Here is a 144,179-nt window from a genome sequence, read left to right as displayed (position 1 = left end):
GTACCAGCACGGTTTCTTTTGAACACTTTAGCCAGAAGAGTTAAATCATTAAACTCTACACATGTGTGCAAGTGTGAGATGTCAGCTGTGATTAGTACTACCGTGTTTAAATAAAGAAGAATTTCAAAGTAATCCAGAGTCATTGAACAGAAGTGGGTTACTAGATGAACGGGAAGAAAAAGCTTTAAAAGCTTTTAATTATTTTTGTTAGAAATCTCAGAGAGTACAAATTACTACATCAGTATTAGCTTTTGACTTGTTAGGAAAGTATTTTCAAAAAACTTCAGAAGTTTGTCACAACTGAAACCCCTAACCAAGAAAAATCACAGAAATATTCTACAGACCATCCACTGCTGGGACAAATGGCATGCTTTCTAAAAAGTAATTGCAACACATCCTCCATTAAGGGTCTGATGTTAGAGCTAGTTGAAAGTCAGAATTCCCATTCAGAATGAAAAGCAAAAATTTCTGCAGAGGTAAGCAAATCTGAAATAATTCACCAACCGGTTTCTCCCGCCTAATAAAGAAATAATTCCGTAACAGTACATTCTGAGGATTTCCTCAGCAGTGGATTCTTGAGCCCACCAAGCATGGCTAAATCAGGAGTCCTAACCAGAGCCGGCTTTCATGGTACTCCCATGTTTGTTCCAGTCTCAATTCTGTGGCACGAAGCATGACAGCTTTGGTGTCCCTGATTACTAGGGTATATTGCTGCTAGTCACTCCTTTAAACACAACTCTTCTAGATTTGGGCACATTCCTAGGTATGGTACCTACATTTAACTCTAATTTATGGGAATATTTTGTGTGAATGAGTTTAAATGTGTTTCCAAAACTGGATCTAGATTTATAGCACACCAGAAACAAATATTTATTTGACAGGCAGCATGATACAAAGACAACTTTCCCCATAAAGCTAGACAAAATAAAACAAAAGTACAAATTGAAAGAAAACCCCACAACCCTAGGAAACTAGAAATACTTTATTGGAAAAGATCTCATATATGAACTTTAAAAACAATAAATTCATTTTGTCACCGACAGGTACGTAAATATTGCATCAAAGTAACAACTAAAGGTGCCTAGCGGAGGAGCGGGGGGGAAAAAAAGGCTAATTGTTTTCCTGACAGCCAAAGAAGCAAGCAGAGGCAGAATCAGAAGACAGAAATTCTTCCATCTTAAGTCTCTGATTGCTCCTCTGGTCCATCCTATCTTTAATGGGTGAAGTAGCATTAGTTCTTCAGTCAACAATGTAAGTATGTCGTAATATCTATTTACTGAGCAAAAATATGAAGTGTACATTACTTTGGACTTACATGCTCCTAGTTTCTTTGCAGTAGATATTTAAACCCAAGTGTTGCAGTGCTTTAGTATATACTACCTTTTTTTTTTTCTCAATACAGAAACATTTCTCAAGCCTTCCCAGGTACCTGTACAAAAAATGCATTGATAAAATCTAGCCAGAAAAGGAGAAGCACTCCCTACCTGGAAAGCACTTTTGAACTACGCTCATATACTTGTACCTACACAGCCACTATACTATTGGATTGGATTTTATTGCTGATTTCTGCACAAGAAAAGCAACAAACTTTTATATCACTACTTCAATGCTAGAAGTAATTTTATAGCTGTACAGTTAAAAAACAAATACATTAATTACTAAACCAACTATTGGTTCCCCCCCCAAGAAAATAAAAAAATAATCAAAACAAAAAACCCCAAACCAAAATTAAAACCCACAAAATCCCAGAACTGTCACAATTTCAGGATAAGAAATTAAGTTTTTATTAAATTGGTGTTATTTAAATATTACTATTATAAATAAATTAGCTAAACTGCCACACAATGGGGTTTACTTCATGAGCTTTGCTTTTGTGTTTGTGTAGTGTTGTTGGTATGGATTGTATTTCATGGAGATAAAATACAACAAGCTACCCTTCTCAAATTCTTTCTATATAATGCAACATTTGTAAATTCACATATCCTGCTTCAGAATCAGGAGTATTAACAGAATGTTATGAAATGTATTTCTATGGCTTCATGGGCACCTATAAGTAGTGCTGTACAACATTATTTGCATTTGTGAATATCAGATGTGTTAACAACACAAATGGTTTGTCTGTGCCACTCACTTATTAAGAGGAAGGTAAAATCAATTTGAGGTCACATGTGTCCCTAATATGCTGAAAATGCAGTTAACCAAGCACATACACTGTTCTTGAAAACTCTCCTCTTTGCAGGGAAATATAACTGGTATGCAAGATTAATGTATCAATATTGCAGAAGGTATCAAAATGAAAGCCTGTAAGTACAGATTTTATTTTTTTTAAAGAAAGCAGGAGAACTGTGGTATGACCTTCATATTATATTTTTTTAAAATAAAGCTTCTCTTTTCCTCTTTATTTTTCTGTTCATATAAAAAAAAAATCCAACCTCTCAACTCCAGTTCAACATCAGATTATAATCGACTGAATCTAACAATCACTCTTCTGAACTAGCACTGACAGTGTAAATAAAGAATAGTTTATGTTAAATATAAAAGAGCATAAGTCCTGAACTATACAATAAACGTTTAGGTGGGTCATCAATAACAGTCAACATATACTGGCAGACATTTTCTATGCTTTCTTCTTGGAAGTATTCTTTCAACTCCCAGGAGGGCTGTATGGAATACCATTCCACTTAAAAAGTTGGAAGTCTTGAGATGGGAAAGAAGCATTACAGTAGAATCTTGCTATACTCCCTGGCGGACTTAGGATCGAATTTCTACACCAAAACAAACAAGCATAAAAAAGGCCTCCCAAAAAACTTCCCCAACTGTCCAGAGATTAGGAAACCCAACCTGCCTTTCAACTTCACAGAAGGTGAAACTGAACATGCCATGAATAGCTTGATCAAGTATGAATCACAGGTTTTACAAAACTTGTGACTAAAATAGCTCTATAAACTTGTGTTACAACTGGCACAAAAAGCCTGCCTCTCTCTCTACCTTTATCTGAGATCAAATTGTTTATCACATTCCTTCCTCATACATCAGCTCCTTGTGATGAAAGCAAGCCAGTGATTAATACTTTTTATTAGGTTGGTTCCAATGACTTGAAATGAATTTGCTCTGACTCCTTAAGCATGCTACCACACCCACTACATGGCACTCCAACCATGCCAGGAATGCACAATAGAAAAAAAAAATTATCTTAGACGATACTTCATAAATCTATAGCAATAAAATTCGCTGTACAACAGCTTCAAGCACAAATAATCTTCAGGACGTTCTTCCTCCCTCTCTCCAAAAGAAAAGAGGCAAACCAAGAGCTTTAAAAACCTGGAGAAGGCATTCACTGTTCTCTTCTGTCACTTGCACTCTTCTCTGTGCTTTCCTATAGCTCATTAAGCAAAGTACACTGTAGAAGACAGAAATGGAAAGCAGTCCAAACTCTTTTCAGTAATTACAAAGTGACAAAATAAGAGGTTTTCTCCAAGTCTTGCTTACATAGCTGTAATCTGTCTTCTATTACACCAGGATTACAGATTTTATCTACATTTACAGACTGAATTCTCTGTGTATCCTTTTGCAGTGTAAAACCAAAACATACTAGATAAAGGATGGGAAGACTTGAATTAGCCTAGACACTGTCTGACAGCAAACTACACTTAACAATTAACAATATCCTCTGTACTAATTACAACTTGTCTTGGCTTGAATGATAGCTGCAATTTCTTTGCCTTTGGCATGATGGGAGTAAGACCAACTGTACAAAAAATGGCACCGACTTAAAAGTGATTCAGCACTGGATATTATTTTTTTTAATTACTGATTATCTACTGAGACTTGAGAACTGACTAGACACTCATACCTTGCCTCAACTGCGAGGAATTGTTTGAACTCCCTTCACAGCTGTCTACATAACGTCTACACAAGGATACCTGACACCAAGTTCTCTATCAGGTTTATAGATTAAGGAGAGACCTATATTTCAAAGGTTTGTTGACATAACTAATCTACATGCTTTCTTCTGGCCAATACATGTAAAATTATATAAATGAAAAGTCATTTGTCTTCAGATTGTAAGGTGTTTATGGTCTCTCCACTAAGGAGGTTTGTCAGTACCTCCCTCAGGGTACCTAAGCAGATCTTTGTATGAAAACAATTGACAGAATTAAACCAATAAACAAGGTTACCTAAGACAACCACTCTGACATGTTACCACATCCTGAAATATTATTCGTGGTTAAAATGAAAACAGATGCCCAGAATGGGCATCCTGAGAGTAAGAGGGTTGAAACTTTCAGCCCGATCTAGACTTAATTTATGTAATCTACCGATACATACTCTAACACTGGTGCACCTTCAGCCTTAAACTCGCAGGATCCCCAGACGCCTGAGCTGTCCTGATGCCACCCGCCTGCAGGGCAGCCTGGCCCTAGGGGCTCCTAGCACAGAGGCTGCGAGGCGCCAAGGCCTGGCGGGCTGCCGGACCCGCCTCCCCAGCGCTGTGGGAGGGCGCGGAGGTGCGGGCTAAGGGCTCCCCGCGGCGAGGGGAGCAGACGCAGGCCAGGCCGGCCCCAGTGCAGGGGACGACGCGCTGAGGCGGCTGAGGAGAAGGCGGAGAACCGCGCTTCAGCCACCGCAGCCCCGTGTGCACACACCAGACCCGGCTACTCCAGGGCAAAGGTTGCCGAGGCACATCCCACACCTGCTACCTGGGGGGGGTGGGGTGGTGGGGGGAAAGACTTCCTTATCACACAACAGCCCCGCCGCCTCCTCACCCGCGCCCGGCGGCCGCCTCCATCTTGGAACCTCGCCGAGCCAGGCGCAGGTGCGCGGTCCCGCTCGCCAGCCGGCGACTGCGCATGCTCTCCAGCTGCAGGTGCGCGCCCCCGCCCTCCGCTGGCCGGCGCCCCTCCCTGCGGCGCAGGCGCTGTGGCGGCGCCGCGCCGTTGCCCCGCCCCGCCCCGCCCCCGCGGCTGGCCGCTGGCTCGGCGGCGCGGCAGGTGCCAGGAGCCGCCGTGGCCCCGCCCCCTCCCCCCTGTCTGAGGGCGGAGGCGTCGCGGCGGCAGGAGCCGGCGGAGCGGCCGCGGTTGCCGGGGGCAGTTGGCTTCGGGCCGCGCCGCTCGCCCTCCCCTCTGCCTCTCTCCCTCCCCTTCTGCCTCTCTCCCCTTCCCGCAGCGCGCTCGGGGGCACCCGGGGGAGAGAGAGGAGAGAAGACCGATCCTCCGGCGGCATGAACCGGCCTCACCGCGGGGCTGCGGGCAGCCGAGGCCTGGGCACCATGGAGGTGAAGAGTAAGGTGGGTGCTGGCCACCGCGCCTGAGGGCCGCGGGCGGCGGCGGCGCCGGGGCGGGAAGGAGCCGGCTTGGCCCGGCCTGGCCTGCCCTGCCCTGCGGGGGCGTCTGGTCGTGGGGTCGCTGTGGAGAAGGGCGGTGAGAAGCGGGGGGGCGGTGAGGGGACGGGGGGCAGGGAGAGCTGCTGACTCACCTGCCGGAGGTGGCACCGGGGGCGGGGGGCCGGTGTCCGCCGGTGCACGGCCCTGCTGTCGCTTGAGCGCCCCTCAGGCCGGCGGGCTCAGGGAGGCGGTGGTCCCCGGACTGCGGCGGGGGGCGGACTCCTTTCCCCACCTGCTTGTCCCTGCTCCAGCCAGCTCCCTCTGGTCTCCTCAGGCTGCTCAGCTGTTACAAGGCTGAGGTAGTGGGAGTTAGGTGGTGGTGTCGCTTAGTGGGTGTGTTGTCTGCAGGGGGGAGAAAAAAAAAAGTATTTCTGAAGAGTTTGACAAAAACAGATTAGTGGAGTTGGCCCCTTAGTTTCTGCATAGACTAAAAAACATACAGAGAAGTAGATGTTTGGGGAAAGTTTGGGATATCTGGGCCAAAAGAGATACTTGGAGTTATGATTCGAAGTCCAAAACCTGTTCATCTGAATTAGAGAAAGAGTACATTTAACTTAGTGACTGTTTCTGTACTTTGTTTGTTTGTTTAACTTAATGACTATGTGTTCCTGTACTTTTTTTTTTTGTTGGGGTAGAGCATAGCTTGCATTACTTGGTAGAGGTAAGCCCTGGATAACTTAAAGTAGAAATTTCCATCTTTTAGGGGCTATCTGAGGATTTTACACTGGCAATTGTTTTATGAGCATGTATCTGTATGTTACAGCTTATACCAACAGTTCCTTTTTGTTAAAGCTTTGCACAATTCCGTAAATTCTCTCATGGGTCTATCTGCATCTGTTCTTCGTATTGTTAATTTTTCACGTGCTGGTTAGGCAAAATCTTGGTGACAAAACTTGTGATGTTCAGCAAGAAATTAGATTTTTGTTCTGGTTTACACTTGTAATATTTTGTTGACATGTCGTTCTGCTGTTAACAATTGTAAAAGTGCTGGATGCACAGAATTAGGTGGAGTGTCAACCTATTAGTTAAGTAAATGTGTGTAACTTGAGCTAAAACCCCCTTTTCATTGTCTAGGCAAATTGTAAGTGCACCTACATGCGAATGCGTTTTCTTCCATTGGCAGAAAAATGTCTCTCATGGGCTTTTTGTGAACTAGTCTACAGTTTGTTGTCTATATTCGATACCTTCCTTTCCTGCTAACCAAGTGTTACAGCAGCAGTATAGGTGAAGCAGTCAGGTCTTGTGGTGTTGTGTAGGTTTTTCTAAGGATAGCATAACATAGTGCTGAAACTTCTAGAAAATGAATGGTTGGTCTCTATAGCTTAAATTATGATAATTTCTTTAAAGTGTTAACTTTCCTGTGGACAAAACCAGAAAGCACAGGAATAGCTGGTAGCCATGATTTCAGATACTAGTTAAGCATAGCTGTTAATGTGGTTGGTGAAGTCTCCTTTTCATCTATGCTCTTCTAAGATTGAAATCAGTACAATGTGTTTATGAACAAAATACTTGTTACCTCAGCCCAAAACTCTAGGCTTACTGTTCCCTTATTGTGTGTTTTCCTTGATTTAAAATGTATCTGGGGATCACCTGTGTGATGTGTTCCTTGGTGTCTGTACAGAGAAGCATAGAAGTTCTAATGAATAGGGACTGTCTCTTAAGTGCATGTTATAAAGCAGGTTTCAAGGCATTCCTAGAACTACTTGTCGCTAATGCATTATTTAACAGCACCTTGATTTAATATAGCATAGTAGTAATTTTCCTTTTATGAAAATAATAAATTCTAAAGAGAAAGAAGAAAGACTTGTGTGGGAGGTGGAGGGGACCATTACTGTGGAGTGGTCTAAGCTTTGAAGGCTTATCAGCGATGTACAGCTCTTTATTTAGATATTCCAAATCAATAATCCTGCCCCAGCTGACAAGACTGTGCCAGCACAGCCCAACTGTAGTTGCAGTTATATGAGCAAAATCCTTTTATTAGTCTAGTTTATTCAATTTGGGTAACTGGTCTGAACTTGCCCTGGGGAATCCCCATCGTACATTCATTCCAGTTAGCCTTTCTCTTATCATAGAAAATCAAGTTTTATACCCTAAACTAGAGTTCCTGGTGATGCTATGAAAGCCCCAAAATAAACTTCTAGTTTTCTAGATAGAAAATTCAGCTTTTCCTCCCCTCTCTCTTATGACTTGAAATTTTTTTTTGCAGAATGGAATCTAATATACTGATAAGACAGATATGCTTACTGTAGTTCATGTTCTCTTGTTGCTGGAGACTTATACTATATAGTGTAGCAGCAGTGTGCTGTGTTACAGAGGACTTAAAGATGTCTCTCCTAACTAAGTCTTGCTTAAGTGAGTGTCTCTAGTAACTTCCTAGTATGCTGGCATCGCTTGTATTGTGTTTTCCCAGATGAGTTACCAGTGTAACGGCATGCATTTGTAAAGACCTCGGGTGGCAAGAAGCCTTCTCTTAAGTTAGTCTCTTCCAGTCTTTCATCTCCTCTAAACTTGTAAGTGCAGCCCATTTAATGGAATGGAATGCAACAATTGATATGAAATGAAAACATTTTGTGGGTTAAAATAAACTATGTAATTGCATAGTTTTACTTTGTCTTTTTTATCTGCTTTATAATAGTGTTGAGCATACGGCAAACCATGTTAGGAAATAATAGTCAGATTATTAGTCTCTTGGTGCTTGCACCAACTATGTATAAAATCATGTAGAAAAAAAAAATCACACCTTTAAAAATCTGGTCCTTTGTATGTTTGCTGCAGGAGGGTTTAACATTTACTCCAAATTGACAGTGAGGTTGTTGGTTTTTTTAAACTTTTATTACTGAGTTATGTTTAAACTATGTAGTCTTTCGAAGCCAAACAGTTGAAATTGATGCGATGCATGGACAATTCCTGTGGCATTCATACTTCACATAGCTGAAGAAAGATTTAAGAGGCACAGGATAAACTCTTTCACTGATGTCATGATTAAGCATGCTGCTTCTGACGTGATGGGAGTTCCTCCTACAGGCTTTTCTTTGCTTTCCTTGTAAGCAGGTATGAATCATCCCTTCTGCCTTATTGTTAGTTAATGTTACTGTAATTGGAGCATTTCTAGAAGAGGAATGTTCCCAGGTAATTCCTTTATTTGAAACTTTTGGAGGAGGGTGTGATGTTGGAAGGTGTAGCTTGTTTTGCTGTGCTGTGTTTGAGTTAGCATGGTGTTAATGTGCTAACAACGGGGTCCTTGTCTCCTTATTTTCATTCCTTTGTTTGTATGTGAGAACTCTAAAGCTTTTATTCTCCAAAAGGTTGTAGTCAAATGTGAGGTAAAGGTTGGTCTGGAGGCTTGGTAATGTGCACCTTCACATCTGCTATGTGTGACATATACCTAAGTATGTCATACTGATGCTCAAACTTTCAGTTAGTATTTTGTTCCACATGCCCTTCTGTTCTGCTTTAAACTTGCTAAAGAAATTATCTAGTCTTTGTGTTCATTGTAGGTCAGCAATAGAATTCACAAAAAAATCCCACCAACCGACTTTTTTGTTTGTTTTCTGTCTTTTAATGATTAGTTTATTACAAGCTGGTCTGCTGTTAGTAACCTGGCTGCTGCTATTTCTTAATTCCTTTTAGCATCTTCAGTGTTGTGTGTGCCTGATATGGAGGTTTTGGAGTAACTTTTATCTAATATTCTGTTTGCTTTGGGTCCTGCTTGTGTTGGGCAGAACACTATAATCTTACCGGTTATGCTTGCTAAAATTACAATTTGTCTACTCTACACCAAATGCTTGCTCTTTTATTTGCACCCAGTTTAGTCCTATGCCTACCACCACTATCATTGCTACCCTTGTTTTTTAGTAAATGTTTGTTATATAGGTGATTTAGGAGACTGAAGCTTGAGTGGACTAGGGAGCTGGGGGCTTTTGTTGAATGATCGTACTGACAAATGGAAATCCTACCCCTGAAAGTACAGTGCCAGTGTGCATACTTCTGAATCTTGTCTGATTTATACTCTGGATACAACCACATTTTAAAAGACTATGCAATCAAGATTTGAATCTTGATCACGCAGGCAAATCTTCTGAATGCTCTTAAGGAGTAGTGGCTGCTTGCCTCCTTTATATTTCTCTTTGGGTAAGAGCAGAATTGACTTGAGATCAGCTCACTAAAGCTTTACTGTGCATAGTTTGTACTGAAAAGCAGCAGCCATTCTTTGTAGTCTTCAGGCCGAAGTGGCCTTTTCATTTCTTGCCCAAATAACCGGGAATCTGAAAACTACTCAGTCTTGCATAGATTAACCATAGCTGTATAACAATCTATACATACTGTTCTAAAGTGCACTGAAATTACTTTGAAAAAGTTCCAGGTAGTGACATACCATAGGAAGTTAATAATAATCTTGTTTTTGAGCCATCAACATCAGTGCTGGGTATGAATTCTATCCCTTACTGAGAGCGTGGCTGTTTCATAAGCATGTAAGAATTTGCAATTATTCTTGCACTAGTTTGACACCTTAATGCTAAACTCCCATATTAGTGAATGCTTTGACCTAAATGGAACAACGAAAACAACTTCCGTGTATTCAAAAGTAGATGTTTTATCAAGACCAAAAATAGTTAAACTTTGAAAAAAAAGCCCCACAGTTTACACTGACTTTTTTATGCCGCCTTAAAATTATTGGTTGTAGTCTTCAGTGCACTTCTAATTCCATAACACTTCTGGTTTAACATTCAAATCATTCTATTGCTTGAGGATGTTAGATTTCCATATTAATGATGTAAGATATATTTTATTGTAGTTTGGAGCAGAATTTCGACGATTTTCTCTGGAGAGATCCAAACCTGGAAAGTTTGAGGAGTTCTATGGATTATTGCAGCATGTGCACAAGATACCAAATGTTGATGTTCTAGTGGGGTATACGGACATTCATGGAGACCTGCTGCCTATCAATAATGATGACAATTATCATAAAGCAGTTTCCACAGCCAATCCCCTACTCAGGATTTTCATTCAGAGAAAAGGTAAGTGCGCTTGAAGTCTGTGAATCATCTGTTTATCCAATTATACTGTATTGCAGTAAACAGTGTGATGTATGGAGGAAAAAACCCTTCAGTCCTATTTCGTCATGTTGAATTCCGTAATAATTATGGATCATGAAAGGTATTCACAACTCATCCCTCTTGCAAGAGCTTCCTTGGGCAACCTATTTATATTTTGTGCTTTTTTGCTTGTATTTAGTTCAGTTAAACTCAAGTTAAATCTCTACCAAATGCTTCTTTCTGGTTTTGTGTAAGCAAATTAAAATAAACTTTAAACCTCTAGGGTTTTCTGCTCTGTATGTTGGATGCCTTTCACTTAAAATTCCAATCTTGATCAGACAAGAAGAGAGGCCATTACAGGATGGAAAGGAATCTTGAAAGTCTTATACTGACATTTAATACTTCATTTAATAAATTAAAGACTAACTTTGTAATATGCTACTCTTGTCACATTTTCCTAATAAAACATTCTGAAGCTTTCAAAATGACAAGCTTATTTCAGTTAGCAAACCTCAAATGTGAATGCTGCTCAGTTTGTTGGTTTGCCTTTAAAAATAGCATGTCTTCTAGGCAGAAAGTTCTGGTTGTCTTTTTCTAGTGTCTGCTTTTGTTCATGAAGGAAAAGTAAAATTTGAAGTTGTAATTGTTCTTGTCCAGGAGAACATATTCAGTATATGGAACTGAAAGGGAGGGGAGAAATCTAGTGGTGTGATTTGAAATTGTTTTAATCCAGAGAAGTCAAGGAAACTCAATTTCTGCACTTGTTAATTTTCTGCTTACTTGCATACAGGTGTGAGTGTGCGTGCATTGCATGTGCAGTGTCTGTCATAAAAAGGCAGTCAACTGATCTTTGAATAGCAGACTGCTTCTTGCTTAGCTATTTTGTAAAGATGTGCACTGTTTCTGGTTGTTGCTAAGACAGGTTTATTTTCCTTAGAAAATACTTGGGCATGGGAAACTTTTATCAACTTTCCCACTCCAAAAAATGAACAAGCTTCACAACAGCCTAACACAAAAACAACATTCAGAAATAGTGTAGCTGCTTGCCAGCTGCTGTGTTGCTGGCAAAATGTGTTTTGTATGTGTTGAGGATAGTATAGTCTAGTAAGGCCTATGATTTCAGTCCTGAACTGCCAAAGGAATGAACTATTTGTTTTAATAGAACCTAGAGGTAGAAAAGGTCTACGATTCCATTTAATCTCCTACAGTAGCCATATGACGAGAACAGATAAGCCACTTTGTCAGACTGGGATTATTGAGTTTATATTTTAACACCATATGTTTTTAGATTGTTACTAGTGTTACATGTTCTATGCTGACTGTTACTAATGTTACACTTGTAACACCTTATACCTTCATTGTATATTTATTTCAAGCATGATGGATTATTTCTTATTACTCTGGCATGAGGAACTGATAATTGAATCGATATAATGCACAGAACTAAAACTTAAGTGGGTTAATCTTATTTCTACATGCCAAGAATTGATTAGCAGGAAAAGCTATGTAGAAAGTATCAGTTGTCATCACCTTCCCTTTGAGACTAGAGTCTTCTGGCTATAGAGTTTTAGGGAATAAAGAACCCAGGCTGGCATTTGAGTGCAGCACTCCCAGCTCTGTACTTTGTTCTGAATTAGTTGTGACCACTTCGATCACTTCTGTTGATTAAATTGAGGCTTTGATTCCATTAGCATCTTTGCCATATAGAACAGAGGCTTGTTTGACGGAAAATAAGGAAATAATTTGACTATTTTATTTGTGATAATTTGTCTGTAGCTAAAGCTGAATTGCAGGCATTAGAGATGTCTAATTTGTGCAGCATAATTTGTTTAGGTGTGATTAATTCATCTGATTGCGCAGATCTTTATTGGCTATACCTCTGAAATTGAAAATCAAATGTCTGAACAAATACCTGCTATTGATGGGGCAGCTTTGATCTGTGCTGTTTTGGAACTGTAACTAATAAGTGACGCAAGTTACTTTTCCACCTGCAAGGCTTCTTGTGGCTTTCATAACATTCTCTTAAATCATCTGGAAAATTTCTGTGGGTTTTCTAATGGAACTTTGCCTTTTTTTGTATTTCCAGCAACAATAGTTGGGAATTTAGGATCTTTGGCAAAAAGCCGCTGTGGGGAAGAAAGAAAGTTTTTGCTCTCTTAAAAGATAGGAAATTTTATAATCTGTCTTACCTATTTAGAAGGTACATGCAATTTGTGGAAAGCTAACATAAGGTATGAGCAGACTACAATAAAATCTAGGGTAAATAGTATTAACTTCTTAGTATATTGCATCCAAGGAACACCTTAAGGGATTGAAATGGGACCAATAAGATGCTTTTGCAATGTTATTAATAAAAGTGACAACTGTGATAACATGACTCTGAAATTTTAGAACTTTTGTTATGCCAGAGTAAGCACTCTTTTCCATTCGATTTTGACTCCTAATTTATGAAAGCTGGAAAGTTGTTTGTCTTAAGCATTTATGTGCATTGGTTAATGTGGTAAGAAACCTAGAGATCATGTAATGAAATGAGATCACATTATTCCCCTTAGGCTCTTCTAATGGTATTTAACTAAATTACTTTAAAATATTTTAAACTGCTCCAGTGCTAAATCAAAACTCAAGCTTGATATTGCACATTTCAAGAATGGCTATCAGTTTGCAGAAAACAGTTGCTTATTGGAATTTCATTCTGCAGATTAACAGGTACTGTTGACATCTGGAATTTAAAGGTTAAACTGATGTATCATGATCAAATCCAGATGTATGGGAGTCGCTCTGTCTGTGAGAAAAACCTCACTGAAGATTGCGGGGGGTGTGGGGCACATATTCCGCACAGGCCCTGAAGGGCAGTTCGATGTGGGGGGCTTTGCATTGTAAATACAAGAATAACAGATGATAGCTTAATAAAATATATATTTCATTGTAATGTCCTTAACTCACTTGCAGGATATTTAAATTATAATATACAGCTCTTGGAAGTTCTGCATGTACATGGCTACATGTAGTAAAAAGTGGGTTCTTTGGTTGATTCATTTGTGCCTCTTGAGATAAACTTTTTCACTGACAAGCTTTATTTTGGTGAAAAGTAAGAGGAGTTGGCTTTATAAACACTCTCTGTGGAATATCCTAGCTATTCTGAGTCCTCTTCCTAAAATCATGTTAGCCTCCTAAAACCATGTTTTGTTATAACTTGTGACTAAATAAGAGACAAGATTTGTTGGGGCTTATTTAAAAAATGCGAAATTGCATCTATATTCAAATGTACTAATGATTTGTGGGTTTTGAAAAATCTAATTTTTGAGGGGTAATTCTACATTGCTTTGCAAATAGATCAGGCAAATGTTTTAAATACCTGTCTTGAACAATGTTAAGTTGAAACCAGACTTGGCATTTATGGGCTTTTGTTTTAAATTTCATGTAATAAGCATATGCAGATTGGTGCCACCTTGTGCTTGAAACTGCTGGGGGAAAAAATCATTCTTGCACTATGTGGACGTTTTCCTTAACACTATCTGTAGTTAACACCTTGTCCTTTGGCTTTATGCCAAAATATTTTCTGCTGCAGCTTTAAAGTGATTAGCTAGGTGCCAGAACAAAGATACTTTTGTACTCGAGAATATTGCTTTAGAAAATTTGTTTAGCAGTGGAAGAGAGGTTAAACAGAGTCATGCTGCTTGGCTGAGATTTGGAGAGGTGCATTTTCATCAACATTTCACTATTTTTTTTTCCCACAAATTATGTAACTTTAACTGTATATCTTAAGGTTTGTGATAGTTTTGAATTTTTGAGAGTACTAAGACTAGTTACAATGCAAAACAACTAGGCTCTGGTGCTTTATAGTTTCTTAAATGTTTTGACATACGGCTTGCAATTTTGGGATGCTTTTACTTCAAAAATGTGTCATGTAACTTAAGTTTCTAAAAGCAAAAGCACCAGCTCATTGTTAAGACTTCTTGTTTGTGTATTTGTCTTCTGAAAGAGACTTCTAAAGTTCGTGTCTCTTCCAATAAATGTTTTTCTGATCTTAGTTTTCATTTAAAAAGCACTTTCAAATCTGTTAGTTCACATACAGATATATTTATATAATATTTCTTTCAAAGCCAGTCCTTTTGCAATGGATCTTCATGTTTCTTTAACTCTGAAAAATTTAATTTGGACAAAAGTTTTAAGCCTTATCAGCTGGTAGTTGTGGGAAGGCAAATGGGGTGATAATTTCTGTCCCTGACAAGAAATGAGTTCACAGAAGTTGTGAATAATTCTAGATCTAACTGTTGACTAAAGAGCACAAACTTACTGTGATCATTTGCAGGACACAGTAAATCTACTTGGATGTAATAAATGTGTGTATGTTTGTATATCTAGTACATGCCAAATTTGCCATGTAAGCACAGAAGGGCTGAGTGGCAGGAGAGGAATCCTGGCATGTGGCTATGACACTGAAGAAGCTTTATAGCCCACTGGCAAGCTGGGAATGTCAAACATAATACACATTTGATATGTCAGAATGCATAAAATACCAAGACTCTGTCTGATTCTTTGACAAGAATCTGAATTTGTGCACTTTGAATTTAAGGAGGAAAAACTCAAAAACTGAACACCTTTTAATGTTGCAATGCATGTGGGAGAGCACTTGTAAGAAAATCAATACTGACAGTGTTTTGATACGCTTGTTTTCCTGTGTACTGTTTCTAAACCAACTCTTGTACTGAAAGCAGTAGAAACCTAGTGCTTCTGGTACCAGTATGTTAGTACCTATATCCTAGAGTTTTCATCAGCAGCTTTCACTCTAGCACAAATAAATTGTGCATATGCAATTTTCCTATTTTCTTTAGATGAGCTTACTCTAAAACAAAAAAGGCATAATATGGCTTAAGGTCTGAACAATATGGAACTAATCAGTTGAACAGCTTCCAACTTACTTTGGCTCTCTGGAGAACTTCTCCAGAAGAGCTCTGTTCTTTGGGCAAGGCAGTGTTAAATGCCTAGAAATGTGTCACCACTACAAACCAAAAAGTGAAGCTTTTGAAATGAGGCAAAATGACATGTCTTGTCCTTGTAATGTCTCTCTCGTCCTTGGAATATTTTTCTCTAGTCTTGTTGAATTTACCATTGATTTTGCAGCCTTAAAACCAGAGTTCTAAACTATCAGAGATCTGCACTATTTAGGCATACGCTGCACAAAAAAGTTTTTACATAGTTTTTAAGATCACCAAGATGCATACCAGCTGCTGGTGGGGGCGGGAGAAATCCATGACCTAAAAAAATAACCTTTGCACTCATTAACATACTTAATTCTAATATTCAAGTCACCATTGTCTATTGTTTGTCTGAAGTCTTCAACTATACTATCACTTTCTCGACGTGATTGTGTTACTTTGTATTTAGCAGTAAAAGATATTTAAAGCAAGACTCTACTGTCTAGTATCTTAATTCACAATTGCCCTTTCCAAGTTGTTTTGTAAGTGATTGGAGTACCAAATAAAAAAGAGAAGCTACTGCAACTCATTGAATTGCAAAAAGCCTCCCAATGTAATGAGCAAATGTCTAACTTGAAACTGGTTGGATGGGTTGTCAGTAGAGATAAGGGCAAAACTTCTCACACTTTTTTCTTTGATCATAAGTTTTAAGCAAACATTAAAAGAATTGCTCCATGTTGTCTGAAAAATCAGCATGTTTTCAGCAATGGTGTACAGGATTTTTAATTGCTGATCTCCAATCAGTTAGATAACCCAAAATGCATTTTACAGAGAAAATAGTAAGTTTGCATTTTTGGAGGTGTTTTACACTTCAGACATAGTCCACCTGTTAGATGCGTTGGTTTGGGAGGTTGGATTGTTTTTTAATCAACCCGCTCTTCAACACAACTGACTTAACACTCTTAGGCATCTGAAGAACAGATTTTAGGCTGTTTCTAAAGCCTTCTTGCTTGATGTTGAGATCTAATGTTATTTTAATTTAACCTTAAATTACATTTTTTTCTCCTTAACCTCTTTTGCTGAAGAACAATAGTAATTCCATGCTTTACTGAGAGAACCTTTCAGACTCCCAAATAAACTAAAAATTATTTCCTATATTCATAATCATTAAATTTTATGGCTAGTGTCTGTGCTAAAGTAACACGTGGAATAATTTGTTAGTGCTGCCTTTGTTCATTCAGTAACTCTTGCAGAAACACCAGTCTGGGTGAAAAGATGGCCAAATCTGAGAAACATAGAGTAAAAATTAACTATGCGAGGTGGATATAATATTCTAAATAGGCATCCGTGTCCTCCCAAAGTAACTGAGATTGTCACAAAAGCAACTCTAGAGTATAGTATGGTTGTGTAGACTTAGCTGTCTTCAGAAATAATTCCTGTTCGTGTCAATTAAATTGTTGAACAGCTTTATCTGTAAACTTTAGTGCGAAAGATGTTCTGTCTTTAGCAAACAGCTTTGCCTCCCTTAAGGTGTGATTATTTTTTAAACAAAAAAAATTAAGAAATGTAAATGAGGTCATCATCAGGACACATTTTTTAAAACCATGTTGATGAACTGTTTTATTACTATTGTGTGCACACAAGGTCTGAGTTTATAATAAATCCCTTCGGGGTTTTGGTGGGCTAATTTAAATTTGTTTCTTTTCCTCTTTTTCTTTATCTTTTAGAATACGAAGTCCAAGGCTGCCTTAGTAGACCAATTATTCTTAAATTCTGCTTGTTTTCAGCAGCCCTTATGTCTGGGGAAGGGAGGGGCTAGTATTACATGTTGGAATAGTGTTAGACTATTGTTTTGGAAATACTTTCTCTGTTCTATTTTGCTTAAAGCATCTGAAGAGTGCACATATAACTGGTACATGTCTGTATATCTTCATCTTAGCCTAGGAAAAAAATCTTCTGACTTACCAACTCACCGTGTACTTCTTTCATCAGCAATTGACAGCTCTCCTGAAATTTCGCACTAGGATAGCATTTCCATAGTTATTTCAATTCACAGATTGAAATGTATAGCAGTTCTTTTACTTTCTTGGCTGTACCAATGGCATCTTAATGTGATAATACAAAGAAATCCCAACTTCTCCGAGTCCCAGGGTTAGTGCAAACCAGTTCTGCTTGACTTTTTTTTTTACCCACTGCCGAAAAAAATCTACGCAACATTGCAAAAATACAAGTGTAAATCCAAGGAAACTCGGATCTGAATATGTTTTGGTTCATTGTTTTTGGAGTTATAGCATATTAAAAAGAAAAATGGAAGCTTCCCTTGGTGAATAGGCATTTCGAATGTCAGAATTGTTTCTGCAGAACGTATTTTCTTTTCCATTAGAAGTATTTGTATGACTTGTGTCTGTTTTCTTTTTTTTAAATTCTAAGCCATTTGCATACTTCTATATCAAATTGTGTCAGTTACAGCATTGCTTGTATGAACAGTTTTGCTTGGAAGTATTTGTGTGCAAGATCTCTTTGTTTCTGCTCTACAGCCATTTTACCTACATTGCATGGGGGTAGGGAAGAGAGTGCAGAATGGAGTAAGCTTTCTGGAGTTTGAATCCAGGTCACTTGGCTAGCTTCCAGGAACTAGGCAATAATAGGCACACTGGCTGCATTCCCTTTTTCATTCTTTCTTTTCCAATGATCTGAAACCTGAGGAGAGAAAACTAACAAGTGGAATTACTCGGAATAAAATTAAAAAGTTTCTAGGAATGTACTCACTTTTTCCATTCTAACCTTTCTCTCAAGCAGCTAGAATATAGTTCTTTGTCTCTCTACTGCTGCTAACTTGCTTTAATTTTCTTGTGTACTGTCTTTTGTTTGGTAGTAGGAAACCAAAAGTATTGTGAACTTTGAATCTCATAACATTAAAGCTTGTTTCATGTGTAGAGAGAAATGTTTCTACTATAGCAAGTCAGAAACCTTCTAGATGAGGTATTTCATTCTGCTAACCTAAAACATGATAGCAATGCGATATGGACCACATATGAAGTGATCTAATCATCAATATGCTATGTCTTACAGAAGATGCAGACTACAGTGCCTTTGGTACGGATACTATGACAAGGAAGAAAAATGTCTTATCAAATGTGTTACGTCCGGATAATCACAAGAAGAAACCGCACATTGTCATTAGCATGCCGCAAGACTTCAGACCAGTGTCTTCTATTATAGATGTAGATATTCTTCCCGAAACCCATCGTAGGGTACGACTTTACAAATATGGAACTGATAAACCCCTGGGGTTCTATATACGAGATGGCTCTAGCGTCAGAGTAACGCCACATGGATTAGAGAAAGTTCCGGGGATTTTCATATCTAGGCTTGTCCCTGGAGGTCTGGCTCAAAGCACAGGCTTGCTGGCTGTTAATGACGAAGTACTGGAGGTGAATGGAATAGAGGTTTCGGGAAAAAGCCTTGATCAGGTTACAGACATGATGATTGCAAACAGCCGTAACCTGATCATTACGGTAAGACCAGCAAACCAGAGAAACAATGTTGTGAGGAACAGTCGGACTTCTGGCAGCTCCGGTCAGTCTACTGAATCTAGCCTTCCGAGTAGCACGCCAAATATTTTAGCAAATTTCTTGCAAGGAGAAGAGGAGAGCGATGAAGAGGACATTATTATTGAAGATAGTGGTGAGCCACAGCAGATTCCAAAAGCCCCACCTACCAGTGAAAGTCTAGAATCGTTGACACAAATTGAACTCCTTCATGAGTCAACACAAAATGGATTCCTTCCTTCCAGTGAGATGAACTTGAATCATTCAGCAGGCAGCATTAACATGGAATATGAAGTACAAGATCCAGATCATAAGTCATTAGAAGAAGATGGAACTATAATAACACTATGAAATTACATTTGTCTACTTGTATTAAGTAAGGATGCCATACATGTTTTAATTTGGCTTAATATGTAATACATTTTATACCTCTCCAGCTACCGAGCACTGCAGTTAGATTAAAAGGAGGGAAAAAAGTAAATATGAGAAGTTCAAAATTATGTTAAGTTGACTAACTTCAGTTAATCCTGCACTTCAGTGTAAATACTTCACAAAGATGGAAGATAATTGATAAGTGACTGAAATTGAATGCAGAAAATTTAAATTGAAAATGAAGGATAGCTAAGAGATGGCTGTGAGCTTTCTTTTAAAGGTACTTGATTTTTTTTTAATGCAGAATACTACTGGCTCTATAGAAGTAAACTTCCATTGTTGTGTGAGGTTGACTATCTAATGTACTGTGGTTTCATGTTCATCTGAAGTACTGCTTACGTATGATGGAGCTGCTTTAGCCACTTCGTTCCTGTTCTGGACTGCTGTTTAGCTGGTAGAGCTGTTTGTGTGGCTCTGTGCATGAGGAGACTGAAAAATAAGTGGGAGGTGGGGTGGGAAGAGTTGTGCTTGGTTGGTCTAGCTCCCTGGCTGACACATTGAGCAGCAGGGGAATTGATAGTGGTCAGCAACTTGATAACAGTCAGGATTTGAAGGTGGGGGCTTCTGAAATTGACTGTTCCTTTGTAAGTGAATGTGCAACCACAGGCTCATTAGTCATGCACCTTTACTGTTTTTAATGGTCAGGTAAGCTTACTTCTAATGACTATGACTTTGAAATTCAAATGTGAAAGTCGTAACACTTATGTATCAAAGACCTGTTCTCATTTTAGTTTGCAATATTTAAGGATATTGGATTTAGTTGCTAATCCCAATAAATTTCAAAGAAATCAAATGTAAACTTACTGCTATGGAAATAACATAACAATGTAAAATTGCAGTCCTAGTAGAAGCTGTAAAGATTTCTACTAGGAAAGGTTTGTTGTAGTGAGTCTGAATTATGTAAAAACTGAATTTCTTCAAACCTAAACAAGTTATAACATCTTGGATTAAATCCCTGAATTAAAAAAAAAGTTTTCAATCAGAATGAGGCTTTAATAGAAATTGCTTGAGCCATGTGATACTAAATTATTCATTATAATGAACTAAACTGTAAATGCTAATCTTTCTGTGTACCACTGGCTGGGTGTTTTGAATATTACAAAGTTGTTATATGTAAAACAAAATACTGATGCTAAGTCTTGATGCTGCAAATACGTAAGTATATGTGTAATCAGCTGCAAACTTATTAGGACAATTGCAGGGAGAGGCTGCTAGCATTCTTCTTGCCCTTTCCCCTTTTAGTATCTCCTGCTTTACCACTTTGGCACTCGGTTCCCAAACCGACCTTTCTCTGGGAACATAAGTTGTGGCAGGAAAATGAGACGGGTACTAATAGGGTTGAGGAGAAGAATGGATGGAGCTTCTCACCAGGGATCCAGCAGTCTATGCCAACCTCTAAGGAAGGAGTAGGATGCTACCAGTTCTGTACTGTGGTCCTGTGCTTACCAGAGCCAGTAGTCTAGGTTCTTGGAAGCATGTTCTACCCTGTGGGGAGATATGATGAGCAGGTAAGGAGCCTAACCCCTTTCTTTTTCCCCCTCAGTCTATCTTGGGGAAACATCTACCTCTGGTAACTTTACTGACTAGAGACTAACTGTAAGTTTAATGTTGAGGCATCTGTAAAAGTCTTTATAGGATATCAGAGGCTAAAATTGGATTTGTTTAAGAATTTTGTAATGATGTAAACAAAATTGCTTCAGTTATTAGTGCTATTTAGTTTTACTAAATGCAAATTTTAAATTCATATCTCATGAGCAGTAGTATATTCGAGCCTTCAATACCATTGGAGTTCAAGTCTCATAGATGTCAAGAAAGTTTGTATCCTTGCCCTTTTTGATTTATGGAGAGTTGGCATAACAGACAATGGCATTCTGCAAATACAGGTTAGAGTTCTGCTTTGTCAGATTTATTTATGGTTTCTTCAGTGTGCATATGGAGAGGCCCTGGAATCTTTTCCAACATGAGCAAAAACTTTGAAGTGTTTTACTTACTTTGCTAATAATAATTAAAAATGAAGTAACTACATCTACTTAGTGTGAAATGAGGAGAAGAAACGTTCATTCTGCAACATGCAGATTTTAAATAGACGTGTTTTCTGTCTGTGCTGCTCTACACATCCTTTATTTAAGGAAGATTGTTTACTTTAAAATGTCTTTTTTTTCCTTTATTAAAAGACTTTCCTTCCTGTATGAAATCATCAGTGGAGGGTGACTTTCATTTATTATGCTAGTTTGCACTTCTGTGCCTTTTGTTTACTTGAATGTATTGTGAAAAATCAAAGGAATAAAGGCACTTGGATGAAAAGAGACGTGAGGTCCACAGATCCAGAAAATGAACTGGTAGTGCACTTAATACAGGTGTAATGTTTTCATTCAGTGGAAATACATTATGGGTCTAATGTGGTACATTAGTATTTTGCAGCTTGGGTAATAGCTTTGAGCTATTAACTTACACAGGAGGGTTGAGTCTGAGAATGCTAGCGTTGCAAGGTAACTTATTGCTTAGGTACAAACACCCAAGGTTAGTGTGCTGCCAAACTCTGTGTGTTACCTAATCTGTACTTAAAACAGATGCATGGATATTTTGAATATATTTGCCAGTATTAAGGACTTGTAGAAATTTAACTAGGGTCCTACACTAAATTGCATGGGAATTAATCTCTTAGTACCTTTCCTGCAAACTGATTAATCTGAATGTGAGATAATATTCTTTTTGACGCACGTCATGTTCTGTTTTACAGAAATTTGGTAATGTAGTAAAACTAAGCATTTGGGACTTGATAAACACATTAAAGAATAAACCTAAAAATGGGTTTTTAAAAGTGTGTATTTACAGTTACAGTGACAGACTGCACAGCATGTAATTGCTTAATGCTGCAGTTACCATAAAGTTTCTAAAGTTCTTCCATATCTTACTAATGCATACACTGTTAATTACAAAGTATTTTTAAATTGTTACTTCAGGATGATCAACGGTTGATTATGAGTGGCTAAACTTAATTTTATATATAAATGGTACTGGGGTTCAGTATAAGGTTTTTTTGAAAATATGCTGATATTGTTAGCCTTTCATTCACTACCTCCTAAATTTTTAACATCTTTACAGTTTTCTCCTTGGAAGAAAATACTTAAAGGCTTGACTGTTTTATATAGATTTTATCTTTAGCGAAAAAAAAGGAAAAATCTAAAAGTGATAGTGAGGATGCTATGCATGATTGACAATATTACGCTGCTATTCATGTAATCTTTGTGTATTAAGTATCCTGTATATGTAAATTGTATTTTCAATCCAGATTTTATAAATTAATTTATAAATATCCAAATTATTTCAAAATGGAATGGAAAACTAAAATTCTTTTGACTAGTGTTATATGTTGTGTACATGCACAGTGGGGGAACAAGACATTCTTCACTTGCAGCTGGGAGATTTAAGTGCACCTTAATAGGAAAAAGAACAAATTCTTAATAGAATTAAGATGCATTTACTTTGAAGTTCTGCTATGGTACTGGATAAGTCAAGCCTAACTGTGAATCATACGTTTTTTCCACAGCTGAATTAAATTTAGGACAATGTTCTCACAAGCTGTCTTTAACATGTGTATTTTTGTGAATATTATGTATTTTCTAATTAAATTTTACTTGCAATGTGATTTTTACATGAATGAACTTGTTTAAAATGTTAAATATCAGTATTTTCTTACAACTTTAATGTATAATGTACATTGGTATCTCACTGAATGAAGATTGATTTTACAAAATCAAGCTAGATGTAGTTGTATATTAGTCTTATATTTTTACAGACTGGAATAATAAATGGATATAGAAATAAAGTGGTTTTTTCTCAATTACTTTGTCAGATAAGTAAAAATGAGGAAGAATGTATCCTTATTCTCAAGTGTGAAAGTAGATGGGCTTCATTTTTTTTCCTCTTGGGCAGCTAAGTGGGCTCTGTTTTCATAGCAGTCTTAAACGTTTGCTTCCTCTGCTCCCTTCTCTGGAGCAAATCTCTAGACATGGGAAGTATGCAAGGGTTCAAAATATTTGTCCTTCAGTTCTGTTGGCTAACCTGTAATGTGCTTATTCCTACAGTAGCTGCAAATAATGAATCTTGCGTTGAATCGCTTGCCTGAGGACTGCTTATAGTAAAGTTCAGGTCATGAGCCCTGGGAGTTGGTTCCTCATCCTCCGTCACCTTTGTCAAGTGCTGCTGGTGATGTGGAGGTTTTCACTGTTACTGTAAGTATTTGGTATAACTGTCTGTATTAAAATTTTAACGTGAACCCATTCCACTTGCAAAGGTTTTCTCCCATATCTAATGCCTTGGTAGCCCTTGTAAGCATTTACCTACTGACAAAAGACTTGAGTTATGTTTAGCCCTTTTGTGTTGGGCTTTTGCGACTGCGGGTCTCAGGGCCAATCATATGACTTGTGTTCTGTACCTTCCTTCATACATGCATGACCAGTTTCACTTTTATGGTTCTGTACTTTTCATACTTGCCTATGTAGCTATGGGGAGGTGACAAAAAGGCTGAGAACAGCATCACAGTATCCTAATATTGGTATACAGCTGGAAGAACCCAGTCTACTTCATCTGTGCCCTTGAGTCTGAATGTCTTGTAGCTGGAAGAAATGTCTTTACTTTGCGCAGAACCTGACAGCTCACCCCTTTCCTAAAGGAATACTGAAACTGGTATGGTATTCTTGAAATGGTGTGAGCTTTAAAAATTCATCCTGCTGGTATTAAGATTCAAGTGTAGTAGTTTTCTAACTTCAGAACTTCTATCCAAATGCATAAAGCTGTGAAACTGGGAGAGATTTCCAAGTTACTGACTCAAAGTTCTTTAGCATGTGAATTGTTGTCAGAGCAAGTAACTTTCTAGTATTGCAGCTGAAATTTTTCAAGTATTGGATATTTTCAATAAACTAGATATGAAAAAATGAGCAAAATCTGAACGATTGCAGACAGACTGCAAGATAAGACCAAAAAATGGCAAACAATTCACTGTAAGTTAAGTGTGCACATGTGGGGAAAAATCTGCCTTAATTTTGCATATGTAATGGTGAATGCCAAGCTGATGTGCCTCTTAGGAGCCCATCCTGGGCTGTGATAGTTCAGTGAAAACATCAGCCCCATACTTGCTAGCATAAAAAACCAAACTGTGTTAGGAAAGGAGTAAAGGACAAAACTGATAACATAGTGTTACTGTATAAAACCATGGTTCAGCAATACTTTTAATATAATGAGTGGTTCTAATTGCTTATTTTCAAAAAGGATACAGGACTGAAAAAAACGTAATGTCATCTGCATTATAGGATGTTTTAGTATAACAAAACTGAGGACTGATCAGCCTGAAAAAGATTGTAAAAAGTAATAAAGCTGTGTGTGAACAGTTTTGTATGAGAAAATTAAATATCAACAGATAAATTGAAAAAGTGCAATGGAATATAATTTCCACTTACCAGCTTTGAATTATTTGATTCATAATGAATTTTATCTCCCTAAGAAGTCATTTTTAAGGAGGACAAGAGTATGTTCAGTCTAAAGGACACTATTTCACGTAAGGTATACTTCCACAGAATTAGTCTGGTGTTGACCCGAACTCCCTGCAAATGCATCTCCTCCAGTGTTCCTCAGTTTGGGACTGACACTTAGTGTGGGGAGTGCTTTCACTGAGCCTGGAAGTGCTCTTTGCAGCACAGACTATTTAGCTGGACCATTAGTATCCATTGATGTTTCTGTGCCTTCCAGCAAGCTTCCATGTCTGAGAGAATTTGTCCTAAGTAAAATCCACTAAGAATCAAGGGGGTGGGTTATTGCAGGAGCAAAGACTAAGGAATGTCTCCTCAGGAATGCATGTATCTATGAGGATAAAGTAAGCTTGATAGGGTGCTTTAGCTTGGACAGGAACTGAAAGAGTAGACTAATGCTAATATTGACCTGGACCGAATCTACAGTGCAGGCACAGTACAGAAGCTAATCTGGGACACTTTAAGGGAATGAGACTAAAATGCATACTCGTGCAAGTCAGCAACACTATTTTTACAAATCACTGTAATCCCTACTGGTAGTTTTCCTAAACTAAGAAACTAATTGTGAAGGAAGACTGTAACTTTCCCTACTGCTGCCTCCTTGAGGAAGGAACGCAACTGTTAACTACCATGCAGTAACACGGCTGTCCTTTAAATGCCAACAGTACTTAACTTTCCTCAAGGTGATGAGCTCTTAACAAGATGTTAGGACTTCAGTTATGTTATGAAATTGAAAAATCAAGTATGGTTGCAGATACAAAGACTTTCTGGGATTTTTCATAACTAATCAATTAAAAATCCTCCTCTCCTTGGTATAACAACAGGAGAAAGATTTAGACTACTGCTAAATACCCCTTGAAGTTTTCTTGTTATCTTAGAACTAGCTGTGGCATTCTAGTTTCAGACTTGCCTGAATTACTTCTGATGACCATGTGTTCCTTGAAATGCAAGTATCAATATTCAGATACTATTATGTAGTAGTTGCATGTGGTGATGCTATAGAGGAATAATCAGCTTCAAGGTAGCTTCATAAATGGCTTCCAATACTAGCATGAGGAAAAATGTGTTGGATGGTAACAGTATTGTTCTTGGATGCTGTAGAAGTATGCAAGAAATGGTACAGCTGGTTCTTGGAGAGGTGAGATTGTAGCCAAGATTTAAGAATTCAGACTCCTTGTGTAGCTATGATAGATCGCTTGTGTACTTTCCCTCTCGAATAGGAGATAAATTTGTCTCTGAGGACTTAATGTAGTATGGTTCATTTTAAAAGTGCTTTAAAAATATGAAGCACAAAGCGATTTGAAGAAGTGCTGTGCTATTCAACCACCATTTCTTTTTCTTAACAGCAATTCAGAAGTGTTGCTAATGAGATATAATTTCTTGTCCTTCCAATTAACATTCCTTTCTGCTTGAACTACCATTTTATTACCTGATATTATAAGGAAATACCTTGCATTTTATCCATCTGAAGGACTTGTATCAGGTTCTGTGATGTTACATTTAAGAAAATATGTAATATCATATTTATTGCCCCCACGTTTGCTTTCCACAGGAGAACATGGCTCTTTTTCTCTGTGGTTCAGTGACTTCAGAATGGTTTTGTTTGAGCACTGATAAGGCTTTTTTTTTTGTAGTCACAGATGTGTTGGCAATGCTCAGAAACAAGGAACAGAGTTTGAGGGACAGATGAGAACAGCAGATGATGTGAAAGGAGCTAGACAAGGTAGGGATATTCATCCAGTGCAGGGGTTCATGCTTGTATAAAAACCATTTTATTGGTGTGGTTACAACAGATAAAGCTGATGTGTATCATAATCTGGCATGTCTAAATCAGTTCTGAAAATAAATGGCCTAGTTATTCACAGCTGCAAGACAAAATGGAGATTAGAGTAAAAAGTAGGAAGCAAATAGGAGATATGCTAACCAAGGAGGTAAGAGTCCCAGCAGAAAGAAATACTTCATTTTGCAATAGCCAGAAGTTTGTCTATTGTATTAAGCTGTATAAGCTGGTCAAATAAAAGATACTATCTCTACCTGCAAGCCTGGCCTCTCTCTTTAGACCCTCATAGCTGTAAACAATAACCTCTAGGCACGAAAAAGGTATTCCTGTTGTGAGTCACTGGAATTCGTACAAGGCCTTTCCTTTTTTTTTTTTTCTGCTTTGGTATTGTTCTGGATATTGTGGACCCAATTTAAAAAAGTGAGGTTCTCATCTTTCTGTTGGAGGATGCAAAGGATTTGGAATTCTTAAAATGCTGAGGAAAAAGTATTGAATATATAAACACAGATTTTTGACTTTCTGAATGTTACATAAAGTGCTTGGACTTGTAATTCAGGAATTTTAAGTTCTAATAGCTTAAATCCCCTAATAACCTTGTTATTAAGTCTGCCCTCCATACTCTTCCTATCCTGTGCTGTAAAATGAGAAAAGTAGATATATTTTGCAAACTTAAGAATAAATGAGCTAAAACAATGCAAAAAAACTACTTGCAAAAGACAATTTGGGTGTTTTATTAAACACTGAAATGCTATTAACTGTCTCAAAAATACTTCAGGTGGTTAGTAATTGGATCGGTATAATGTAGAAAAATTGTTTTATTTTTTTGAGTCATCCTGCAAAGTTAGTATCTTGAAAAAATGATACATGTGGCTTTCTTTGTATTTTGACTGTGCTTTATACTGATAAACTGTCAGGATAGTGAAGATAGAAGGGTTATCCTAACCTTACAAGCTGGGACACAGAGGTCTTGAAGCCATTTGGTCATAGAAACAGAAATACAATGCATGATCTGTTCTTCTTAGCACTGTTTTCTCTCGAGAGGTTTCATCTACAGTAAATAATTCATGCCAGTACTGAAGCTCACATGGACGGCATAGTCTATATGAAATAATCAGGAGGAATCTAAGTTGGTGTTACACTTATAAAGCACCTAAAGTACTCCCCCTGGCTCCTTGTGTTTCTTCTAAACATACCTCTTCACGCTCTTCCTCCTATGATAGATAACTTAGTTCTGTAACAGTTGATCTGTGATAGACAACAAGTTAGAAATATTTCATTTTGTTAAAGCTTCCCAAATACACTTTCCAAATCTCACTGAAGTTTTATCTGGTGCATCTTTCCCTGATAGAAACACTTATTTCAAAGATACAAAATACAAACCCTTGGGGTCTACAGCATAAATGGTACCTGACTGGCTGAGCAGAGGACAGGTCTGTGGTAACTCTGCAAATACATAGCAAGAAGGCTGCCCAGACCTTGGAGAGCTTCAGCTGAAACAAGAAACAGTGCCCAGAGATGCAATGTGCTTCTCCTCTATGCAGTGCTGGTCAGTGGAAGATCAGGTTTTGCAAATACCTTACAATTTCTCAGATAATAGGTTTTTAGTCACTGCAAGCGTAGCATTAAAGGGTCTGTTTGGTGCTATTGTCAGGATGACGTAGACTAGATTGAGCTCACTGTGTCTGTCCCTACGCTTGAGAAATGATTTGGGGAAACCCTGCAACCTATTAGCCCTTTCTTCTCTTGCTTCAAGTACCTCTTCAAGCCTGGCTGCTTTGATCTTCTCAGCAAACCACAGACTATAAATTTGGCATTTTCTTATGAATGCTAAACTGAATTTTAATTTCTCGCATTATTCAGCAATAATTTTGTCTTATCCAAAGCCAAGAAAAGCTTTGGATGACAGTGCAGGCCTGCTGTGGCCGCCTGCTCTGCAGGCACTCAAAAGTAGTTTTATATAGTATAAAATTAGATAATGTCTCAAACTGATTAGTGGGAAATACTGCATATCGCTTTATGTCCCTGCTACTACGAAGTCCACTTGACCCTAGTAGGAGTCTTCAGTACCAATGCATGGGCCAAACTTCTTTCGAGGGCAGGCTGCTTCTAACCTCTTCCAACTGAAAATAACACTGCTATTGAGAAGAAACACACTGTTATTGAGAAATCCTCCCCCTGTTCTATCTACCAGTCCTTGACTGATTATTAGTTATCAAGTAGGTCCTATTTCCTGCTCAGAGGAGGAAGAACAGTGAACAAACTGAGGACAGCTATTTTTGTCTCAACTCGAACTGCTGTTGATCATTTGTGTCCTTCTCTAAAATGTTGTGTTGGTTTAAGAGTGGGGTTTAAAGGAGTCTGATGCAAGGAAGAGCATCTTCTGTAGTGAAGAAGCATCCAGAAGGTATATCTCTAACCTCAAGTCATTTAAATACTCACCTTGCAAACAGGGCATAGAGAAATTCTGAGCACCTTAAAGCTGCATTTTCAGCTGCAGCCTTTAATTTCCCAGTGCTTAAAAACTAGATACTGAGTCTAGTGCATGTGATCACTGAGTACCTTAGCCTCTGTCCTCTAGGCTGCAGTACAGGCTTGTTAAAGCAAAATGCTTATTAGAAAAAAGTGATTTTAAGAGTGGCCAGGGAGATGGTCAGGGAGGGGAGGCTTCGTGCCTGTGCTGTGGCTTTGCTTGGTGCTGGTTTGGTTGAATCATTTTCCCATGGCTGAGGTGTCAGGACTTTAAAGACACATTTTCAATAAACCTTTGGCCCTTGTCTCTTCAAAGCGCTGCGGCTCTCGCTCCCAGCGGGAGGGGGAGAGAGGCGATCGCGATGAACGCAAGGACGCGGGTGACCGCTTGCAGCATCCCCGCCTCGCGCCCGCCGCCTCGCGCGGCAGCCGTTGCCGCTCCCGCGTCGCTAGGTGGCGCGCGCGGCCCGCGGCGGCGGGCGGGGAGCGCTGAGGCGGCGCGGCCCCGGGAAGCCCCCGGCGGCGCTGGCTGGGCCGGCGCCGGGCCTGGGCGAGGGGAGGAGCGGCAGCCGGGGGCGGAGCGGCGGCTGCCATGAGCTCAGCCGGGGACCAGCAGCGAGCTGCCGCGGAGGGGATGCTGCGGCCGGAGGAGCCGCGGGCGGGGGCGGCGGCTGAGGAGAGCGGAGCTCGGCGGCTCGCCCGCTGCCTGACGCCGCCGCCCGGGGAAGAGGTAGGCGCGGAGCAGCGGCTGCCCCGGCCCGGGGGCGGTCCGTCAGCTGGGGAGCGAGGGGCGGGCTCGGCGGCGCCTCTCGAGGGGCGCCGGCTGTAACGGCCCGAGGGGCCGGCCGCGGGGGGGAGGCTGCAGGTGCGGCCGGGGGCTCCCTGAGGCAAGGGGCGGCGGCGGAGGGAGGATGGGAAGGGGACAGCTCAGCCCGCGGGCCGAGCACGGCCGCCGTGGGGGCAGTAACCTCCGCTCGCGCGTCCCCGCCGCCCGGTCAGAGGCTGCCGGGGGCCCGCTTCCCCCGACCGGTGCATCAGCAGCCCCCGGGCTCTCCCTGCTCGCGAGCCGCGGAGGCTCCGGCCCCTCCTCCCCGAGCCCTGCTCGGCGGGGGTGGCCGTCTGAGCGGGGATGTGCGAGGAGCTCCCCTCCTGCCCGGCTCCGGACTAGCGCGCTGCTCGTGATGCCTGTCTTATTTTTGGAGACAGCGCGGTGTTTGCGTTCCCTCTGCCTGAGGAGGGCCTAGTCTTCAGGTCTCCCGTGTCTGGGATGCAGTGTCGGATAAAGTTGAGCTACTGCTGAGCTCCTGGATCGCTGAATAAGTGCCTCCATGCCTCTTTTTTTAAATGACGATGGCTGTGGCTGCTACTCTGTTACTTGTTTTTGTGGAAACCAAGTCCGCTGGTGATGGTAAGGTCGGGCTCAGAGCGCTGTCATTAAGTGGAATGATGCTTAGTTTGAGGATCTTAGGTGCCGTTAGTTACCCGAGTCTAGCTGTTTAGCTCAATCGGGATGGTGACAGTGGTGATCTTGCACAGCACTGTCACCATCCTGGTGACGGATAGGGGACGCTTTAGGTCCCTGAAGGCAGAGGGAGGTTTTGAAGTTGCACTTTGTAGGCTAAGACACTCCCCACCACCACCCCCAAAAAAGAGGGGAAGGCTGCAAAAACAGAAGTAGAGAGCACTTGGGAGTATGTCCCTTTCTGACCTGTAGGTAGCTTCTATCCCACTTGAGCCTGGTGGTGATGTAAAGTGAATAACATTCTCTTTGGGCAGATTATTTAAAATTTTCTCTTGTCAAGACAAAAGACACTCCTAAATCAGTCTTCAAAACAGCTTCCCCTCACCCCCTTCATTTTGGCAGTAAAATGTTGACGTGATTTATTTTTGTCTCCAAGAAAGGAAAAAAAAAAGAATGGGAAACTCTTGTTCAGTTTCACTATTCAGAGATTTTTTTTCTATGCCTCTCCCTTGACACCATCACTCCATCAGTTTCATCTCTCCATATATGGTTATCTATGATTTGCAATAAGTCAGACCACTTAGATCCCAAGATTTGGATGTGTCTATGTTTTGTTTTTCTGTTCAGCAATTTTAAGATGATACAATGCCTAGCCCATGATACCCATATAATTTTCATGTGGTTAAACCACTGACAACTTTTGTCTTACTTCTAGATTAAGAACTACTTTATTAGTCATCTCTATATCTATAGTGGGCCAGAAACAAGTATTGTTAATGCTATTAACAATTACAAAAAATAATTTTCAAGCTTGATTGAGATGACATTGCGAAGTGAACTACTTGGTAGGAAATAAGTTTCATTAAAGTATTAGTTCATGTCAGCTGGATTCTATTGGTTTTATCAAGTGCCACTTGTACTGGTGTTAAACAAGAAATAAAGAAGACCTGCCAATTAATAAAACAAGTTTCCTGTATAGTGTTGTATGGCAGGCTATGTATTTTTGTAACTGAGTGCCAAACCTATTAGTTCTTACAAGGAATACAGAAACAGCTTGTGTTCTTTGCTACTTGCAAGTCATTCTGTTTCCTTCAGGCATCTTCAGCTGAAATTAAACACTTGTTTTAACACTGATCTCTCTTGATTCTTGCACATATTGGTAGCTTGCTCAAAGCAGCAATATAATTTAGGTATTTTCCTACTTGGGGATTAATCACAACTTTTGTGAAAGCGTCTTCTTAAGTGTCTCTTCCTGTGGGCCTTGCCTTGCAAGTTCAGCTTTGTCACGTATTACAGTGTTGTGGAAATCAGAATGAGGGCTTTCAGTTCCTTTTCACAAAGAGTTGCCTTAGTTTTGCATTTTTTAAAATTCTGTAATTAGCAGTAACAATTTCCTCTAGCACATAACTCCTAATTTTCATTATGATTTTTAATTTTGTGTAGCAGTTGTAGCAGATGAGACTACGATGATGAATGCAAAATACTATATTTGTATAGTCCAGTAAAAGATTTTGCTAAGTGAAAACTTTCAAGCATATACTGCATGACATAATATTATTCTGCCTGATTTGAATGTATCCTGTAAATAGCTATGAAAGACTCTAGTTTTACTATTGAAATACACTTGCCATTCTGCTCTTTTTGTTTCCCCTTATACACTGATTGTTTTCCCTTTGTAGGGTTTTTTTTCAGTGTTCTGAAGCTGGCATAGGAGGACATCATACTGAAGAACCTGTTAGTTTTCAACAATATTGAAATGTTCCTGCTGGAGTCTCTAATGTTATAAAGAGCTGTGTGGTTTTCTGGCTTGGCTATTTTTAAAGTTTCTATGCCTACCTTTTCATCTTAATGACATGCTAGGAGAGGACTTCAAGTTCCAACAACGGCAGCTTAACTTTTTGAGTGAAAGCGCAAGGCTTTTTGGAAAACTTTGTAGAAGAGATTTAGTACTGAATTTTCTTTTTTCACGTTCCTTAATGAAGTGTGGTAAGTTAGAACACTATATTCATAGCTCGTGGGCCTGAACAGTTGACGATATAAAATACCTGACCCAAATCTTTTTATCAAGGAGCAGGCTTGGTATTAAAAACCAAAAATAATCCTTGGGAAAAGCAGGTAAATTGTTAAAAGGTTGAATGGGAGCATAATGCTGAGGCAAAATGAAAGAAGGAGTGATGGGGGGAGTTACAAAAGCTTACCTTATCTCAGGCTAGGAAAGAGGGAGGAGATTGCTGTCGAGAAACAAAGACATTTAAAGGGAAGTGGTGAGAAAGGGATATTACTATGACTACAGTATATACTACATAAAAGAAAGTCTGAAAGGAAAGCTAACCTCAAAGCCAGACTGCATATTCTTTCCCTCCAAGTTACAAAATGAAGTAATGGTTTTAATTTTGGTTTGTTTTCTTTCCGTAAATAAACAGGAGAATCAACAGTGGATATATGGGAACGTTAAAATGCCATCTGGAAGTGGTGCTGTTATGCCTTTGGCTAAAGTTTCATGATAAGTTAACACTGCTATTGAAAGACCCAACGTGTCTCTTCCTCTCGCTACCTGTTTTCTTTGTCAGTGCTAGCCTTAACATGGCTGTGTAATGAATTGAGTCAAAGAACTCATTTGAGCTAAAATGATATGGCAAAGAAATTAACGGTTAGTTTTCAACCCAGAACAATTTCCTGATTCATTCCACTGTGTATGTCTTTCCTCTCACATGCAAAGGGTTGGCTTTAGGGGTGTGAGTGAGTGGTGGAAAAGGGTAGACTTTTTTTTTTGCAAATGCCAGCTTATATAATTTTAAAGTGATTGTGAAATTACAGTCGTAACTAAGAAACACTCATCACCCCATATTTTCACCATAACTTTGAAATCTGTTCAGTGGGTTTTATTTCAGATCTTAACAATAAATATACAGTGAGTTCTATAATCACCTGGAAGGAACTTGTATGGTCTGTTTAGTAAGTACCTAATTACAGATGATGGTAAATATCTTGTTGATTCTACAATTTGCAACAGGCCCCTCTTAACCATTTCTGAAGATGTCTTAAATACATTAGGCCCTTAGAATGTTGTTTTTCTCTTTTGCAATTCATATGGAACTGCTAAGTATTTGCAGTCGAGTCCTTTTTATATGCAGTATTTTGGCTTTTTTATGCCTAGTGTGCTTTTATAGTAGCATGCCTTGAAGAAATAGTGTTAAGTGGTTTGTTTGCATCCATTTTTCTATTGTTTCTTACTATTGTTGTATTCTGTTAAGTTTCAGGCTATGTAACACTCTTTAGAGCGAAGATTAAGGACTGTGAATCTGTTCTGAATTAACTTATTTTCAGTGGTGTCAATAAATTTTGCTTCTGTCCTCTAACACATGCTACTCCAATGTTTGAATCTTTATGAACATTATGAATGCAAGATGCTCGTGGTAGATATTAGAAGGGCTAGTAATGTCAGCAAGCGACCTGCCTGAAGCATGCCTGCAAATTTAGTCAGAGCAGGACAGGAACCTGTACAGCTAATGCAACTTCTCTAAATGCATGTTTCTTTAATGCATCATCTGTCAAATTAGTGGAATTTACACCTGCTTTACAGTCATGCATTTAATGATTGCTACCATTGAACAGCCTTTTCAAAGCTGTAAGTTTGATACCAGTTTTGGACTATCTCTTTAAGCCAACTGTGCTAGTCCCGAACATGTGGCTATGTTAGTGGCTTCAGGCCTGTGAAGCTGACTGTGCACAGACCTGCCAAGAAATGTCGGGAGTTTGATAGAATTGTTCTGTAGGCCATCTGACGCTTGCACCACCCACTGAGATTGCTCTGCTGTAAAATACACTTAACAAAAAAGCTAGCTATTATGTTTCTCTGCCTTATGAAGACTTCAAGAAATCAGACTCTCAGACTCAATGCTTACAAGTTTTTCACAAATTAAATGTATTATAGTAACATGAAATCACTGGGAACTCTTTCTTATTTGAAAAGAATGCATCTTTCTGTTGTTTAGCAGTGATCTTTCCAGAGTTAGCCTATGTGCAGTGGGGAGGAAGAGTGCTCTTTCCTTCTGAGGAGAAATTAGATGTGGAAATTCTGTTCCTTTATTTAAGCATGCAAAGGAGCAGCAGAAGGAAAACAGCTTTTCCACACAGAAATCTTTACCTCAGATAGACATGGAACAGATTGTTAGGGGATGTAAACTTGTGTTAGCACCACTGAAATCCATGCATTAATTTACAGCATCTATGGATCCCTCCTGATAAACCTGTGGAGTATAATGTTTCTTGAGGTTTCTTCCATCCAGATAGGTACACAAAAAAGAGGCAGTGAAACTTTTGTGGGTAGGTTTTAAATCTTGTGTAAGTGAAATTACAAAGTGAACATAATGTGATAGTTTATGCCACCATGGAGATTTCACACAGAGTTGGTGAGACACAAGCATCTTAGGAAATAACCTTAATAGGTTGACAGGTGTGGTCACTAAGCTGATGAAGATGCCAGCTGCTGACAATTTCTCTGAGACAATATGTACCAGTCTTAGTTCTATGCTGCTCTAACGTAGTTGCAGAGCTTTTGGGCCAAGTTGGGTCACATTCCTGCTACTCAGAACAGGGTCTGAGCTCATATCTGCATTCTACTGACTAGGTATTTATCCTCAGCCCACATGATGTCCTATATATTGCCCTTGTGAAAACAGCTACTATTTCTTCCATGTACTTAAGGTGCTTTTGTTGTTCTTCCTTTCCTCTTTGTTATAGCATAATTTGTCCTTTCTAGTTTTTGAATCACTGTCCTGGAAGTGACTAGGAGTTGAGTCCTTCCCCAGCTTGCGGGATTGCAGACCTAGAATAGCGCACTCACTTGCCATGGTGGATTTGGTCTCCTGGGTTTGCGTGATTGCTCCATGGTTGACTTCTAGCAGCCTTTTCAGAACACCCTTTCTAAAGTCATGTGCGTACTTCGTTGCCCCACTAGTAACTTGTGTTTCTCTGTTGCTCCTCCTCTCTGGTTCTCTGGCAAAAGGCTTTTGCCTTCCCTATTGCCATCTTCTTGGTGGTTGGTAGTGCAGGAGCTACCTCCGGGAACACCTCCATACCTGAAATAGTTTCCTCAGATCTTTTCTTTTGCGGAAGTTGGCTGCAAATAGGTCTCCAGAGGCATAACACCACCTCATTTGAGCTGGAGAGTTGATGCAGGTTTGATACTCTGTTTGTGTGGAATAGGTTTTATAAAGTAAAAGAGGAGTTGCGTGCCAGTGACCATCTTCAGTCCATGCAAAGCACAACCTTTGGGGTGACCTTACATGTATGCTGCTCTTAACATTTGCTTCACTCTAAGTGCAAGTGTTAGAATAAACCTTTCTGCTTCAAAACTTGAGATGCTTGGCAAGGAACTTTTGCTGAAATATGCATTGACATTGCAGGTTTAGAAGCCTGCTGGCAGAAAACTCAATGGTGAGAACTTGAAACTAGAACTTGAAATCCACGTGGAGGCAGATGTTGGGGACGTCTTTCATTGCTGTACGGGTCACCTCCTGGTGTGGGGGTGAAAAGTGCCTCCCAGAGGCTCCAAATTTTACATGTCTCAACATAATGAATCCTGTGCATCTGTTTTTTGAACTTTTGGAGTTGGTGATGTGGTGGTTGCCTGAAAATTCCCCAGCTCGGCTTGGGCTCCCCAGTGGGACAGCAGAAGAGGCAAGTGGGGGGAGTGGTGTGGTGCCCGGCCGCTGGCGGGCACCCCGAGGCCCCGCCGAGGCCCCAGCCTGGGCTCTGTGACTGTTTTTCTCTCCCCAGGTGAAGGAAGTGGAAGAGACGATTGAAGAGCTGTTGAGGAGGCTGGACGAGTTCTGCGGGATAACGGACGCGGTACGTGTCCCGAGGCCATGTCGCCGCCGGCCCTGAGGGCGGGAGGACGGGCAGCGCGCGCGGGGCGGCCATCTTGATGGCGCGGCCGCCGCGGGAAAGGCTGCGGCGCTGCGCGCGCAGCGGGGCGCCGCGCCCACCAGGTGGCGCTAGGGCGCGCGCAGCCGGGCCGCCCCCGCGGGCGCCGCCCCGCCGCCGGGCGGGTGCAGGTGGGAGAGCGGCGCGGGGTCCGCGCCTCCGCTCGCGTTTTAACTCCCTTTCCTCGGGTGAGGGGGGGTTCCGCACGCCCAGTTCGCTAGGCGGTGAGATACCGGAGGTAGATTTCAGTAGCAAATTCTGGAATAATTAAATAATCTGTGTTTTCCCTGGTCCTTTCCATTACCTTAGTCGTGTTGTGAAACCTCCCTAGAAGGCTGCTCCAGCGCTGCAACAGCTGGAGCGTCTGGAGACAGTGGCACTAGGCTGGGTGATGCAGACAGAAATGATGAGCGTTACAGGAACATTCACGGGCACCAGCTACTAATTAAGGCCACCTGTGCTAGATGCTGTACAAATGCAATGAGCTAGTTATGACTACTAAGAGCCTGCAATCAGAATATACGAGAGAAGTTGATATGGGTGGAATAGTTGGCTGGGGAGTACTAATTAATAATGGGGTTGTGACTGGTACACTATGCAGCATTTGTAGCACGCCAATTATCTTTGCCATTGTCAGTGCCTGATTGTTTGGGATAAACCGTTTAGAGCAAGAGGTGTGTGTTGCTATTTTGCTTACCTCAGGCTTTCTGCACGAAGTGGTTGGTGCTGTCTGAAGGCTATGTGGGTTATGGTGTTCATCTAAAAATAATGAATGTGATTTTTGCAGCCAATTTTTCTTTCCTTCCTTAGGCTAAATGTAAAATTAGGTAGAGGAACCAGTACTGCATTTTAACCCTTCACAAGTGTTTCATAGAGCGCTAGTTCAGATAGCATGGACCAAGTTTACCTAGAGGGACTTCCTCTTATAATCACTGATGCACAGACCATCGTGTCTTCTCTTAGCACCTCCCACAATATTTTTATTCTGTCTTAAAGCATCTTGTATAATGGATGTGTCACTGGCAACTATAATGGTTGCTGATTGTATTGAATGCACTTCCAATGGCAAGAAGTGACCAGCCAACATCTCCTCAGGGACTTGTTGCCTATGAGCTCTTTTGTTGAATGATTCTTAGGAATTGCATAGGTAAATGGAGAGGGACGGGATAAAGTGAAGCAGGTAAGAAAATTATGTGGCCAATGTTTCTTAGGCAGTTGAAAAGCAATTTCCTGGCTTTATTCTTACCAGCTTTAGTGCAAACGACAGACATTGGTGGGCTGGCCTTTCTGGACATTGTCTTCTGCCAGTATTGCCTCCTAAGCATCTTTCCACTTTTCTGTTCATGTATCCCAGTGTTGTTTGGAGAAATGTTGTGCTTAGTCTCAAGGACAGAACTCATAAGTCATAGGCGGCCCAAAAGCAGTCTGGTGTGGTCTGCAAGAACCCATTGAAAACTCAAATTAACATGTTTGACACAGTTTTTGCAAAATATCATCAGCTAACTAATGATTATTATTATTTGGTTATGGCACAGATCCTTCTTGCACCTTGGATGTGAATTCTGCTCAAGAGAAGTGAGGCTGTCATCCTTGTTCTAGGCAAATCAGTTAGCAATATAGCTAGTTATTAATCCTTTTTTGACTTCTATCAGAGGTTTCTGGTTTTGTCATTGGCATGTCTTGCTTATGGAAAGGAGACATCATTGCTTCCAGAAGGAAGTGACATAGAATGGAAAGAAACAAAAGCTTGGTTCATCAAAGTCTCACATGGCTAGTAGGGGACTTAAAAGGAGAAATAGCTGCCGTGTAAGAATGGTTCAGTATTAGTGGCTGTTTAAACAGTTCTTTTTCCATTCAGCTTTTGACAAAAATAGCTGTAAAGAAGCATGTGAACCTCAGAGCATGCAGTCTATTTTTTGATACATCTTGGCTTACATTTGTCAGCTTTAGATTCTCTAGTACGGCACATTTAGTCTGTGCAAAATGTAAAATACAAGAGATTGGTTTCTTGGGCCAAAAAATCCTTTGACTTCATTCCTGAAAGGTAATGATTGCTTCAGTGATAAGACATCATCTGCTCAAAGCAAGTGGTTTGAATCAATAGCTCTTCACTGCTGATTGTATTCTGTCTGATTTACTATTAAGTTCATTCACTCAGTTCTTCTGTTTGGGAGCTTACGCTAAGGTTTTGTATGTACCTTGTGCTTTTTCCCATCAGTCAAGCATGCACCTTACGTTTTTGGCTCCAATATAGGGAAGATGGTTAGCTTGTTCAGATGGATCCAGTGAGCTTTTAAACCTCCTGTGAGAATTCTTCTCTTGCCAACCTTTTCTACAAAAAACACTAACCTAGTTTCAATACACTATCTTTGCATTGCCCCGAAAACATTTTTCCACAACCTGCAGGCTGTGAATAATTCCCTAGTATGCAGATTATTGACTTTATCTGGGAACATCAAAGCACTGCAGTCAGCATGCTGATTCTGTGCCTTTCTATCTAGTGCCTACAATGTAAGGTTCCTTTCAGCAGCACATCAAGTGGTATCTGGGAATCTGACAAATATAATGTAGTATTTGAATTGATTCCAGCTTCTGTGCCTAGCAATAATTTGGTCTTTTGTCTATGCCAACAAAAGGCAAGGGGAATCTTGGTTTTTTCGATCGGGCATTCAGTAACGTAATCATATAGAGGGATTTGGCTTTTCTCCTTTGAGTGTGCTGCTGCTTTTCACTTACCAGTACTCTTGATGCACACGTTTGAATATTGCAATGAGGAAAAACCTGGATCCTCAGTGCTAGGAAGACAAAATGCTTTTTCCAGTGTCATACTGTTGTACCTGCTAGGCACAGAATGGCACAGCACTTAAAGTGGACACTTGTACCGAAGTTACAGTGACAATGTAAATACAGTTCAGCGTGCCTCACACTTACCATGGAAGGAGCATCCTGCAATGAAATGATTGTGCTAGAAGAATTTTAGTGCCAGTTACTTAGCTTTTTGCGATGTGTTCCTTAGGGCACTGACTTCAACAAAGTAAATTAATATCTTTTAAGTGGCTTCAGAGCCTCTCAAGTATAATTATCAAATCGTGATTTTTAACTGAGCTATGATTTGAACAAGTGACACAAAAGCAAAAAAAAATCATTGTAATAACCAGACTCTTGTATATGCTGTTCTCATATTGTTTCCATGGGTCATTGTTGGTTACCTTTTTAGATATGATTCTTTGTGCTTCTTGTATATCTTAAAGCATGATTGAAAATGATAGCTATACAGAGATGCACAGCTGGTTTAGTTACATGTGGAAATTCACTACTTCCATTTCTTTGGCTCCTAATTCTTGAAGAGGATGTATGGCTAGATACAAAATCTCTGCTTGTATTTGGTACTCCCCTTTTTTTTTTCAACACATATGTTGATCCTCCAGCATACCCACCAGTTTATAAAACCACAGGTTAGTGGTTCTCAAGCCACTGAACCTTCTTGCAGAACTCGCCCCAGGGAAATTATGTGTTTGTAAATCTTGCTTTATTACAGTTCCATAGACCAGCTGCTAACTGCTTGTATTTGTCTCATGGACTTACAGTTTGGGAACCTCTTCCCTGAGGTCCTAGGTGTGAAACCTGGTTTCACCACTGGGGAAAAGAGAGGAAGAGGGTTTTTTGTTTGGTTCGCTGTGGCTAGGGTTTGCTAACTTCTCAGGAACGTACCAACCTCAGTTTTGTCTTTTCTCACCACTGAGCTGTTCAGTTTACAGTGGTTACTTTTACTCATGATGCTTCTATGTTACTCTGTGTTAACATACGGGAACAAAGACCAATATAGAGAGAGCCTTTCAAAAAAGTCCCTGTGACAACTAGAATTTGCACATCTTTGACTTGTGGCTCCAGCTACATTTTTTTTTTTCTTTCCTGAAAAAATAATAGTTTTTATAATATACAAAATAACAAGAATCTGTGCATGTTTAACTGGTATGGCTTGAACTGCACTGTATGCAAGGATCAGGTCTCACTGCCCTACATGCAGTGTGCCATTCCTGGTTTGTGTTCTAATTCATCACTCATACTCTGGTTGTGCTGTCTCCTAACTGACTTTGGTGCTGTTGGTTTGCTACCTCCTTGAGCTTAGTCTTGCTGACTTGAATTGTTGGAAGACAAAGGTGAATCAAACCTTCCCTCCTCGCCCCCTCCTCCAGTTAGCATAGTAAAACCTAGTAAAAGGAAGACAGGTTTTTTTCCCATGGACTGCTGTGCTCTGGTGCTTGTGCTGAGCGCTCTGCTAAATCTTCAGTAAGATAAAGTAAAATACATTACACAAGGGGAAATAAATCTTGGTATATAGTGTGGGGTTTCAGACCAGTCCTGCTTTCTCTGGCTCATGAGAGGTTGCTGTACCAAGAGAATCATTTCCCTTTGTCATGTGCTGACTTCTCTTGAACTCCTCTGTCGCTGTGGTTCTGCAGACTGCTGCAGAATGACTCTTCTTGAATCGTATTTGCATATCATTTCCTTTCATCACAGGCTGCTTGCTGGAAAATCAGCTCTCCTGTGTCTTGTATTGGTTGTTTGCTTTTACCTTCAAAGAAAGATGGTTTAGATTTGTTCCGTGTCTGCTCTGACCTTGTGTTGATAGTTTCTGTACTGGGTCTATGCAACATCTCCCTCTTTCTGCTATGTCCCAAACTGTGTTTATATTTACAGTAGTTACCTAGCATTTAGCTGTAAGAGTGGCTTTTCCCTAGTCCTTTCTAAGACCAACATTAGCAAACAAGTTTGTTACCTTATCTTCAGAAAGTCCAGACTCAAATTTTAATCTGATGTAGTTTACCTGAATATGAACCTCACCTCAGACAGATGACCAATCTGTTTTTCACAAGTGCTTTGTGATAGAGAAGGGGTTTTTTGCCTACATTGACCCAAAAGAATTCAATAGAACAAACCTGAATTAATCTGCTTCGACTCCTTCATTATGCATTCATTCTGTATTTTTATTTAACATTAGGTGATATAAGACAGACTCCATTCACAAGCATCCTGCCCAAGTGTCTGTGCTCACTTTCTGTTGGATAAAAAGTATGTACTGTAAAGATAAGAGAGTATGTCTGTGTATACAGTTTTGTCACTGCTGGGGGAGGTGTCCGTATACATATTTAGTGGATGTAGTGCTGAGACCAGTAATACAGGAGATACCGCTGGTTTGTTTACAATAGAAAGCTACTACTATTTTGATATGTCTGTTTGATCTCCAATTACAGAACACAATAAAAGCACTTGATCTGCATGTACTCATTCTGGTAATAAAAATACCATAAAATCTTACTGTGAGTCATTTTATATGTATATAGCTTTGTCTATACTTAGCTTTTAAAAACACAACTTCTTAAAAAAAAACCAAACACACAAATGAGTCATATCATCATCAGTAAAATGTCTTAAATATCTATTAGATTTTAAAATGGTCCATGGATTAAATTACTTATAGCAGGCATTTATGCTTTATTTGAGATTCTGGATTAGATCTCAAAATGCCCAGAAAATTCCCTGCAGTATTAGCTCAGCTCCAGATTCTCACTGTTTTAGCTAAAAGATCCTTACTCTTTCCTATGAAGTTGAAGGAAGAATATCTTCTAGCTCAGTCTTTGGGACGAAAGTCTCTCTTGAAGGGATCCTCGTTCCTCTGTATTCCTTAAGTCTATTAAAATTGTAGGCAGGACAGCTTTAATCCAGAAGTGAACCAAGACCTCCTATACTCCATTTTAGTTGAGAAAGAAAACTTGTATAAAAGTGGGCTCAACTGCCTCTCTTATTTCTCTTGTCAATGTGTTGCTGCTGTTTTACAAATTAGAATGCCTATTTGGGTGTTTTAGTGGAGTTTTTCTTGGTTTTGCTTTTATCTTTACCGTTAGAGAGCTCTTCCCGGTTCTTGTTTCATCCATCGTTTTTGGCTTGTACGTTCCATTAGCTGTGTTGTGTGTGCTTGGAGGTGTATCTTACTGCCACCTAACAAAGTACTGGCAGTTGTTTGTATAGGAAATTGGGTAGTTCTTCCTAACACAACACTCAGCAGGATTTCAGATAAGGTTCAGGCTCTCATATGGATATCAGAAACAAGCTTGGTGGTAGTAGGTAACAAAATAAAAATAATCTTTCCTGTATTAGGGCACTTAACTATTGTGGAAAATGACAGGGACTAGGGAGCAGAAGCTTTCTCTGAGGTGCCTGTGCTATAAAGTTGTGTGAAGATTCTTGCTCTCCTGAAAACTCTAGTCCTGAGCCCCTGTAGATGGCAATATACTAGAAGTGGTGTGTACTCAAAGATCTGACTCTTTCTAAAAACTGATTGATAAGTAGCGTGAGTTATCTCTTCCCCAATAAGATCAAATCATGAAGGATGCTATAGAGGCAGTTTTAATTTTAAATCCATTATTACCCCTCATGTCTACAGTATTTCGTAATAGAAAGTAGATGGTCTTTTGGGAGGGGTAGTGTGGAAATTTGGGGAGAAGAGGGAAGCGTTTGGTTACAGTTTTGGTATGGGAGTCCTGTCATCTACTCTTGGTTTTTATTATTATCTCATGGATTACTTGAGAAAGCAAGTTATTTTCCTAGTCTCTACTTGATAACATACTGCCAAAGGGTCCTTGTGATATCTTTTCTGAATAGATGTTTTCTGAAATATTCATGTGAAAAAAATAATGATGTTAAAAAAATAGTGTAGTGTTTCTCTTCAAGATTCATCCTCATGTGAGATACTTTTTTTCATGCAGATTAGAAGTGATACATCACAGATCCTGGATGAGACCATTCCGCTCATTAAAGACAAGGTGATGGAAATGAACCACATCTATGCCAAAGTTGATAAATTAGAGGTTTGTTCATTGCATTAGAAAATTTACATCCTTCTTTTTATATGTTTTATAGGTTAACTGTCCAGGTATTTAAATGGAGCACGCAGATGTTTATGGCTCTCTATTGTCTTATGTTTGTTTTGAAATCAATATGCTTACCCATGGTTCAGCACATATAAGTGTTTATGGTTTTGGAACATCACTGAGTAATTTATTGCTGTGGATTCTACAATTCCCAGTGGTAGATTAAAAGCATCAGTTGTGGTTTTGATGTTAATAATAATGCTAATAATGTTAATTTGTTTTGTGACTTGAAGAAGTATCTGTGAAATCATTTATAACTTTAAAACTTCAAGTTTCACATCCAGTGCTGGACATACCCATTTTAAGTTGTTGATGATCATCTTATGTAGCAGTGGAGAGATTTCTGAGCTCCCATCTTCTGTTGTGTCTGTTTTGGTGTTTATTGTATCCTGAATGAGGGAAGCCAGTATGACTCACTAAGATGATGCCCTCACCATGTTTAGTAAGCAGTATGTTAAAATTTGTGTCAACTGAGGGCAAGTTTGCCTCTGGGAGGAATATAATGAAAACATGACGAGATAAATTGTGTAATGTTTAAAATCAGTTTTAACTGACTCAAAGTGAAAGAAACCAAGTGTTTGTGGCATTAAATCCAGATAGGCAGTGCTTAAGCTTCAGGCTCTACCCCTGTACAAAGTGATATCCTCTGGTAAGGTTTATTACTCTGGGAGGACAGGACAATTGACTTAGCTTTCAGCAAGTTTTCTTTAAATGCAATTCATTTTTTGTAGTTTGCATTTTTACACCTACATTTGATAACAGACTTATCAAACCACTTGATATTTTATGGACTTACACAGCACCAGAAGAAAGCTTCAGTCAGGAAATGGAGGCAAGGCATTTTAGTCAACTCTTAACTTGTTTAGAACCTGTCTGATTTTCAGAACTGAGTGCCCCAGTCCAAGAAATAGCTAGCGGATTCTCAGCATACTTGACAATTTGGCCATAGTTGAATGTACACTTCAAGAAAAATGGCTAACTGAATCAGGTTCCAAACCAACTGTTTCTAGAGGTGTCTCCCCCATTTAGGTGTTTTTGCAAATTCCATGCTTATAGGTTGTTGGGGGTTTTTTGGGGAGTGTGTGGGGGTGTTTTTGTCTTTGAACAGGAAAATAAAATTAAAACTCTAAGCAATTACTTGTGCCAAAAGTATGGTAAGCAACAGGGCTCCTTACTATTTTCCCTCTAATACAGGGAGGGGAAAAAAAAAACCTTCCTGACCCCATTCCCTTACAACTGTAGGCACGTAGTAATTTGGAATATGAAGAAAAGACTAGTCTTTGCTAGGCTACAGGTTGCCCTTGAATGATACAGCAGAATTTTGTTGAGAGTCCTTTTTTCATTATCAAAGGAGGATAATACCTTGATTGGTTAGGAATCAGTTTTTCTCCCTAACATTACCAGTTGTAACAGCAGTAATCTGAGAGCACAAGATTAAATTGGCAATTTGAGCAGTAGTTAATGTTTTAATTGGAACTTTTAAATTTAAAAGCTTAACATCCATGGGGATCTTCAAGGGAGAAATTAACTTGTCCTCCCAAGAGTACAAGAAAAGGAAGGTACTGTTGTGTAATGGTTATATAGGATGAGAATCTGCTGGTTTTTAATTTTGATGTTGCCACTGGTACATTTTGGGCGATTAAATTACCTGTTCAGTTTCACTTTCCCCATCCCTAAAATGGGCAGTGTTCAACTTCTCAAAAAAAAAAAAAAAGAAGCTTAATCATTAATAGAGCATATCAAAACTCTTTACAAACTGTCCTGTATTTTAACAAATAAATACTGTGTTCTTTCTAGCTGGCCTTTCCTTATGGCTTACATTTCAACTGAAACTGAACATATGTATGTTTTAGGTCAATAATTCCTGACCTTTTTTAGCTAAAATTACCTGTCGTTATCTTTTCCTCTGCTGTCTCCTCCTTCCTACCACTTTGGCCACATTCTTACTCCCACCGGTAGTAGCAGTGTCTTTATGGCTTCTGAAGAGCTTTTCACCTCGCTGCTGAAATGTTACCAGACCTTTAGACACTATGAAAGTGCTTACATACTCTGTATGCTGAAAAGGGAGAAAAACTGCCCTCAGGTAAGGAGAAGGATTAGCCTTAGGTCATGACCACTGGTTCCTCTCATGGCTGTAAACATCTGTAGTCTACTTATGAGTATGTGCCCCTTGGATATTTATATTAGTAATACTGCACTCTGAAATCTTGTTAAAGCTTTTTCTTTGACTTCTGATCTCTAGCTAGGATAATGTTGAAACCCAACACAGGTGCTTTTAATTTTCATTAGGTGTTTTTTCCTCTCTCTATAGGCATTTGTTAAAATGGTTGCACACCATGTTTCTTTCCTAGAAGAGCAAGTGCTTGAAGCAGAGAAGAGCCATGGCACCTTTCTTAATACTGTTTGCAAATTATTTCAGTGTGCAACTATTTCGTCATTTAAAAACGTGAGTATTTTTAAAGTTGCTTCCAGCAGGTGGAAAAGTGATGTTAAATACCCTTTCTGTATCAAATGTGGACTTACAGCATATTTAATTATTAATTCTAAGTGGTGTAAAAGAACTAGCTACAGTTTGCTTCTGTAAAGGGAATTTTTTTACATTTTTTAAGATTTTCAATAATTTTCTTTTTTTTTAAGAGTTGCTGCTTAGGCATTGAATAGTTCCAGCAGTAATTTTTTAAGATCTCTACATTTTGCTCCTGAATGAAAGGATTTTCTCTTTTGCATATGTATTTGCATATACATATGTGTATGCAAATAGGAAGCTTGTTATACATCATCTTGCAGTGATAGACATAAGCATAGACTGTTCTTTCTATTTAGTCTTTGTTTTTATGTCAGTTACGTAAAAATTACTTTATAGGGTCGTCCATGGATGAGCACTAGAGGGGGATGAGAACTCTTTCAGTGAGTTTTAGAGATATTTGCTGATAGAAGAAGAATGTTGAGAGTCAGGGATAGCGAGATCTGATGTGGACTCAAGGAAGCTTCATGTACTCTTCATCCTTTCTGTCCCTGTTCTTTTCCAATAATGTCTTCATACCCCTTACCTTTACACTCTCTTTTCCTTCTCTAAGCTCCCAGGTCATTCTCTAAATCTGTCATTTCCCCAGCAGTTCATAACAATCTCCAGCTAGGCTTTTCTGAACTCATCCCTTCCATTCCTCCCTCTCCATCTCGATGTGAATCTACCATGTTTTCAGTCTTAGCATATCTCTGTCGGGATCCTTGTTCTAGTCTCAACTACCTCCCTGCTTTCTTTTGTCCCTTCTGTATTTCTGCCATTATGTTTCCCTCCTCATTTTCTTCCAAGGGGCTTCTGGGCCAGTATGCGTAATACTGGGTAGGCAATAATACACAGGTGTTGGTGATCAGGTATGTTCAGCTGAACCATTTCAAATTTTTGTCTGGTGTCATAGCAACCTCTGGAAGCTTCAGCTGCAGGAAAAGTCCAGTTCAGTTTCTGCAGATCCAGGACAAACCTTAACTGCTTAAAGAGAATAATGAATATTCAGTCCGGTTAACAGAGGCGTGGACAGGAGATGGTGCATACTGATTTCATCTTCAGCTATCAAACACTAGTGAATCTTTAGAAAACCACAGTTTATATAGACTCAGTAAAGAGTTGTAACTTGGCCAAATTTGGTGATATTTTCATAAGAATGGTAAAATATGTCCCTGCTATGAGGTCAGTTTACTGCCAATTTAAAATCTCTGCTGTAGCTTATGAAGGCATCAGAACTTTCAAAAGAGCTAAACAACACATACTTTTCCTTAATTTCATTATCTGAATTGGCTGCATTTTGTTCCCTAAAACTTTCCAAACATGTTAAACCTGCAGCAGATACCCAGTCTGGAAAACATATCAAAGCTGGAAGTTTTGCAAGGTTGGTCTGCCTATACAAATAATGTTGTGTAACTGAGACACCAATAAGAATGTGGAAAAGGCCAGACCATTTACTCAGAAGCTGGCTTGAGTTGGGCTTGAAGACAGTATAGTGTTTTCAATTTTTTTTTTTTCTTTATGATTACAGACAAAAATTTTGAAATATTGCGTAATTGTGTATTCATGCTTGCAGGTGTCTTGGAATGATAATATTAATGAACAAAAGAGAAAAATAAATAGGGAATGGTGTAGCTTCCTACTGTACTGATCTTACCCCTTCCTCCCATCTTTCCCCCCCAGAATAGTACATCTAGAAAGCATGGTGAGAGAGATAACAAGGATGAGCACAGATAAGGAAAAGTTCTCTCACAGGAATTTCTAAACAGATGAAGACTCAGCCTGAGGGAGGACAGGACAGGATAGAGATTCATGGAGTCATTCTGTATGTGGAGCAGGTGAATAGAGAATGATTACTCACTCGCTCTTATAATTCAAGAACTAGGGTCATCCAATGAAATTATCAGCAGGCAGGTTCACAATACAAAAAGGGAGGTACTTACTTTACACAATGTATTAATATGCCATAGAACTTATGTCCACAGGGTGTTATATATTCACAAAGCTATTAGACAAATTCATGGGGAGCAAAAATTAACCAAAATATCTGTCCTTCAGCCACAAATTCTTGAAGACTGGGAAATAAGCTTGTATATTTGCCCTTTAAACCTTTCCCTAGGTGATCTCTTCAACTGGTCACCGCTTAAGAGGGATTATTTGGCTGCATGGACCTTTGAATGATGCAGTACAGCTGCTTGTTAATAACTTTTACACTGTGGTTCTCACTGTAAATTCTGACTCTGATTGACAAAGCTGTGTTTGTAAGGAATTATCCACTTCTAGCAGAAGTGTGCAGGAAAGGATTGAATTCTTTAAGGACATAAATGGAGTTTGAATTTCTACAGCAATTTCGCTTTTGGTTTGACTGGTGCCTGAAACCTAGTGAGATCGCTGCCAACTATCCAAGTTTCTGTACTCTCTCCAAATCTGTTTCTTTCTAGTTGTCCATCCCCTTTCCCCTGTTCTGTAGGATGTCATTTCAGAGATGCCCCTTTGGCATCTTTTGCCATTTGAAAATTAGGACTGTCCTGACCGTTTTTGTAGGTGAGTTTAACTTGTTCTAAAATGATAGTGTCCAACTTGTCTATCTTCTCTCCATAGCCTTGATCAGACTGGGTAAAAAAGCTTGAGAGTTCCCCTCTCTCTGAGTAGAGTGTGTGCATGTATATGTATTTCAGCTAAGTTTTTTCCTCTTTTAATTAAACATGCATGCTATTTTAAATGTAAGGGAAACCTCATTGTTTTGCAATTATATTTCAAGGTGCAGCAAAATCCTATAATGTTTGTCTTTTTTATCTTCGGCTGTGTTTTTTGGGTATTCAGAAAGTTGTTTCATATAGACTTCCAGTGCACAGTAACACTGGGAAAGGTGTCTAATCTGTGGGAGAAAAGTGAGTAATCAGAATTCACTTTTTGTGTTAGGAATATCCAGAGGTGGTTTGAAAAGAAATGACCTTATACTAAATATAAATTACAAATATGAGTGGGTAAGTCTGACAGGTTATAAGAATATAACACCTCCTGAGGGAACAGAAGAGAGGAAATAACTTTCTCTTGTGAAGTTTGCAGCTCTGTGGAAGAAAAGCTTTTCTTCAGTAAAGCCGGAACTTTGTATGTGAGAAACTGTGATTTCAAATCTTTTCTCCAAAGACGTTATCTGTGCCCTGGCTGAATGGGGTTCAGCAATCTTAGAGAAAGGACAGGAAATCTATTTTAGAAAACTTCAGCATGTGGAGTTTAAAAAAAACCACTAGTATCTTTTCCAATGGAAGAAAAACTGAATGTCAGCAACTCTTGCTGTTTTGTCATGCATCTTGTGATATCTGGCATTTTCTTAAAGCCAGAAATTTTCTTTCAATGTCTTTGGCTGAGAATCTTGACAAATATTTATTTATGAATAATTTTTAACCCTTGTGTAGTTGCAGGGAAAGGCTTATACAATCATAACCTCCAAAAAAATCTCATGCTGATGGTATGAAGAAAAAGGTGCACCTTTGTTAGATTTTTTTTTTCAGAGGCTTTTTATTGTCTTTTTCTTTCTACTAGTATTGTAATCTCTAGAGCAGCAGCTGCTTATCTGAGGTGGGGTTTGCTGTCTTGTCTTGGCTAAGGTGCTGGCTAATGGTTTTTCCTGACACTTCGGGTAGATTCTGACAAATTGAACTGGGAAATTGATAATGGCATATGAAGCATTCTGTGTGTGACTGTATCAGCTCATCTGAGCTCAGTAATGAGCAAAAGTTCTTGATGAGTTATACTGACTAAAGTATCTAGGAAAGAGACCTGTACTTAATAGTTCTTTTCAGTGGTTACCATAATAAAGTGTGAAAGTGGACATAGACTTCTGGCTGCAGTCTCCCTAGATTGGTAATAGATTCATTCTCTGAGAGACGAAAGCTCAGAATGACTAAGGAGCTATGTAGAGTTAAGGTTTTGCTTAATGTAGAAGACAGCTAGCTGGGTTTGAGTTTTCATAAATAAATCTTAACAAAAATAAATCATCGGGGTAAGAAATCTTTCCTGTATTGAGACTTCGCATATTTTAAACTGTTGCAGATCATCCTTCAAACGTAACTTGATGTAGGTTTCAGCTTCACTATTTGCTATATATTAACAATTTCTTTTCTTAAAAACTCCAAAGAAGCACATATTGGGATTTCTGTTACTGTCTTTCCCACTGACAATGTGTGATCACATACATGTCATGCTACTTCTTTGTGTCCTCATTTACTTCACAAGATAATGTTTAGTGTTTCCAAAATGCTATGAGATTTTTCTGACAGCCTTGAAGAAAAATATTTGCTAAATTATTACTAAAATGTACCAGATGGGAATAATGAGAAGAGAGAAAATAGAGCAGAGTATTTCAAAACTGGGGGTGTACTATGTTCATATTTAAAACTCATTAATTTTCAAGTGCTGAATACTACCAACCATTTTTTTAGTATTGAGAAAAATAAAAAAATCAGACATGTACTTAAATATTGTCTGCTAAGAACTTTGGGGGCCTGGTTCAGATTATTTTACCTACTGCTATATTTGAAGTTGATCCAGTTAAGTTCTGATTAGGACTGATTCATTAGCTGGTTTGCGAGCCCCAGAGAGGTCACACTGGTCCTGTGTTGCAAAAGGTAACGCTTAAAAATGGGAAGATTCAAGTGAGGGGATGCAGTAGGCCCAGAAGTAAAGATTTCAGCTACCCATGGCTTTAGCCCTCATTCCCTGCTTCTTTGAGAAAGCCTGCATAGTTCTCGAAGTGAAGCCAGAATTTCTTGCCAGTTTGCTGAGTTTGGGGTATAGCAGAAGAGCTTGAGAGAGGCTGCAAACACTGTGCTTGGACATCAAGCAGTGTCACTGGTCTGGAGGAGCAGATGAGAGTGCTTGGGGCTTGAACACTGCACACAGGAGTAGAAATGCACACTTGCATGCCCCTGTGTATTGAGAACATCAGGAAGGCTGGGGGAGAAGTGGGAGCTTTGGCTGGTGGGATCCAGCAGGCACACGTACAACACTGTTGACAATAATGGTATGCAGTTTTCAAGTGTGCGTGAATGGAAGTCAAAATAGAAAATACTGCCTGTTCCCACTTGAACCAATTTTATTTGAATGCACTTAGAGCAGGTGTAAAAAGTCTTTGCACTAGAAATATCATTGTTAGACTGCCCAAAGCAGGACAGCACAGTGGCATATAAATGAGGATTTGTGCAGCACATGTTCTGAGTTACATACATAGTGATGGGGAGAAACTGTAGTGTAATCGCTGCTCTGTAGAGAGCGGTTGGTGCAAAGGGTCTCTTGTACTAAACAGGTACCACTTAGGGGAGACATCAGCTTTTAATCGAGCCATCATGCTGAAATGGTAGCAGAAAAAAAAATTTCTCTAGTTTATGTGCAACAAAGAAGTTAAAATAACAATCCAGATTCTTTTTTTTAATCAGTGCTAAGATTGGCTTCTGACTTCCTGTTCTCTAATGGGAAGGGATTAGGCCCTTTATATTGTGAAAGAGACCGAGCCAATTCTTCTTGCAAAATTCCAGTACTGAAAACAAATGAATGCATAAAAACAGTTAGGAAAAACTTGATTTGTCAGAAAGCCACCTTCATTAGTGCTCTCATCTCTTTTCTATCATAGAAATTGTTTTTAAGCTATAATTGCATCTCACCGACAAAAGCTTCTGGCTACATATGTAAAGATTTGGAAAATACTGCCTTTCTGTAAGCTGGTATAATCTGTGCCAGAAAATAGAAACCCAGTCTCTGCATGTAAAGAGCTCCTCCTCCAGAGTTCAGTTTCAGTGACTCTATTGGTTAGTATTGTTGAGCTTTAAATATATTCTGTGGTACATGGTTTGCTAGGCTTTGATGCTTGCTCTTGAAAGGCAGGAAAAAAATCTTCCTTCAGAAATGTTTTACATAACATTGCCCTGTGCAGAGTTAAAGTGAATTAGTTACAGAAAAGATATTAGCTGGCGCCAGTGAAATAAATGGTAAATGTCTCTTCACCCTCCCCTTTTCTTATGTTCCTTTTGGCTGTTCCTGTAAGGAATGCAGCAAGCAGTGGCTACAGCTTGCACTATTGATTTAAGCATTTGCATGTATACATTGCAGCTCTGCACTGGCTTGTCTTCTGGGGCAATATAAGATGCTTTCAGTTGTATCAGATTTTCTGTTTGTACTTGCATTTGTTTTCCATATGAGGCTGCCATTGTATCCATTGTTAAACAGGATCGTGTGCACTCAAACAATGAGTGTAAAATACAAAACAATGCGTGTAAAATACGGTTCACAATCGCAGTGGTTCAAGGTACATAAACCTGTGCTGTGCTGCCGTTGATTCTTAGAAACCCAAAAGCAAGAAAATAATAAAAGCTAAATCTTGGCTGCTCTGTCTCTAGCATGAATGCCTTAGGGCCAGCAGAGCAGCACATTGTGAAAGGTGCTGTTCGGTCCCTTTCTTAGCAGAATTACTTTTCTGGATTTTTCTCACAACATCCCGGTTTCTTTGTTACAGGTGTGCCATTTATACATCTGGTGTTAAAAGAAATTAACCACATTTTCCAAAATATTAGAATTCTCTTACTAAAAAAGGATGACTGTTTTGCCTGTTTCAGGGTCTCTTTGGCTATACTGTTTTTCTTAGTTTATGCTCTACCAGCTACATTTTAAATTCTAGCTGAGATGCAGAAACATACTGGAGATTACATGATGTTAGGGTTAAACATTTCAAATGGGTTGTGATACATTGAGAAGTTATGTTCTTGCCAACCATAGTTGTGGTGAGCTTGTTGGGAACTTTGTTTTACCATATTTCTGTGGATTATTGTCTCCACAGCGTGGTATGCTCCTCCACTTATTTCTGTAACCATGTAATATATACTTTTGTAATGGTGTCTCATCAGAGGAATGTCTGTAGAAATTGTGGTCTCAGTGTGACAAAAGCAAAAATTTCTTTGTTTACTTTGTTCCTATTTTTACTTCTGCACAAAAAAAGTTGACCTTTAATATTATTTTCTGTTTACAAACATTTTACTTAAAAAAAATTTTCATAATTTACAGTGGGGGTTAGATGGCTTAACTGAGATCGGGGTGCTAAATCTTGAAGCATGTATGATTGACAGTAGTTTCAGATGCAAACTGTTTTCTGCTTAAATAGACCACACAAATGGGCAAAAGGAAACACATGCACCATCTTGCTGGAGATGTACAGAAATAAAACGACTTTATTATGGTTGTACCATAAATCCACAGTATGGCCTGCACTACACTGAAGTGTCCTACCCTGAGTAGAAGACTCTCTCTGCATGAAACTTTGCTGAACTATTGTAACACATCAGCTTTCCACCTGAATTCCTTTTTTAAAGGATTAAAAAAAAACAGGTGAACAAAGAATCCATTTTATAACTGAATAAACTGGTATAAGACCCAAGAAGATACTAGGAGGTAGTAAAAAGTTTCAATAGAAAAATCCTGACTCCAGATATTCCACACAGAGTAAATTCTGTGTTAAAATTTGGATGAAATTGGCATGAGGGAATTTTGGAAAGGAATGTTTATTCTGATTTGGCTTTTATAATATGGAACACATAGTAGCTTGTGGATTTTCACAGTATCCTAAAGTGATACTCAAACAGGAGGAACTCTCATATAAATCACTCTTATTGTAAATCAGATTTACTTTTTTGGAAGTACATTTATAGATTAAGATGAGTGAAATATGAAGGCTGTTTGGGAAATAAAGATCTTGATCCTGTATAAATACTTTCAAATAAAGTTAACCATAAGTATGTGTACAGCTATCAACTCATATGCAAAGTGATCCATGAAATAGTGTTGTTTGTGAAATTAGTCTGAATCTTAGCTTTCACTAAAGTACTTGAGATAATTTCTGTACGAGGTGAGACGTAAAGTGAAGAGTCAGATACTGGAGAAATTTTTTCTTCTCTCCTTTTTAACAAGTGACCCCAGTGCTGCTAAAGGCCACATTGCTGTTACTAAATTGCCTGTTCTCCTTCAAAATGCCCTGGGTAAGCAAGGTCAGTTAGAAGGTGTTACAGTTTTTACACAGGCATACTCTGACAAATGAGGATTCTACTTTCTTGCTCCGAGTAAAGCCAGAGTCTTACTCTGGCCCTGTGGCATTGTCTGCTCATGGAGTTTATTACTGCCTTCCTGTCTGCCCTCCCCCAGCTTCACACAGATGTCCAATTAACTCCCCCTTTCCTCTACTCTTTCTTCCATCTCCTTGTGCTGCCACATAGATGTTCCTACTCGGGATACCCACCACTTTTAAAAAGTATTTTATCAACTCACTTCCAGTGCCTCTGCCTTTTCTGTGTGAGACTGTTACACGTGAAAGTCTCCTGGGTGATTCTACTGGCCTTCTCTGTGACTCATTTTCCTGATGACTGCTCTTGTCTTGGTGGTTGTTCATACTTCCTCCACTCAGATTTTGTTTGGGACCTGTTTTTGAAGAGTTGCATGTCATCTAGGAGCGTGCTAGTAACTGTTAAATGCGTTTAGAATAAATACCTGTTTTACAGGGCAATAGTGAGAAAAAAGGAATAACTAGAAGTCAAATAGGTAAAGTGGGTGCCAAGCTCTTGTGAAGAAGATAACAGTGGCTGGATCTTTTGTTGGTATGTTGAAGTAAAGTGAAACCAAAGTTTCATTTTCTTGCATATGCTGGGCTGTTAACTGGGGTGGTTTAGCCGCTGCTTCTGCAGTGTGGAGGGACACTAGAGAAGAGGCAGAGAAGCCAACTGGGATTGAAAATCACTGCAGCTGTCTTAATGCAAGCTGTTCTCTCTTTGAGCTTTCAGTTTAATGTATGCAGTCTGCCACATTAATTCTTGAAGTAGCTCTTAAATGGGTAGCTGTAAAAGGGATAATCTTGGTCCAACATACTTTTGAAAATAGGAACTTGAATGTTCTAACAGGCGAGATGCACATCTTTGTTTCCTAGCATCAAAACTGTCTCAAGTAAATAAGCAATTTCACAGGTGTCTTAAATTATGAAAGATGTTAATAAAATCTGTGCAACTTCTTTTAGTGCAGAGAAAGCTACTCACAGAATGAATTCAAATCTCAGGAAGAGGGCAGTAAGGAAGGAACTGAGGACAGTAATACTTAAACATATGGGTTTCATTAATGTGAGAATGAGTGAAGTGTTGGAAATGCTAAGTGAATTCAAGAAACACCTGGGCTCCTTTGTGGAGGGGAAAGATCTGGTGAAAGATCTGGGGTGGAATTAAAAAGGCATGAGTTTTAAGTATGAAGGATCTGGGACCAGATGAGGTTTTTTTCACTATAAAGAATGCCTTGTGTTCAAGTATTTGTGGCATGAATATGGCCTGTTAGTGTCCTTTTTTCAGTGGTGTGCGACATAGGCTGACATCTCTTTACTTTGGTTACAACCACAGGGTTTTTTTTTTTTTACTATTTCCAGTTATCTGGAATAGGACCCCAGCAGCTAATGAAGTTTTACCAAAATCAAATCATGGTAGGTAACGTTGGGAATACATCCAAAGAAAGGCAACGTCCAGAGAAATTACACTATGCCATAGTTTTATGAAGGTAAAATAGTTCTATGGACTAGTAATAGGAAATGGATGAGATAGATCTTTAGCCAGAAGTCACAATTTCAAGTTTCATGCACGGGGGTCATTACATTCATTACAACTGGGACATATATTGAAGCCAGGGTTTGTGCACAGTCACTGTGCAGTGACTTTTGTGAAAAGGTTCTGTCCAGCTTCCAGAAGATAGGTTTCGACCTCATGCACCATGACCACATGAGCTCCTCTCCCTGACAGCTTATGTAAAGAAACTTGCTTTGGAATTTGCCCATCTAGATCAGGACCTGCTACTCAGTGTATCTGGCATACTACTGAGATGTCACGCACCAAAGTGGTCCATCGGATGCTTTCTCTATAAGCACCCGTTTAAAACGTGACACTTGTTAAAAGGTAGAGATGCAGATCTGGCAATTTTTCTCTTTTTTTTTCTTGGCAACAGCTAAGCAGGACTTCATGGCACGTAGCTTCAGAAATATTTATTCCTTGCTGACCTGGTGCCATAGCGAATTCCTTTTCACTTGCATTACTGAAATGCTTAAGTGCTCTTTAGGATTATTACTAGAAGCACACTGAGTGTCGAATGAAGTACCATTTTGGCCAAAACTAAAACAAAGCCATGTCTTGGCATCCTCTAAGTCACAGGCCTGACTTTTGGAGCAAAATGTTGATCAACTTTAGTTTTCAAGGGGGTAAGAAATTAGGACTTCTTTTTTTTTTTTTTTTTTTTAAAGGTAATTTTTGGAAAAAAATTAGTTTAAAAATTACGTGTTTCGCAAAGTGGAAAACCATTCCATCTGCTGGTATCTATCCCTTCCTGGCTGGGCCATTTTCTGTGGCTGGCAGGCAGTTTTGTGCATGATGTAATGGTTGTGTTGCAGGAAAGGTGCTTTGCTGTGCTGGAGCCTCTAGGAGCCGTAGCGACTAGCATTTTTTTCCAGAGCTTCCAACACAAATGCGCACACGCAGGCACACGCGCACACGCTCACGCGTTGGTTCCCTTACGCACTCTGTCTACCAGCATATTACCCTTCCCCCACTTCTTTTACAAAGTGTTTCTCCCCGAGGCAAATTTCTTGCTGTCTGGAGTACCAAACATGCACAGGCACTTTCTTTTTTTCTTAAAAATTTACTAGTGTAGCTATTATAAAGCAGCATAGCTATTATAAAGTGGCAGTAGCTAAAGAGACTATTTTACATAGGTTCTTCTGGTTGTAGTAGAGAGACAGTGAGTGTGTGTGCGTGTGTAAAAAATAAATAAAAATAACCCCATAGTTTATGGCTAAGTGAGGCCAGGTTTCTCCTGTTTCTTTTTTTTTTTTTTGAAGTGTCTTTACTCAGCAGTCACATTTTTTTCTTGTGGTAAAAAATGCAACATGAGCAGATGGCAAGTATTAACACATGAAATGCAGTGTCTGCTTGAAGTTGATTTAGCAGTGCTCTAGGTTTCTGTCACTGGCTTTCAGTTAGTTAAGTAGTGTTTACAAGTTAATGAATTTGTTCCACTTGAAATATTTGATGGTATGTGCTGAGGTTCAGCAGTAAAGGGATCCTTTAGGAGTAATCGAGGAAAGCATGAGGTTTCTAGACACTGAGCTTGTGGGGTTTTTTTTTTCTTTGACTGATTTTAGCATTTTTGCCATTAACGTGAAACTGAAAAGAGAGGCAGAAGGAACAGTAGTAGATAGCAATACACAGCCTTTTATATTGTGATACTGCTTTGAGCACTGCAGTGATACCGTACCTTATAGCAGCTCCATATTTGAACCATGTAGTTTGCAGTTTCATTTCTATTGAATGTTCCTAAACCTTAGACAAGGATTTGAAAAACAAATAAAGTTTTATGTAGCAAATCAGGAAACATTTTCATATTTCTATGTGGTCTGCTTCCGTGCTTGCTTTGGAAGTATGAGTGCAAACTATTAAACAGGCTGCTATATATAAATTAGCCCACATTTGGCAGCAAAACTGCCTAGAATAGGGTGATCACATTCAGTGTATTTTCAGTTCATGTGTAAGACTCCTTACTACAACACCACATGCTATCTACCTAATAATATTTGAAACTAAGCCAGCTCCAAGAATTGTATTCATAGTAAGAAACAAATATCGGTTGCTGGTAATTGAGCATCGCACACACTTAGTATTTTGCACAGCAAATTTCTCTCTGCATAGAATGCTCCATTTGTCAAAACTACCTAAACACCTAAACCTGCAAACTAGTATTCCTTGTCAGGCAACCTGTAAGCATAAGTAAGAAAGAGTTAACCTATTTTACTGTTTGAGAAGTTGGTGCCAAAATAGTATGTTTTAAAGGCTTAGTTGATATTTCTGGCATTAGTTTTTGAGTTTTCCAAAATTATAGATTTTAGTTTTGTTAGGGCTTTTGTAAATACATTAGTCACTTTAATAACAGTTTGTTCAAACAGGACTGAAGGTCAAGCTCCTGTTTGGGAAGGGTACCATACTTAGTTCACCTTTGACTTGAAATGTGAGGTCATAACTGCCAGATAAGACCAAACTAATTGCTCTGAATATGCATGAGTGTATCTGTTAATACCTAAAAACTGACAGCAATTTACTGTATTCTTTAGGAAGGCTTCTCTCCCAAGTAAACAGGGCTTAGTTAAGTCTGGTTCAGATCAGTCTGCGAGCACAGGCAGCAGTGCAGCTTTCTTGCCACAGAGGCCTGAGGTTGCAGGATTTTAACTACCTGAGAGAGGGTCCGGTTAACCCCCTGCCTGTCCTGGCACGGTCTGTGCTCCTGCCGCATGGAGTTCATACACAGAAATGAGACTTGTTAACCCATGCGTTTTATTGGGCTTTATGGATGTGTGACATCATTGGCAGCCAATCAGAACGTGCTTTAGGGCAGAGTTTAAAAGCTATTTCATAATATATTTATATTCAGTGCAGATATTTTTGGGCTTCAGTAGCATTCATTTTGTCGCAGAGTCCATGTGTCAATATGGCTTGGGAGGAAAAAAAGGTATGAAAATAGCATGTTTGCCCTTGGTTTTTGCAATTCAGCTGGGTGGTGAAATGCGATAGAAAGCGTAGCTGGTACGCTGCAAAACAGTTATTATGGAAATGATTTTCTTCCTCCAGCAGCAGTAATGCTGCGAGCCAATCTTGGGCGATTGTTGCGTGCTCCCTGCTAGGCTGCTCCTGCTTAAATAGCCAGACCTGCAAATATTTCCCAAGCTGCTCTAGTTTGCCAAGAACAAAAACGCAAGACAGTCTGCAGAAAATGTGTGTGCACATGTGTGCGTGCCAGCCAGAGTCACCCCAGCAGCTGGACTCGGCTCTGCTCAGCTGGAGTCACCCCGGCAGCTCAGCTCGCGCTGGGCTTGGCTGGGTTCGGTTTGGCTGGACTGGGCTCCCCCCGCCCGTTCTCCAGCCCTTGCGCGGCACCCGCACCCTGGTGTGCAAGGTGCCTTGCCTGGCCTTCCCGTAGTCGCACATAGACCGTTTTCTTCTCTGTCAGTTGACACAACTTTACCTTTTGAAGGAGAACCTTTTGCTGATAGTGTCTCTTCCAGAAAAGTCTGGTTAATCCATGCCTCCCACCCACCATTCCTGCTTAACTCTTTCATTTCCAGAATGACCCTTGTAGCAGGACCTTACGGGATTATAAAACCAAACTATGACAGTAATTCCCAGAGCATAACAACAATTTTTGGTATCAGTTGTTACTAAGTCAAAATTGTACTTCTTTTTATAGAAAAACGAAATGGAGGGTTGTATCAGTGGTGGGACTATTATTACTTTTATTTTTATTTTGGGCTGTTTCTCGTCCCACTGAAGCACTGTGGCTGTGCTCACGTCAGGTTGCTAAAAGTCGCTGTTCACATATGCTCCATGACGGGCCTGCAACGCGTACAAGTGCAGTGCTGACTCCTTCATCCTGTTGGGATCCCAAAGATTTTATCTGCTCCTGAGCAAAAGACTTGGAAAGAAGTCTTTCAGATGCTAGCTGTATCTCTAGCATGCTGTTCAGTGTTCACAAATGATTTAGAAAATGAGGCATACAATGAGATGAGAAAGCTTGTTGACATAGTTATTTTGAGATCACAGAAGTGAATGCCAACTGCACAGAGTTGTAGACAGACCTTGCAACATCGAGAGACTGAGTGGAAAACCTTGTAGCCAAATGAAATGTCAGTAAATATAAGGTGATGCAAATGGGGGTGATGCAAGTGAGTGAGCCTTACGTGTATGGTATTGGTCTCTGAACTGGCATTTTTGGTCTCTGAACTGGCGTTTTTGGTCTCTGAACTGGCATAAAGAAAGAGATCATGATGTAATCACAGATGGCCTCGTGAAAACTTCCAGCACACAGGCCAGTAGCAGGCCAGAAAATTGAATGTTAGGAATTATTAGCAAAAGTTCCAAGAAAGGAAATAAAAACCTTCTTGTGCTGCTCTTAAATCTGTGGCTTAATCTTTAATACTGACAGAAGTTCTGGTCCTATTGCAGCAGAACTAGAAAAGGCATTTAGAACAGGAATTTAGAACCACATCCCTTTGGGAAACAGCTAAGCAGACTATGATTTTAGTCTTCTCTTTTCCACATTGAAGAAGAATGCACTAGAGTTCTTTGAAATCTAAAATTGCATGAGACAGTAAGTAGAAATTATTAACAAGAAGTAGACTCAAAATGAACTAAAGTAGTTTTTTTCATGCAATATATCAATGAATATCGCCTGGACGCATTCCTGTGCAATCTGCTCTAGGTGAACCTGCTCTGGCAGGGGGATTGGACTAAATGATCTCTAGAGGTCCCTTCCAACCCATATCATTCTGTGATTCTGTGAAGTTTGGAACTCACTGTTGCAGTTGTAACTGAAAGAACATTTATGTATGTTAAATTCAATCAGACAAAGTAATTTAGCAAAGTTACCTTTCTATTTCTAGGAACCCCTATGCTGCAAATTCCTGTAGGTTAGGAGAGTATTCAAGGCAGGAACTCTGCATACTTGCCCTGGTTTTATACTCTAAGCATCAGCTGTTGGTCTCAGCTGGAGAGAAGTTACTAAGCTTTGATTTGACAGTGTAGGCATGCTGGCTATTCTTGTATTTGTGGACAGATTTCTTCTTGTACTACTGTAGAACAGCATCACAGCTGCTGATTAGAGGTTGACATATAAGCCAAACCTCATTGATCTTGGTTTCCTGCTGTATTACTCTTGGAAACTGAGCGTAATTTTCCATCTCCTATGACTTGTGGGTGGGTCAGTCTCTCTGTCTGAATGCCTTCCCAATGAGCATTAGAATATTGTATATTTTGCCAGGCTAAATCTAACGCTTCTGGTTTTGCCACATTTCTAATACCTGCTGGATTGTCCAAGGTGCTGTGTGCTTTCAGTTCCCATTGCCTTACATGGAAATATAGTAGGACTAGGACCTGTCTGTTTTAATACTTTTCCTTTATGAATAGTTTTTCTAGCACTGTTTCTCTATTAGGAATGTTGAGTTTGTTCTGACTGAAGTTATCAGGAATGATATGACTATGATGTTAACTGTGGATAAGGGGAGAGCAGTTGATATCCTGTGTTTTGTCTTTAAGAAGTCTTTTGATACAGACACCCACAGTATCTTTGTATCCAAATTGGGATGTTATGATCTAGATGGGTGGACTACTAGGTGGGTGAAAAAACTGATTAGATCGTTAGACTCGAAGAATACTTGTTAATGGTTTGTACTCGACCTGGAGGCCAGTTACAGGTGTAGTTTGTCAGACATTTGCCTAATATCTTTAACAGTGACCTGGAGGAGGAGACAGAATGCACTCTCCTCAAGTTTGTGGACCGCAGTGAACTAAGGGGTGCGCTCCAGAACAGGGCTGCCTGTCTGAGGACATCAGCAGGCCAGAGGGATGTGCTCTTGTGAATCTTACTAAATTCAACAAGGGCAAGCACTAAATCCTGTACCTGGAATGGACTAACACCCTGCTATAGTACAAGCTGGGGATTGACTGGAGAGCAGCTCTACTGAAAAAGACCCAGGGATCTTTTTAGACAATAAGCTAAGCATGAGTTAGCAGTGTGCTGTCAATGAAGGCCAACAGATGATTGGACGGTATCAACAGAAACATGACCAGCAGATTGAGGGAAGTGATTATTCTTTTTAACTGGGCATTCCTTAGACTTTATGTGGAATACCACATCTAGTTTTAGCAGCTGCAGTACAAGAAAGATGTCGATAAACTTGTTTGAGCTCAGGGGAGTGTCATCAAGATGCTTGGACAGGACAACATGATCAATGAAGAGAGGCTGAGACAGCTGAGTTTGTTCAGCTTGAAGAAGAGAAGACTTACCGGGACATAATAGCAGCCTTCCAGTGTGCTTAAGAAGTTTCCAAGCAGATTAAGTTCTTTAGTGAGGTGCACAATGGGTGAGGGGGATACAGCAGCCATAAATTGAAATGGGATATTCTGACAGCCTCGTCCATTCCTTCAGTGCTGCTGGACATAGTGGAATAAAATCAGTGAGCTTATGTATGAAGTGTCACACTTCTTCGTTGCCCCCATTTTACTGATAATATAACCGAAGTACAGAAACTGCAAAGGCTCTTGTTTAGAGTCACTCAGACTACATCCATAGTATGAGCTTGAGCTCAGTTGTGTCTCACATCCATACTGCCTGATTGTTTGTTCATAGTCTCAGACAAGGAATTGGAAGGTAATTTTGTATTATGGTAATATTGAAACAGCAAGCTTGGGAAGCAGGCTCTGTCCTCGACTTGGCTACTACTATTGACTTAGAGTGAAACATTTACAAAGTTAAGGAAAGGAGTGTGAACTCCTTGTGCTTTGTCATGTCTATTTGGTCAATCTATTTTTTTATTAGCCTTGTCTGATTCCCATTATCATTACAGACTCCTTCCTGAAGGAGTCTAATGCTGCCTCATGCTTCAGATGGATGGTATTATTTTTGTTTACTTTTGTCTGTGGTATAATCCCAGAAAGTGAAAGCAGTTTGAGTTGTTCCTTGGGGACCTCAGCTGCTGTTCCATGTGCAAGAGGCTCCAAATGTTTAAATGTCTTAGATGAGAAAATGTGTTGGTATGAATTGATTTGCAAAGGGACATAGAATTTCAGGCTATTACTATTCTGGTATTGTGTGTGCTTGACTCAGACACTGCATTAATAAAGAAAAAGAAAAAAGTGCTCAGAAGTCTAGGACTGACAGCCTTGGAGTCTGCTGTTTATGCCTTAACTCGTTTCAGAACGACTGAAAGCCAGGATAAGATGTCTAGTTGAGACTCCCTAGCCATTCACTTCAGCACCTTTGTGGAAAAAGCTATCGAACACCTGATTTGAAGGTTTGTGGATATAACTCTCAGTCCCCTGGGAACTGGACTGAGACTGTCAGCAAGTGATACATTAGTGAGTAATGAATAAATTCATTCTGAGTGTTGGATATGAGTAACAGACATAGCAGCAGACTTGGACTTCACACATTTTGCATGGAGTGCCAGTGGATAATGTGAATGCAGCACTACATTTTTTAAATTTATAATTTAACTTGTGCAAGAAGGCAGAAAACCTGCCTAACCCTAATACCACGTGGGGACTCCCCAGCAGTTAGAGAATGGAATAAATAGCCCAGAAATGCTGAGTTCAAAGCTTAGGGTTAACGTGATTAAGACCGCAGGTAGAGTTCAAGTAATTTATTGCCTCTGTGCCTCAGTTAGAATCACTGAATAATAGAAGTTAGAACTTTTGGAGATCATCAAGTCCAACTCCCTACTGAAAGCAGGGTCAACCGAAATTAGATTAGGCTGCCAGGGTATTGTCCAGGCAAGTTTTGAACATCTCCAAGAAGGGAGATTTTACAGCCTCTCTGGGCACCTGTTCCAGTCTTTGACCATGTCATTGTGTAGATTTTTTCGTTATGTCTGATTGGTATTCCTCTTTCCGCAATTATATCCATTGCCAGAAGTTTTTCGCTGTACAGGTCTGAGTAGAGTCCAGCTCTATTTTCTCTGTAAGTAGGTCTGTCTTCACTCATTAGATAGTTGAAGACATCAACTAAGTTGCACTTCTCTTCTTCAGGCTGAAGAAACGGTCTGTCTCAACTTCTCATCATAATGTATGTGCTCCGGCCCCTGAGCACCTTGATTATCCTCTGCTGGACTTGTTCCAAGTATGTCAGTCCAGTAAATCCTTCATGATCTGGGGAGCCCAAAACCAGACACAGTACTCCAGATTCAGTCTCATGCCAAAATAGAGGGAAGTGATCACATCCCGCAGTCTTTTGGTTGTGCTGGTACTGATACCAGTATGCTGTTAGCTTTGATCACTGCCAGAGAACTCTGCTGATTCAGGTTCAGCTTCTTGTCTCCGAGGACCACGAGTACTTTTTCTGCAAAGCTGCTTTCTAGCCAGCTGTTAATTTGGCTGGCTAGCCATTGTTTGCCCTTATTAGATCTATGCTGACTCTTTTCAGTCACCTCCTTTTCTTTGAAGTGCTGGAAATGGATTCCAAAAGGATTTGCTCCATATTTTCTTTGGGACTGAGGTTAGGCTGAATATCCTGTAGATCCCCATATCTTCCTCCTTGGCCTTCTTGAAGATAAGCATGACATTTGGCTTTTTTCCAGTCATCAAGAACCTCCTCTGATTGCCCTGACCTTTAAGATGACTGACAGCAGCCTCACAATGATGTGAACCAGCAACTTTAGCATCCTCAAATGCATCCATCTGGTCCCATGGGTATTGTTGGTTTTTTTTTCTGTTTTGTTTTTTTTTTTTTTCCAGTTCACTGTAATAGTCCCTATTTGGATCTGCCCCTGTCTTATGCACTTCCTTTGGTTGTGCCACTAGACAGGGACCTGTGAATTCTGGGAGCAGACCTTGCAGTAAAAACCACAGCAAAGAATGCATAGAGTTGTCTTACTAGTAAAATAAGAATACTTGCGTTAGAAGGATATTGTGAAGGTCAAATGGCCAGTTTCTGCCCTTTATGCTCCTGCAGGTAGAAATACTAGGATTATTATTATTTATCTTAGTTTGTCTCATTCTTTCTTTCAGTCCTACTCCCTTTTGGCTTTCCTGAAGATTAACACATGAGGAGCAGCCCCAAATATATTACTGCTTCTTGTTCAGAAATAAATTGAGAGGCTGAGAGTGCTGAAGCCAGGGCAGCCTGCCTTAGGAACCCTCACAGACACAGAGTATCAGACCAATCACAAATGGCAACAACGAAACAAATCCAGACTTTCCTTTTTAAAGGACATGCTCCTTCTGGCAACTGTATATTGGGAAAATGATTATATTGGTGGGAAACTAGATCCATCACTGAAGAGAATAACATGCCTAAGCACAAAATCTTAGACTATACACTTAGAACACATTTTGCAGTGAGATTCTTCAAAGCTGTCACATCTCTTCTGCATCCCCACACTCTTGGCAGGAGAAGAGCTGCTGCATCCTTGTGTTTCTGTCTACTTACTGAACAGCTAATAAACTGTACTTTCCCATGGCTTCAGCAGGATTATTGATTTGTGCAGTGATCATTATTGCAGCTGTTGAATAGATCTTTGCTGAAGAGATCGAGGGGGGGAAAAAAAGGGGACGTGTTTTTTTCTCCTGTGCTTTTTCTAAATTCTCTTGACTTTATCTCATTACTATTTATGGAATAAAAATAACTGTTTGACTGTTTTTACATGTTTTCATGGTACTGTACTTCACAAAAGGAAGCCTGATTAATCCTTCTCTTGAAGAGATTCTAGTCATAAGGGAAAGGTTGTTGTTAATGACTAATTTCAGCCAGAAGGATATGTGTGGTGCTTTCTGGAGCTTGCATAGAATTGGCCTTGCTCTGAAGTGCTTACACAGAATGTTTAGAACAACAGGAAGAAAAAGCTCATGATTTATGATTGAGATGATAATTTGATCATGCTAAGAAGGATAAGGTGTGTGCCTTCTGAGTTACAAAGCAAGCAGGTGAGGGAATGAACTTGATTCTAATTGGTAAATTTCCTGTTTCTGTTGTGTATTATTTACTTCAGCAGCTGTTTAAGAATGAAACACGCCCAGTCTGTGAACTATTTATTGTGCTTTTGAGACCATAAATAATACTAGAAAGTGATGTGATTGCTTATGTTTGGAAACAGCATGCCTCAAAGTTTATATTGTCCTCTAATTAGGATACTAGTAACAGACCACCATAGGCAGAACTTCCCCCCCACACCCCATCTGTCGGTCAATCAGAAATAAGAAAATTGATGCAAGAGTCAATAATCATCTGGAAAGCCTTCACAGTAATGCCACAGACTTGAAGGAAAAGGAGAAGGTAAGGTGGTCTTCAAACAGAATTCTGTAAAGAGTGAATTTGCAGAGGTTGTAACTGGAAATTTTTGTGAGTACTGTGAAGTAAGGTCAGATGTCCAGCTCGGCTGACCCCAGCTCATGGCAGGCGCAGGTACCAGAATCAGAAAAGACTTTTGCATTTTCTCAGGAAGAAAGTTCTGCAGCTTGTGCTCATCAAGTCACATTTGGGCTTAAAGAATGATAGATTTCTTTACCTTGCTGAGATAGTAAAGATGCCGTGTATGTGAAATAGAGAATGGAATCCAACTCTTGCAAAAGTCATACTGGGTAAAATATATATACTGTGGGAGATAAGCAAAAATTGGGCTCTGAAGCTTGTGTTCTGAAAATTGGAGTGGTTTAACATTACTATGTTTGCCTTAAGACAGAAGCTACTACTGTCCTGAAGAGGAGCACTTACACCCATGCTCTGGCTTTTGCAATTAATAGTTTTGGCACCTTAGTACAAGCCTACCTTCATCAGTGATTTAAGGTAGTGTGCCAGACTGAACTAGGATGGCTGTCATGTGGTGACACACTTCCTTCTGCTGATTGAGAGAAAAATAACCTCTGGGGGAGGAATGGGGAGGACAGCTGTAGGCAGTGAAGTTTTAAACCAGTGCTGCAGGCTCTGCTAGAATTCCTCTGTCAGTCCTGATTTAAATCTGGGCTCTGCCATGACTTGCTGTCTGTTGAGACACATGATACAACCTTTCTGCCTTGGTTTCCCAAGGTGCAATAGTGTTTGCCTAGTTTGTAAGGCTATTGTTAGGATTAGTCTTCAATCTTCACTCTATTTCAAAGTTGTTAATTAAAAGGTGATTCTTTGATGCTGGTTAAACAACTTTGAAAAACTTTAAGAAGCTTCTGAGACGTTATATTAGTTAGCTAAGGATAAGCCTTAACACTGGTTTTACGCTGCTTGTTTCTTCCCATTTGTGTAGACAACATGCTATGTTACATTGTCAGTGGCACGTTTACTCAGCGCATGCTGTAGAAGAGCTGAGTTTCATTTGTCTTGGCACAGTGGGATTGGTAGCCCCACAAATGGGAGATAAGAATTACCACGGAAGCCAGCCTAAGCAGAAGAGGTCTCTCTGATGTAGCGGTAGTGGACATCAGACCCCTTGTTCTCTTTTAAAAACATCCTTATTAAATTACTTTCTTGGTACATTGCAAGTGTTTAACAGAGAACATGTGGGTGAGTATTTGTGCTCAGCTCTTCTGTGTGAAGAACGTTTTGGTTCTTTAATTCATACTTTTCCCAAAAGTGTCTCACAGGAGTCAGCTAGCACTGTGCTGGATGGGCTCGCAGCAGTCAAAAGAATGCTGGTTGGAAAAGTCAAAGTTGATAGGTTTTTAAGAAGTAAGTTTTTAGTGTTGAATTTTAAATCTATTTTAGTAGAAATGAAAATAAAAATGAAGATCAAGAGGAATCCAAATCGTCATTTTTGAAACTTTGCTGGAAAAAAGTGAGAATGTTCGCTTGGTTTTGGAGCTGCCAAAGAAACAGGTTTCAGTTTTTGCCCTGTTTTGATTTCTACAGTCTGGGTATTGATTTTAATACCAGCGAGAATGACCAAAACTGAAAAATAATTATTTCTAGATAGCCAAGAATCCCCTTTTATCTTTCATAGCAGAGTTCAAATTGCTGTTGTGGGTTTCTGTAGAGAAGTGCTCCTTGAGCTGCTTCGTTTTCTTTGGATATTGGCAGCGGTGCTGATCTACTCCAGAAAGCTTTGCCATCTTTCACTGTAAACTAACAGGAGCAAATATGTTTATTGGTGTCAAGGGAAAGGTATATTAGTGCTGCTTCAGGTGGTAGGCAGCAGATGTAAAAGAAATGGATTCAGGAGCTCTGCAAACATGAATAGTACTTAAGGCAAAGTCAGCAGCACAGTCCAGCAGCGTAGACAAAATATTTTATTATTGCTCCTTTCTTGCTTTGAAGCAGCAGAATTGATCAGAAGCTCAGTTCAGAGGGATAACTACTCCAGTACAGTTATTGTACATACATCTAAGTTGAACTACCAAGGCTTTAAATTTGGTAGCCTTAAAGGAGGTGCTTTTTTTTTTTTTTGGTGGATCTGGAATGATTGCTGTCAGAGTAAGAATGAAGGTTCAAGTTAGCAGCTAAGTTTCCAGAGACGCAGCATGTAGAAGGTTAACTTCTTTTTTCTCTGCAACATAATATCCCTCCTCCTTTTCTCAGGTAATCTACTATTTTCTCTGTCTGTGAAAACAGCTCAATGTTTTAGCTGTAGTGGTCAGGCATACTGCAAATAGCCTGGATAAACACACCGGTTGGAATAGGGTCAGAAATCCTTATAATGATGCCAAAGCATTCTGCTGGGGCACTGGGTGGCTGTACCAGTGCCCCTGCACCCCTAAGAGACCATACCTACTGCACTTGCCTAGCTGCATCCCAGAGTGTAGTCATTATACATGTAAGCAGGTTGAAGTGCTACCTGTTCCTGATCTGCTTGGGAGCCTGTTGGGGAGGAGAATAGCCGGGGATATAGGAATGAATTGTCTAGCGGGGCTGGGCTCGTGGTCCCTGAGGGGTGGATGCCCTACATTTGCATTATAAAAGCAGTACCAAAGTGGATTTCTGGACCATCTTGTAGATACTTGGATAGAAGGGAAACAATTTTCTGTGTCCACATCAGCAATTTTTGAAGTACTTGCCTTAAATGTAACCTTGTGCAAGCTGACTTAAGTCTGGCTGTGAAAATAAAACTGAGCAAATTGATACATTCAGCCCAGCATTTATTTTTCTTCAATAGAAGGTAGAATCTAACTTTCTGTGAATTAAGCAGTTTCCTGGATGTGATACAACCTGTAAGTGATCACCTTTTGACCCAGCTTTGCTGTTCTGATGCTGGGTTGCAGTTGTCAAGAGCAACCACTATGCTCTTAAATGGGTCATTTTCTTACTGCTTTCCTGTATTTAGCTTTATCAGCTGGGGACCTGGCTTTTTGGGGCTTCAAACTGTATTTCTCGAGGGGTGCTTTTAGTGCCTTAGATATTATGTCACACAACTTGTCTCCCTGCATAACTTGGCTGCCTGTTAAAATGCAACTGACTGAATCTTTAAAGCTGCCACCAGAAGTTTTAATCTTTCAGGCATGATTCTACATGCCATTTCTTTTATTTGCCTGCAAGTGCAGAATTGTTGTGTGTACTTTATTTTTCAAAAGCTCTCTCAAATGTTTTAATCCTTTCATTTCTATTTGATGTAGCTTCATCTAAACCTGTTAAACTTTTCTTTCCAATGCTAAATTCCTCTATGATTCCTTTAATCTTTATTTCCTCAGTTTATTCACTCGTTGGATCTTTAGGTTAATAAATAGTTTCCAAGTTTGGGACAAAGAATACAGGGGTATAGGGCATCCCAACAGAAATCTGTTTTCAGCTTGTGTTTTTCAGGTAGTATGTAAGCTTGCTACACTCTGCTTCGCTGTCTCAAGCCTGACTTACGAGACAAGTTTAAGAGGAGAAATAAAGATTTTATCTATTTGCACTGAATAGGTGCCACAGGTGCCTACAGATGCCAGTGAAATGACAGAACCTTGCCCAAAACCTTTATAGCCCGGATTAGATGTAAACACAGTTTAGTCTTATGGGCACTTGGCCTTCAGCAAGCTACTGCTGTAATCAGTGTTCCTAGTGCTTGTATGTTATGGTATGGATGCCATCCTAATGAGAGCACCTACTTTCTAAGGGCCATAATCTGGCCTTTATTCAATTGTGACATACATGAATCAAGTGATCTAGAGGTGAAAAGCTATTTGCTACTACTTAAACCTTTCTCTTTTGATGACTTCAGTAGGCTTTGGAGTTTCAAGACATTTTCTCCGTCTTCTACCCCCTGCCTTCTGTAGCAGGAAACCGTATCACTTTTCCTTTAAGTTTCACAGCAGCCTGACCACAAAGGAATTATTTCATCTTCAGTCTGTGTGATGCGCACAGCACAGAGATTCCTCATGCCCTTGTCTTTTAACCCTGTGTGGCATTTTTACCATCATGAAAGAAAGCTTTTCTCGGAGCCCTTCCTCGTAAAATACTGTCAGGTCATATGGATTGGTATCTTTGCCTCTCATTTCCTATTGATTCAGTAGCTATACTTTAAGATAATGAAGGTTGAAGTGGTTCCTTTAACATAAGCTGGTAACAAGAGTATTTCTTGATGAAAGTTTGGTGTGGGTAGATATAAAACAGGAGGAGTCACTTTTGTAAGTATTTATAGCACAGTTACAGGAAGTCACCCAAAAGAATTACCTGTGTCAAGAGGGTATATAGAAAATATATAGTACCTGCAGGTTAGAAGGGACTAAGTTTATCTATGAATCATAATACCTGTAGTACTGTGTAAGTGCTTCATCAAAGCATCAGATTATTATTGCAGAGATCTCAAAAAAAAAAAAAAAAAGTAAATTCTCATCACAATCATGGCATCATCTATTTGCAGGAATTTGGGATAGTAAGTGCTAAGAATAAGCAGTTCTAAAATAACCGGTTACAAATCAGAGTGGGACAGTGGTTTCATGAGCTACGGGAAATCCTGAGTCTACTCTTAAGCAGCTCATATCCTTGGTTAAGTTTGATTGCTATGATCAGGGCTTTCTGCAAACAGATTGTCTCTCAGCCTGTTAAGTTTAATTACTGTCATTGGTAACACTATTCCTGCCTTGTTTTCTCCTGGTATGACCACTGGCAATATTGCCCTAGAAATGAAGGACAGGTTATTTTACTTGGAAAATTGGAGTGATTTTAAACTTTTCTCTCTCTCTACTTTCATTTTATGGAAAATACAGAAAATGGTAGTATTCCGGTGTGAATTGTTATAGCTGGCTATTTTTACAGCTTCTTCAGTTAGGGTTTTTTCTCCTTTCTGTTTTGCAGAGGTGAACCTCGTCACTAGTAGATCTCACATGATCAGTTCAGATTCTTCATTTTGTCTTACTCAGGGGTTGTGACTGTTTATTTTCAATCGTAGATGAAAAAACATACTATTACTTTTTACATTAAAAATTCTGGTATTCTGCCCATTAAAAGGAGCCTATCTCCTTTTGTTTGGGTCTGCACATAAAAACTTCAAACCCACATGCATCCGTTGATGGTTATCACTAGAAGTATGTTTCTCCCCCACAGCAAAGTTTGTATATCCTAATAGGTAGCAAGTGCCCTTCTCTGAGATCACGGTATTGATCTCTGAGACCTGCAAATCAAGAGTTTGCCAGCAGAACCCCCATTCATCCTGCCTGTTCTGACAGTGGCAGCACAGCAATGCAGCTTCGGTAGCCAGTACCTAGGTCATAGTATAAATGAATATTTACTTCTTACATTGTGCCTAGATGTATATGGAGAGCTGGTATCTATTCCAAAGAATTGGCAGTGGATACTGTCAAGAAATGTTTGTAACCAGATGCACAGCTTGAAAAACATGAATGAGAATTAAATACAAATAAATGTGAGGATTATGTCTAAATAACGAAGTATTCTCTGGAAATACGTTTAGAGCCTGAAGACCATTGGCTTTATGGGAGGGACAGGCTCTTCATTTTCCTTTGAGACTGATTTTAGCTAGAGGTTTGAATTGTTGCAGTACAGAAATACTATTTTATCTATCTCCTCAATTCAGGATTAATCAATTATTTGAATTCTTAAAAACCCTAGAAGCAAAACCAAATCCCTTTCTGCATTTCTTCTGTAGTCAGTTTTTTTGCAGTGTTACTAATTCATTTGCATTTCTCTGTGCTTTAAAATTAATTTCCCCTGTGTTCTACTCTATTTTTATCTGTTCAATATTAATCCAGCTAAGATGATTGCACAGTCTGTAGAATCAGGTGTGAAAGTAAACAACTTCACATTTTCAGCATTGTTTACAGAGCCAATTATCTTGTATTGGAAAGTAACTTCAGTTCTGAGATGCTGATTCCTCTCCCCACCCCCATGTCTCTTTTACATGGTCAACTCCTTAAAGTATTAGTTCCTGTTCTTTAACAGTAAGATTGCTTTCTGTCCTGTTCTTGTTTCAGAGACATCCTCCATCAGCAGCACGCTCCTATGACCTGCCAAAACTCTACCGAACTGAAGACTTTTTTCCTATGAACTATGTAGGTACTAAGTATCAAAGTAATTAATTTTTGACTATCAAAAGGTTTTTAGGAAAGGCTGCCCGAGTTTACAGTTTATACTTTATGACAATAGGAAGAAGCAACTGTTGCATTTCAGATCTTTGGCTAGCATATCTAAGCGAAGCCAAAAATTTCTGATCATATTGTAGCTATATGGAGGCTGGAACATTTATTGTAAGATTTCATTACAGTAGTTTGCACTTAACTTGATAAGCTTCCTAAATCAATGAAGAAAATGTACAAAAACTTCACATTTTTAAACTTGAAATGATCAGAATGTTGAAGAGTGCTCTAGTAAAGCATGTTAAAACGGGCAAGTAATGTGCTAATACTGCCAGCTTCACAAATGCACAAATGTTCAGATTTTACAAGAGATCATGAAGTCAGTGTCAAAACTTTTAAAATTCAATAAACTGCACATGGCTGAAGCTTCCAGCACTCTCTTTCAAACTAGAAATAGGGTTTTTAAAGCTGTTGTGTAATATCACTTGAATGGTATAAATAAACTTTCTGTTATGGACCTTTGGACGTGCAATTTTGTAATGCCCATGCTATTTAGCCAGGACCAGAAGTAGCACAGCTCATCTCTGCACCTGTAGCTTTTTTTTTTGACTGCAAAATACGTCCAGGGAAACAAAACCCCCTCAATTCTCTGAATGAGAAACATTAGGAAGAGAAGGTTATATACTTTTCAGATGATTGGCTTTTCATACAGTACAACATAGAGAAATAGAAATAAATGTTCATTTAAAAAATACCTGTGGAAAAACTCAAGATGGAGGACCCATTGCAAATTCTGTAAAGGGGGAAAAAAAGAAGCTTATGGTGAAAGTAAAGCTCCATGGCTTTGAGTAACCATGGAGACAAATGCTTTTCTGATGCAGAAATAAATGAACTCAACCTTTTCATATTTATTAGTGGGACTGATGATGAAAGATAATGTTGAATTAAAATATAAAGCAATGGAAGGCAGACCTAGTCAATGTCTCTGCCCCTGCAATGCAGGTTACTGTAACGGATTATTACAAATGAGCTGGTATTACAGAGGCAACTACAAATTAGTTACGAAAAGAACAAAATACTCTCAGTTATACCAACCTGTTTATCCAAATATCAGCTTCTTTATCAACAGAAATGAAGAGACAGTACACACAACATACATACTCCTGAAATCTTTTGGTTCTGATAAAAATTGAAATAAACTTGTTTTAATACCATAGCAGTGTATGAAATATATGTACAACAAAATGATGAACTGTTCACCAAACTGTATTAGTGGATATTTGAAACCTGCTCATTTCTTGGTGGTAAGAACAGTAGAATTTTCTTATAAAAATACTGGGTGAATATTCAGGTTTCTGTCTTGAAAATACATGTCAAAGGGTCAAATATTAATTGGCAAGTTCTTGCTACAGAAATGTTACTGCTGAACAGAGGATGGCAGCATTAAATGTCACTTGAACTTTCAGTAAGATTAAGCGCTTGTGAAATAAAACTTCAATGCAAGTATTTCTGCAACATCATGTAAAATGTTTTGATTGAGTAGAAGTCCTAGTGTAGATAAAGGGTTAAGTCGTAGTACCCAAAGGAAAATGCTGAGATCAAGTGTGACTTTAGTGTCTGATGCACCAGATAGAAAAGTAGTTTAGCAAAAGTTGTCTGTCTGTCCCTGCTGGGAAATAACCTTTAGTTTGGAGGAAAGCATGTTGGCTGTAACTAAGCTTCAAGCAGAGAGGGGGAGGGGATGGAAGAAGAGGAGTGACTAGGAGGAGAAGCGTACTTGAACCACTACCTCTCAGCTGCAGGTCAGGGCAATGAATGATGCTTCAAAGTAACAGGTATTACAAGCCCATATGAACACCCATAGAAATAAAGTGTCATATAAAATGCAACTACCCTTAACAGTCTTGGACTGTCCTTGCCACTCTCAGGTATTGGTCAAAAGTCAAAATACAGGTCTCACCAGCCCTGAACGAGTCTTTGTTGTACAAAGCTGTCTTGTGTCCAGAAACAATGTGTATGCTAATAACCTCCTACTTAATTCCCAGCTGTTACAACCTTTAGATTTCAGATAGCGTATTCAAGATAGAAAACACACTTTGCTTTGCTCCAATTCAGGTAAACTGTCTGAAACAAATTCTTTAGAGAAGAGTCTTAATGGTCTTTCTGCTCTGCTGTGCTGGCCAAAGCCTGGACACACTAGTGATTTCAAGGTCTCCCACTGAAGACAGCAGAAGCATTTGTCAGCTTGAGCTGGATACTCTGTAAGTGCAGCTAGCGTGTTTCTAGAGTTCTGCTATAGCACTTCAGTAATGTATGTTAAAATTTGATAACTTCCATCTCCGACAACTATAATGGTGTGGTAAATTCAGATTACACAAACTGGGTTTGAGGCTCCTTGTTTTATTGGGCCATTTACCTCTTCTGCTTTTTGACTTCCTCAAAAATGTGTGGTTAGCCTCAAATCTAGAAGGGAATTCTTACCTACGCTAAAATCCACATTTGAAGAGTAACTTGTTTGAAATATGAAAAAAAATGAAGCATTTCTAGAGTTCACATTTCATAGTCTTGCTATTCACTGACTACAGACAGGAGCTCAGAATTTGGAAATTTAACTATAGAGTTCACTAATATTAAATTAACCTAGCCAGATACTGAGACAAATATGATGCAGATTCGTAAGATGATACCCAATTTTTTATTTCATTGCTTAACATATATAAAGGTTGTACTACCATTAAACAGTTGGGTTTTTTTTAAAAAAAGTTTTTAAAAAATGCATTTGAAAAATCCCTTAAAACCTAGGTGAAGTGACACAAAACAAATTCTGAAATGTTGTAAGTTTTCAGACAGCAGCCTCCTGTGAAATACAGCAGCCTACAGACAGAGAAAGGAACATAACCAAGTCTTCTTAGCAGGGAATAACCTTCCCAAGTTTTGTAAAAAAGATTACCAACCCATTGGTGTCTGTAATTTGTAGTTAACAAACTCACAGCTGATGTACTGAAAAGTTATTTTCAATGAAATAGTTCGGAAAGCCTGCTAACAAATTGAGTTGAGGCTCAAGTTTTCTTTTAAGGCAGAGAAACACAGGCAGGTCTTTCGCTGATGTAAACGTCAAAAGTATTTTTCCTGTATTGTTCTTAAAACATCTTATACCACTTGAGTGCATAATTGGGAGCCAATCCAACTTCCACTCCTCTCAGTAAAAAAGCAGAATCAAAGTACATATCCCTTCTGTGAAGGGGGAAATGAAGAACAAGACAAATCTAAACCATCTTCATCTAAAGGTAACTGTTTTCAGCCATCACGTCACACACGTAATTAGTTCAATGAAGCCCAGAAATGCTCATTCTAAAGAGCGTCAGCAGCACAAGTTAGTTACCAGAAGATGACAGCATGCACATATTCTCCGCTTTGGCTTATATAGCAGCTTGTTTGTTATACTAGTGGAAAGTAGTTTCTATAGCAGTCTTGGGTAGGTATAGATGTCTAAATGTTTTCTCAAGATCTCTGTGAAATGGTTTTGCTGTTTGAAATGTTGAAGAGCACAGAACTATTTCCTCCTTTACCAGATTAATGAAAATTTCACAGGTCCATTTAGTTCTTCTCAAGTATCAAAAAGTAGTACTCTGATATTTATTAGATGATACCTAAATCAAACACATCACTCTAATTAAGAATAGTTTTTTTTCTCAACACAATTGGATTCCCTTCAGTAAATTATTATCTGGCTGAGGTTTTAGTTATGCAGCTGTCTGTTGTACTGCACACTTGCCAAAATGCAGGACTTGTTTGACCAAACCAATCATAGATTTTAATTTTTTTTTTTAGTATTCAAATTACTTTTTCTTCAAAGCCAAAACAAGTCTGTAGTGAGCAAGGCATGCTCTTTCATGTTTAAATGGTAAGTAAGTATTCAAATACCTTTGCTATCATTTACCTATTTATCATTTATGTAGTGCTTCAGAGAGAGACATAGTTCTAGATAACTTTTTAATATGTGAAAGTGATCTCCATTCATAAGTACAAAGGGACAAAAAAAGCAAGTAAGTTGTAGACCTTGTTTCTCCAGGATGCAGAACAAGCAAATCACTACAATCTTATTTATAAATTAGTGTTCTAGAATGCTAAATAGTAAAGACAAATTCATCCAAAGTTAGTTAAGTAGGATTTTCAATATCCTTGAAGGAGATCCATCTATGGAGGAAGAAAGTACTACACAGCCATGCCCCAGCAGAGCTGTGGAGCACTTTGGGGAAGAAACCAAAAAATGTAGCAAGGTGGGATTTACCAAACAGAAATGTAACACTTGCATGTAATAAAGCAAATATTTACATTAAGCACAATACAGCAATTTATTTAGATGCTTAAATGAAGAATACAAAGGGAAATAAAGATCACAAAATTATACATACTACAACAGTGTGTCATATATTAGATGGTATAAATGAATACAACACCTTGTTGGTGTTAACTAAAGATAAAACTAAATATTCAAAACACAGCACTTTTGTTTCAGTGTGCTGCTTCAACACAATACACTTTTATACAGATCTAAAAGGTGTCAAAATTAGTAGCTGCAAACTTGTTTCTTGCATGTGATTTTTCTTTTTTAGCTTAAAAGATTTCAGAAAATGGCTCTGAAATACGTTTGTCATCAGTTGTAATGTCAAGGATATTCAGAACAAGAAAATTCTATAATACAATAGAGTCCAGATATATTTTTTTATGTTGCTGGCCTCTGTTTTGAGATTGTACAAGGTTATGTGCAAAAACTAAGTTTGTCAAAATTCATACTATAGCAGTTTCAAGCTTTTGCTAGGTAAACTAGATACAGCATTTATTACACAGCAGGGCAACACTAAAAAAGAGAAACAAATCTATGATGGGTACACAAGAACAATTTCATAAGCGTCACTTGAATAGGTCTAAAAGACTGTACAAATATACATTTCAACTATTCAGAATGATACATGAAAAAATCAATTTCCCCGTAGTCTACTATACATGTTGAACTGGTAGCTTGTATGGTTGGCCCTACACTACCATGTGAAAAAGGGTAATGTTTAAAAAGACATACAACTGAACATGTACAAGAGTGAAATAAATGTTGAAAATGCAGATAAAATAAACCTCTGCTTTTCTCTGTGTGCATTCCGGAGCCACCAGCTTAGCCGTTTTCACATTAAGTTATGTGCTCATCCCAGCAGGTATTCTCAAGCAAGATTAGCCAACAGCATCCTTAAATAACCACTGGAATAACAGTGGCCACAACCACCACACGCCATGACCTAGCACTCGAAAGGCAGTACCAGTTAGAATTTAAGCTTAGCAGTCATACTGAAATGAAAGTGTTTAGACAGCTGTAGACCGGATCACATTACTGACACTTCTGAATCGAGCAGCTTATGCTTGCTGGCTACTCAGCTCCACACCAGTTAAGCTGCTATGCATTGGTTCTGCTACTCCATCAGTCACACTGTCAAACTGATCTCCATCCTCACTGTCAATTGTGCTATTCTGCCATTCCATCTGCTGATTTGCCAGGCTCTCCTCAATCTCTGATGCATTTTTCCATTGCGACTGGTCCTTAGGCCAAAACTCTTCTACTTTTCCATAGGAACGATTCTTCCACTTTGACTGTTCTTCATCACTTTCAGATCCACCCCCTTTTGTCTCAACAGTCGGTTTACTGCTACCAGCATCTTCACTTTGGGAGGATTCATCTGTCCACACTTCTGGTTTTACTTCCGATGTATTATCTTCAAAATCAGAAACCTGCTGAGAGCCGGGCCCGCTTTCAGACTGCGAGGCTCCATCTTTCCATTCAACAGCATCATCTTGATCATCCTGATCACCTTCGCTATCTGAAACATCACCTACCAGTTTTGCTGGTTCTTCAGCAGAAATAATCTCTTCATATTTAGAGCTTTCCTCTTGTTTTTGATCAGACTTCTCTGGAGACTGTAATGTATTTTCTTCAATGATTTCCTTGGATATGCTGTCCTCTGGGTTCTCCACTAGGCTATCAGAAGAGGTTTTCCCACCAATGTCAGGAATACGCTGACCAAATGGACTACCGCTTTCATTGTATTCCTCTTCTATATTTTCATAGCTGTCTGAGGAACTTTCATTGTCTTTTTCTAAGTTTATTTTTTTATCAACAGTCTTACTAACATTGACTCTGGAATTCTTTTCATCGTGGTTTTCAAACAGCCATTCAGCATCAAAATCCATTTCATGTTTAACCTTGTTTAACTCTTTCATATTGAAACCAAGCAGCACACCAGGTTTGTATTTTTCACAATCTCTAACACATTTCTTCCTTTTGTTACTAAAATGAGACGCAATATCAGATTTCCATAGCCACAAACTGGCAGCCAGCTTTTCAATCTCTCTCCTAGTGGGATATGGTTGCTTATTAAAATATTTTGTAAGAAATGTTTTCCTGGCTTCATAGGAATCATCTTCATGACCCTTGGGGTCCAATGCTAGAACTACAGGTTCCTCAGGCTTCTCCTCAAAGGCAGAGGGGGAGTCATCATCATCCATTTTCCTTTTCTTCATTAGGGAGAATTCCATGTGTTCATAAGTACGTTTTACAGGTGCCACAGCTGGAGACTGACTTAGCCGAGATGACGAAGTACCTTTGTCCTGGCCATTCTGAGTCTTCCCAACACCTCTGCAGTGAACAAGGTGCAGCGTTATAGTTGAGGCAGTCATGTTACTAGTATATACACCAAGGCAATGAATGCATTTGTAGGTTAGCTTTTTCTCAACCGGATGAACTGTCTGAATCACTTGGTGCCTCTCCCGTAGATGATGTGCAAGGGCATCAGAGATGGGTCCTTTTAGGATTGAAAAGCACAGAGGACAGAGAGTTTTCCCCACATCTTTTTTGTAGGGAACTGCTGCTTGCGGAGAACTTTTTACAGGTACATCAGACTTCTCCTGGATTTTCGGCTGTGGTTTTGGAGGAACTGGGGGAGTATTCTGAGCATGGTAAGCTACAGATTCAGCAGGAGCATCTCTCAAGTTGTAGGTGGTTACAAGAAGATGTATGTTCGTGTGACTACCCTGCTGCAATGTCAAATCAAAGGTTAGAGTGGAATCAGTTTTAGGTCCCATTTCTTCATCAACATGAACCATTCGCATATGAGCAGCCATCTTTTCAACATCATTGAAGGTTGAACGGCAATACGGACAAGACAGACCATGTATTAACATATGATTAAGCAATGTATCAGTGGGTAAATAGCGATTACAGTATAGACACTTGCTAGTGAAATTGTGTATTTTCATTATATAGTTAGCTACTGCAGGCACCTTTTCAGCCTTGTGCTCCTTTTCAAAGTGGACACTATACACATTTTCAGGAAACAGCTCATTACAGATTGTACAGATTTTCCACTTCTGTGTGGATGATGTATTGACAGCAGAAGGACCTGTAGCAGCTACAGGAGACTTCGAGCCAGACTGACCTAATACTCTTGAAGCCGCCTGCGACTGAGATAATGACGTCTGTTTCAACTGAGCTGATGAAAGAGAAGATGAATTGGCAGACTGAAGAGAGTATCTCGCCGAGGCCTGTGATCTCTGTTCCCCTCCAAGAGTATAAGGCCTTCCATTTCCACTCGCTGAAAACTGTTTCATTGTTTGCGATTGTTGTGGAATAGAAACTGGTGCATTACCGCTTAAGTTTAGCCTTCCCCCTGGCTGACCAACGTAACTTGGTGGTACTGATTTGACTCCGTAATTGTTTTGTTGTAGGTGAACATTTGACATCATATTCACTCCTGCAGAATTTAACGTAGGCTTTGGTATGGTGAGTCTGTTCATCATCTGTTGTGATGAAAGAGATCGAACACTTCCAGGGGAAAGGGGACCCATCCTCTGAGGGAGTCCCATGGGCTTTTTATCCTGTGGTTTTGGAGCTATCAGCATCAAAGGTTTAGATCTTGGAACCACTACATTAGTGTGACCTATCATTGCTGTTACCTGATATCCTATACGTTCGTGGTCTTCGATAACATGCTGTACTAAAGCTTCATATGATTTCGGCATAAAAAGGCATCTTTTGCAGTGAATACTACCCTCCTCTCGGGTACTGGAACTTAACGGAACTGCACCATTGAGTGACTTTTCACCTCCCTTCGCTACGTAAGGAGCAGCAACATGCTGAAAATGTTCCCTGTAAATGTGCTTTCTAACTATTTCATACAGAGGATCTCGGTAAGTGCACTTCTTACAGTAATAAACAGCTTGTTCTACACTGTCAGCCTGCTTAGGTTTAAGGCTATCATGTTTGTTTTTATCTTTAAAAGTGCTGATGCCTCCACTCGGTGTACTGGCATTTGGAGCATGAAATATTTTAATGTGCGTTTCCAAAGTCTTTTTGTCCGCATTGAAAGTACAGTAAGGACAATTAAGGAGAATCCTATTTTCAAAGTCTTCACTATGAACATTCCGGAAGTGGCTTTTGTACGCTGAAAAGAACTTCGAGGAAAATGGACATGCACTGCAGCAAAAGGGCTTTGTCCGATAGTCCTTAAAACAAAGAACAAAGCAGAAACTAAATACTGAAAAGCAGTTTTTAGAAAAACAACATCCATTGTCTTCTCTAAATGATAATGTTTCTAAATAATAGTCTCAAGACCCGCTGCAACAGTCTCAAACCTTTAACAACTTCTCTCCAATTTTTGGCCTGCAGATCAGGTTCTAAAAAGTTTATCATCTGAACATACACGTGATGTGGCGAGTGCCAGTTTAGAGGTCCCTCAAGAGTTTAACCATGAATTCAGCATGCAAGGCTAAATCATAAGCATCTTTCTCCACCAGTCAAAAAAAAGCCTCATTCCCTACAGCTGAGCTGCATGAAAAAGTTCACCTTAAGCTAATTTCCAGGGAGAAAAGGCAAGCATGACTGTTTGAGTAGAATGAGACTGTATCCAGAAGATGAGTTACTTTCCATCAAAATCTGCCAAACATTTAGAGATACGAGACCAACATATAACTTTAGCTATTTCAGTGTCTTAATCCATTACAAACTTTTATATAAAAGATGCTCTTCAAAACTTATTTTTGGTGAACAAATGGATTTAAGCTTACCAAGTCATACACTAAGGCTACACAAGCCCTTAAAGCCACCAAGCCTTTTCCTTCTGATCAAAACATAAAACCTGATTTTTAAAACAATCTTGAATCACAGAAAAAAAAGGTGTTTGAAAACTCCACCCTTGCAGTTTCCCTGCACACTTTATCTTTGTTATTGCTGATGCAGTTCTTGTCAACTGTTGTAACAGAAACTAAAGTTACACTGCCCTTAGAGATAGCCATGAGCAACCTGGCATTTCAGATGAGGTAAGACGTGAAATTCAAATAGTTAAACAGTCATCATGAGTGTCAAAACAAGTCTTGTGCATCAAGCTACACATAGATCATTTGAAGTAGCTGGAGAGTTGTACTCTCCCTCTGCATAAGTAAGTAGGAATATATGCTTCTGTCCACCTTCTGAAGCCTCAGACATCTGGTGGGCTGGAGACAAGATAAAACAAACTAAACAAAAGCTGTCTCCTTTTATATTACAATTTTTATTCTGGAATTAACTAGAAAAAAGGACACCACCAGTGTATTTTATGGAACACAGTAATAAAGGGACATCTTTAGATTAACACTACACTAGGAAGCCATCATAATACAGGTTCCCATTTCCTGTAAGAGCAATACCTGATCTTTCAGATGCTAAAAGAGGGCTTGTTTTGTAGAGAGATTTCTCACCTTCTTGCTGTTCTGTCAGTGCTGGTATTGCTCTATATTGTACCATCAGTAGAGGCTACTGCAGTGCACACGACTTGCCTTAAATGTGTTTAATCAGAATCAAGTATTATTTCGTCCCTCCACTTCTAGCTCAATTCAATTTTCCTTTATTACTGGCTCAGAAACATCTAAAAAGTAAGACTTCAAGTGTCACTTCATTCTGCTGTGTAGAACTGTATATGCCTAAACCAAATCTTGGGACATAAATTGTAAGAATCTTCAAATGTGGCAGACAGCTAACAGCTACAACAACAGTGGAGAGAGCAGCAGTTAGATGTGTTCATTTAAATTTCTGAAATTATGAAAACAGATAATGAAACATTTAAGGAAAGGTAAAAAACTTGTCACAAACTGTATGAAATTGTTGATCTTTTGACCAGAATGATGGTGAAATTGTGCTAAGCTTGAAGATGGGCTCTTAATATGCAATTGCCAAAGGGTGAGTAAGATTTCTTGACGAATCAGTTCTCCAGTATTTGGCTATCCATACTACTAAGACAAAGACCACGATTATTACTTAAAAAAAAAGTGCAGCTTTTTACTGTCCCTTAAACTAACGACAAACGAAGATCAATGGGTAAAACTGCACGAAAAGCTCTTGGCATATTTATGAAACACCCTTTAGTATGAACCATCTTCAGAATCAGATGTGTCAACATAAACTACTACCAACCTGATTTTTTGTAAGCGATGGGTCCCACAATCCTACATCTTCCCATGTAGTGTTTTTCAAATAAAAGTCATTAGGTTCAAACTGCTTAAAATCCTGGAGAAGGGGAAGATGGGAAGAGAGTACAGAGAATCAAAACCAAAGACCAGCTGCTCCGCTAAGCAACTCTTGTAAGCATCCATGCAGTCCTCTCAAGTGCTGCTGGCAAATAGGAGGTATTATTAATTCAAGGAAGTGTGGGTATTTAAGACACACCTCTTTGGAGGAGAAGAGTTGTGAATAGTCTCAGTATCATAAAACGCCTGAAGAACTATTTTCAGTACTCATCCTCCTAATTAATCCTAGACTGTAATTACATATCTGCCCCATTTTCAAAAGCAGTCATGGAGAGAAGTATTCCAGAGCTAGTGCTAAACATTTAAGACCATATAGATGCTTTACCATAACTGTGATGTTTGTTTGGTTGGGTTCTTTAGGGGGTGGACGTGTTGTTTGTTTAATTGCTTTTTGGGTTTTTTTTATTACTTTAATTTCACACAGAAATCAGATAAAACTTTAACTAAGAGTTTGACTACATGTATGGTGTTCAAGAAGCCCAATTCCTCTTAAAAAAATAATCTTATGAAGTACTTTGGCATTTCATCTTTGGCACGTAAGTCAGCAGCACATAAGGACTCAAAAATAGTATTTCCACTGAAGTGAATACTAAAAGTAACATTGTCCCAGTTCAGAATTTTACCCTTAAAAATTATACTTGCTCCACAAATTTTCCAAGCAGGAAGGACTGGCATTTTTCTCTTATGCATCTCACTTAAATGCTCTTTAAAGAGACACTAGCAGAAAAGCCAAAGCAAACAGGTCATAATTTGCTGAGTACTCTAAAGAGTTAAAGGGTGTGAATTGACAGTACAGAAGTTAGTGTTCAGGAGAGAAAGCTGCACTTTGGAGATAATAGTTATGAAGTTTGTCCAGAAGAGTAGCACAAATACCCTTCCCTTCTAGGAACTAACACAGGTACAGAAGTGATTCTTTAACTTCATGACCTACTGTTAGCACTGACAAACACTTCATGAAAACCTCAGAACCATCTTCCATCCCTCAAGAACATCCTATACCGCACCTAGTTCTTTGCTTCATTCCTGAACGTTCAGTTAGCAAGTGATATTTTAAAGAATCCAGCATAAGCAAAAGACAACCCACCTTCAATATATATCAAGTCAGTCACATATAGCCTGAAGTGTCTCTTGTCTCCACTAAACTTTCTAAAATGTACCTGTAAACACTTTTTATCTCAAGTTATTAATTAAGCCCTAGTTTGTGTAGAACTTAAAAAGCAATGCAGAGGTAGCAACACCTCAACAACACGGCTCAAATGGAATCCCACAATCATTCTCAGAAGCTGATGAGAACAGAGAAGTATGGTGTGGGAACAGGATACACGGGATTCCTTCAGTATTCACAGTAAAAACTTAACATTTCGTGAAACAGGTCTAAAAAAAATAATAATGTCATACACCAAAGACCTCACAGTCTCACTAGCTTTGGAGCATTTTAACTCTAACTACAACACTTGGGAGGTATCATACTTACTTCTATATGTTCTTTACAGTATTCCAAACCAATGTCACTAAGTATTTTTTTCACAGTTTTCCGGGCCTTTCTTAAACTGCCAAGGTTGTTGACAGGAAGTTGGAACATAGTTTCTATTGAAAAAGAAAGTAAGAGAAAAGGTTTAAGTCAAATGTGGTTTGTCCGATAGAATGTTGCACTTTTAATTATTAGTAATTTTCTGTCTCATTTTACCCATATAACTCAGTATCAGAGCTGTACCATTACCTAAGAAACTAACACATTTTCTGTCTGATTTGTTCTTAAATGAGGCTAGCCATAAAACTAGATACTAACAAACTTAAGAGAGCACTTAAAAAAACAACAAACTGATGTAAGAACTATTGCAGGAGTAATCAGCTGCATCTGGAAATAACTTTTTTTAAAAAAAGTGTTTGTATTTACATGAAATTTACCCCCCTATGCTGAAGTACTTAAAAACTCAATTTCTCTTTTGTGCATACATATCCTAATTGATTTGAAAATTCGTAAGTTGAGCTTCAAGGTTTGTGTCAGTCTTGTAATAGATTTAATAGTATCTCTTCAGTGAGAAAGATGCTTCTTGCATTCAACTGTAGATAGGATAAGAAATTAAAACCGTTTCCTCCATTTACTGTATTTATAGCTTTAAATGGCTGACAAGCTGTTTAGCATACATCCTTCTTTTATTACGATGGGACCGAAAGCTTGGTTAGAGCCCTTCTGAGATATAAATCATGGGAAAATGTACAGGAGAAGGCTTAACGCCTCGAAGTGTAGCTGGGTATTTTCAGCCCTCAAGACAGCCCTCCCTTTCAGTTCCTCACACAGAGATTGCTAATTCCAATTAAACTGTCTGTTAATGACTGGGGCTATCCAGCTAGAATAAAGTCTAAAATTTTACGATATGTGGATTCCCAGATTTAGCCATTACCACTAAGATTTCTTCCAAATGCTAATAACTAGTCTTATTCTGTGTATACAGGAGTTCTCGGTCTGCAGGCTACCATTGTTGCGGTAAGCACTTGCTGAGCTACAGAACCATCATCAACAAGTCCTCTGCACTTCAAGAAAGTGCAAAATGGCAGAAACATGAAAGTCCCCGACAACGTACAGTTATTTTGGAAATGAGAAGGGGGTGGAGCCAGCAATAAAAAGGTAGGCTTTTCTCAAAGAAAAGGGGAGGAAGCTTCCTAAATAGCAAGAAAGTGTGAGAGTTGTTATCTTGTTCCCTAGGCTTTAGTGGTCCAATGCCTATTGCATATAGAGTATCACCCCAGAACATAGAAGCTGCATTTTCGATCATTAATATTTCCATGAGCCAATTCAGAAATGTTACTTTGTTTGAATAATAAAAGGTGTGATCAACACATTAATCCACTGTAAGGCCAAACACTACCTACATCAACTAAAAATGGACTTTTTTTTTCTTTTGTTTGAAGCTTGGAAGCATGTTTTAACACTTCCAAGCAGAAGCCTAGAATGCAGAGTTAACAGAAGTTTGCAGCCATTAAATATCTGAATTAGACAAAAATTCTCCCCTTTTATCGTGAGATCAAGGGCAACTGCTATCCTACAAAAAGCTTGCTAAGAAATTTTCTCAAAGTACAAAGGACATGGGTTGTGACTACAACTGAGTGTCTCTGATCAAAACCAACCCTTCTATATGCACTATCATGCATAATCCTTAAAGTATTACTAGTCTGTTTACACACTAGCCTTTTTATTTTCATTCTCCTACCAACTTTTACTAGGTAATGCTTTAAGACAGTCACTAACAACTTACTATTCCATGATTCCCACCAACAACACTGTTTAGTTTCAGAAATAAAGAAAACTGAGAAGTTCTGCATGTAACAGTGCTAATACAAACCACTTCAATCAGTTTTACAATCTACAAGTAGTGCTGCTAGCACGTGTTGCTAGGCTCTAGTCTCTTCAAATTCAATGAATTCAGAAATAGCTCCTGGGTAAGAGCAGAAAGGTATCATGACATTTAGGATTCACATCACAACTATAAATTAGAAACTAAGTGGAAACAAGCCTGAGTTTATATATAAAGATCTACAGGAAAATTTTCAGAAGTACTGAAGCAACTCAGATCATTAAGGATTTTGGTACTTGTATCAGGCTGGCCACTGTCACAGATTACCAGAAGCAAATATAGTGTCATTTTAACACCCCTATATAAACTAGGAAACCAAAGCAAAAAAAAAGTCAGACCTTGTCTGTAAGTCTCAGGGATTCCAAATTACTCAGTGGTAGTATTTGCAATAATGAAGTTACTTAGACACATCACACAAAGTGATTAATGACAGTAATTGTCAAACAACATAGGCCTGAAAAAAAGTGTTTCAGTGTTCTACATTTCAACGTTCTGTATTAATTTCCTCCAAGTAACACTTGTTAAGAGAATTCAGTATAATAAAAAACACCTTTGTTTCTTCACATACAAAACTCTAAATGCAAGTATGGTATTTTATGTGACTGTAGAGGTGTTTCAGCTAACTCTAGTCTCAGTGAAAAGGATTAGAATTGGAAAAAATTTAGAATTAAGTTCATATGAAAAGTAGCTATGTTCTATATCTTATCTGGCACCTTTCATTTTAGGGAAACTCAAACCCACTTCAGAAATATGAAGAATTAGCATTCTAGTGAATACCTTATAGGTAGATTCACTTACAAGTCTCATAATATGAGCCCTAATCAAGCTCTGAAGAGCACTTCGACAGGCGTTCTTTGCCATCTCAGGGAAGGCAAGGATTAAACAGATCATGGCAGTAGACTACTCCCTCTTCCCAGTTATTCCCTCTAAAGCTTCTAATGACTTTGTATGGGAAATCATGAACTGCTCTTCTTTTATGCTATATCCATTCTCATCTGTACTCTTTTATAATCAAGTATTTCATCTGCAATTATAAAAAATATCCAGGCCTAAGACAGTCTCCCCCTCTACGCAAGACTGAATGTGATTTTTCAAATACTTAGAGTGATTCACGTCATCCTTTCAGAATGCTACTCACTCCTGCCCCGTGAATTATTTTTAATCCTTATAAAGGACTAGGAAATAAGGTTTTAATCTGAGTTTCTAACTTGTTACTTTGAAAACTGACTCAGGCAAATCAGTTTTTATCGAAATCTGCATTCAAGCTTATGGTTCCTTTATTAGATTTTCTGATCAAATTCTGAATTTATCCACATGTCCCTTTCCTCTTTCTTATATTAAGAGCTATTTCTAAAGGCACACGTTGAAGAGAAGTTTAAGAAAAACACTTTCAACATATGTAGGTACTCTGTACTGTGTATTAGGCTTTGATTAAGTAACTACAGAATGTGCCAAGTTCCGCCCTGCTTTTCTACCTGTCCTTGCCCCTACTGTGGTATCAGTTTTACTGTGTAAGCACCTCTGGGCATAGGCTACATCCTGTTATTTGTACTATTACTTAACATGCTTTTGGATGAAGTAAAATAAAAGTAATACCATTTATGACGAAGTATAAGCACATAAATGGTGGAAAAGCTTTTGAAAAGAGTAATGGGTATTTACCTTGCAAACAGGAATTTGTATTGAGAAATTGTTGTATTAAAAAAATGAAGACCACAATGAGTATATTTACATATTTCAGGGCAATATTCTAATTAGGTTAGTTACTTCAACAAATAGAACTAAAATCTCTTTGACTAAAAATATTACTTGAAAGTTGCAATTTTGCTTCAATTGTAAAACCAACGTCTAATATAGCTTAAAGTTGAGCCAGGTCCATTTTAAAGACATGAATAGTAATTGAAAATATTTAACAACGGGGCTGAGGATCAGCAATGCCAATTTGGTGACGTATTAGTAACAGATTAGTTTAAAATATGGTAAAGACTAATGGGAAAAAATGCTGTTGCCTAAGAATTTAAACTCCTAACTAGCCTATTGATTAATGCAAATGTTTTAGTAAGGTTGTGTCCTATTAGCAGTTTACAAGTAGCAGCATTTTCTCTATTTTTGATGTGTAGTTGAAATAGTAAGTGAAGCTTAACATTTCCAGATGGAAAAAGCAACTCTAACCTGCAGTTTCTTCGCCTAGGCCAGTCACTACGGAATAGCTTTCAATGCTGAGCCCACTGTCCCTTTTTTCATGACTTTCAACAGATCTGACTTGGGTGATACTAGAACTGCATTAAGAGGAAAACAAAAAATACCACATAGTGCAGAGTGGATTTATATCCTTAAACAGAGATCACAAATTGGAAAGAAAATATGCTTCCGTAACGTGCTATTCCCTCTCTTCCCTAAACAGAATTGGGAGGTATGGCTCTGAACATTAAGTTACAATAAAGTTAACACAGGTTTGCTTTCAAAGCACAGCATAATCTTTTTTTTTTAAACTCAAGAACATCCATTTATTAAAAGTTCTTGCTGCTGCTGTTCATAGAGCCAGAGTGAAAAATACTAATGCAGCCAAGAAATTAATCATGGCTCCACTAACTCCTTTTCTCTAAAGGCACCTGAGTAAGCATTACTCTCACTGTATTGCCTTGGTTCAGTAACATGTTCAGTAGCTTCTTCATAGCTACCTGTATGCTCAATATTTTAATCAAAAATTATATGAAGCAGCATAGTCAAGTATGTTCAGGATTTGAATGAATATTTTCAAGTGAACTTCAAATCCAAGGAGATAATGTCCTAGGAATTTTATTCCAGAATAACCTAAGTTATTAATATCAACTGCAGATATATCGGTGCATGAAAACATTACATTTTAAAGCTTCTAGCAAGCTGTGCTGTTTTCTTCAAAACCAAAGTTCCCGCTTAAAGAATATACTCATTTTGCTTGTAAAGAAACAGGTTTTTTTCTCATGACAAAGCAAGAGTCAGTACAGAGTTTGTCTTTAGGCAATAATCACTTGTAAACTTGAAAGTCAGCCACAAGTCTCAAAATAATGCTTATTACGAGATAGCTTATTTTAGTACAAAATGCCACTAACAACTTCTTCATCAAAAGAATCAAATGCTTTCTCTGAATTAGTGTGTCTAATATACCTAGACATGCAAAATATACCATGATATATATAAACTCCAGTGATAAAGAAAGCAAATTATTTAGAACTGCCTGAAAACAAGATCTCTATTCTATCTGCACCATCTTCTTGCCTCTGCCCTTTTACCTGCCCCGCAGTCAAGTCTTAAAGACAAGAAATTATCAAGATCTTCCTATCACAACACATCTATAGTAGAGGATATAATTAGATCTTCACATCTGAAAACTGACTATCAACCTTACTTTGCAAATTCTGCTTGATAGCTGAATCCAACTCACCTAATCTTAAGAAAATCCTCATCCTTAGGCAAATACAGTTCATTTTATTTAGGAAGTTTCTTGACCATTTAATCATAATTAGTGGAGAGCCACACACAGTCTGATATTATCATGGTCTGTGACAACAAAAAGAGCTTTTGGCATCTCCATTCATTTATGTTTACAGCAAGTAACTCAAATTGTAATTGCAATATACACAACAAACTGCTGGCACATCCCTGAATGTGGACATTAAAACAGTTGGGATTAAGAAGCATCTCAAATCATCATTTAGACATTAATGCTATTCTTGAAATGAGATATCCTTTATCTGACCAAAAGTTGATGTTTAAGAGAGGACACCTGGAACATCTCTTCTTCACTGTCAAGGCTGCTTCTTACTGCTCTGAAGCTTGGATCCAAGTAGTTATTTTAGCAGAACACAATACTAAGGAATGCAGCATCCAGTACTGACAAAACCCACTAGTGCTTTCATCTGGCACTGAAGCTATCGCTACCTCCAGCATCCCCCACAGGGAAGGATGCCCATAATAAAGGCTCCTTCTGTAAAATAGTTTAATGCTGTTTCTCCTGTTCTTCTACTGAAATGCCGAAAGTTAAATGTCTTAAATACGCTGCACTTCAGTGAAGACAAATAAAAGGCACAAGCCTTTCCACTAAGCACAAGCAGCTCAAACTTCACATATCTATCAGTTACCAACTCCTGACGGCTAAAAACATGCTACTTACCTAAAATTATAGGTTCAATACAGAACTTCTCTCTGAGATCTCAAAGTAGCTTTCAAAAGAAGCTCAGCAGCATTTTTTTTTTTTAAATAAAGGAGGAATTAATTTATCCTGAGATGATACCACTCAATGACAATTGCAGCCCAGGATTCTAGTTAGCGGGACATCCCGCATTTCCATGTATTCTGTTTTATAGTAGCCAAGGCGTAACTAATTTTTATTATTTTCCTGTATGGGTCTACTCTATCTATTCATTCCTGCACAAGGCCTAGGTATTTAAGATATTACAGAACTTTTCTTTGTAAGGAAATGTGCATCTGTACACACATTCACAGAAAAATAAGTCAAGATGATCACATGTATGTGCAGCAAAAATAATTGTACAGAGAAACCTGAGCATTTTTTATCCTTATTAAGTTACAGGAATAATGAGATCTGCCTCTAAGTCAACCAGTTATTTTCCAGTTCATGATTCAACAAATAGAGTAAGAATTAACTTTGTGTCTGCCCTTCCATTTCCTACCTTCTAGACTTGGATCCCACCTACAAATACAGTGGGAAGCCCTTGTTTGTAAGTTGAACCACACATCAATCTACACTGAAGGGCTGGATGGAGAGAATAAATGATTACTTAAAAACAAGACCAACAATGTCCGTACTAGAAATATCCAGGTAGTATCTTCAGGTGCCTAAGAAAATGGATTACTAACCTAGTCATAAGAAATTCTGAAAAATTAGACTGTTTTAGTAAGATGATCTTAAATCATCTTTAGTGTGCTTGTACACAAAATGTCTGACTGTACCAGTCACAAAATAATGGTAAAGTAAGCAGACTAACAGTGTAAGAAATATTTGGAACCTTCTTTTGTTCTGGATTTATGCAGTACCTAGCACGAAGGTCTAGTCCACAGCCAGGTACTGATTCCTAGAATAATTCAGTAGCCAAATGTAAGCAGAAAAGACAAACTATAAAAGAGCAAAATACCTTTACTAAATTAGAAACACTGTACTTCAGTTTTCATTTCATAATCACATTTTGGAGATGCAAAGACCTATTATTTTAGACAAACTTCATGCAGTACTATTTCACTGCTATGGGCAACAGCCACTATGCAAAGCATGAACAAAAAGCTAAGACAAGTTTCCTATCTAGTGCACACGCATTAACAAAAAGGTCTGAATGAAGTACTCTCAGATCTTCATCCAAAAATCTGAAGGGGGGGTGGGAGGGAAGGTTTTGTGAAAAAGCAAGTAGTATTTGCAAGGTAAGCAGAGGAACAACAGTTAAGAGACTTCACAGAACTCCAAGTGTGTACACGGTATTGTGCTTGGGAGAACTGAAGCACTGTCTTTAGCTTTTAACAGGCTGTAAGAGTCCCAGGAAGGAAAAATTTAATCTCAAGTGCAGTTCTGATATGTGTATCTTATAACCTCAAAATTAGGGCATAAAATGACTACAAAGACTTCTGAAGTTTGAGAAGTCTACAGGAGCCAGCAGTTCAGTTCACTCAACAGAATCACATCCTGACATGGGAATGGGCCAGGACATAATATAAACTGATTGATTTAAATTAATAATTATGTCCAAGTTTTAGGAAGTAACTAAAACTGCAGGCCAGAAGAGGCCACAACATTGTGCCTCATTTGTTTAAAATCAAAGGCTTCTCCAGTGTTTTCACTGAACTCTGATTCACTGCTGTAATAAAGGGACCTCACTTCAAGGTTAGTATTGCTTCACAGCAAAAGGCTTTTTCTCTCTACTCAGTTTTCTAATCTTGTTAGCTACAGTTAGTCAAAGAAAATAGTAGTAGGGGAAAAAATGGTGTAACACCTTGAAATGCTCTCAGGAGCACTAGTGAACAATATTCAAGAAAAAACATAATTCAGGTGAACAGGAGGGACAAACCATTACTAGAGAAAATTTCTGCTTAGTTTTAGGAACAGTGCAAACATCCTAAGACACAGGAAATCAAGACTTCTCATTTTTATGGCATGACTAAAAAGCAGAAAGTAAACAAGGTCTAGCCCCAAAATTAACCACTGCATAGTCACAGAGAAGTTTTAACAAACCCCAAATTCTTCAACATACCAGTTTTTTTAAAAAAACCCCAGATTTTAGCATTTAGATAGACATGCAGTGACTTTCAACTCTAAATTGCCTGTTCACCAACTTACTACTCTTACTAGCACTTCACATTCCAGATGGAAACAATTGCAGTCACTATTCTAAAAACATCCAGAATGTGAAGTCTGACACATCCTCCTGTTATGTTACTCTAAGTGATTTTTAAACCACTTTTAGCATTTAATAAAAATAAACTATCCTCACTGTACCAGCTTCAAGCACTTCAAGTTAACATGGCTGTGGCCGTGCAGTTCAGCCCTTTAACACATCAGTTACCAAGGGACTAGAACCACCTAGAAAACTGAGTCAAAAGATGAGTTAAAAAAAGATTACTGTGCATTATTTGGAAAACTAATTCACGTAAAATACAATACTGCATGCCTGTTTTAAAGTTCTATATTGCAGCACTTAACATTTTCTTACACTACATATTTTTGTCAGTGCAAACAGTCCTCCCTTATGAGGGAAGTACTGACCTCATACACAATACACCGTATTCACAACTTGAGAACTATGACCTTACAGGAAGGTATGCACCCAGGAGAGGGAGGATAAGGAACACAAGAGGAAAAAACAGCAAAAAATCCTCATCAGTCAAATTATCAGAGGTCATAAAAAAGAGAAAGCTTCTACCTGTCTTTAGACCCCAAAAGCTTTTCTATTTTAGTGTAACTAAAAATTTTAATTCTCCAGTGGGCCTTTTGTATTTTGGACCTCATCAGAAGGGCTGCCTTGCAGCCTGCTACCTTTGATACCATCAGATAACAGATGTTAGACTGTTTCAGCTCTGCCAACTTTATCTAGAACAACGAAATAGAGGATCTTCTAGTGTACAGCTTCAAAGCACCCACAAGGTAACAATGCTATTCTGATTCTGGGAAAGATACATCAGTTTGAGAAGACGACAGCCTTTTTCTCTCAACTAAAATCTTCAGCAAATATTCCAAATCTACCTCATCATGTTATTTCCATTTTTGGACAACATTATTCAAAGTGCTTACTATGCTTATTTCATGTCTGAGTTTTGTTACAGTTCTAACAAGCAGCAAGTATAATAGATTTCTAATGTCACTGTCTTGTTAGGAAAATGGTGGGTTTTATGCAGAAACAGTTTAAAGACCTAAAGAAATAATCTGGAGGAAAATCTTGCTGTGTAAATGAACCAAGACAGCACCAGTCTAGGTTTTCTATAAAACCTACTCTAGTTTTTTTTTTTCTCTTTATGCCTAACTGAAAATTACACCATTTCCTTACTACCACACAGTCAGTTTGTACCATTAGGAAAATCTTCCGTGACCAGCAAGCACAGAATTGTAAGCAACACTAAACATTTCATTGAGGAAGATGTCTTCACTCAGCAAGGTTTGTAAAGAGCATCACTGTGAAATGGCAAGTAAAAAACAGTTATGGAATGCCCAAAAGATATAAACAAAAACCTCCTAGTCCCTAGTGCATTTTATTCTTATTCAGGCATCTCAAGCCTGTATGAGTAGGCTAGCTATCCTACTGCTCTTTACAATGGCCACTGATTCTTCTGTGTCCACTGGAGGAACCAAGCCTGTGGAATGCATGATTTTTTTTAATTTTACTTTTCTTTTTTTTCCTTTTTTTTTTTTTACATACAAGAAAAGTATGATGTCAACATTGCTAATGATATATTGTAGGAATAACTGACAAGTTACTATCTGGCTATTCCATTTATTTCCTTTGGAAATTTTACGAACATTGTTCTAAGCTTCTCTAAGTTCACAGAGCTGAGAACAGTTAGAAGAAGCAGTCAATCAAGAAAAGGAAAACTACAAAATTAAACTTTCCTAGTGAGTATTGAGTGAAAATAAGGAATGAAGGAGAGAGAAAAAAGTTACAAAAATAAAAATGAGGCTCCTGGAAGCAATTTTTTTTTTTTTTTCAGGCATTTATCAATTTTGTTGACATACCATTTATTTTACCAGCTGATGATTCCCAGGCCTATGAAAACCTCACAGGAATATAGAGGTAGAAAGCTGGTAACTCCTTTTGAGAGCATTTTCCTCTCTCAATGAAATATATAAAGTTACTCATAGTAAGCAACATTTACCCCTCACCCTTCCCCTTAAGCACGGTAAGTTTATTTTTTGTCTCAATTGAAAGGATCAGCACTAAAAAGAAAAGTTTTATGCATATTCAGTATGTTGACCATTTTGGTTTTGTTAAGTAATAAAATTATTCAGCTGCATTCAGTACACAGCCACTTAGGAGTTAGCAGCCTTATTAATTACACAACTCTACTCTTCTCTTTGTTATTGTGGCTATGTCCTTCCAGGCTGCCTCATCATAACTGATCAGTCAAAACAGGGGTGCCAAAACATTTTTATGGAAAGAAAAAAGTGCGTATCTTTAATCCTGAAACAAACATACATTAAATACAGAAAATCCAGAAGATGCAGACAATTGCATCAATTTCTCATTCCCAGGTAGCTAGTTCTTTACTACTGTTTAGAAGAGGCACTATTTCACCGAAGATTAAGCATGACAGCCCCATCCCCACAATGTTTACTGTGAACACCCTGCAGGCAAAGCAGCCCAGTCTTCCAAGAAAGGCTGCAACATCCCCAGCTGTGAAGATGGGAGCAAACTAGTGTCATGTGTGCAGAGGCACCACCCCTTCTACTCTAAGAGGTCAAATTTCTAAATCAGTTTGGGTTTCTAGCAGATGAGAGTCCAAGTACTCCAAAGGACAAGACTCTCATCCACTGTAAATCCATTGCCAGTTCATAAGCCTACAACTAATGTTTTAGGGCTACTGCAAAAAAAAAAATTGTAACTCCAGATAAAAAGTCCTATATAAAATTTAATAAAAATGCAACTTTAGGTCTCCCTACTGTAATGTAAATATCTACTGTTTGTCAGTTTTTCAGATTTGATGCCAAGGTGTTGGCTGAATTTATCAAATCAAATGTGATGCCAACTGATTTGATGCCAACACCTTAGATCTAATGACACAGAAATGTACATCTCTAACTGACTGCTTCTTAAAAGCATTCTGTGAAATTTACACTTCCATACAACTTTTGTTAAATAATTCACCTTGGAATAAACCTGGGGACGCAACTGCAACTATCTCTTGGGCACGTTATTAAAAAGAATAACCTAAACCATCGGTTTTACCTTCTCTTACGAGCACGTTTGGTTGACCCTTCCTTTCCTAATGCTCTCATTTACTCATATTATGAAGACTGAGAAAACCTGAACTTTTTGGTGATCTGAAACACAGTATTATCAACTGTACTGTTGAAGAAAGTATTAGGTGTGAGCATGTGTGCAAACCAGACAATTTCATAAGCAATGTGTAAACCCAGCCTTTTCTATCCCATTGTGACTTTGAGTTTGTATACATCTATACTCAGATCAATCTTATCAAAATAATTAGCTCTGTAAGAACTATATAGTTCATTAAAGCAGATTTCCTATAAATTTGAAACTAAAAGATACTAGTATTTTCTGTTATTTCTGCCGTGCTTATAAAATGGAACTGTTCTTACTCTCTCTTTTCCCCTCTCCCCCTCATCATCCCTCTGCCGCTTCAAAAGGTCCGTCCTTTCGTCGCTCTTTCCCCCTTCCTCCTCATCCTTTCTTTGCTGGTTCTTGGCCTTCTTGGTCCTTACCTCGCTCATTTTCCCTCTTCTCATCTTCCCTGCGCCAATTCATAGCGTCCACATTCTTTCGTCGTTCTCTCTCATCCTGTCTCCACCGCTTCTTGATATCTTTGTCCTTAACTTGCTCATTTTCTCTCCTCTTCTCATCATCCCTGTGCCATTTTATTGTTTCTGCATTTTTCTGCGGCTCCACGCTTCTTTTGAGATAGTCTTGTCGCCTCCTCCTCTTTTTTAACATATCCCTTTCCCTGGCACGAGCCTGCTTTTCTTTCTGGGAAAGAAAAGCTTTACGGGGCATCATGAGCTGCTGCTGTACCTGTAATAATATCGTATCCATGGAATAATATACTATGCATGCACTCAGTCAGGCACCAAAAACTCTCATTTGGAGCTGAATACTTCAAATACTAAGCCAAGATAATTTACTGCTTCTTCTTTTTCCTTCGTAACCGTCTGCTAGCTCCCTATTAGATAATGACAGGCAAGTTGCTACGTTCAGCTCCAGGCACAACACCTAACTGGCACCTCTGCAGCTGGCGCACATGTAAAGTCAAGCCCCTAAAATCCCGGGCCTAAGCAGTAGGACTTCCTTCTCCTCCCCCTTACAACTCCTCCCACAGTTTTTAGCAGCCACTTGGCATTGCTGCCTCCAACTGAAGGAACAGGCTCATAAGAGTGGTGAAGGAAACTTGGGAATGTTCAAACCTTAGTTTCTTCTTACTGGAGATCTACATTTAATGAAACTTAAAGGTATTTATTTATCTTTTCAGACCTCCGTCTCTACCAAATTTGGTTGAAAATGGCCAACTTTTTTCCTGGCTGGGAGGAGGGAGAGGGGATTAGGAGACAAGCCACAATCTGAAAAATTGTATAAGCTTTGTTTCCTTGGGAAACCTGGCCAAAGCATTTAACTGCAGTTAATGAAATAAGTCCTGACTCATCTACTCAAACTTCCTCCAAGTATGTTATGTCTTGCTATTCACAAGAACAAAGGGAAAAAAAAAAAGAATTTGACTATTTACTTGGAGTTTCTGCCAACAGCATTCCTCATGAGTGGGGCTTTTTGGTTTTGTTTTTAAAGAAGTGTCAATGAAGACTACCTTTTAACAAATTGTTTTACTTTTGGTCATTTCTCTGTAGTCATCCAACATATTCTCATCTTTAAATTTACTGGTGTTAATATCTGCAATTTTGAAATCATGGAAAACAAAACAGACCACAGAAAGAATTTATACTATTACTAATACCCTTTAAATACTCTTCTGTACACATTGAGCAACGTTTCAGAAATGTCAGACTGCAGTTGTGGCCCAGGTTTGCGTTTTTTGTTTGGTTTTGAATTTTTTGTTTAGAAGAGAGTTTTGCAGAGGTCTAATCAAAATGAAAACTGCAGAAAGGACAAAATTACTAGATTAGAATACTTAAGCAAAGCCTAAAACAAAATGAAACAAATGTACTTTTAAAATTTAGCTACCTTATGGAAAGCACTTGTTCCCAGCATGCAATACTCCATCTTTCTCCTACAGAAAAAGCAATGTTTCAAACCCTTATTCTAAAAGCTGTTCCTTTTCCCTATATAATATACCCACACACACACTTAAACGCACTACTCTAAGTCCATTGCCTTTGTTCGGTATGTATCATGATCCCAGGGTTTTCATTACAATAATTCAAACCCAAATTTCTTAATATCCGTAATAATACTAACAGGAAAGGGCTGCAGCAGAGTGAAATAGCATAATCAAAAAAAATGCATGCAGTTTGGTAACAAGTTATTGCATAAACTCAGATTATGCTAAAAATTAAGAAGTGTAGGATAGCTTTCTACTAGACAGCCTGTTTTTAAGTATTAAATATTTCTCAGTAACAATTATCATTAAAATCAGAAAGCAATGACAATCCAGTATCAACATCATCAGTGCAACCCAGACACTGTAAATCATTAAAATAGTTTTAATTTCTCTATCGGCTGTGTGCCAGTTCTACATTACTGTTGTTTACTAGAGCAAACTTAACTTACTAACTTTTTAAAAGTACATTAACTTTTTAATTTTATCAGTAACCTGATTTTACTCCAATAACAATAGCATGTTAAAGTATATATATCATATTTCATGCAAATTATTCTCCTCCCCTCCACCCAAGGCAAGTACTGACATTGAAAATTGTCATTTTTAAAAAACACTTTTGGGACTAGGTTTTATATTTTCTTTCATTTGTTTTTTTTTGGTTGGTTGGTTGGGTTTTTTTGTTTTGTTTTGGTTTTTGTTGTGTGTCGTCATCCCCGCCCCCCGCATTTAGCTTTATCTTTGTAAATATCCCAGCCCACTTTGACAGACCAGTTTATAGACAAATGATAGAAAATATCTTAATAAAAAACATTTTAGTTGAATTTCCAAAATTAAACATTTTAATTGACATTCAAGTAAGAAATGTCAGATTCCAAGGAATAACTTAAAGGGACATCCAACTTAAATTATGTATCTTCAAACTTCCATATCACAAGTCACAGGTTTTTCCCCAGTTTGTTTCAGCATGAGAGTACTTCAGGCACTCTGGTCATTTCTCTTGCAGTCAAAATCATCATTCCCTTTTGCCTCTGTTGGTTTTAATAAACCAAAAGAGGGGGAAAATATTTAAACCAGGAAAGTAATTAATATGCAGTGAAGCTGCTAGACTGATTGAGTTCAAAGCCCCCCACCGCCCAATTTTTCTACAGTTCAAGTTGGTGTTCCTTTAAGTTCAAAATGTCCAAATGTCAGAAGTAAACAGTCAGAGCTATCCTTCCAACTATTTTTTGCCCATACTTTGCCAAATGAAAATCTTAACTCTTCCCAATCTATTCAGTACATATTATGAGGCATTTACCTCCAAAATTAATGGTGCTTGGGCGTCTCAGACTCATTGGACAAGTTTCATGCAAAAGCCTCCAAAAATAATTCTCCTTCCAGAACGCCCACCTCAGCGATTATATTACACCTACTGTGTGAGGCCAAAGCCCGGACATAGAAGAAGGATCATATCCTGCTGTACAAAACAAAGTGTTAAAGACAAGAGATAAGAAATGTAATAAGGGCAATCTTACATTTATAACGTATGTTTCATTGCGAAGTACTCCAAAGCTAATTATAAACCACATTTACAGTACCTTTACTGACACGGAGATACTGTAGCGTGCACTCCAGCAAGTTAACAGTGCTGCAGGAAGTTTTAGCAGGTTGGTGGCTTAAACAACATATTCTGCTGGGTGATGCTACCTGAGGAATATTTTGGTGCTCAGATTTCAATTAAGTTAACCAAGTCAGAAATCCAGCAGGATACAGAGACGAATACTCCTATTCACACTTCATATAACCTTTTGACTGAAGTGGTTAGGACCTCAGTTTACACCTCATCTGAGCTATTAGTACCAGCAGCATAGCTGCACCCTGTATAGATGATGTACACTTAGCAAAATACCAACAGCACTTCCTTGTACAGGTAATTTTTCCTAGAAGGTTCCCATACACACACAGTCCCACCTTACATTACAAGACAATGGGAGAATCAAATAGGTGACACAGCCACAACCCTAGGGACGTACATTCATTTAGGAAGGATTCAGATTAAAATTTTGTTACAATGCTGCTAGTAGGAGAATGTGGAGTAAATCTTTTTGGGTAATGGCATGTAAATGATTGTGATTCTGTAGGAAGACTGATACCTCTTCAACTCACATCACCCATGGACAGAAACTCAGTCTTGAACAGACTGGAAACACAAGACATAACATTAATATCATGAAGTCTGGAACAACCAAATCTAAAGCTTATAAAAGCAGAATATGTTGAGTCATTTATAATTACTTTTCCAAGTAATAAGGGGTTTTACTGCTTAAAATTGTTAGATTTTAATCTCTGTTGATTATTGAGACAGAACATCCACAGGTTAAAGTACAGATTGTTCTTTTTCAGCAAGTATGGTTTCAACAGAAGATACTAAAATGTTCTAAGAAATTAAAAAATACAAAATTCTCAAAATACTTGACATTGAGGCAAAACTGAATATTGCATAAGCTTTAACAAGATCACTAGCCGTATCTTCAAATAGGTAAGGATGATGGGTTATTTTGTTTCATACTGGATTATTTTATAACCAGAAAGTAGAATTTGTGCCCCTGTAATTCTATCAAGGCCAAATTACCTCTCTCCCACTGAATCCTCACTGCAGAAAGCATACTTCTGGATGAGGACTGATCAGCCTTGAGAGCAGATCAGTGACAATTAATGTATCAGTCTGAAGATATGAACACTGAGCACAGGGAAGTACTTCATCCCTTACTGGGCCTCCCGAAGACTGAGTATCATTTCCCTGCATTGTGTTGCTGACAAGAATCACCAAGCATCTGGCATTTTTCTGACTTTATATAATCCAAAATTCTTTTATTTTAGCCCTTATTGGGCTAGTATTTTAAGTTGAAGTTGTTCTTGGTTTACATATAACCGCAACATAGTAGCATATATCAGAGCTGACAGCAGCTGTATGTTCCTGGCAAAATGAAACAAGACTGTTAGTTTCTTGATACTATGCTCTTTATCTCCCTATTCCAAATGCATTTATTTAAAATAAGGTCTACTTTTCATGATTTGCCCAGCTAACTGCATTTAATAGCATGCTCTGAAAAGGCAGCCATGAAATATATTTCTAAAGGCGGCTGTTAGTGCAACATTGAGTGAAATCTCTTAAAATACAAGAAAAATATACAAGAAAATTAACCTATGGTTCCCACAGCAATAGAAAAGCAGCCTCCTCACGTATGCAGGTTAGATGATGCTATACAGTATGATGGTGTATAATATTCTTTATTCACATGAGGACAATGATGGCCTGTCCCTGCAGCAAGGTGGAGGCTGAGACTCTGGGAGCGGACAATTCCAGGACAGCTGAGCAAGAAAGAGTGATAGTCAGGAAGCAGAAAGGTATCTCAGGGAAGAGTGAGCAAATCAAAAATACCAGAAGCAGAAACATTGGGGAGAACAGAGAAACTGGAAGAATTGAAAACTACCGAAAACTTCCTTGAAAAGGTAAGAGTTGCAATTTAATACCTCCCCTCCCTGCACTGAGTGAATAAAGAGTCTACTCCCAACGTCTATCACTGGCTTACATTAAGCATTTTCACTTTCTTCTGTTGGACTCTTCTCTTTCCTCCTTACTTAAGCACTTCTGGCCTAGTTTTCAGAGGGCTATGCACCCACATCTCCTCTGAAGGTAATGAGATTTGCAGTTTAACAGCACATCTGAAATGCCGGACAACTAAGGGTTCATTTTTCAAGCCCGCTATAATCCTAGGATGGAGGCTGTTTTGTAACAGCATGCGCTCTCATGGCAACATTTTAAACAGAGAGCACTTCCTTAGCCCTATCAGCTCAACCATCTGCAACACCAAGCTTCTGCCCGTGTAACATGCTGGTCTTCAGCTAACCTCTAATAAACACCTCTCAACTCCAACTAGATAATTCTGTGTGCACAGCTGCCGTGGTAGACCCAGGACTTAAATTCAACCTTCATCTAGCACATCAGCAAGCACAAGCCCCCAAGCCCTTTAAGTTGTGTCTATATCCAAGGTCCTTTAACTTGCGTCTGTATCCAAACCAGGACTAGGCACATTAGAAAGATATAAAGTGAACAGAAAACCCAAATCAAACCCTCTGGAAAAACCTGACATGTTGTTTTAAAACTAAGATTATTGGAACTGAAGGAAATCAACACATGTATTTTGCTATCTGGTCAAAGCATTGTAAAACTTTTGCAGCAGTGTGCACATGAAACCACCCCATCTCCCCCTCACAGTCAAACAGTTTATTTCTTAAAAGTCCCTTTGTCAAAAAAAAAAAAAAAAAATTTAAAATAACTTCAGGGATTAAATTAGCTACCTTCAAAAAAATTTCAAGTTGTGTGTCAAACAAAAAAAGACTGTTTCACACCACTTCTCTGGACATCCTATGTAAATATTTCTTCAGGAGAGGAGATAAGCCCATCTAAAATGTGGTACTAAAAAATTCAAAACACCCCACTTAAAATCCTGTGGAGGAAAGTCTTAGGCTAAAAATCTTAACATGCCGTTTCAGTGGTTATATGCAATTTTCAGCAAGGGCTTATGAAACTGTTTTATCTCTTGGTTTTGGAGCTTACTGTCTGGCTTCAGCTTGGTGACTTGCACCAAGAACTCCAACTTCCCATCGGATGTAAAACTTCTATGGGAGACAGTTCTAGCGAAAAGAATCAGTAAGGCTGATATGTCTTACTCTCCATTAATTTTTTATTTAAAGGTTAAAAAAATATCTTCTGCAGTCCAGCAGACAGGGATCTTCTAAGTCATTCACACACTTCTCATTCTTGCTCGATTTCTGGAATTTTCCACTGGTGCCAGAAGCTCCATCTGGTGGGTGTGTACACTAACTGCAAAACTGAAAGGGAATTAACTATTTCCTTATCAACTTTTGTTTAGTAGTAAAAGTTTGTACACTGCGTAATTTTTATGCCCCAATATAAAACACAAAATAGCCAAATTTCAATTGCTCTGGGAACCACAACTCCTTATTTCTATTCTTGATTAATAATCTGCTATCTTACGCTCTGCTGGGAATTTCTGTTGGGTTTTCTTATTTTGATGACATAGGCTGAAGTATGTTAAAGAACGCTGTTAGCTAAATTTGAACATTTTCTAAAGAAGAATCTTTTGAATGCACATGATAAAAACCACAGCAGTTCTGGCAATCTCTACTGCATTCTGTAAAGCAGTTTTAAATGGCATCCATTCTCTAGGGCATGCTATACTTCAGTGTATAGGAAATTTTAAATTAGAGGCACTAACAGCTCAAGAAGTAGGCTTACACACCTACTGCCATCTTAAATAGTACCTTTTGTGACTGTTCAAGATCTCAGAGGATCAACATTTATATGCATCCACATATGTACAGTGAAATCAGTATGTAACATACATACTCAATATGATAGCTTCATTTGTTTAGGGCTATTTCTTAAAGATTTCAGTTTGAAATGTAATAAAGCCTGCACATCTTGCTGAAATTTGAAATCAAGACTGGAGATCATTGAAGCACGAAGGACATTATTTGCTTACACCATGATATCCACACTTCAGTGATCAGGAAAAAAGGCTGCATGAATATGCTCTACAATTCCAAAATAATTCTCATCTAGATTGTAGCTAAGCACGAACAAACCCAGAATAAAAATTATTTTGGAAATATAATCATGTTTCATGAATTAGCAGTTACCATTTAAATTAAATCGAGAATCACCTTGAATTTTTCAATCCAAAGCTCACAAAAACATTTGAGTAATTAAACAAAGCGGCACAGAAGTCTCTGTAAAATGTGCAAGAACGAAGCATGTAATCAATATACATGTAATTTATGACTGGATTACACCAATTGTGAAACTGCAATCAGGTTAGACTGCAAGTGAAAATGGTAGTCCTGTCTTCTCTGTGTCATGTTTTCCTGACATCACCACTGTGTCAGCAGCCAGAGCAGAGACCAGCTGAAAAGGAGTGTTTTTCAGGTGGAGCAGTTCCTTCACTCACCCAAGCAGAAGTGCTAGGACTGGTACAAGTAAGGTGGCAGGAAGTGTGGCTCATACCACCCCTTCCAGTGGCAGCACACAGATATATTTAAACCAACAGTGAAACTGCATCCCTTACTGTGTCCTAACTAGCAAAATGCATTGCTTGCATGCTGGTATAAGTGGCAGAACAAATCAACGAAACAAAAGAGAGCATACAAATACTTTTACAAGCTCATCCAAAACCCTGCCAATACATGCTTTCTCAGATAGTAGATATATTAGATATTGAAAGGATCTCACCAACTGGCTAGCATCTGAGTGTAAAAATAGTCGGTGAAGTAGGCTGATGCTAATTGTTTTTCCTTTGCCTTACCACTTCACACACGCTATGCACAAAAGCTGGCATTACATGATTGGGTAAAGTCTGTAAACAAGAGCTTAAAATCAGTCTTACCACTTCACATTTCTTACCTCTTTCCCTTTCTGTCTAAGCATAGCTCCCAAGTGTTCCAATCCCTGACTACATTCCAGCGTTAATCCACCTCAGCTACTGCTGTCTTCGGTCTGACTCAGGAACCTTCAATATTCGAAAGGCTTCATAGCAGCAGCAGCAGGAATGGGGAAACAAAACAAAACAAAAGATCACAAACTTAAGTTTTACTTTTTAGGGGGAAAAAAGCATTTTAAGACAATTATTTTGCCTACTTAGATTTCAAGAGACATTTTGCCCCCTTACTGTTGCTGCTATGAATCTGCATCACTAACAACTTATTTGGCCCAGCTGCAGCACAAGCAAAGAACTATCAGATCCAGAGTCACATCAGAAATCTATACACAGAAGAGGTGAAAAGGGGTGAAAGAAAGAATGCCTGAAGGATGAGGCCTGAAAGAGAGAAGAGGCGCTGGGAGTAGGGAAGAAACATCAAACAGTGAAGCCAGGCTTGAGAGCATGCCCTTTCCTACGTTTAAATGACTGGATGAGCTGAAGAGTGCTACTTCAGTGGACCGGCTATTTACACAGTTACTTAATTTCTACTTCTTGTAAATTGTTTTAGATACTACTTGAGAAGTAGATTTTAAATGAAACATTTTGCCACATGATCTGAATAGTCAGGAACCTGCAGGTGTGATGTGTTCATAGAGTCAACTACACAGGTTTAGGACCCAACAGCCAGTATCAGTTTTCATCCAAATCATCTTTAATGCCACCTTTAAAAAAAAAGGATATAAATGGTGGTAACTGAAAGTGACTCACTGCAGAAAAAATGGTATTTATTCCACTCTTATTCAAAACCATCAACCATCATACACATTCAAAAGTAGACACTAAATTCGAGCCTCATGTTTGCCTTTCAACATCAGCTAGCTATATAGTGAAGCTCTGAACAATGTCATTTTTTCCTTGAAGCATATGGCCCCCAGGTAGATAAATAAGAGTTACACCCTCTCTAAAAATGTTTTTATTCAAATCTAGAACATTTATTTGGCTTTTATAGCAGATCTAAGTACTTCCTGAAAGCTCAAAATGAACAGGTCAATTGGGCCATCCTGACTAGTAAAGCAAGGGTATTCTTCCCAAAATGGGTCAGGGGAGTCAAAACAAACCTTTTTACATATACAGAAGGTATAGGATTTTTTTTTTTAAACTCAATTAACATAATCAGGGGTTCTTTTTCTTCCAATGCATATACATACATTTACATTATCCTTAAACCAGTACCTTTTATTCTTATCTCCACAGCTTATACTATTATTAGGAAACATACACTTGTATAAACATACTTATTTATATGAGCAGGACTACCTCCATATTAACAAGTATACTGTTACAATTATGTTAATAAAAACCATGCCCAACATATAAAAAAGAAAATATATCTAAGCATATAGTAGATCTTAATTTAATAGAATGAAAAATACTGTGGTGCTTGTTTAGATGCAGGCCAACATAGTCAGCTGTTATCTCTTTTAAACAAGCCTGTTACATGCATCTTAAAAAAAATCACAGCAAACATTGTGTTATTAACATACAAACTCAGCTGAACTAATAATTTTAAAAATACCCCATCTTTGCCCATGCAGATAAAGCAGATCAAGTGACACCTGTGGACCACACTAATCAGCTGATCAGCTGCAGCCCCACAGTTATTCACGGCCTCTCTCCTGGCACCCCTGTCCTACAGAATTTAGAATATGACCCTCATCATATCTGATGCTGTTTTGTTCATTCCTGATGTATAAAATTTTGTCTCTCTCAAACCAATTTCAAGTAGTGGAGCAAAGATAACTTCCCCTTCTGAAAAAAAAAAAACCAACCCAAAAACCCCAAAACCCCAAGAACAAAAAACCCCAACGAATTTCCTATCTAGCCAGTAAATCTTATTTGCATTCACCTCAAAATAAATACATTAACCCATGAGCACTGTCTCTGCTCCCACAAAATCATTTGTTCCAATTTCTTTCTTTACAGCAGAAAAATCAGCTGCCATCTTACTAAAAAGTTATAAAATACACATTTGGACTATATGAGTTTTGACTACTGATAGGATTCTGATATAATTATGTATTCCAGGAATGCTACTTTAAATTTTAATATTTACTTTCAATATTTACTATTATTATGGAGTGGTAAAACTGGGTTGGGAATAATCATCTATTATTCACTCTGCAGTGTGTCAGAAGCAAAACTTACCTTCCACAGAAAATTTGTACGTGCATTCATCTAGAATTTAATAGCGAATTCAGTAACTGTGGAGTTCAGTTTGGTAAGTACCTAACAAATGATACTTTATACTATTAAAGCTTAATTAAAATGCTGTGGTAATATACCACTGTGACACATACCAATTCTGAAAATGCTAATGGGCATCTTCTGACAACTGGTAACTTCTATCCTACATATACAGAAAAAAAATTAAGTTATTCATCTCATCCTGAAGAGCACAGTCTTCCTAGATGTTTTGTTTGTGCAGCTAATGCTTAATGCTGTAGGGCATGAACTTCCAAAACAGTCAAGAAGTTCCTCTCCTGTGAAGGTTTTTCATTCCTAAGCACTGAGCAGCGGACACTGTTCACCACTTGTCTGTCTTACCTACAGGCGAATGCAGCCACCTTTCACCTTCCCCTTTCCTTGCATATCCAAACATCATCTCCCTCCTAAAACTTAACACAAGTGATCTTACAAGCTCTTTATGACTTTTAAGCTCTAGTAGTTCCACACAATATACTTTCAAGCATAAATAGTAGTAGCCTAAAGAGATGCTTTCTATAAACCTGTCTGACGGACCATCACTTCAAGTTTTAAAAAAAAAAAATTTTTTTAAATAATGGGGCATTAGAAAGAGATCAGTTTGCAATGATCTCAGAGAGTTGTCCCCAAACACTGAATGCATCTCATTTCTATTAGATACCAAAAAGTCATTTTTAAAAGTTAATTAAGAAATAATATTAATTTTAGTAAAGGGCAGCTTACTATTAAAAATAGTACAATTTAGCTTAGTATTACTTTTGGAGGAGAACAAGTTATTCATTGTGTGTCAAACAGGACACCTCCATTTTGACCGAAATTTATTTGCTGTAATAATCTTCAGGAAAGGTAACAATCATGTTACAACCCATCAGCCCCAAGTGCCATTTTATTAACAACAGTACGTTTCTCTTCTGTTGTCTCTTTTTAATGTTTTAACATTTCAACGCATATCATGGTAGACGTTGATCTGCTGATATCAAATTACTGCCCAGCATCTGCGAACGCACATCTAAAAAGGAACCAAGCTTTGGTTTGTTTTGTTACTAAAAGCAAAAAAAGAAAATAAAAAGCTTTTCTGTTTTTTAAACAGGATGATCCATCTTTCTCACCTAGAAGGATGGTAACTTGTAATTATTAGAGTTACCAGAGTCCCCAAGTCAAAGTTTTTCCCAAGTAGCTGAGACCCTGCAAGAGGAAACAACGCTGGTGGCCTGCAGCACATACAGGCTGTGCGACACAGGAGCCAGCTAAGGTTGGTCCATGCTACCCTGACAGGTAGGAATGGCGCGTCTCCGTTATCTCACACCTTGAACCTCCAAACAGAAATAGAAAACAGTAGTAAAAATAAATAGAAACATAGCTAGTAAAAACAACTTAAAAAAAAGTGAACGGCTCTAAAAGGAATGAAAACCTCTTTCACACCTAGCAAATGGCTTAAATACACCCAATAAACAAAGACCATCAAAACGTCAAAGTGCCCAGCTATCCGGACTCTCGCCTATGGCCCCAGACAAAGCACTCGATGCTTTAGCAACGCCCCACGCTGTAAGTTTCTGCCGCTGCAGCCATGCGCTCAGAACGTGTGAAAAAAGCCATGCAAGTTTATAAAGCAAATGGCACCACAAGCCACAACCAAGTTTTGATACAGTTACTATCATCCTGCACAGAGCCTCGCGCACGAGCCTTGCACAACCGCTCCAGGCCCTCTCACCCCCCCGCCGCCCACCTCTCCCGTGCCACCCCCAGCGCTGCCCCCCGACCGCGACGGCAGCGGCCCCGAGGCCCCCAGCGGGCGGGCGAGCGAGCTCGGCTCCGGGACGGCAGGTACGATGCCAGCAGCACGCCGGGGCCCGTCCCGCCCGGCGCAGGGGGCCGGAGCGCGGCGGCGGGGCTGCAGACGGCGCTTTGCGGCCGCGCCGCCGGCCCTCCCCCGCCCGCCCCCCCCAGCCCCGCCGCAGCCCTGCCCGGCGAGGGGAGGGCGCCCCCTACTGCCTCCCTCCCGCACTCCGCGCCGCCGACTGGGCTGCGGTGCATTTTGGGTGGGGGCTGGTATTTTTCTTCCACGGCCATCAACCGGGAGCAGCAGTACCGATGTAACGGGGGGGGGGGGGGGGGGGGGGGGGGGGGGCTGGGGGCGAGGGGGCACCACCAGCATCGCGTACGCCGTGGTACTTGTTTTGGAAATCTCGCGCCCCCCCCCCCCCCCCCCCCCCGCCTCCCCCGCCCCCGGGCCGCAGCCGCCAAGTGAAGGGGGTGCGTGACAAGGGGGGTGCAGCTCCCGGCAGCAGAGCGAGGCTTTAGGGTTTGATTTCCCCCGCCTTTGTCTGAGAAAGGGCTGTCGGTAACTATAGCCCAGGGTAGGGAAAGGAGGGATGGGTGAGTCAAGGTTGCTCCATCCTGCAGCTGGTGCGCGGCTCAGGATAGCAGCCGCCGATCGCGCCTTTTCCCGCGGGCAGAGCCACCGCGGCTGCCGGCGCGAGGCTGCTCCCCATTCATCGCACGGCAGCCGGCGCTGCTCGCCGACCTCGCTCCAGCGCCAACTCCGCCGGCGGGGACCGGCGCCCGGCTGCCGGCGCGCTGCGGGCAGCGCCGGGATGCCGGACCCATTCACCGACTCGTCATCCCGCTCCACCTCGCCTTACCGCCAGCGCAGCCCTCGCCATCGCAGCCGCTCTCGGGACACATCCGTGTGCGGTCCCCCCTACCGGGAGGGGGAAGGGAGGAGGCTGGGACTGCATCTGCCGCGCGGGCCCCGGGCAGGAGGGAGGGAAGCCGGCAGCGTAGCGGTCCCCGCAGCCGGCCGGAGCGGAACCGGCCTCCGTAAGGCGGCGAAGTCTCTTCAACATGTGTGCGGCCGGGGGAGGGGGCCCGCCTGCCAACTCCGCAGCCCCCCGGCGGCAGCGGGCAGGGCGGCGGGCACGGCGCGGCGCTCCTGCCCCTCGGGGCGGGCGCGGGACTCCCGCCCCGCCGCCGGGCTGGGGGACGGGGCTGCCGGGGGCCGCGGCACCGCCGGGCGGAGGGAGGGAGGGAGGGAGAGAGGGGGCGGGCGGGGGCTGCCCCCGCCCGGGTCGGACCGCGGACTCACGCACACACCTACCTGACTGGGGCTCTCCTCAGCAGCGAGGGCGGGCGCTCCCCCGGCACCTCTGGCTGGGGGTGGGGGTGCGCGGAGCTGCCTCCCTGGCGCCGCCCGGGTCCCTGGGCGGGCGGGCGGAGCGGAGCCGGCGGCGGCGCGGGGGAGACAAAGGGGGCTGGATGGCGGGGGGGCGAGTGTGCGGGGGGTGGCCTATGGTGAGCGGGTCCCGGGGGGCGGGGGCGGCGGCGGCGGCGGCTTCACTGGGCTCGGTCCCCGGGGCGGGGGGTGTGGGGCTCCGGGGCGGGGGGGGGGAGGGGGGGGGGGGGCTCCCTGGGCGCCCTGCAGACAATACAGCCGGGTCCCTCCTGCCCAGAACCTGCCCTGGCCAAGATGGCGGCCGAGAAAGAGCGGAAGTGACGCGAGACTCTCATTAGCATACGGGACTCATTGTCCGGCGGGAGGGGAGGGGGCCGCGCCCCGGGGGGGAGGGGGCCCGAGCCCCGGTGGATTCCCGCTGGCCTGGCCCCCATCCCGCCCCGCGGGCCGCGCCCCGCCGGCGGCGGGCGGGCGGGTTACATAACTCCGCCGAGGCGGGGCGGGGGGGGGTGGTGGGGGGTGGGCTCTCGCGAGAGAAACGGAGGGAGCCGCCGGCGGCGGGATCTACCCCGGCCCCGCTAGGAGGCGCCGCGCCCTGCGGCTGGGTCCGGAGAGGCAGCTGACGCCGCCCGGTTATCCCTCCGCCGCCCCCAGCCGGGACTACATCCTGTCCTGAGGGGCCTCCGCCGCCGGGGCGGGGGCAGGCGCCTGGCGAGCAACACGCCCACGTGACCGCGCTGCGCGCACGTGACCGCGCGGCCGGCAGCACACGGTCTCGTGCCGCGGAGAGCGGCGGCCCCGGCGGCGCCTCAGGGCGCGCCCGCCCCGCTCCGCGCGCCGCCGCCGGCCCTCAGCCCGCCCCCGGGGCGGGGCGGGGCCACCCCGCGCACGGCGGCCCCCGGGGACCGCGCCCCGCCCCGCCCCGCGCCCCGCGGCGGAGCCCCCGGCGCCCGCGCCTCGCCTCACACCATGGACAGCGCAGCCGGCGGCGCGGCCCGGGGGGCCGGGGCCGGGGCCGGGGCCGGGGCCGCCTTCCCCTTCGCGCCGGCCTCGAGGCGGCCCGCCTCAGGCGTCGGGCGGGCGCCTGGGAGCGGCCCGGGCCCGGGTGTGCGCTTCCTGAGCCACCGCCCCGGCCTGCAGGACGGCCGGGCTGGTCGGTCCCGGACCCGCGGTAAGCCGCAGGCCCGGCTCGGCCGGAGGGAGGGGGGCTTCGAGTTGGGCGGCGGCTGTTTTGGTGCCTCAGTAGGGTCCCAGACGGCAAAGTCTTTCATAAACTACGAGGAGATCGATCAGGAAATGTGGTGAGGTGACAGCGGACCTGTCTGAGGTACACACTGCTGCTCTCTGAGATCTAAATTTACCGTACTTGGGCTTCATTCGCTGACGGCAAGCAGTGGCCCAAAGGTGGGTGCGTGTCACGCTTCTGGTGAGCTCCGTGCGTACGTGTGCACGCACACATACGTGCAGTAGACAGATAATCGACTTCACCAGTGTCATTCCAGAGCGGTAACACTTGGGTCATGACAAGACTCCACATGCGATTCTTCCTTGTGGATAGAGACAAACGTGCTCAAGATCTCTTCAAGAAACGAGGCCCAAATCTATAGCACAGTAAAAAAACATTCTACGAGTGAAAGAGAATGATGGCTTTTGGTACTTCAAAAGTACACAAACACTTGAAGGATGAAGTAAAGTGTAAATCCTTCCATCCTCAGCGTTCAAAACCTTTCTGAGTCAGTGGCATGTATTATAGTTAAGCCTTTCTATACTAGAAAGAGAAGTCCCGTGTTTTTGAATCATTGCCTGAAGTATAAAAGCATATATAAAAGCGTAGAAAAGTTGTCATAAATTACTTAGACTTCATAAAACTCAAGGATCTCCTACATTTTCAAGTGACTGATACCCTGAAAATGTGTACGCCACTGTGTTTATCACAATTCACATAAATAGCTTTTATGAAGAATTTAGTGACATTTTATTGTATTTGTTAGCTTACTTTAAGACTTTCTAGCTCGGCAGAATTTAGAAGTACGCTACTTGTCACTGTCTGCAAATCACACCTTTATTTCACCAGGTACTCTCATGGTATCTTCACATTAGTGGCCATAAGAATCAGTAAGTCACAGAAAGAGTCTTTCTTTTACAACAGAATGGAAATAGACAAAACTTACCTGCAAAAACAAAGCTTGTGCTTTAGCATTACAAGGGTTTCTAGAACTGAGGTACGTAGAAGTTCCTCTGCGATATACATAGGTGGAATGTCTCAACTAAGGAAAGCAGAGAAAGCTGGTTTGGTTTTTTCTGTAACAACTTCAGTTTGCCTTCCAAGAGTAGCTATTTTTTCTTTGATGGCGCAATTAAGAAAGTATGTTGGAAAACATTTCTGAAACGTTGTTAAGTCAGTACCATATTCAGAAGCTATCAACTAACTTCATGGCCGCTTAAGCCAGTTTGATTGCTATCGACTAAAATACACAACCCCAAAAAAACGTTAGGACCTTCCTATTTCGAGACGTTTTTATTCACGCTTTACCACTGACCACTTTTTAGCCATCGCTTATTAGCGGTGCATTATAACACACTTTTATTTACCTAACTTGTCTCTTACTGGTCAGACTTCTGTTTTCATCTTAAAATTATTCAAAATTTTAGAAGAAAGGGAGAAATGTTTGCAGCACATTTAATACAGTATTGTTACACAAACTTTCTTTCTTTCTGAAAGAAGAAAACAAACCATGATGATAAACAATTCTAAAAGGTTTGGAGTGAAGGATGAGAGCTACTGCAGTTGCCTCGCCTACTGAGAGCTGTACATCCGTATGATGCTTTTGGTCGTATAGAAGAACACTTAACTGAGAAAATGAATTGTAGTAACAGAAAAATGGAATTAGCAAGCACTGATTTAGATTTGAGGCTGCAACACATTCTTAAGTCCCTTGGTTATTACGCCTGGAAGATGGGCAAGGTTGGAGAGGATTGTCCCATTTAACTGACTGTATCTGTCACCACCATACTTTAGGGCTCTAGCATGGATTTATGACACATAGAAAAGAAATTTCTGAGAAAAAACAGGGAAAAAAAGTGTAAAAAAAAAAATAGCATGGGAAAAACAAATCGCTGACCCATAGACCTTGTAATCTAAGGGTTGAATTTGAGAAAACATAGTGAGACGTGTCTGAAGGTTAGAGGAACTGAGTTTAATGGAACATGATAATACAACTGGAAATAGAAATTACATTTGATAGATACTTAAGGGAAGGAACACAACATGAAGATATGTGCAAAGGATACAGTAGCACAAGCAGAAATAGTTGGAATCCAGGCAGGAGAACTGAATAGGCTTTTGGACATCTTTCCATGTCCTGAATTCTGGGTGCAAGTATAAGTATCAGAGTAATTTTGTATCTTGCTGTAGTTCCTTGATACTTATCAGAAGAAGCCTCCAGGCTAGGCTGGCAGCCAGCGCAGCTGAAGATGGAGAGCCCTCTAACCACTTCCTCAATATCAACAATATCAAGGAATTTCCAGCTGGAAACAGTGTTTCCAGCCATGGTGGTGGTACCCAGTCCAGAATTAGGGCCGAAAAAGAGTATGGAAAGCAATTTGTGAAGAGTTCAGAAACTGGAATTTGGTGTGAGAGGGAATTAAATTAGATATGGATAGAAAGAAGAGCATCAGAAGGCAGAAATACCCACTCAGTACGTGAGATGGGTGATGCAGGCAAATTTTTTTAAGGCAAGGGAGAGAACAACAGGAGGGAAAGATTAGGTAGCAGCAGCAGTTTGAGCCAATGTGAGCGATTGCCTGCTTTGGGGTAAAGTCTGCAAGGACAGGGCTGAAAAAAATGAGAAGGATGAGACGGTATATGTGGAAAGCAGTCCTCAAATGATGGACAAGATCTTGTTCTCATTTAGTTCAGTAAGAGTTTTCATGATGGTTTGCACAGTGTGACAGTTGTCAACAGCGAGTTAGAAAAGAAAGGTGAGAATACAAAGTTTGTAGGAAAAGATTGATTTTAAAGGTAAAATTCAAGCAGTGGGGAAGAAGGAGAAAAGGAGTTTTGAGCCCATTTTTCTCCTGTGTGTACAGAGTGAGGCAAACAAAATGAAACAAAAGTTGATGATAATAGTCTTAATATACTTTTTATATTACAGAAGTGGGTATTGTTTCTCACAATAGACTATGGCCACTAGAAAAATCAGTAAAATCATAGCATTGCAAGAGACTAAACACTTAACACCAGAGGGGAGACAATTAGCATTCCCAAGTTGAATAGGTATAATTGAGCACGTGTTGTGCTACTGATTCAGGTCAAAATTGTGCCCACATTTGTAATTGTACTAGTCTAGCAGCAGTACTATGTTTGTATTTTATTCAAATGCAAAATAATTAAGACAACTAGGCACCTAACATAATTAATTATATAATAAATACAAACAAGTTAATCCTCAGCAGCATTAAGATCACTGGTCTCACGATGATCTTTAAGAGCCATTAAGCCATCTAGCTCCTATATTGTTTAGACACTTCATAATCTGTCAGTATTCTCTAACCTTCTTCCATGAAGATGACTTTGGGAAAAGTCAGCAGGAAGGAACCAAATTTAGTTTGTATTAAGATGAAAGTAGGGAAGAACTATCCCTTGACACACAGTACACTTCTTTGTTTCTCCTTGTTTTTTAAGAAGATACTCATATTGAGCAGGTCTGTGATTAGAGCTGCTTAACATAGGTTTGCTTAGTTGGTTGGGATAACTTGAAAGGAAAGGTTGATTTCACTCGGGAGATGGTTATTAAGTATCATGTCCTTTGGAGGTGATGCCGTACTGCCACGACAAACTACATTATTTCTGTGGATATAGGATTGATGTCTTACATGTTGTCAATGCTTTCAGAAACACTGCATTCAGATAGGATTTACTTAACGAAAGACATTGATTAAAATTGAAAAATCACCTAACTTCAGTATTTCAATCTATCACTTTCAAGCAGCTCGTCTTTTTTACTTCCCCTGCATTGTACAATAACTAATATAATTATTTTGACAGGATCCACCCATCAAAAGTACTGCCATATGCCTTCTTTGCAAGAGCAAGCAGAATGGAAAACTGGAGTAGAATCGAGAGCTCTTCAAACACGTTGCAGTCATGACATGAAATTCACCATCTAGACGGTAAATCTGGTTATTTTCTTCCTGGGTATCCCCCCAGTAGTTGCACAGAAGTAGTGGGACAGAAGACCCCAAAGCATTCTCAAGCAGCGACTAGGAGCTCAGTCAAGATCTTTCCTGTTCTGGAACATAAGTAGAAGTATCATGTAGTTCTTAGATCTTCCCCTTCCTGAGACCACGGTGTTTTAGGAGGTAGATAACCATCCTCAGCTTCCCAGGAAACATCAAGTTCTCAGCTGTGGTTTTGTCTTGGTTCACCTCCTAGGAGTGTGACATGTTTGCAAAAAATCAAAACAGGAAAGAAGTTTGAGAGTCAAACACAAGGTGGTTTTGGTTTTTGTTTGTTTTTTATTGTGATGCACCATTGATACCAGTTTCTATTGAACAGTCAGTGCAACTAGTCTTGGAGGGATAACCTTCCATTTTATGATCTTTGCCCACTGCTGCTTTGTTGAAATCCCTCTCTCAAGGGCTGAGTTTTCAGATCTAATTTTGGATTAAAGGTTGCAATTTGGTTTCCTTCTCTCCAGTCCCAATGTATTTCCCCCTGAACAGTAACAATCACAATCTATAAGAAGTTATAAATGGCCACCATGCCTGAAGAAAGAAGAGAAAATGTGGCAGGAATAGAGGAGGAAATGATGCTTAAAAAGTTTCTGTGCTTTACAGAAGTTCTGTGATTACCTTCTTTATTCATGTCTTCTACAGCACAGCACCTTGGAGGTAGTATGTGGTAAAAAAATGATAAAGTTTGATAAGCAATCCTCTTGTCTGCCTATATGCTGTTCATACTGTTCTTAACATTAAAATTTGCCTACAACTCTGGAATCCTAACCATTGAAAAGCTGTTGCTGAAGTCATCAACGTATTGAACTCAGTATGCAATCTGTCATTTAGTTCATTTGTGCCAAGATTTCAATCCATGCTTATAGTTGGAATCTTGATAGACCCTTAAATAAATATTATTGATTAGTCATCGTTATTTTTTACTGTTGATATGCAGAAGGTTGTGCAACCTTGCAGTTGGCTTTCTACACAGTCCACTGGAAAATATGTTTTATTGTAGTGCTTATGTTGGCAACTAGGTACAGTTTTATTGCAGGCTCAGATTAAAGCCTCAGATTTTAAAAAAACACAATACAAAACTGAAGCCAACTCCCTCCAACCTCAGATTAGACAAATCCTCACCCACAAGACCCAAAACAGATAGCTAGGGATCTCATTTTGATACTGGTTTCACATTAAGTTGGATACATTAAACAGGCCTTGGTTGTCTGAAGTGGTTGTCCCACGTTCAAGATCATAATAATCTATGTCAGAGGGATTAAACTGCTTGACCTTGTGAATTACATACCTAAATCTTCATATGACTGTGAGTGACAAAATCCATACCGCAGGGTATGAACCTGTATTGCATATCCCTGAGGCAGAGCTATTGAGGGTGTTAGGGCATGAGGAAACCACAGCTGCTCACAGTCCAGCTGCCGTGTAGTATAGTTGATCAGGTGCTAAGTCCTTCGACAAAAGGCAGTATCAATTTTAGTAGCCCCCAGTTACGTGTTTCATCTCACAGTGGGGGCTTCCCATTGTCCAATAAAAGCTTCATGCTAATACAGGGCTGCGTAAGTCACTCAGCAGAGCTCTGACTGGGGATGTGCATTCAGAAGTACTCTCAAACCAGAGTGCAAACACCAAACTTAGGTCAAGGATATCTTAATGACATGCCATGCAAAACTCCACAACTCATTCCTCTTCAAGTCTGTTGGGACTGCATGCCTGAAGTTTAGCATGTGCTTTGGCTGTTTGAACAACTGAGCCTGCTGTGTAAGATTTTTCAAACATCACATTGAATCTCTAGTCCACAATAACAGAACAAGAGATCTTCCCAGATCTCTGCCCATGGAGGTAATCAGTTTGCCGTTCAGGGGACAGTGAATATTACTGGTGCAAAATATGAGTTATCTTCTTCCCCCTCTTCATTAAACATGCCCAACCAAATATATCCGTGAAGTATACTGATTTAAGCCAGGAAGGAATTAAAACCCCTGTTCTTGCCAAATGATTGAGTGCTTGCAGACACCGATTCCTAAGAAAGCATAATAGAGAAAGTACATTAGCAGAGTATTTGTGCCTTCATAGGAAATGAATATGGATGTAATTAAGAAAAGCTGATTTATGTGGAACTGTAAAACCAGGGACATAAAATGAAAAATTCTCTGTAAATGTCAAGTTGGTGTTTTGTGGTGGCCAAAACAAGGCACGTAGAGTATTGCAATGGTATTAAGAAAGGAACTGAAAACTGAAATGCCACTACATAAATCCCCAGTACATGAATATTTAAGACATTGTATGGAGTTCTATTGTTCTACTATAGTCTGCTACTAACATTTTTAGAATAGCAAGGTGTGGTGTGGCTTCTTGTCTGAGGAAACTAAAAAGACAAGACTGAGTATCATGAGGGGATAAGCAGGGTCTATAAAATAACAGGAAAAGGCAAATGGGAAACAAGAAATAGGGAACATAGAATCATAGAATGGTTTGGGTTGGAAGAGACCGCTGCCATGGGCAGGGACACCTTCCACTAGACCAGGTTGCTCAAAGCTCTCAATCCACTGACTGATGAACTTATTAGGCAGTAAGCTTAACAAAGTACTTCACAAAATACATTATTAAAATTGTTGAACTCATTGCCATAGGATGCCGTAGAAGCCAAAACTTTATTTAAATAGATTCAAAAAGGAATCAAATCCTTAGGAAACACAAGGAACCATTAAAAGGCTCAGATCTTCTTGACCTCCGGCTCCAAAAGACCCTGTATTGCTGACTCTTGGTGTATTTGGGCAAAGATCATACTAGCTGTGTTTCTTACTTGCTTTTATTCTGCATCCATTGTAGAGCACTGTAAGAGATAGTATGGCCATTCCTGCATAACTTCCTTCTTAGTTATAAGCTATTCTTCCCCTACAATGCATATTCTTTTAAATTTGTTGGGTTTACGTTAAGAATTTACATAGGTGGTCTTAAAATACAAAGAGGCTCGATTAAAAGAAGCTGAGAACAAATTCAAGTAACTCAAAGAGTGTGCGTTAAAAAAAAGTCAAAAACAGTTTAAGTAGCATTAAGTGATAGCTATTTCATCCCATGATTTGCTAGAAAGATACCAGATTTTTTAAAGAAGGACCTCTTTTAGAGCTCTGAACACTGGTTACAGTATTACATTATTTATTTTTCATGAACTCTCACAGCAGTGCAGGCAAGAGAAAAGGTCAGTGATAGAATGCAGTCTTAGAGCTTGTTTTTGCAATGTTTTCCTATGTACAGAACGCTGTTTGAGTACTGGTGAGGTTTTACAGTGCCAGATCTAAGTACTCACAGACAGGGAATACTTTAGAACCAGATGTTTTTAGGCACCTCTGGAGAAAATTGTTGGAAAGAACATGCTGCAGGCTGAGACGTGGTAAAGGATGAAGGGTGAGGCGATTTAGGCCAGTTCTGGGCGAAGATTCTGGGTTTTTTTCTAACTCAATGTTAACAGCATACTATTTTATGATTCTCCCCTCTACAAGTGCATGGAGGGTCAAATGCACGAACAGCAGCTACCTCTTCTGAAGTTCAGGCTTTAAAACTTACTGTAAGACAACTTTTGAAAGTGCGTTCACCATTCACTGAGTTATCTGCAGCCCAGTCCCCTGTTTTTTGAAGAAATATACAGTCTTTTTGCTAGGAAAAAAACCCCAGATGGTTTTCATGGTATATATTGTGAAATATGTGTGTGTGTGTGTGTACGTATAAATATATATTCCACGAACTCAGGGAAAGCCTGTATATTCCTAATTCTGCTTCTTTCCACTGGATCGATGTACTAGTTCCTTTCAGTAGTGCCTTCCGTAAGTAGCTTGGTGCAGGCTATTGGAATCAGTGTCACTCTTGTGACCTTTTCTTGTTTCAAGAAGTATTGTAGAGTATCTACTTGTGTCCTGATGACATGAAGCACTTGTTTCTTTATAGCACTTCTTTTTTGATAACTTAAAGGTAATGGTATTTAAGCATAGTAAGAAATACTACCTATTTATCTAAAAACTGAATATAGCCCAGTCACATTTCAAACTTTCACATACTGGAGCACACAAAATATGCCATGTATTATGATCCTAATTTATATGTAAAATCACCTTCCTCCAAACATGATCTCATAAATAGATAAATGAAGGAAATTTACCAGGTAATTTTCATAATTAAAAAACAGGCATGCACATTCTAAAAGCTAAACCCTAATTCACAGCAATTAGATCATGAATAACTAAAACAATGGAGTTTAGTTATATAACGTTACATAAAAGTCTGAGAAAAATACGATATTGCTGAGGCTCAATTTGTATTCTAGCAAATGATTTTCAGTAGTATGTAAATTTGAATAGCCATCTAAAAACTCACTATTTGCTCATTAAAAGCTTTGTACCTATTTTCAACTTAAAATGTTCATTTTAACCATGAAACTGCCAAATGAAACATAAATAGATGAAACTGATTCACTGGAGATTTCAGTGGCCCTTTAGATCCAGAGATTTATTTCTGTATATGTTATTAGATCTGATTAGCCTGCACCAAATGAAGTTATATGTAATTTGCTGGAAAAGTACAGGCAAATGTCACAAAATGTACAGTTAAGTCACTGTAATCCAGTTACAGGTAGATTCAAAACCTACAGCTACGTTTTTTTATTATTTTAAAGCAAATTAAATATGAAACATTTGCTCGGAATACTCAGAAAAGGAGAAAAATACCAGAATCTGTACAACTTCACTAAAGAACAAAGGAATATCTCTAAAGCAGTCCACCAGAAAATAAGCTTTTGTTTTAAAGTTATATTTATTTTTGTCACTGAGTGTGATAAATAACTATCTGAAATATGAATTTATCATTTATCTACAGACTTTCTACATTTTTGTTCTAATATTAACAACTGTATCTAGTGTACCAAAGGAATGCAGAGAAATGCAAGCCAAATAGACGTAATTGTTAAGACGTTTGTTGCTTCTCCTCTCCTACCATTAATTTTCTGATACAGGTACCCACAGAGCTACCCACCCCCACTCCCCCAAAAAAACCCCAAGTGACATTTTTTTCATATATATAAAGCCATTATCAGAACAATTTCATCCTCCCGCTTACTTCTTCCCCCCTCCTCCATATGCATATTTGATTGCAAGGGCTTCATACTTTCTGAGTTCTCGCTGTATCAAACAGTGAAACAAAAAATAGTATTACACTGTGCTTCGCTCATCAGGATCTGGAACAAATTCAGATTTTACATTGCAATCTGTTGTTTGACACAAGAAAAAATTCTCAAATGTCTTCAGTGAGGTGAATTGGGTCTTCTGTCACCCTAAAGTTGGGTGAGATGTCATACTCCTGTTTTATAGATTCTAAAAATGTTTAGTTTCTAAAGAAAATAGGAAAAGGGAATCATCTGCTTCTGGACACAGAGAATACAAAATTATTCCATACATACAATTCTCTTTCTTATCCAAAGAATATTCCTTCTTTCCAGTCTAGGAATTTTACAAAGAACAAATCACTGGAGGCATCTGTATTTCCTCTTAAACTACACGAGCTATTATCAGTTCAGTGGAAACTGTTCTATTTATCTGCTATAAGATACATGTTTATATGTGCTGAGGAAAGAAAGGGAACTAATTGGTGTGTATTTAAAATACTATCTGCAAACAACAGAACAAAGATAAGATAAAATCTGTAATATTTTTATGTCTTGGTTGTCTTTATTTCAAAATCATCTTTAGCTTCTGCTGAATGATTCATTTCTAAATGTGAAAGATCATTTAGCTTTGTGTTCTTTATTAAGACTTCATTATTTTTACAAAATAGAATAAATCATTAGTCTTTATTAGTTTTTACTTTAACATACAGTTCATTTATTTTGAAAGGAGCATTTTGTGATACAATATATTTAGTTCATCAGTGGTGGTTCATTTAATTGTTAGTTCATAGCAGGTCTTCTGGTCACCACACAAATTATCAAGCTTCTGCTATTATATATTAAAAACCACACAGATGTCAGAAAATGTTTTTCTAAAAAAGTTAATTTAGGATAAACTATCTCATGTTGTAGCAAACAAGGTCAAGAGCCCCTTTAAGAAGGAGACTATTTCATTGCCTCCCAGTTTAGATTCTCCATAGACACGGTCCACAAATGAAATAGGAACCTGTTGAAACAAGCAAAACTATTTTTAAGGTTCAAAACCTAAATAATCAGAAATTCTGTAAACAAAAGAATGGCCTTTGAACTACAGCATGTTTAGACATGGGAAGAAGGCAAGCACCAGATTGGCTTCCTTTGTGTCAGTTCTTCTTACCAATGGCTTTAATGATGCCCCATAGCTGGGGAGCATTAAATTGTTTGGTTTATCACCTTTAAACATGATCCAGAGACATTACTCAGTGGCTGGATGATACACCAGTCAGAACAAACTTAATAGCTTAAGTGCACTAAAAGCCTGGGGGCTTAAAATGAACCTTCACCACTTTCCTTGGTAGCTAAATTCAATACCTTTGAGTCAGTGCCTCAGGAACGCAAAAATCTCCTGCCACCATGAAACAGCATTCTGCTCAACCTCACCACTGGCTAGAAGATGACATATTTTACAAGCAATACCTGTCTTTGTTGGTCTTTGACCATTTTATAGATTATTAACAGGATTAAAGGGCATTTAAAACACTAATTTTGGTTTCCTTGCTTAAGTGATCATACTGTCCAGATTAAGTCAGTACTCATAAAATGTTAGTAACATACTGCTTTTCAGTAAGTTGACCATGTACAAATGACATTACGTTCTGCCAACACTGTATTAGAATATTCAAGAAATTCCATATACTTTTGTGTGCAAAATTGAAATCCTTCAGGGGCTAAAATAAAAAATTGCATTTGCAAAAGTCATTAAAAAATTGGCTTAGCGTTCTGCTGGCAGTTTCAGCCAGAAATCATCTGGCAAGTGGAACACAAAAATCACCACACTCTTGCATCTGTGCCAGGACTGAGGATTTCTCACAATTCTAGCAGATCAGTCCATGGTAGAAGAGAAGCCCAGGCAAGAAGATGGTAAGGAAGGTACCTAAAAAGGCATGTAGATAGACTCAGCGATGACCCTGGCTTTCTTAGTAGGGTCCCTTTCATGATCCCTGAAAGCATCCTGGCAACTACAGACAGCTGATCTACAGGGCATGGACAGACATCACTGAATGTGTAGCCAGTGCACGATGGCAAAAGTGACATTTCCTGACCAGAGATGAAAGAATGGTTAATAACTCATCTCATAAAAGGTATCCAGTCTTTCCTTTCAGTATAGGAATTAACCACCTGTGTTGTTGCTGGACTTTGCCCTTCTTGCATAAGAAGTTCTATCATTAGCCTTAAAGGAAGCATTTTCAAAAGGGTGTATTCCATGGACTGTGGTACATTTCACATATGGTAAAAAAGTACAGCAAAATGAAACAGAGGTGCATATAAGACTATTCAGGTATACCTTGTGTCAGTTTATATCATCATCCATTTGTTCCTTTTAGACTAGCAGGTCTCAATCTTCATTTTCAACTTTGCTTAAGAAATATTTTACCCTCACAACTGTATCTACATTTTTTAACTGCACAAAAACTCCTATTCTGCCTGTAGAGTTGCAGCACCCGCAAACCAGGAATTACACATGCAAGTGTCACTTCTTCTGGAATTTCGGTATTACTGTTTGGTTAATTATAAGATATATAAAGATCATAAGTATTGATCAGGAAATATCAGTGTACTTGAAACGTAATGGAAAATTGTCCTGCCCCAGGAAGTTACAATATAGAGATGATACACAGAACAGTAAAAATACAATAGTCCTATTTCCTATTTATAGGTTTATGTCAGCAATCTGAACACTGTCAAGTTTGTTACAGATATCACAACAGAAATCTTAAAGACAAAGCTGAAGCAGAATAATGGAGCAACTTTTCAAATTTTAGAGAGAACTCTTCCCACATGTGAGAAACCAAAGGAGGAGAGAAGATGATGCTTACTTGAGAATGTAACAGATGAATTGTGGAGGATGGCCTAACGGACCCATCACAAAGCAGAGCCCATGTCTCAACACTGACCGAGAGACATCGGGCCTAGTGAATACTGTCCGTCAGGCTTTGAACCGGAAGACAAATATCTTACATTTGATGCTATACAACCAGTAGAGGCATGTAAATAAATGAGTGGTGGGATCAAATCATAGAAAAAGGGTCTTTGCAGCAGCAGCCTGAAGAGGTATAAGCAACCCAAGATTACATTTTTTTTTTTTAAGTCAGAGAAGTGTATTTTACTGTTTTAAGAATGTACAGTAAATAAAACCTCGCCCCACCCTAGGTTTCAGTATCTGGATGTACAGACAGGTGAGGATTTAATTCAGCAATATTAGAAAGCAATATGTGAATGCAGCTGGATGCAAAGACCAAAGAAATTAGAGTCAAACCCCAGCTACAGACAGGATAGTGACGTTGCTCCATAAGCAAGAAAAGTGGAAGAAAAGAGCTTGCTTTATTGTGTGGAAATGCTCTATCTGAAGTTGATAGAGAAATGCAATATGTAAGGTTTAGAAAGAGAAGTACCAGCAACAGAATTCTCTGACAATTCAGTCATGAAAACGATGATGAAGAACTGGTTCTGAGATTTGGCTACAGAGAGAATTCAGTGCATCATCTTTAAAAGACATCAGCAAGAGCAATTCAATGAAATATAAAAGGCAGCAATCAGACTGCTGGAAGTATAGGATCTAACAATTGTTTGGAGTTCTTTTTCAATTATTGTAGATAGCACATTCAAAGAGTTTAGAAGGGGAAAATTGTGATAGCTGAAAAGTTGGAAAATAACAAGGCAATAAATGACAGAGAACAGAATAAATCTGAAATAGAATCAGGTAGCTGGAGATAACAAAATCATTTGAAAAAATCTAACTAGAGATGACTGCAATACGAAGGAGGAAAGAAAAGGCTCAGAGCAACTTCATGGTATATGAAGTTCTTTCCCTCCTTTGAAGAACCTTGTAAAACTGTATGCAGCTAAAGAAATGGCAACAGGAGGAGGGAAGAATCTGAGAAGTGTATCAGCCAGGGGTATAAGTAACTGGAATTTCGAAGCTGGTATTCACCTGGAAAAGTTGGAAAAATAGAGTTCTACATATGTAATTTCTTTATATTGATTTCTAAATCTTGCTTCTTCTCGGAAGTGCACAAAACTTCCTATGCTCCCACTAATCTGTATCTACATTTAAATGAAAGCACAATATACTTATCAAAACTTTTACTATACCTCTCCAATAGTATATCCTAACTGTCTAGCCCGAACAATCATCTCCATCTGGAAGACGTATCCTTTAGAAACACATTTTTCCATTAGTTTCTGTAAGACTTCTTTTCTGTATAACCTGTAAACGATTACAAAGAAAATTAAACCTGAAGCACAATTTCTGAACTTAGGAAATCAAGATGGTGTATAGGAATCTTAACTGTAATCACTCACTTGTATCATTACTGATTTAAAAAATCTTTAACAAAGTCATAGGAGCAACAGTTCTTGCAATCTAGTCTACTATTTCTTAAACCCTTTCCAAACAGATTTCATAGTCCTCAGTAGAGATGGTCTGTTCTTACTCCAGTTGCTTGTTCAGCAGTTTCTTGATTTCAAACAAACTTTATGAATTGCAAACCAGACCCATACCTGAAACTCCCCGTTAAGTCTGATGCACCTGGTCTCAGCAAAACCTGAGTTATAAAATTGGCACCACGACTGTGAAAGAAAACATGAATGTGAAAATTGCTCCATACACAATTCTGAAAGATCAAGCAAAGTTTCTAGAAAATAAGTAAATATCATCCCACTAGCAAAAAAACAAACAAACAAACAACCTTTGAAGGAGAAAACAATGATTTTTAGAAATCAGGTTTACAATCTGGTTCTTTATGGTAGAACTGTCAATACAACTACCCACTAATACAATGCAAAAGAAATGAATTTGACAACAGTGAAAACAACATTTTTCTTCTGGCTAACATTCACTGTAAGTGAAGAATAAAAATGGTTCCTGGACAAATGTGAGACTTGGCTTTAGAAAATCAAGGTTCAGTTTTCGTTTACACTACTTTCATAGATGATAAGGATAAGCTCCACTGATGAAAAACGTGAGACTGAAAAAGCCAGTCATGACTATCTTGCTGAGGGCTACGACTATCTTGCTGAGGGCTACATTACACAGTGATACGATGTGCAAGTCCTTCACCTTGTCCAATATGATGTAAAAGGATTCCTCTGTAATGTCCATGTAGCTCTCTTCCTTTTTTTGGGTGTATATTTTCCTTAGATTCACAAAAAGATGAGCACTTATTCCAGCCATTAAAAACCAGGAGAAATCCAAATGCAGTCCCTGTGATACCATTTCTAGATCAGACTGCTAACACAACTTCTGCTCCTAATTCTTTACAGTAACATGTAAATCAGCATTAACTTACGCCTATTCTCTTAAATCAGGTGTAAGAGAGAAAGACTATGCAGAAATTTGTTGATTACTTCCTCAAAATCTCTAAGTCCCTGTAAGCCTGAGATGCCAGCCTCCATAGGCTTACACAACCTTGACAAGAGTCTTCCTTTTTGCTTTTGGGTGAAACCTCTCCCTAGTGTTCACTGTAACTGTTTTCCAGTGAAGTCTAAGTAATGATTTTTTGACATTGATTTGTCATAAGTTAAGAATTATCTGGCACAATCAGAGTGTCAACAGAGGGGTTTAGCAAGTGATCTACTGTTTAGGGAAAGGACTATTATAGCTATTAAAGCTAACTTAACCTGTCTTTTAAACTTGACAAAAGTGTCATAGTCTCAGTTCATTCTTTGGATGATGAAGCTGAAAGATTGTCCCAACCTGATGCCATGCAGACTTGTCCACTGTTGCAACGCATTTCTCAAGCCTAGCCATATCATTACATTCTTTCTTGGTGGGTTTTAACCAAAGAATTTGCAAATCACGCATGCTTCTATTATTTAATATAATTTTGCAGTACCCAGTACTATTGACTAAAGCCTCAGTTCAGGTCACACAGATTGAGTTGGATACTTGGAATTATTATTTCTAAATAATGAATTTATGTGTCAATATCTAGAAAAATACTAACCTGATTAATTTTCTTTTCAAATCCCAGCCATATACTCCTCCATTTCCTTTATATCTTGTTCCAGATACAATATCAAAATTGCCTTCTTTCTGCTTTCTATAAGCAATTGGTTTTATCAGAGAAACAGGAGGAATATTTGTATGAAGGTAGTATAAATTTTCAAAATAAGAACAATCACTCTTTTAGTACAAAATCTGTATATCACAAACCTTTGAACAAATAAGCAGAGAAGAGAGGAAAGCAGTAGTTATGGCGGTTATAAGCATTATGCATTTTAAAACCTGTTAATTGTTCTCTTATAATCATAAGATTCCCTGAAATAGCTCTTTATTTTTTACCAACTATGTCATAGAATTTCATAGACTACTTCATAAATAATTTATAAAGACCAACTTATGCATTTTTAAAGCCTCTCTCTAGTATAAAAGACAGAATGACTTTAAATACAGATTTAAATTACAAAATCCCATAGTAAGGAAAAAAAAATCTGGAACTATCCTTAGTCCATACAATGCCTGACAGCTGCAGAACCTTATCTAAAATTTTAGGCCTCCAGTACTACTGAGCAAGAAAGTTGAAAATTACACAGACTGCTACCCTCGCCTCCAACACAATGCCCGTTTACCGTTTCTCACAAACTGAAATGTTACAAGGAGAGGAAGGTAAGAGGTGGGCAAAAGGGAGAGAAGAATTTCACCAATAATTGAGGACATGGTCCTCTATTCAATATCCGTACGTGTACCCATGATGAAATTATTAGAATTAGAAGATGACATTTACACACCCCTTTTCAAACCTGAACAGCCATTACAAGGAAGAGAAGTACTCAGCCACACATGCTATTTGTTACTTTAAACTTCAGGATTTTTGCTAATTATTCTTCTGGATTATTATGGGACAAATGTAATGAAGTCCAATCATTTTTATTTAAATTCTGGCCTTCCCAATTTTCTTACTACAGCTAGACAGCTAATACAAGAATATAAAGCTTTCAAATATTACTACGCAACAATAAATGTTCAGAAGTCAGTCTCTCATACTACAATTGGCACCTACCTGATAAACTCTGGAATAAATTTTGGCTGAAAAGGAAGAAAAACAGATCAGAAAAGAGAAAAGGGTGGGGGTAAAAAAAAAGGAGGGGTGGAATTTAATTGTAACAGATTGAAAGCACAGTACATAAAATATAGACTTACATGGTGAGAGAGATCAGCATCCATAATAACAATAAAATTCCCCGTGGCGTGCTTCATTCCATGAATATAAGCAGTGCCTGATGAAAAAAGTACAGAAATTATTTCCCTCCCTATTTTAACATACGCAATCTTCTAGCCACAGTCTTCACTTATTTTCTAATATCTCTTAAGTTACACTAGAAAAGCATCAACTAAAAAGTCCTAAAAATTATTTTAAAATGATGTATCAGTGGTGAAACATTAAAATGATTTTTCCTTTTCCCTACAATTTCAGCACTAGATTTTAGAAATATAAACCTTGGCAAACCCTACTGCACTAGAAATGCACAGAAAAACATGACTTGATAAGTAGGACACTATTTGAAATAACATTTCCAGAAGCGCCATAGGCACTTATGAGCCACAGAAAACTGGAAATAGGACACAGTCAACAAAATAATCACTGATAGTTAAAAAAACTTGTTTTCTAGACTCATGATTTACTATTAGTAGTATATAGATTTTGGTTTGTTCTCCTTGACACCATGGAATTATATCCTGATACCTAATCTGAAGACAGTCTTCTTTTTTTCTCTTACTCTAGATTTTGTTGCATTGTATTCATCCTGTATGAACCGGTGTAGCTATCTTGCTAAGAGCTGGAACAAGCCTTGCTATTACAGTTTTCCTCAACAATGCAAATTTCTTATCAGAGTTGGATTGTTCAAAGACAGCACTTCTTCCAAGGACAGTACAGCAGCACAGAGATTAAAAACTAGCATATACTCTTCACTGATCCAAATTACTTGAGTCCTTCTGTTAACTTCATAAGGAATAGATAAAACTGAAAAGAAAACACTCTCAACTGATGTCTTTAGCAGGCACTCTCTCAGAGAGCTAAACTGGTTAATGAACAATCTGTCTTTCCTTTCTTTTCCATTTTGTTTGCAAAGTTATACACACAGTAGGAGTGTCACAGATCTATGTACTGTGCATAATTAATAGATATGGCACATGAAAAAATTTGAATTCAGTCAGTTTTAATCCATAATACTGGTCAAATTAGGACAAAGGATGAAAAGGCAGAAAACATAAAAATAAAGATATGTAGGCTTTTTGGAGTTTCTTAGATAAATGAGGTGTAGAAAACAGCACAGAAAGGTGATTTAAATAGACAATTCAATATCAGAATTAGAATTTTATTTTTGTTCAGTGGACTGGAGAAATTAGTCAGCTGCAGTACTCAGTACCTAAGACACATCAAATGTTTTACCAGCATATGGAAGTGGGGGTTGCCAAGACATTTAGTAAGAAAGGCAGATACTGATTTCCAATAAATCAAACAAGGTATTGCATTTTATAATAGGAATGGAGAAAATTATAAGAGAGGAGGGATAAGGATACAACGTGAATCTTAACAGATGGAAATATCTCCACTTTATTTTACAATACTTTCGATACTACAAGTTTTAATGTCATTTATGACTTTCTAGGATATCTGCTTTTTTCTAAAGCAAATAATGACAAACATGATTTACATATTCTGCAAAATATGGCATCAAAGCTATAAAATTGCAGTCCTGTATCATTCCATGCAAATTTTAATGATCAATCTCAGGGGTACAAGATTGACTCCCAAATTAGTGAGATTTTCGCAACACTAGTAACTTTTGCAATGTACTTCAAAACCTTCAATTCACATGTCAGTTAATAGGTGAGACAATACTTAAGTAGTTTGAGTACTGGACATCTGTCAGACATATAATTTTTATTCAATTATAGTCGTAATTCATACCGATATGGGTTTAACTGTGAAGAGCCCTGTCCAAATACATGTCAGAAAAACATCCCAGCATTCTCTGGAGATGGCACAAACTATGGTTCAATTTTTGAAGCATCCTGCACATGGGTAGATTGCACAGAAAGTACCACTGTCCCCTCTGGATTGGCAAGTTCCACACAAATATAGCAGCTACACTTGTAAAAAGTTACATTTTTTCCTCCATCTAGACTCCTCGTTCTGCAATCAGTATGGGAGGGAGAGAAGCAGCATGATGTTAACAGGAAGACACAGTTGTTCAGAATTGCAGTGACCACAGTTTTCAGGTTTGAGGTTGTGGGGAACTTGTCATAAAGACTGTGATTTTTACATGTGTGGTTTTTAAGCTTGTTCGCTTGCAAAAAACTTGACGAAAACATATATTTCTGCTTTTGGGCTTTACTGTGATTTTTTCTGGAACTTTTTACACTAGAATCAATCAAAGAATACAGCAGATTTTGTTTTCTTTTGGTTTTTTTTAGTACTAACCAGAGTTAATAAGGACTTACCGAGGCCCAACTTTCTTGCTCTGGGTCTTAGAAGCTGCAAGATATATTAAAATATACATATATTACTTGAAGTACAGTTTTTAATTAATTTTAGTGACACCTTAAAAGTTGCTATTTGCAAGGTATAAAAATATTTTAAAACGTACTTTTCATTTTTAGAAATCTAGATTACATATAAAAATAAATTTATCTGTCAAAATACAGAAGAAACAAAGCATTCTATTAAACAGGTATTTGATCAGGTCATATTTAAAAACAAACCCCTTTTAAGCTTTACTTAGTAGTTCTGCAGTAAAAAAACAAAATTAAAAGTGCCATCTCAGTAACTAAAGGATTTCTTCAAGTTCCACCATTTGAAATACAGTTATAAATCTGAACACCAGTCTCCCCAGCACCATTACTTTTAAAGAATAACAAACACTAACAGCAAATATTTTAGCATGTTTCCCAAAGTGATTTAGCATACTTTTAGTACTGAATATAAATTCCATGATTTTTGTGCGCATATAACAGTATTACTAATCTTTCAGAATATGAGCGCCCAAGCTTTAAACCTGTGCCAGATATCCCCAGCTCCCACAGGGCCATAGGAAGTGCAGAGGGAGAAGCGGGCACCACCACTAACAAAAGAGGAATCCTTCCTTCAGATCATCATGACAGTAATTTAACTTTCAGCTCTTCCTAAAGTGCCTTTGATGTAAGTCAACGTTTGGGGAGGCGAGGACAGACATTTAAGCAGTCATCTAAATACACTTCAGAAACAAATTCTAAATCTCACTTCAAAATCTTGGCTAACTTTGATGTGTTATCTGAGAGGTCATAAGTAATGTAATTCAGAGAAGGGCATGGATATGAAAGAGTTAGTAATCGTTAGTGCTTCTGCCGATTTGTTATTTCGGTTTCTGGGGTTTTTTTCTTTAATAAATAGTTACATTTGAGCATTAACAAAAAAACCCCACAACACACCGATTCCTCATCTACTTCCTTGAACATGTTGGCCTAGTTAACATTAAGTTAACGACATACCATGTTCAGTAAGCATAACGTAGTAAGTGAGAAGGCCAGTGGAGTTATTTGGATGACAACTTCTGAGCACAAATCAGAACAATGATTTTGCTCAGGAAACAAAGAGAAGAAATTCACGTTAAAAAAAAAATATCAGGAAACAATAAACATTTACCTAATGAAAAAATCACAGCTGATTTACACTTCTGCAATAATATCAGCATGAGCTGATGGTGGTGTCCCCACGTAATTCCACTCAAGTGCTTGGCTCAGTGCTGCTGCAGGGCCTGGTCCACAGATTCAACTTCAAAATGAAACTCTCAAGCAGTGAGGAAAGGTTGGCTAACTATTTTAAACCTTTCTATTATTAGTATCAAAAAAAGAAAAAAAAAAAAGACTCTAAAACTTCCTATATACACTGTTCTTAAAGTAATCTCTATAAATGGTACTTAATTCTCAAATACTTTTTAAAACCTCACATTTACATAGTAAGAGATTAGGAAAGTGTCTAACACTGCTTATGGCACAAAACTGTCAAACCGAACATTGGGTTTTTACACTGTTCTATGACAAAGCTTTTATTGCCAAAAAGCCCAGAAGTGGCTTTAAGAGCTCACAAAGACTAAATAAATGACAGTATCTTGTAGTATATAATTGACAGTTATACGGTAATATATTAAATAGAAAAAAAAAAGTCCTGTTACTGAGGAATGCAACTAGACAGATTAAAAGTAAATCACAAGACCAGACTAGCTTTCATCTCTCCAATTTCCCTACTCTTGCAGTCACTTAGAATGAAATTAAAGCTTATCCAAACCTCATCTCTCCCTCAGGCATGCACAAAGTACACTAACAACCACTATTCATTACTCAATAGCACACAGCAATGCACAAAGTATTGAAAACATTTTGAAACCATTAATTCACGATTCTGCACGTTAGTTCATAATGCAGCTAAGCAGCTGCAGGACTATCATAATTTTACATTTGTCTAAAGTGGTGTGCAAAGACTTAAATAACTTGTATAAAGACATAAAGAAAGTGCAGAATCTGGGGACTCCGTTCCAGTTCTCTAAGGACTTCAAGTACTTCCCAACAGAATAAAAATGAAGAAAATACAGAATATACAACTCACTATTTTATCTGATCCATATATCTTTTGCAATTGTTCAGCAATTTCCTGTGTCCCATCCGGGCTTCCATCGTCTATGATGATAATTTCAAAATTGTTTCCACTGGAATAAGAATAATTTTTAAATGAACAAATGCAAAACCCAATTTCACTACCTATTTCATTTTGAAAGGCACAAAACTGAAAAATAGAATACAAAGTGATTTTCTGACAGTTCGAGATACATGCTATAGTTATTCTTATAGCTGTAAGACTATGCTTGCGGTGATAAGATGTGACTCAATGTCCCTGTTTCATGTCTCAAGCTGCAATTGCTTCACAGCGCAGCACTATAAACCTCATCATTACCCCTGCATTAGCACAGCATTCAGTTCTAGCATCACGACTGTGAAAGATGAAACGCTACAATTGCCTTTGTGCTTTCCCCGGGCAAGCCTTTCTCCAGGAGCTGCTGCAGAACGGAGCAGGGCACCTGCGAGACCTCTGATCGGAGTGACTTCGTCTCCCTAATTAACCTCGGGGAAGCGCTGCGCTCTTCACCGCAGGCTGGGTACGCCTGGCTGCGCGCCCTCCATCGCTAGTGAAAAACGTTACATCTCTCACAGCGTAGATAACGTTATTGCCTTCCTCAGCTGGGGCGTCATTTTGTAAATTTCGCGGACGCGTCTCCCCCAGCTCTACAGACAGCTGTTACCCACTTCTCGACTCCATCAAAACCTCACACCGAGCGTGCTCAACCCCCCCGAGCCCGTTCCTCGCCAGCCGTCAGCTCCGCACGAGGGGGCACCTTCGGCCTGTGCCGGCTCCCCCCTTCCGCCGAGCGGCGGCCCGGGCGGAGGGACGGAGCTCAGGGCCCTGACGCCGGGCCCGGGCCCCAGCAGCCCCGCCCGCCGCGGCCGGTACCTCTCGCGGAAGGTGCGCGCCAGGAGCCAGACGACGAGGGGCAGGTTCTCGCGCTCGTTGTAGGTGGGCAGCAGCACCGAGAACTTGTCGGCGCCGCCGGCCGCCATGTCGGCGCGCTGACGCACCCGGAACCGGCGGGGACGCGCCGCAGCCAATCAGTGCACGTGGCGCGGCCGGAACTGCCGGAGCGCCGGGGGCGGTCGGACGGAAGCGGAAGTGACGCGCTGCCTCTGGCGCTCGCTCTCCCTTCAGGCATGGCGGGCAGCGCGGAGGCGGCGCGGTTGAGCGCTGAGATCGGCCAGCGGGAGCAGGAGCTGCGAGGCTTACGCGAGCGGCTGGCCGCCCTGCTGGTGGGGGATGCTGCGGCCACAGAGGAGGGTGCCTCCGCCACAGAGGAGGGACCCTCCGCCTTTCCTGGCGAGCTCCACCCTCTGCCCGCCCAGGCCTCGCTGAGCGCGGCCGACATCCTGCGGTACAGCCGGCAGCTGGTGCTGCCCGAGCTGGGCGTGCGGGGGCAGCTGCTCCTGGCCCGCTCCTCCGTGCTCGTGGTGGGCTGCGGCGGCCTGGGCTGCCCCCTGGCCCAGTACCTGGCCGCAGCCGGTGTCGGCCGCCTAGGTCTGGTGGATCACGACGTGGTGGAGACGAGCAACCTGCACCGGCAGGTGCTGCACGGGGAGGCCCGCCGAGGGCTCCCCAAGCCCCTCTCTGCCGCGGCGGCCCTGCGGCTGCTGAACTCCACCGTACAGTACGTGCCCTACTGCGGCGCCCTGAGCCCTCGCACCGCCCTAGAGCTGGTGCGGCAGTATGACGTCGTCGCCGACTGCTCCGACAACGTCCCCACCAGGTACTTGGTGAATGACGCCTGTGTCCTGGCTGGGAAACCCCTGGTGTCCGGCAGCGCCCTCCGGCTGGAGGGGCAGCTAGTCGTGTATAACTACCGGGGAGGGCCCTGCTACAGGTGTCTCTTCCCCACGCCCCCTCCGCCAGAGACGGTGACTAACTGTGCGGATGGGGGAGTGCTGGGTGTCGTGCCAGGCATCATGGGGTGCATCCAGGCCTTGGAAGTGCTGAAGATTGCTTCGGGAATGGGTTCCTCCTTCAGTCAGTTCATGCTGATGTTTGATGCCCGCGAAGGGAGATTTCGCAACATCAAGTTAAGACCAAAGAAACCAGACTGTGCTGTTTGTGGTGACAACCCGTCTGTCACCTGCCTTCAGGATTATGAGGCGTTTTGTGGTTCTTCTGCAACAGACAAGTGTAGGACTTTACATCTGCTGTCCAGTCAAGACAGGGTATCTGTAGAGGAATACAAAAAACTGTTGGATGAGCAAGTCCCTCATGTATTGTTAGACGTTCGTCCACAGGTGGAAGTGGATATCTGTCGCCTGGTACATGCTGTCCACATTCCTTTGAGTAAATTAGAAGAAAAAGATGAAGAGTGTCTGGAATATTTAGAAAAAAGAATCTGTGAAGAAAAGCAGAGAACTAATGGCCAGACATCTTTTCCCGTATATGTCATTTGCAAATTAGGAAATGACTCCCAGAAGGCTGTAAGAATTCTTCAGGAGTTACCCATCAAAGAGTTTGGTTCTGTGTTAGCTAAGGATATTAAAGGGGGACTCATGGCTTGGGCCTGTAAAATTGACCCAATGTTTCCTCAGTATTAGAAATTTAAATGGTGAAAAAACCCCAGATTTTCAAAGTAAATTCCATAGAGTTTCATCTTCTCTGTGTAATGACTCTTATCATGTGGATAAAACAGGAGATAGAAATACCATGTTGCTTTTTTTTAATGGTAATTTTTTTTAAAAAAAGTATGTATTTTTGTGGATGTCTGATTATTTTTATAAAAATGTGAAACTATCCATGCAAATTGGAAGAAATGTGTTTCTTGGTTATTGTTTAATAGTGAAAACTTGGAATAAGTACTTAATTGTGCATGTGATAATTGAGAATGACTCCTAATTAGTAATTACAGCCTGGAGAATGACAAGAACAGGAGTCAAGTGTTGAAAATTTTTACTCGTTGTCCTAACTGCCTAGCAAATTCAAACAGTGCATGCAGTGAGTAAAAAAAAAAAAAAACAAAAACAAAACCAAAAAACCAAACAGTTAATCTCTAGCTGGTCAGTAGCACTATTAAGCCTATCATAGGGAATTGCCAAGACAATGCTGACGAGGAGCATGTTTTGGTCAACATCTTTTGGTTCTCTGTAGAAGTATTGTGTATTTACGAAAGAGAAGTGCTCGCTGCAAATAACAGCACATGCAGCAAGGGTGTTCTGTTAAGAACTTATAGAGCCATCCATCCTCATTTGTTGGCTGGCAAAAAAAGTGTCTTCCCCAACTTGTATAGAGAAACCGAGGTTAAATCTTAGTAAGACATAAGTTTGAGCCCAGGAAGTTTGTAGAACGTACAGAAAGTGCTTTTGTGAAGGCTTAGAAGATTTCGGAGGTTGAGGGATGAAGAGGAGGTGAGAGAGGGAAAAAATAGATCTGTGGCCTCCTTTCTGCAAGTACAAAGACATATTTCATAAGTTTTCTACCTGTTTGTTGTGGTAGTTGCATATCCCAAGTTGTACTGCATTATTTTGTTAACTGGCATGAAGAGCTATGCATGTCTAAAAAGTTCTCGTAGACAAACTGAATGAAAAGAAAGAAATAAATAGCTTCTCAACAGAGAGCTGCCTGAGTCCTCATCACTTAAGCATAGTAATTATCTTATTATATTAATTAAGGTATGGATTTCCTTTACTTTGTGGGGAGGAAAAAAAACACCTGTCATGACTAATCTTTGCATTATACAAGGGCAAAAAAAGAGAATAGTGTCATTATAATTAGTAGTTGAAAAGGCGTATTTTAGTAAAATAAATTTGAGAACATCCACACCTCCTACTTTATTATAACATGCCATGGGTTTTAGCGATAATAATCTTAGTCTCTTGTGAAGGAAACAGTTAGGTGAATTTATAAATACGGAGTCCTATCTCTTGCAATTTAGAGGACAAAGAAAACATTGAAGGCCATGACTTAAAGTAAGCATTAGTGTTTTGTGGTGGGTACTGAGAGAGTTGTCAGTCAAGACCTTTTCAGACAGGTTGTGGAGGCTTGGTTCAGTCAGAACATCTGGCTTCTGGTGGGTTTCAGCTTTTGAGATTGGACACCAGAGGGACTTGTGTGAAATGCCTGACTTACGTTTTCATTTTTCTTTCTTTACTGTGATGTCAAGAAGAGACAGACACAAAAGGGAACAGTACCAGTAATTCTCTGATGTCCAACCTTCCAATGCTGAACAACAGATGGTATGTCACATATCCACCTGACCTGAAAAAGTGATTCCTTTTCAGTCATTCAAGGCAAGGTAAACCTATGGACCTGGAGAGAGGGGAAAGACTTTTTGATTCTAAATCTGGGTGCTGCTTCCAGTGGATAGAAATCACGTGTAAAGCCTTTTCCCTTGTTACAATATTTTAGCAGCAGATGTACGCAAACTCTATGAAAGTAAAAGGAGGTGATGTTAAAGCCTGTGGTGTTTGGTGGAGGGTTTTTTGTAGCGAATTTATAACTGCATTTTTTGTAGTACATTTTCAAGCAGGAACCCAGACTGTAAGTCTTTGTGCTGTATAGAAAACAATTAACACCTCAAGGATCTAGAGGACTGTGGAAAAACAGTGGTAAGGATGAATGAAAATGGTCTAAAAACATCGAATGGTATCAGAACTGGCAAAAAAAGTAAATACATCAAGTCAGCCTGATGAGAGACAAACTATCAAGGATCTTTTCTATTAAAATGGCTTTTTGGAAAGACCATTCTTGTCAGTCTGCAGGGACTAAGGTCCAAAGTTCTTATAGGAGTACAGCATCTGAAATGCATTTGTTATTTTTGCATGAAGAGAGTTCCATGCAAAACTAATTGGGCCACACAATATAGAGATGGTTATTCTGGAAATAACTAGTGGCTTAGTTCTGATCTCAAGGGAGTATGCAAAATGTAGGTTTCTTTGGAAAAAAAAAAGTGTTCTCTTCCTTGACTTAGGGAGAGCAGTTAAATTCTCAGCAAATACGGAAATATCTGTCATGCATCTTAGGTAAACATGGGGTCCATAGTGCTTGTCAAAATTTTATTCTTTGCATGCTGGGGCTTTTTATTCTTTTAAAAAAAAGTTTAATTTCTTTTTTTCCCCTTCTGTGCTTGCTGAAGTCTTCCTGTAAATACCGTCCTCGTGCGGTGCTGGACTCTTTGGCAATAGGCTGAAAAATCAAGGGTCATATGATCATAACTAAGCCAAGACTACTGTTGTTACTGGAAACTTATCTTTTGTTTTGGCTTGCTTTATTTCTTGAACTCTATAAAATGTGTAGTGGTTTCTCTGTTCACCAGGAAGTATAATAGTAGAACTCTACAGAAATTGTAAGAGAAGCAATAAAACTGTATCATTTTGTATTGCTGCCAAAGTACTGTCTAAATATTGGTATATGTTGACATTGTGAATGAGGACAAGCTGCTTTATTCAAGGAGCTTATAGTGCAGTTGGTGTAAGATGTGTTATCAAAGGATAAGGTCAGTCAGCAGAGTGTGTTTTTTCTCTTCGTCCCTTGCTCTTGATGTCATGCGTTTGCTTTTTGCTTCTTTGATTATATTCTCTTTTAAATGGCTTACTAGAATTTGGCACAGGTACTCAACAGGAAGCAGCTTCTTGTTAGAGGTTTAGGGTAATAGAAGGTGGCTGCAGTGTTCATTCCAAAGGGCTGTGTTTTAATGTCTCTCACAGGTAGGTCTATGGGGTAGCCTCACAGTTCAGGCAGAGTTAAGTATCTAAACTTGTTTTGTCCTGGGAGGTGGTTCTTACTTTAAGGCAAGGCAAATCAAGCTGGTCTAGCTTTCAGGCAAGTGTAAAAGGTGTCTGCATACAAGGTACTGATGTGCCTTGATAAGCTAAAATCCTCCTTATTTTGGTGGCAGGAGTCTCTCTTTTCTCAAAACTCCAATAAATTCAGCACTGATCTGCTATCAAAGGGTATGTTTTAAAAAAAAAATCCTCCCAAAGTTAATGGAACTGCTTGTAGACAAATGTATAAGGGATATGTCCAAAACTATTTCTTAAAGTTTGTATACCAGAATTCTAGGTACATGAGCATCTTTATTATTATCGTATTGGTAAGCATAATTTCTAATAAATGTAACTGTTCAGAAAAACCCTATGTGCTAGATGCTTAAATTACTGCAAGCACAGGTTTGTCTTTTTTTAAATGTGGAAGTGCTAAGCTGTCCTTTGTAAAACTATATCAGGAAAAAAAATTTTAAGGACGTTTGCTAGGTGGCACTGCAAGTTAATAAACCAAATCATTCTCTAGGTTGTAAGATGCAATTCAGCCTTAGCAAGAGCTGAGGTTCTCTTGTAAAAATGCATTGTTGTACAGTTCTTTTGAAAAAAGACCAGGGAAATAGAATAAAATGGAGCAGGGCAATTGAATAGTAAATACAATATTCCAAGACAAAATTATAATGGAAATTATCTTTCTAGGGCAAGTTTCCAAAGCATTGTTTGTTTCAGAGACTTAACCTGAGGGTTTTTTCACATGCTATTTCGAAACACTTTTGCAGCCAAAATGAATAATTGTATGGAAAAGGGCTGTTAGAAACACTAGCACAAAATTAAACGTAGATCTTAAATCTACGAAGAGTCACTGCTAGTACATTCTTAACATTACTGAAAAGCATTGCAGATTTTCTTAGCTGGTTAGGGCAGGCTTTTTTTGAAAAGTCAAGGATGTTTCTTTTTTGTCCTTGTTTCGTAAAATGGAACTTAAGGCATAAAATCTAAAAAAAACCAAACAAAAAATCTCCCAAGTCCTTTAAGTCAGAGAATCCCCACACAACAAATGGGAATTCTTTGGAAAACAACTGAACTTGCAGACCTGACGTAGCAAAACAAGCCCATAGACGTGTCTGTGCCCAGAGCTCAGACACGTTCCTGTAGTAATGAAACTAGGTTGTGAACCTTATCGTCCCATGTGGTACTGTAGAAATATTTGATGCCTGTCCAGAATTGAAAAGATAAAAATAAAAAAATCCTGCAAGTGTATTCAGTGCAAATGTCATGAATGAACCTTGTAACAGTAAGCTGAAGTTTGCAGAAAGTTCAGATAACAAAAGCAGCAGCAGGCTGTCCTCTTCTGGCTCTCTAAAGAGAAGTGGAGTAACAAGAGTGATGAAACAAGGGGATGAAAATAAGCATATTTATTTGTTTAAAGCTCCTACAATTTTAAGGATCTTTTAATTCAGGATTTATTAAATTTAAAAGTTTTTAGAATCTTTAGCTTCATGCGTGGGATTAAGCTTGTATTCCTTTAACACTCCAATTAAACATTTGCTTTATGCTAGCAGTGGAGAGGCTGGCAGACCTCTTGGTTCACGGACATAAATCAAAAGGAGAGGTCTTGTGAAGTCATGGCGCTTGCACCGGTTTGAATGCTTGTGATTTTCATTGAAATCTGAGTGCTGGTCAGAATATAGAAATGAAAAGATGGTGTATTATTTCCTGCAGTAGACTATCGCAGTATTGCATATGAAATGGCTTAAATCATGTCGTAGTTAATTAGGTGAGTTGTTCCTGAAACTGAGTCAGTGTATCACTGGAAATTAAAGACTTGCTTATCACTGTATGTTTTAGAAAAGGTTGAGTCATTACAGTGTTAGCGTGAACTTTTATTGGTGTCACTTGATTTATACGTGTCTCTGACTTACTAGCTCAGTGATTGAAGTAGAATTGAAGAACCTGAGAGAGAGGAGCAGTGGCTACTATAATGTTTTAATAAAATTGCCAGCTGGGTTCAACCAGTGTGTGTGCGGGCCAGGGCAGTGTTTCTCAGCTGGTGGTCTATAAAATTGTAGCAGCCTCTAAGACATCAGAAGATGATCTTTATGGTGACTGGGGAGAAAAGTGCACGTGTTCCAGTGCATTTGAACAAAATGCAGCAAGATAGTTTAACACTCTTGGAAAACCAAACAAAACACTCCCCTGCTGTTGAGATCCTTCACCCCGGAGAAACTGATTTCTCCAAAAGCTACTGGGCTTCTCCTTTTGCCTGGATATAATTGTGTCTGTGACTTGGTAGTAACAGGAAGAAAAATGTTGAACTCTTTAGGAGAAAAGATTTTTGTTCATGCAGATAGAAGTTTATAAAGAGTTTATTAACACTTAGGTGCCAGATGTAAAAAAAAAAATAAATAATTGCAAATTAAAGATACTGATATTTTTTACATCAGGTATTACTTTTAATAGAACTTTTAGAAAGTTCTTTTAAAATCTAGGAACATAACCAATAGCTGTCCATAATTTACATCTTCATAATAGTTAATTCCTACTACATTTACTCTGATTCACTGGTGGAATTCGTGCTGACCACTTTCATTGTTTCGAAAGTTTAGTCCTAGTAACATTCTACAGAATCTGTCATTGGTTGCTGTTTTATTCTTTTTACAAGATTTTAATCTGAAGCTCCTCTGCTGGGGCCTGCTGATGTCAGTGGGAAAGTTACAATACACTTGGAAGAGCTGTGGATCGGAATGTAATGTGGATTTTCTTTTTCTTCTGGAGTAAGAGTACGTTCAGCCCCTACATTCCTTCCTGTATGACACTGAAAGCTTTTGCCTTTTATTCCCCTGTAATCACCTAATATTAATAAAAGGTGGCAGCTGCTTCTTGTGGGAGAAGGCAAATGGATTGACCTACCACAGTTTGCATTGATCTGAGACCATCTGAGAAGCACTCTTCTCTGCGTGAGAGGAAACTAGAGAGGAATAATGTAATGTCATTCATTTACAAACCAGTTTTGCGTATTTCAGAAAGAACAATTACCTTGTAAATACAAAGATCTTAAATTGCATCGCTGGTTAGTAAAACATACACTAAACCACAAAGCTTTAAAAGGAAACTCCTCAACTTCACTTGTTTATTTTTGCTGTAGGCAATTAATTGGTTTCTTCAAAGTGCTGATAATGAAAAGGCATTTTGGATTACTGGTCCAGTTTGCAGTTTGCTTGCAGTTCGCTGAAATCTGGTGAAGAGCAAGGGAGTAAACAGTAACAACATATTCTATGGTTAAGATGCGTGCCTGCAAACAGGCTAAGTTTTAGCAGGTAGTTTGCAGTTACCTGTTCAGTAATGTGAAAATCTGCTGCCCATTGGCTAGTGATTTCTCAATGAATATGCTGAATGTTACCTGTTTTACAGGCATCAGAAACACGGATCCATTTTAGTGAATGCAACACAAAGCGCAGCTTCACACTCCGGGTTGTGGTGGTGACAAGCCCTGGCAGCCGTGAGCTGCGTCACTGTATTGCTGGGACAGAAGCACATCCAACCCATCCAGGTTTGCAGTGGTTGCTCAGGTAAGTTAATTGTCGTGTCAGGGGAAGTCTCACTGGTGCTGCGGAGTGGTGCAGCGAGATAAAGAGCAAGATCATCTTTTCTTCCGCTGGTCTGAGTTCTTCCCACACAGAACCCCTCTCTGGTGGAAGGATCAGTCACTACATGCACTGAGGTGGTTGCTGCTAAGCTTGGACCCACACTGAATGAGAAAGGTGGAGCAAAGTCATCCTATAATGGTACAAGAGGCTTGATAAATACAAGCTGTGCTTTTTTTTGATTACAGGACTTCAGTCAGAAATAATAAGAGTAGGTTTGAAATGGCAGAGTGTAATAAAAAGGTTTGAAATGGCAGCGTTGAATAAAAAGCAGTTAAATCCTAAAGAGGAGAAGAGAAAAGGGCAATCCAAAGCAGCAGTAACTATGGCTGGAGGCTAGCTAGAGTTCCTCAGGGGTGGTATCAGTCCTTCGCATTTCTCGTGGGCGTGATGTGGTCATACTTTTCCTCCTACATTAAGATTAGGAGAAGTGTAAAATATTAACATGTATTAGGGTAGCAAAATTTGGAGCACAGTTAGCAAACACTAATGTAAACCACAGGAAAACACACACGTGCACTGGCTTGTGGTATTAACCTTCTGTGGTTTATGTTAGCGTTGGTTAAACACTGGCCCCATTGCTTACCGTACACTGCAGCTTCAAAATCTTTGTGGGGAAAATAAATACAGCACAGGAAAAGGAGCAGTACATGATTAGAACCTATGGTTGGGAAGGAGACATAAAGATTTCCCAGAGCTTTCTCCTCGAATAACTCGGAGTTGTCCAGAAGAGTAACAATTTCATGAATGAGGCAAAAGCCTGAGAAGAAATCCAGAATTTCTGCTAAGTTTTGACTGTACTCCTCCTGGGCAAATCACTTTTTCCCCAGTGTCTGCTCTGTGTGTGTTGTCTTTAAATCTGACTCTAGTGACCAGATCCCAAGGGAGCAATTTAATAAGCGTGTTGTTCTAGAACAGTTTTAAGAACCAAAATTCATGGATTATGTGACTTAGACAAGGCAGTGGGATATTGTCCCTGCTCTGCTGGAAGCAATGACAAATGCTTGGTTACTTACAGCGCAAATACATTATAATCTTTATTACACAGTCAGAAGCTTGAGCCACACAGCTGCACGCTCTTCGTCTTCTCCATAGAGCATCAGAAAAGCAACTGGTATGCTCTGGTCTCGACAGCAGGAAAGGAAAACGCCTTCTGTTTGCCTATTCTCTAGTCTTTTATCATTGAATGGGTTCATCAATCTTGTCTTCACAATATATTTCATGTGATTGATTCAGCTGATTGCCAAAGCCAACTGAACTATATCTATGTGATGCTGCTGCGCTGACCTCTTGTTCTTTTTATTGTGAAGTACTTGCAATTCCAATATTTCATGCTTATGACAAAAATTGTGGCTAAGAACAAAAAACAGCTTCCATCCAAAATGATATCTGTCATCTGAATCTTATCAGAAAAGCAAATTGATATAAATTCAGTCTAATCCTATTGCAGTACAAGTTTTCCAGCCAGAAAAGTAGTTACTCCTATTCTGCATCAGGGCTATGCAAAATTATAGTATCTATTGAAAGCTAGAATCAGGCTAGAGCTGCAGCCAGGACCTAGATCTGGAAAGGACCACTTAGGTAGAGGAATCCAGGCTGTAACACAACGTGCATGGCTTCAGCTACTGTCCTTCCTTTGCTGGGGCCCTGATGTGTGTGTCCACTGTAGGCTTTGCTGACCTGACCCTTCACCGTCGATCGCTGAAGGAAGAAACCAGCAGCTGGATGGTCCTGTGGCTTCTCTCTGCCCATGGCACGAGGCCCTTCTGTGCAAATAAGCTGTAGTTTTGTTCACAAGGTGTTCATGCTGTTGCTAGGAGACCAAATCTCTGCTCACAAAGAAAGGTTATTTCCAAATTTAAAATGGCTCCTTAATATATTTGACTGGGAAATGAAGTCTCTTACACAAATGGGCATTCACCTGCTTGTGAATCGTGAAAGAAAGTTCTTATTTTGTGAAATAGATTTCTAACTTCACAGTGTAAGGGTTTGAGACTCTTAAAAAAAAAAACCCAAAGTGTTTAAACTTGTCTTTTTTTATATATATTTGTATGTACATGTAGGTATGTGCACACCCAGAGCACAGTTGTATTCCAGGTGCTGTGTGATAGAACCATAACTGTTAGGCAGAATTTATAGAAATCATTTCCAGGACATGCATATTGTCCATTTCAAATATCTTTTTGAAAGTCTGCCCTCAGTTTCTATTTTATGACTGTAGTAGGGGGAGGTAACAGGTCTAACAAGGGTTGGAACTCATTAAAGCACTCCATAGGTGCCTTTTCACCTTCAGTTTATTAAAACTGAATTTCTGTTGTTATGTCTTTCTGGTTTTCCTGCCTTTCAGATGACAGCACCAACATGTTCTTCAACAATCAGAACTCTAGTGCTCATCTTTCAGTCACTCTTTCTTGCTCCACTGATCCAAGGAATATCTGAATATTGACACTTTTAAAACAATAATTTAATTCCTTTCCTGTGCTTTCTGCCCAAAGTTCTGCTGGGGCCTCCTCATCTGCTGCCCTGATTAGTGTTAACCGCCTTCTCAATTAAAGCATTTTTAGTGCTGTATTACAGTCCATTCAAAGCACCATTTCTGAGACGAAGTTTCTTCTAATTATTTCTTGGTTGCAGTTACCTCAATCACTTCTTCAGTTTTCATAGTGACAAGCTTAAACTTAATGTTCTCATCTTTTTAGCCTTTTGCAACACTGATCATTTTGTGGATTCTTATCATGTTTCCTTCTTCATTTCCTTTCCCTTTGTACTGTGATTAAAAACAATGGCAGCATTGATGTACAATTCTTCTAAGAAAAAGAGCCATTATTCTGCTAGCGTAATGTGACAATTGCTAAGAATAACAAAGTTTTTAACTTTTTTCACAGGTGCTCAAAATACAGACATTGATGGAGACTGGTTTATAACACCCTGGTGCTGTTGAATGTTCTGTATTTCATTGGTAGTTAAACTTGAGCAAAAGGGAAAAGTTTGTGACTTGTCCTGGACCAACAAAAGGTTGCAGAGACTCTAAAACAGCTTCCTTTTAGTCTTCCCATTATTAGTTTCAGTTAATATTAATAATCGGTTGTTCCAAGGAGCTGGAATAGATGAAGGTACAAATCCTTTCCTCCTTCTGATATCCAGCTGGATAACTTGCATTGATCCTTACTGGAGGAACTGGTGCTTTCTTCCTGGAGATGGTGTTCTAGAGATGACTGTTTGTGTGACACTACTTCTGTTTTCTATTTTCTTTTGTCTACCAATGAGTCAATGACAGGAAGAGCTGACAGCCTTTCTCCCACACCTGTGCTGACGTTGCGAAGGCTCTTGTTCAGACATTGCTCACAGTATCCACAGACTTCCACTCCGCTGGGCATCTTTCTCTTTCAGCTCTCCCTATGATTCACCATTGTTGTAATGCCTGCAGGGGTCCAGCTGGGAAGATGAGATAGCTGTACTGTCAGAAATTACAGTACAGGAAAAT

General features: G+C 39.5%; 5 protein-coding genes across 8 annotated transcripts; 3 read left to right on the top strand and 2 right to left on the bottom strand.

The window, feature by feature from the left end:
• Positions 1-5,221: 5,221 nt before the first annotated feature.
• Positions 5,222-19,247, top strand: PARD6B (par-6 family cell polarity regulator beta). The gene is made up of 3 exons (XM_059827285.1): positions 5,222-5,287; positions 10,179-10,401; positions 18,411-19,247. The coding sequence occupies exons 1-3, from the start codon at positions 5,222-5,224 to the stop codon at positions 19,238-19,240; spliced, it is 1,119 nt and encodes a 372-aa protein (XP_059683268.1). The 3' UTR covers positions 19,241-19,247.
• Positions 19,248-29,690: 10,443 nt separating this feature from the next.
• BCAS4 (breast carcinoma amplified sequence 4) lies at positions 29,691-72,383 on the top strand. Its single transcript, XM_059827416.1, has 5 exons — positions 29,691-29,828; positions 36,342-36,413; positions 43,256-43,357; positions 45,732-45,866; positions 71,855-72,383. Exons 1-5 carry the CDS (start codon positions 29,691-29,693, stop codon positions 71,957-71,959), a joined length of 552 nt encoding a protein of 183 aa, XP_059683399.1. The 3' UTR covers positions 71,960-72,383.
• Positions 72,384-75,943: 3,560 nt separating this feature from the next.
• On the bottom strand, positions 75,944-103,991 carry ADNP (activity dependent neuroprotector homeobox). 4 transcript variants are annotated; one of them, XM_059827230.1, is made up of 6 exons: positions 103,862-103,991; positions 98,693-98,851; positions 95,834-96,109; positions 84,033-84,145; positions 82,446-82,538; positions 75,944-80,503 (listed from the first exon to the last, which is right to left on the bottom strand). In XM_059827230.1, the coding sequence occupies exons 2-6, from the start codon at positions 98,727-98,729 to the stop codon at positions 77,363-77,365; spliced, it is 3,660 nt and encodes a 1,219-aa protein (XP_059683213.1). In that variant the 5' UTR covers positions 98,730-98,851; positions 103,862-103,991; the 3' UTR covers positions 75,944-77,362. The 4 variants fall into 4 exon arrangements, with proteins under 4 accessions (XP_059683213.1, XP_059683214.1, XP_059683212.1 ...); XM_059827231.1 differs by having other exon boundaries at positions 98,693-98,848; positions 103,862-103,882; XM_059827229.1 differs by lacking the exon at positions 103,862-103,991 and adding an exon at positions 97,299-97,344 and having other exon boundaries at positions 95,834-96,140; positions 98,693-98,699.
• A 16,109-nt stretch (positions 103,992-120,100) lies between these two features.
• Positions 120,101-132,332, bottom strand: DPM1 (dolichyl-phosphate mannosyltransferase subunit 1, catalytic). The gene is made up of 9 exons (XM_059827046.1): positions 132,226-132,332; positions 131,326-131,425; positions 129,186-129,219; positions 126,879-126,955; positions 126,739-126,764; positions 125,683-125,778; positions 124,238-124,306; positions 123,830-123,944; positions 120,101-120,704 (listed from the first exon to the last, which is right to left on the bottom strand). The coding sequence occupies exons 1-9, from the start codon at positions 132,330-132,332 to the stop codon at positions 120,600-120,602; spliced, it is 729 nt and encodes a 242-aa protein (XP_059683029.1). The 3' UTR covers positions 120,101-120,599.
• Positions 132,333-132,479: 147 nt separating this feature from the next.
• Positions 132,480-134,033, top strand: MOCS3 (molybdenum cofactor synthesis 3). Its single transcript, XM_009809063.2, has one exon. The coding sequence runs from the start codon at positions 132,480-132,482 to the stop codon at positions 133,890-133,892; it is 1,413 nt and encodes a 470-aa protein (XP_009807365.2). The 3' UTR covers positions 133,893-134,033.
• Positions 134,034-144,179: the final 10,146 nt, after the last annotated feature.

The sequence above is a fragment of the Gavia stellata genome, chromosome 20 (assembly GCF_030936135.1).
Source record: "Gavia stellata isolate bGavSte3 chromosome 20, bGavSte3.hap2, whole genome shotgun sequence".
Taxonomy (NCBI): Eukaryota; Metazoa; Chordata; class Aves; order Gaviiformes; family Gaviidae; genus Gavia; species Gavia stellata.
This window is presented reverse-complemented; position numbering and strand designations above follow the sequence as displayed.

Excerpts from the sequence above, each read along its gene's own strand:
- DPM1 (XM_059827046.1), bottom strand. The coding sequence starts at position 132,332 with ATGGCGGCCGGCGGCGCCGACAAGTTCTCGGTGCTGCTGCCCACCTAC. Across the intron at positions 129,220-131,325 it reads TATATGGATCAGATAAAATA|CTTCTAAGACCCAGAGCAAG; the intron begins GTGAGTTGTATA and ends TATATCTTGCAG. Across the intron at positions 126,956-129,185 it reads AGCAAGAAAGTTGGGCCTCG|GCACTGCTTATATTCATGGA; the intron begins GTAAGTCCTTAT and ends TTTTTTCATCAG.
- MOCS3 (XM_009809063.2), top strand. The coding sequence starts at position 132,480 with ATGGCGGGCAGCGCGGAGGCGGCGCGGTTGAGCGCTGAGATCGGCCAG.
- BCAS4 (XM_059827416.1), top strand. The coding sequence starts at position 29,691 with ATGAGCTCAGCCGGGGACCAGCAGCGAGCTGCCGCGGAGGGGATGCTG. Across the intron at positions 29,829-36,341 it reads CGCCGCCGCCCGGGGAAGAG|GTGAAGGAAGTGGAAGAGAC; the intron begins GTAGGCGCGGAG and ends TTCTCTCCCCAG. Across the intron at positions 45,867-71,854 it reads CTATTTCGTCATTTAAAAAC|AGACATCCTCCATCAGCAGC; the intron begins GTGAGTATTTTT and ends TTCTTGTTTCAG.
- ADNP (XM_059827229.1), bottom strand. The coding sequence starts at position 97,337 with ATGGAGTATTGCATGCTGGGAACAAGTGCTTTCCATAAG. Across the intron at positions 96,141-97,298 it reads GAACAAGTGCTTTCCATAAG|GTACAGCAGCAGCTCATGAT; the intron begins GTAGCTAAATTT and ends ATATTATTACAG. Across the intron at positions 82,539-84,032 it reads ACTGTAAAGAACATATAGAA|GATTTTAAGCAGTTTGAACC; the intron begins GTAAGTATGATA and ends CCCCTTCTCCAG.
- PARD6B (XM_059827285.1), top strand. The coding sequence starts at position 5,222 with ATGAACCGGCCTCACCGCGGGGCTGCGGGCAGCCGAGGCCTGGGCACC. Across the intron at positions 5,288-10,178 it reads CCATGGAGGTGAAGAGTAAG|TTTGGAGCAGAATTTCGACG; the intron begins GTGGGTGCTGGC and ends ATTTTATTGTAG. Across the intron at positions 10,402-18,410 it reads GATTTTCATTCAGAGAAAAG|AAGATGCAGACTACAGTGCC; the intron begins GTAAGTGCGCTT and ends TATGTCTTACAG.